General features: G+C 44.2%; 2 protein-coding genes across 2 annotated transcripts; one reads left to right on the plus strand and one right to left on the minus strand.

Moving 5' to 3' along the window:
- The first annotated feature begins 26158 nt into the window (after window positions 1-26158).
- Window positions 26159-32364, plus strand: LOC146028166 (uncharacterized). Its single transcript, XM_083158298.1, has 3 exons — window positions 26159-26205; window positions 30861-31160; window positions 32239-32364. Exons 1-3 carry the CDS (start codon window positions 26202-26204, stop codon window positions 32346-32348), a joined length of 414 nt encoding a protein of 137 aa, XP_083014424.1. The 5' UTR covers window positions 26159-26201; the 3' UTR covers window positions 32349-32364.
- A 25890-nt stretch (window positions 32365-58254) lies between these two features.
- On the minus strand, window positions 58255-106395 carry USE1 (unconventional SNARE in the ER 1). The gene is made up of 8 exons (XM_083181996.1): window positions 106186-106395; window positions 98940-98989; window positions 93290-93368; window positions 90160-90312; window positions 81883-81901; window positions 67635-67665; window positions 60800-60962; window positions 58255-58881 (listed from the first exon to the last, which is right to left on the minus strand). The coding sequence occupies exons 1-8, from the start codon at window positions 106285-106287 to the stop codon at window positions 58702-58704; spliced, it is 777 nt and encodes a 258-aa protein (XP_083038122.1). The 5' UTR covers window positions 106288-106395; the 3' UTR covers window positions 58255-58701.
- Window positions 106396-144179: the final 37784 nt, after the last annotated feature.

A 144179-nucleotide genomic window follows, 5' to 3' on the forward strand; every position in this document is an offset into this window, starting at 1 on the left:
ATATAGCCGGCGTCTGAGTGAGCCGGCCAGGCAGTTTAAATACCGCGCCAATGCGCTGTCCTGACGCTGCGTGCGGCGTCATGTGCACCCCTTGCTCCCTGCGGCCGCCAGGCGTCCCCCGTCGCCTGGGCAACCGCTGCGGCAGGGGAGGAAGGGGTTGTATCCAGGCTGCCGGGCGCCCGTCACTGTCCGCCGGAAGTATTCGGCTGGTGACGCGACGGCGTCGCGGTAACCTGGCAACCGCCGGGACAACCTCAGTGGAGACTGCCGGGCGAGCGCAGGCGCTGCCCGTGCAGCTCCTAACAGTACCCCCCCCTTGAGGAGGGGTCACCGAACCCTTAGACCCAGGTTTGAACGGGAAGGTTTTAAAAAACTCTGCTTTGAGCCTGGGTGCATGTAAAAATCGCAGGAGTGTACCCACAGGTGATAATCTGGAAGACTTATGTCGAGCACAAACAGGACAAGAAGAGACAAAATGAACAACATCTTGCTTTATGGTGGGCCACCATACCGCTCTGGACAGGTGCTCAAGGGTCTTAGTAATGCCAGGATGTCCCGTGACCCTACTGGAATGAAAGTCCTTGAGGACCAATTCTCTTAGATGTTTGGGGACAAACAGGCGATTATGTGGAGTCCCCTGAGGAGCTGAAGGCTGAGAAGCCAGAACACGAGAGGCCAAATCCTGAGTCAAACCAGCAAAAATGACGGAAGACGGGACAATGGGTGCATCCTCCAGCTCAGCACTCTGACAAGTCTGGAAACTACGAGATAATGCATCAGCTTTGACATTTTTGGGACCAGGTCTGAATGTAATAATAAACTGAAACCTGGTAAAGAACAATGCCCACCGGGCTTGTCGTGGGTTTAGCCGTTTGGCCGACTCAATGTAGGCTAAGTTTTTGTGGTCGGTGATCACGGTAATGACGTGCTTGGCCCCTTCAAGCCAATGACGCCATTCCTCGAAAGCCCACTTAATGGCCAACAATTCACGATTCCCGACATCTTAGTTCTTTTCGGCTGTGGAGAACTTGCGGGAGAAGAAGGCACAAGGATGAATCTTCTGATCATAGACATCCTTCTGGTAAAGGACAGCTCCAGCCCCTACATCCGAGGCGTCAACCTCCACAAGAAAAGGAATCCTGGGGTCCGGGTGATGTAAGATGGGAGCCGAACAGAAGGCTTTTTTTAACTTGTGAAAGGATTTGATGGCCTGTGGGGACCAATCTTCCGGATCGGCTCCTTTGCGAGTCAACTCAATAATGGGGGCGACAATGTCAGAAAAAGAACGGATGAATCTCCGATAATAATTAGAAAATCCTAAAAATCTTTGGATCGCCTTGAGGTTGGTAGGGCGAGCCCAGGACATGATGGCCTGGACCTTGTTTGGGTCCATTGAAAAGCCCTTGGGAGAGATGACATAGCCCAGAAATGAGACTTGAGAAATTTCGAATTCGCACTTTTCGAGTTTGGCATATAGTTGATTCTCACGCAACTTCTGGAGGATCATGCGGACGTGTTGCCGATGTTCAGGAAGTGACTTGGAAAAAATCAAAATGTCGTCTAGGTAAACTACAGCAAATAACCCCAGGTAAGGCCGGAGAACCTCATTGATAAAATCCTGGAAGACTGCAGGAGCTTTGGCCAAACCAAACGGCATTACAAGATACTCGTAGTGGCCCGAGTGAGTATTAAAGGCAGTCTTCCACTCATCTCCTTTCCTAATCCTAATGAGGTTATATGCTCCTCTAAGGTCGATTTTAGAAAAGACTCTCGCCTCCCAGATTTGGTCGAACAAAACAGAGATGAGCGGTAACGGGTAGGAGTTTTTTACGGTAATTTTGTTCAAGGCCTGATAATCTATACAGGGACGTAACGACCCATCTTTTTTTTCTACAAAAAAGAAGCCTGCGCCCACGGGAGATTTAGAAGGACGAATGAATCCTTTTTCAAGACTCTCTCTTATGTATGAATCCATGGCCTGGGACTCAGGTGCTGAGAGGGCATATAGGTGTCCTTTGGGCAGTCTGGCATTGGGGACTAGGTCGATGGCACAATCAAAGGCGCGGTGAGGGGGCAACATATCTGCTTTCTTCTTGGAGAATACATCGGCAAAGTCTCTGTAGGGTAAAGGTAAGAAAGAAAGAACGGGCAGAACGAGACGAAGAGGAAGAGAGAGACAATGGTCAGAACAGGAGGAGCCCCAACGCGTGATTTCTCCTGTGGTCCAATCGATACTGGGATTGTGCTTCCTCAGCCACGGTAACCCCAGGACGAGTGGCGTGAGTGGACAGTGAAACAAAAAGAAGGAAATCTCTTCTGAGTGAAGAGCCCCCACCGAAAGCTGAAGAGAAGGAGTGCATGCGGTAACACTGCCGTTGGAGAGCGACTGACCATCTAGGCCACAGACCGACAAGGAATTGACCAAGGGAATGGACTCGAGCCCCAGCGAACGAACCAAACTCTCGTCAATAAAATTGCCGGCTGCGCCGCAATCAACAAAGGCAGTGGTATCGATGGTGCGGTTTTTACTGGTGACAGAAACCTGAATAAAAATAGAGTCTAGGGAAGAAAAACAGGATAGGCCCAAGTGAGTTTCCCCTAAATCACTTAGGCCCTGTCTTTTCCCGCCTTCAACGGGCAGACAACCACACGGTGACCCTGACCTCCACAATAAAGACACAGACCCTTAAGCCTCCTGCGATTTTTCTCTGAGGCTGACAAACGAGTGGCCCCAATCTGCATGGGCTCGTCACAGGCAACTTCCGAGGTTTCCCCCAGTGGAGACGAGGGAAATATCCCAGACTCCCTCTCCCTCTGGCGTTCCCGAAACCTCTGATCTACCTTGATGGCTAATTCCATAATTTCATCAAGGGAGGTCGGGGTAGGGTAGTGAACCAGGGCATCTTTTAAGGTTTCAGACAGACCAATTCTAAACTGGCTGCGGAGTGCAGGGTCATTCCAACCTGAATCAATGGCCCACCTCCTAAACTGAGTACAATAAGCCTCAGCATTCCCCTGACCTTGCCGTAGTGCCCTCAGGTTGGCTTCGGCCGAGGCAGCACGGTCCAGGTCATCGTACAGCAACCCCATGGCAGTAAAGAAAGCATTTACAGAGGTGAGGGCCTCGGACCCTGCGGGAAGGCCGAAAGCCCAGGTCTGTGGGTCCCCCTGCAGAAGGGAGATAACCATTCCCACTCGCTGGGATTCCAAGCCGGAGGACACCGGGCGGAGCTTGAAGTATAACTTACATGACTCCCTAAAGTAAAAAAACTGGGAACGCTCCCCGGAAAACCGGTCCGGGAGACTCAACTTGGGTTCAGGGTTTCTTGATGAGGATAAGGCCCCCTGTACCCGTTCCTCTTGTGAGTTAACCCGGAGGGTCAATTCCTGGAGCTTTTGTGTCAGGGTATGCATCTGTCCCGCCAAAGCGTGACCAGCAGCTTGCTGGGCCGGATCCATGACAACTGAACTATAGCCAGGGGGGGGGGGGGGGGGGGGGGGAGTGTGAAGTATTGGCCGGCTATAATGTTAGGGACACGGGAGACCTCGCCAACCCTAACTCCGTTGTCACCTAGTGGAGTTGGCGGATGCGTGCAAAGCTAACCTTCACCAATAATAGCCGCGTTCGTGGGAGCCCGTTAGTCAGGCTCCCACCCCGATGCCACCTGGTCTTACTAGTAACAACGCAGCCGCCAAGGCCAGAGGTAGACAAGGGGAAAACTAACTGAACAACAATTGGCGAGAGCTACCCTGCCCTACGAAGGAGGGTGTCAGTGGATAACACCATAGGCAGGAACCCCCCAGGCAAATGCTGTTGCCAGCGGGTGTAACAATACACAATAGCTGACACAATAAATAATCCTGACAGGTGTAACAATACACAATAGCTGACACAATAAATAATACTGACAGGTGTAACAATACACAAGATTGACCCAATAGGAAATGCTGACAGGTGTAACAATACACAGAACGCTGACACAATAATGAAATGCTGACAGGTGTAACAATAAACAAAAGGCTGTCACAATAATGAATAATCAAGGCAAGGAAACAGAGAGTGGGGAACTCCCAACTTATCTGAACAAGAAGGGATCTGCAACAAGGAGATGACAGGGATCCTGGAGGCAGCTAGGACAAGGCCACTGGAGACAGGAGAAAACGCTGTGCAGGAGCCTGGTACCGGGAACACTCAAGACGCTTCAATCAAGAAATATAGCCGGCGTCTGAGTGAGCCGGCCAGGCAGTTTAAATACCGCGCCAATGCGCTGTCCTGACGCTGCGTGCGGCGTCATGTGCACCCCTTGCTCCCTGCGGCCGCCAGGCGTCCCCCGTCGCCTGGGCAACCGCTGCGGCAGGGGAGGAAGGGGTTGTATCCAGGCTGCCGGGCGCCCGTCACTGTCCGCCGGAAGTATTCGGCTGGTGACGCGACGGCGTCGCGGTAACCTGGCAACCGCCGGGACAACCTCAGTGGAGACTGCCGGGCGAGCGCAGGCGCTGCCCGTGCAGCTCCTAACAGTACCCCCCCCTTGAGGAGGGGTCACCGAACCCTTAGACCCAGGTTTGAACGGGAAGGTTTTAAAAAACTCTGCTTTGAGCCTGGGTGCATGTAAAAATCGCAGGAGTGTACCCACAGGTGATAATCTGGAAGACTTATGTCGAGCACAAACAGGACAAGAAGAGACAAAATGAACAACATCTTGCTTTATGGTGGGCCACCATACCGCTCTGGACAGGTGCTCAAGGGTCTTAGTAATGCCAGGATGTCCCGTGACCCTACTGGAATGAAAGTCCTTGAGGACCAATTCTCTTAGATGTTTGGGGACAAACAGGCGATTATGTGGAGTCCCCTGAGGAGCTGAAGGCTGAGAAGCCAGAACACGAGAGGCCAAATCCTGAGTCAAACCAGCAAAAATGACGGAAGACGGGACAATGGGTGCATCCTCCAGCTCAGCACTCTGACAAGTCTGGAAACTACGAGATAATGCATCAGCTTTGACATTTTTGGGACCAGGTCTGAATGTAATAATAAACTGAAACCTGGTAAAGAACAATGCCCACCGGGCTTGTCGTGGGTTTAGCCGTTTGGCCGACTCAATGTAGGCTAAGTTTTTGTGGTCGGTGATCACGGTAATGACGTGCTTGGCCCCTTCAAGCCAATGACGCCATTCCTCGAAAGCCCACTTAATGGCCAACAATTCACGATTCCCGACATCTTAGTTCTTTTCGGCTGTGGAGAACTTGCGGGAGAAGAAGGCACAAGGATGAATCTTCTGATCATAGACATCCTTCTGGTAAAGGACAGCTCCAGCCCCTACATCCAAGGCGTCAACCTCCACAAGAAAAGGAATCCTGGGGTCCGGGTGATGTAAGATGGGAGCCGAACAGAAGGCTTTTTTTAACTTGTGAAAGGATTTGATGGCCTGTGGGGACCAATCTTCCGGATCGGCTCCTTTGCGAGTCAACTCAATAATGGGGGCGACAATGTCAGAAAAAGAACGGATGAATCTCCGATAATAATTAGAAAATCCTAAAAATCTTTGGATCGCCTTGAGGTTGGTAGGGCGAGCCCAGGACATGATGGCCTGGACCTTGTTTGGGTCCATTGAAAAGCCCTTGGGAGAGATGACATAGCCCAGAAATGAGACTTGAGAAATTTCGAATTCGCACTTTTCGAGTTTGGCATATAGTTGATTCTCACGCAACTTCTGGAGGATCATGCGGACGTGTTGCCGATGTTCAGGAAGTGACTTGGAAAAAATCAAAATGTCGTCTAGGTAAACTACAGCAAATAACCCCAGGTAAGGCCGGAGAACCTCATTGATAAAATCCTGGAAGACTGCAGGAGCTTTGGCCAAACCAAACGGCATTACAAGATACTCGTAGTGGCCCGAGTGAGTATTAAAGGCAGTCTTCCACTCATCTCCTTTCCTAATCCTAATGAGGTTATATGCTCCTCTAAGGTCGATTTTAGAAAAGACTCTCGCCTCCCGGATTTGGTCGAACAAAACAGAGATGAGCGGTAACGGGTAGGAGTTTTTTACGGTAATTTTGTTCAAGGCCTGATAATCTATACAGGGACGTAACGACCCATCTTTTTTTTCTACAAAAAAGAAGCCTGCGCCCACGGGAGATTTAGAAGGACGAATGAATCCTTTTTCAAGACTCTCTCTTATGTATGAATCCATGGCCTGGGACTCAGGTGCTGAGAGGGCATATAGGCGTCCTTTGGGCAGTCTGGCATTGGGGACTAGGTCGATGGCACAATCAAAGGCGCGGTGAGGGGGCAACATATCTGCTTTCTTCTTGGAGAATACATCGGAAAAGTCTCCGTAGGGTAAAGGTAAGAAAGAAAGAACGGGCAGAACGAGACGAAGAGGAAGAGAGAGACAATGGTCAGAACAGGAGGAGCCCCAACGCGTGATTTCTCCTGTGGTCCAATCGATACTGGGATTGTGCTTCCTCAGCCACGGTAACCCCAGGACGAGTGGCGTGAGTGGACAGTGAAACAAAAAGAAGGAAATCTCTTCTGAGTGAAGAGCCCCCACCGAAAGCTGAAGAGAAGGAGTGCATGCGGTAACACTGCCGTTGGAGAGCGACTGACCATCTAGGCCACAGACCGACAAGGAATTGACCAAGGGAATGGACTCGAGCCCCAGCGAACGAACCAAACTCTCGTCAATAAAATTGCCGGCTGCGCCGCAATCAACAAAGGCAGTGGTATCGATGGTGCGGTTTTTACTGGTGACAGAAACCTGAATAAAAATAGAGTCTAGGGAAGAAAAACAGGATAGGCCCAAGTGAGTTTCCCCTAAATCACTTAGGCCCTGTCTTTTCCCGCCTTCAACGGGCAGACAACCACACGGTGACCCTGACCTCCACAATAAAGACACAGACCCTTAAGCCTCCTGCGATTTTTCTCTGAGGCTGACAAACGAGTGGCCCCAATCTGCATGGGCTCGTCACAGGCAACTTCCGAGGTTTCCCCCAGTGGAGACGAGGGAAATATCCCAGACTCCCTCTCCCTCTGGCGTTCCCGAAACCTCTGATCTACCTTGATGGCTAATTCCATAATTTCATCAAGGGAGGTCGGGGTAGGGTAGTGAACCAGGGCATCTTTTAAGGTTTCAGACAGACCAATTCTAAACTGGCTGCGGAGTGCAGGGTCATTCCAACCTGAATCAATGGCCCACCTCCTAAACTGAGTACAATAAGCCTCAGCATTCCCCTGACCTTGCCGTAGTGCCCTCAGGTTGGCTTCGGCCGAGGCAGCATGGTCCAGGTCATCGTACAGCAACCCCATGGCAGTAAAGAAAGCATTTACAGAGGTGAGGGCCTCGGACCCTGCGGGAAGGCCGAAAGCCCAGGTCTGTGGGTCCCCCTGCAGAAGGGAGATAACCATTCCCACTCGCTGGGATTCCAAGCCGGAGGACACCGGGCGGAGCTTGAAGTATAACTTACATGACTCCCTAAAGTAAAAAAACTGGGAACGCTCCCCGGAAAACCGGTCCGGGAGACTCAACTTGGGTTCAGGGTTTCTTGATGAGGATAAGGCCCCCTGTACCCGTTCCTCTTGTGAGTTAACCCGGAGGGTCAATTCCTGGAGCTTTTGTGTCAGGGTATGCATCTGTCCCGCCAAAGCGTGACCAGCAGCTTGCTGGGCCGGATCCATGACAACTGAACTATAGCCAGGGGGGGGGGGGGGGGCGGAGTGTGAAGTATTGGCCGGCTATAATGTTAGGGACACGGGAGACCTCGCCAACCCTAACTCCGTTGTCACCTAGTGGAGTTGGCGGATGCGTGCAAAGCTAACCTTCACCAATAATAGCCGCGTTCGTGGGAGCCCGTTAGTCAGGCTCCCACCCCGATGCCACCTGGTCTTACTAGTAACAACGCAGCCGCCAAGGCCAGAGGTAGGCAAGGGGAAAACTAACTGAACAACAATTGGCGAGAGCTACCCTGCCCTACGAAGGAGGGTGTCAGTGGATAACACCATAGGCAGGAACCCCCCAGGCAAATGCTGTTGCCAGCGGGTGTAACAATACACAATAGCTGACACAATAAATAATCCTGACAGGTGTAACAATACACAATAGCTGACACAATAAATAATACTGACAGGTGTAACAATACACAAGATTGACCCAATAGGAAATGCTGACAGGTGTAACAATACACAGAACGCTGACACAATAATGAAATGCTGACAGGTGTAACAATAAACAAAAGGCTGTCACAATAATGAATAATCAAGGCAAGGAAACAGAGAGTGGGGAACTCCCAACTTATCTGAACAAGAAGGGATCTGCAACAAGGAGATGACAGGGATCCTGGAGGCAGCTAGGACAAGGCCACTGGAGACAGGAGAAAACGCTGTGCAGGAGCCTGGTACCGGGAACACTCAAGACGCTTCAATCAAGAAATATAGCCGGCGTCTGAGTGAGCCGGCCAGGCAGTTTAAATACCGCGCCAATGCGCTGTCCTGACGCTGCGTGCGGCGTCATGTGCACCCCTTGCTCCCTGCGGCCGCCAGGCGTCCCCCGTCGCCTGGGCAACCGCTGCGGCAGGGGAGGAAGGGGTTGTATCCAGGCTGCCGGGCGCCCGTCACTGTCCGCCGGAAGTATTCGGCTGGTGACGCGACGGCGTCGCGGTAACCTGGCAACCGCCGGGACAACCTCAGTGGAGACTGCCGGGCGAGCGCAGGCGCTGCCCGTGCAGCTCCTAACAGTACCCCCCCCCTTGAGGAGGGGTCACCGAACCCTTAGACCCAGGTTTGAACGGGAAGGTTTTAAAAAACTCTGCTTTGAGCCTGGGTGCATGTAAAATTCGCTTAGGTACCCAAGACCTCTCCTCCTCTCCGAACCCCTTCCAATGGACCAAAAATTTGAGTTGACCCCGAACGACCTTGGAATCTAATATCTGCTCCACTATGAATTCTTTGTGCCCCTGGACGAGGACCGGTTTACACTTCTGAGCAGGCCCCGATTGAGGAGCCATCGAGACTGGTTTGAGAAGAGAACAGTGGAAGACATTATTAATTTGGAGCGCTCTGGGAAGCTGCAACCTAAATGCCACCGGGTTGATCTGAGCCGTGATCAGAAATGGACCGATGAACCTGGGTCCTAGTTTTGGGCATCTCTGGCGAAGCTTGATGTGGCGAGTTGATAACCACACCTTTTGCCCCACTCGGAATAAACATGGTCTCCTATGTTTGTCAAAAAAAATCTTAGAACGTGCAGAAGACTGTCTCAGAGCTAAATGCACCTTTTGCCATGACCTCCTAAGGAGGGACACCGTGGAAAAGGGTGACCGAGAAGAATCCCTAGGAACAAAAAAGGAGTTGCACTTGGGATGGAACCTGAAATTACACAGAAAAGGCGAACTCTTGGAAGCCACATGATAGGAGTTATTATAAGCAAACTATTTTGTAGCATAATGTGTAGAAGTTGTATATGGTGTTGTACACTACACTCAAGGACATGCCCCCTGTTGAGTGGACACACCCCCTTTTCCAGAGCACGCCTTCGGCGCGCGCACAACTGCATCCTTCACTTTTGTTGCCATGGTGGGCCTATTTTTAATCCCATTGCCACCCTCTCTCTGCCGCTCTCTTAGCATGTACACTGGCACCACTAACACTGGCCCTCCCCCACCTAAACCCTCTTTTATCATGGTGCCCCCCCTGTCATTTTATCCTGGATCCGCCCCTGTATGGAAGCAGGGTGTTTGTGTGAGAGAGGGAACTTACAAGAGGCCTAAACAGAAGGGTTTGACAGATAGGATATATCGTGGTAAGATCAAGGGCCAAAAACATAAGAGGGTTATAGGGCTCTTTAATAAAAAAATCAATAAAGTAATTTTATGTTGAGTTTATTGACTATTAATGCTAAAGGACTTAATACACCCTTAAAACGCAGAAAAGCGCTTAGATATTTCAGTCAACATAAGATTGACATCATAGCAATACAAGAAACGCATTTTTCAAGTGTTAATCCCCCATCACTTCTAGACTCTCAATATACGAAAGGTTACTTCTCAAATGCTCTAAATAAAAAAAAAGGGTGTTGCAATCCTATTCGATAAACGAATAACCTTTGAATTAGAGAAGCAAATTAAGGACAGTCAAGGCAGATTTATTATACTGAGGGGCCTGCTGAACGGAAAGAAAATAACCCTGGCCTCAGTATATGCACCAAATACGGAACAAACTCCCTTTATTAAGGTATTTATTCAGAAATTAGAAAAAATTAGAGAAGGAGCCCTATTAGTGATGGGGGACTTTAACTTACCTATGGATCCTTGTATGGATAAATATGGTTATGACAACTTGAAATCCCCTAAGGAGATTATGAACTCTGCAGCAAAATTTGAAACTATAATACATGAGGCAGAAATGTTGGATACGTGGAGGGTAAAGCATCCCACAACTAGAGATTACACCTTCTCTAATAAACACAAAACATATTCTAGGATAGATTATATCTTTGTGGATAAGATTTCTCTTCAAAAGATCATAAAAATAGAGATCCTTCCTAGAACATGGTCAGATCACTCTCCAGTGCTAGCTAGATGGGATGAGAGGCTAGAGTAAAGACCACATAGAATATGGAGATGCCCAAGCTTCCTTTTGGAAATAGAAGAGATTAAAAATATAATAAAAAAAGAGATAGAGGAATTTTTGCATTTCAATACAATACATCAAACCTCACCAGTGAATCTATGGTGCACCCTAAAAGCTTTTATTAGAGGTAAGCTCATTCAGTTAGCATCGAGAATTAAAAAAAAGAGACACAAGAGAGAATAAAAATGGAGAATAATCTTAAAATTCTGGAACAAAAACATAAAACCGACCCCAAAAATATAATGCTCTTGAAGGAAATGGATAAAACCAGGGAGGATCTGGAAGCTCAGAACCTTATATTAATTCAGAGAGATATGGAAAAACTGAACCAAAGACATTATGCGGAAGGTAATAAGGCCTCTAGATTAATGGCAAGGAAGTTAAAAGGTCAGAGGACAAGGAACTCGGTTAGAGCTCTGTATAATAAAAATGGAGTTAAAATGAGAGACCCAAAGGAAATTTCTAATATATTCGCTGATTATTACAGTAAATTGTATAATCTGAAAGAGGATGTAAATATGCCTAAACCACTCCCAGAAGAGATTGACTTATTTCTATCTAAAATCAACCTCCCTAAGGTAACTAATGACCAACTAATAACATTAAATGCCCCTTGGACACTAAAAGAAATCACGGAAGTAATAAACGGGCTTAGCATTAACAAGGCACCGGGTCCGGACGGATTTATGAATAACTTTTATAAAAATTTTAAAAGGGAACTTGCTCCAATTCTCTTGATGGTTTTTCAGAGTTTAGGATCGGAGGGCGATTTTTTTTTAGAGGAGATGTTGGAGGCCCGTATAGTCTCAATCCATAAAGAAGGTAAGGATCCAACAATCCCTAAAAACTACAGGCCAATAGCCTTACTTAATTCAGATATAAAAATCTTTTCCAAAATGATAGTGAATAGATTGGATGTGGGGATACGGGACTTAATAAATGAAGATCAGACCGGTTTTATACCCAAAAGGAATGGAACTAATAATGTCCGCAGAGCCATAAACATCATGGAATACCATGTCGATAGGGCAGAGGAATTATTGCTCGTTTCCCTAGATGGAGAAAAAGCTTTTGATAGGCTTAATTGGGAATATATGATTAAGACGCTTCAGAAATTTGGAATTCAAGGACACCTGCTTGAGGCTATAGGGGCCTTATACACGTCCCCCCGAGCGCATGTCTTCTGTAATGGGTACCTCTCTGGGAGTTTTAAAGTTACAAATGGGACCAGGCAAGGGTGCCCACTGTCCCCCATAATTTACGCCCTAGCAATAGAATCCTTTGCAGAAACCATGAGACAATCCATATTGGTAGAAGCCCCCTCGATAGCATATAGTCAGCATAAAATACTGCTGTATGCAGATGATGTGCTATTATTTCTAAAAAATCCAGAAAGATCTCTTAATGAAGCAATAAAAATTATAGATAATTTCTCTTTGGTCTCTTAAACTAAACTAAAAGATAAAACTGAAGCATTACCTATAAATTTAGGAATGAATACCCTAAAGCAGCTTAAAGATAAACATAAATTAAAATGGAAAAATCAATCATTGAAATACCTAGGGGTGCACTTAACTCAGACAAAATTATTAGATATCAACTATGGAGAACTCCTCAAAAATTTAGATAAACTGGCAGATGATTGGATGCATCATGATGTCTCCTGGGTGGGCTGAATAGCGATGATTAAAATGTTTTTCCTGCCAAAAATATTATATTTGTTCAGAGCCATCCCTAGGTGGTTACCAAAGTTCTGGATTTATAGATTTGATAGAATCTTCAACAAATATATTTGGAATAATAAAAACCCTAAATTAGCAAGAAAATATCTGAATCTATCCAAAAAACAGGGAGGGCTCGAGGTCCCTGATCTGGAGTTATATCAAAGGGCCTCCTTAATCGAACAAATAAAGGAGTGGTTCCAGGTAGATAGTTTAAACCCAACAGCTAGAATGGAGGAACACCTGGCAGGGGGAGTAAATCTTCGGGATCTGATATGTATACCAGGGAAAATAGGAGCTTGGATACATCAGCCCTGAAAGCCACTAAAGCAACTTTTAAAGCTTGGGATGAGTGGATGGAGGAGAGGGAACCCTTTTGTTTCCCCCTCTAAACACTTTCTTTTTTTTCCCATCAATAGTTTTTATTGAGAGTTTTGTTCCGTTAACCACGGAAGGGGAAGGGTACAGAAAATAAAATTGGAGGGGGTGGGGGGTGGGGGGAGAGTCCAAGCATAGTCAACAACATAATAGTATGTAATTTATACAATTTTGCCAAATATACGTATATGCATCACAAGTGGGTGATCCTGTCGTACAACAATGTTATTTATATCTACGATCCAGAAAGAGAGCTAACTCCCTCTGTCAACAATATTCGACTGTTCTAGAGCATATTGTCAAGGCCTTCGCCAGAGTTTGAGTATTGATGCCAGCTGGTCCATTTAGATGTGGGTGATCTAAGGCTGGTAGGGGGAGGTATACCTACTGCTTCCATCTGGTATGCAAAGTGGACTTTTCGGATGATCTTTGCAATGGGAGGGGGATCTGGGCATTTCCAGTTTTGCGCTATCGCTGCTCTAGTAGCTATTAGTATATGTCCAAGGACATAGTGGGCTGAGGAAGGGATGGCCTCCGGATAGACGTGGAGTAGGGCTAGTGATGGCAGCATTGGAATGGATATCTGTAGGACCTTAGAGGCTAGTGCGAATACGTCGCTCCACAACTGGCGGATTTTGGGGCATGCCCAGAATATATGGAAGCTATCTCCGACTTCTGTACAGTTTCGCCAGCAGTACTTGGAGACTGATGGCCATATCTTATGCAGCTTTGCAGGTGTGAAGTAGAGGCCGTGTATCAATTTGAAATGCATCTCTATATGATTGCTACATTTAGACATATAGTGAGACGCCATATAAATTAGTTCCCACTGATTTTGTGTGAACGACAGGTTCAAGTCGGACTCCCATTTCATTTGTGAAGCTGACTTAGCGACTAGATCATCTCTATTTGTCAGCTGATACCAAAACTTAATAGAGCCCCTAGAGTTGCCAGCCGAGATCTTGGCTATGATCTCAGGGGGAGGGAGAAGCACTGGACCAGATGTTCTGATTGAGCTTTTTAGCCAGTGAATAATGCGGGTATAGGAGAATAATTCTGCATGGGGTAGATTAAACTGCGTTTGCAGTGTAGCAAAAGGGGTAGTTATACTACCGTCTATGAGGTCCGTTATATTGTCTATGCCCCTAGCCACCCATCCGCCAAGTGCTAAATCTGGGATTATAGTAGAGAGGGCCTGAAGCGATAGGGAGCGAGTGGGTAAAGAAATCTTCTTTGAAGCGGCCAGAATCTCATCCCATGCTTTTAGGGAGTGTTTGAGCGTACAAGGGAAGTCGTGTGCTAGAGGTCTCTGTTGTGCCGGGATCCACAGTAAATCAAGTAAGGGGAGTCTGGGGTACATTTGTTTCTCTAAGTCTACCCAGGGTTTTGTATCTGCTGGTAATGACCAGTCACAGATCTGAGCTACTAAGCTTGCCAATTGGTATTTTCTGAGGTCTGGTACTGCCAACCCACCCAACCTTCTCCATCTAGTCAATCGCTGATATGCTATCCTAGGGGGCTTCTTCTTCCAGATGTATTTAAGAATAATTGTATGGATTTGTGAAACAACTTTCTGAGGGATAAGATAGGGAATGGAGCGGAACAAGTACATCAGCTTCGGTAGGATCGACATTTTGAATGCAGCTAGTCTTCCCATCCATGAGACCTCCAGACTCATCCACCTTTTTAATAATAGATCTATTTGTGCTATGAGTGGCTTGTAATTGATATCTACCGTCGAGGAGAGATCACTGGGGATGTGGATGCCGAGGTAAACTATAGAGTCTATCCTCCAGTTGTATCTATACCTCTGTTTAAGCTGGGAGAGTTTACGCGCTTCAATATTGAATGGTAACGCTTCTGTTTTAGTAGTATTAAGTTTATAAAATGATGCTGCACTGTAATCTTCAATAATCTTATGTATAACCGGTAGTGAAGTTGCTGGTTTGGTGACAAACAGTAAAACGTTGTCCGCAAATAGACTCAGTTTATGAGTGGAAGACCCCACTTGTATCCCTGGAAACCCAGGTGATTGGCGAATTGTGGTTGCTAGAGGTTCTATGGCCAGAACATACATTAGGGGGGACAGTGGGCATCCCTGTCTAGTACCGTTTGAGATCCTAAAAGGGGAGGAAGAGAAGCCATTACTAAAGACAGATGCGGTTGGTGTACTGTATAATGCGAGAATAGAGGACAGTATATTCCCTTGCAAGCCAATTTTTAACAGTATTTGCTGTAGGAAGCCCCAATGGAGCCTGTCGAATGCTTTTTCAGCATCGAGGGCGAGGAAGATGACTTCTTCACTATTTTTCGCGGCGCACTCAGCTAGGTCAAAGACTCGTCTAGTATTGTCAGTTGACTGCCTGCCTCGTACGAAGCCTGCTTGGTCTGGGTGAATGATTTGGGGGATTAGGGGGGCTAATCTATTGGCTATTAATTTGGAGTAGATTTTTAGGTCCGTGTTCAGTAAAGCTATTGGTCTGTAATTTGAACATAGGGAAGGATCTTTGCCCTGTTTATGGATTGTGATTATTCGTGCATGTAACATTTCCTCAGGGAGAGTACCGCTTTCAGTTGCATGTTGATACAGTGGAACCAGGAGGGGTAGCAGTTCTGTGGTGAATTTTTTGTAAAAAGAGTTAGTATACCCATCTGGGCCAGGGGCTTTCCCGTGTGGCAGGGATTTGATTACTGATTTTATTTCTTCTTCGGTCCACTTTGAATTAAGGGACTCAATTATCGTTGGGGACAGTCTCGGGAGCTGGAGGTTCTGTAAGAAGGATTGTATTAAAGAGGAAGTGGGTTGTGGTGTATCTGTGTCCGAGTTGAGATTATACAGCTTTTTATAGTAATCTGCAAATGCTTCCGCTATGTCATTTGGGTTGAGAAGTTTTTTACCGTCAGGGGATTGAATGATTTTAATTCTATTTCTAGTGTGACGTAGTCGTAATTTATGCGCCAATAGGGCACTGGACTTGTTTCCAAGGCAGTAGTACTTTTGTTGTAATTTATCATAAGCGTGTTTCATGCGATTTAAGAATAGTGATTGGAGTTGGTTTCGAATTGACACCAATTCCCGTTTCAGTAAGCGGGATGGTTGTGATCTATTTAAAGATTCGACCTGGAGCAAACGGCACTCCAGGTCTTCTTGTTTTTGTAGGTGTTGTTTTTTGAGTCTGGCCCCTGTTTGAATAATTATCCCCCGTAAGACGGCTTTTAGTGCACACCAATGTGTGGGAATGGATGTGTCTGAGGGTGAGTTAGTAGCCAGATAAGATGTCAGGGCCTCTGTGATTTTTGTCAGTGCTTCAGGTGTTTTGAGAATATAATCTGGGAGCCTCCAGGGGTGGGGTGGCATCTTGGATGTATGTAACTTCCAAGACCATGTTACTGCGGAGTGGTCTGACCATACGATCGGGATAATGGATGTCTTGGAGGTATGTTGGAGGGTCCACTTATCAAGTAAGATTAAGTCTATGCGGGAATAGGAGTTATGCACGTGAGAGAAAAATGTGTAGTCTTTAGTTGAGGGAGATCTAATCCGCCATACGTCATAAAGATCGAATTCAGTAAGCAAGCGGTTCAATTGGGATTGGGACCTATGCTGGGGGGGTGACCTAACCAATGGTGTGGTTTTGTCCAGTTTCTCGTCTGGAACCAGGTTAAAATCCCCCATAATAACTACGTGGCCTTTTTTGACCTTTTGGACTGTGTCTAGCAATTTACGTAAAAATGGGATTTGGCCAGAATTGGGGGCGTATAGTGAAACAATTGTAACCAATTTGTCCTCCAGTTTACCTACTAGAATCAAATAGCGGCCGTCCTTGTCTGTCGTTTGGGATATCAAATCGAATTAAATTTTGTTATGGAATAAAATTGCCACTCCTTGTCTCTTATAGGGGCCATTGGAGAAGTACCCTGTGGGATATCGCGAGTTATGGAAAGCCGGTGGGGCTTGTGCTGTAAAATGCGTCTCCTGGAGACCAACTACATCAGCTCTCTCTCTGTGGAACGTCTCTAGTGCTTGACGTCTCTTATTCGGGAAGTTAAGGCCGTGTACATTCAGTGAAAGAAATTTAACCATTTCTAAGTCTCAGGGCATGAGTGAACAGTTCGTGGATGGACTCTACTGTGGGGGGGGAGGGGAAGGGGGGTGCCGCAAGGGCCTGGCGGCACCCGAAACAAAATAGGTAACGGAAAACAAAAATAGGAGGGCATATATGAGGGTGAACTGAAATAGCCCTAAAGCTAGGGCCAGAGTGTTTGTCACCTTTAAAGACTGGTGACAAATCAAAAAACATTGGGGGTGTGGTTTCTGACAGGTCCTGTCCGGATGGCTATACAGCAAAGTATTTTCTTGTGTGGAGCACATTTCGTAGAACATACTAAACTAAAATTTGTTGAGATAATTAGAACTAGAACTATCCACCGAGGGTCTCAGTTACACTATGCGGTATTTGGTCGCATCTGGAACTGAAAGGTGGCGCAGATGAAATTGGATTATTGTCCGAATTCACTATCTATACCATGAGTGGCATCTCCTAGTAACATATTTTAGGCCGACCATGGAAAAACTAACTTCTTAAATAATACATGCATATTAGGATCAAAGAGTTACGAACTTGGTAGTAGAGAAAAACAAAGAACTTCAATATGTAAACAATACTGTGTTGCACTAATGGAAACAGCCTTAGTGCCTACAGCCTCATAGTCAGACCTCGGTGGACCAACTTCTTAAACAATATATATATCTTAAAATTAAAGAGTTGCAAAACTGGTAGAGGGGAAACATAAGGAACATATATATGTATACAATACTGTGTTGTGCCAACGGGAACAGCCTTTGTACCCACAGGGTCAACTGGGAGTTCAGGTACTCGTCACCATCAGTCGTCTGGTAAGCGGGGTTCGGTTGAAGATCTAGGGGTGGTAACTGTGATGTCCCAATCCGCCAGGAGTTTGATTCCAGCCTCCAGTGACGAGATCACATAAGAGGATGATTCGTATCTTACGATGATCTTTACCGGGAATCCCCATCTATATTGAATATCGTTGTCGCGCAGGGCAGACGTGATGGGGTGGAAGGCTCGTCTCTTGGCCAGTGTAGCTTGTGACAGATCGGAGTAGATTTGTAGACCTCCCAGGGTATCAGATCCTTCCGCGAGTCTTGCTGCCTTGAGGATGTCCTCTTTGATATGAAAAAAGTGTATTCTAAGCAGGACATCTCTTGGGTAGTTAGATGCATAGTTGCCTCTGGGTTTGGGCAACCGATGCACTCGGTCCACTATCAGGTCCTGTGGTGTGGCCGTTGGCAGCAGTCTCTGAAATAACTTGGTAACATAATCTCTAAGCTCCGCAGGGGCAACTGAGTCCGGGACTCCTTTAATTTTAAGGTTGTTCCGTCTCGACCTGTCTTCCATGTCAGCGAGTTTATCTCGCATGGAGACGACTTCCTCTTGGAGTTCCGAGTGGGAAGTGAGAAGATCGTTATGAGACGTCATCAGTTCCTGCATCTTTAGCTCTAAATGATCCGTGCGGTTCGTTATGCCTCCCAGGTCTGCTCTAAGCGTCTGGACTGAGGATTCTATGTTGGTGAGAATGTCCGTCTGAAACACTGTGAACAGCCGTAGCATAGATTGAGTTGTAAGTGGAGCCTGCGGATCGAGCTCCGTCTCCAGAACGGTGAAAGGGTTGGAGGCGGGAGACTTGGAGGTGGTATTAGAGGCAGTGGTTGGTGTTGTGGGGGTTGAGGAGTCTTGGTGCCTCTGTGAAGTTGGCTCCATGAACTGTACCGGAGTCGGTTTTTTAGGGGTTTTGCTTCCCCTCTTCGGTGGCATGGTGAACGTGTTGTTAAGTGCCGGTTCACTGGTTAGCGATGGGCTGCGGAGCCAGGGGACCTTGTGGTGGTTATTAGTATGTTATGAAAATTGCATGGATATATAGGATGGGGGTTTAATCCATCCTGTCCGTCAGAGTGTAGTTAAGCTGGAGGACCTATGTACGGGGAACTAGCCATCAACCATCACCAAGGAATAATTGGCATAGCGACGCTCACATCTGGGGTGTAGGGGAGCACTGCTTTGGGTTTCTGAGGATGGGGAATTCCACTCAGCAGGGCTTATGCGGTCAGAGCCCTGTTGTGTTTCATTAATATTGTGGGTGGGGAGGCTTGCAGAGCAGAAGAGTGGCCCCGCTCCCGGTCCAGCCTGAAAGCAGGTGCTCACTCTTACTCAGCAGGGTGTAGTGCAAGGGGAGGGGGGGGGCAACAGCAATCACCCAGCTCAGTTAGGCCCTGGTTGACAGCTAGATGGGGCCAATGGCCTCACTTCTTTACCACCGGCATGGAGGGTGTAGCAGGGAATATTTTGGTAGGGGGCTTCACCTGTGGGTGTTACAGAGGCTACTGAGGCCCTGCAGATGGGTCTCCTCTGTGATGATATATATGTGGCGCTGTCTAGGGTCACACAGGCAGAGAGCTCTAGCTGGAGAGTGGTTATGAGCTCCAGATGGAGAGCTCTCACTGCTTCTGCCCCCTGTAAGATGGCCGCCAGCCCCACAGCTTTTCTGCTGCCCTATTCCCTCTCACCTCCAGGTGCGCTTCCCTCTCGCACTGCAGGCCGTCTGCCGGAGGTCAGAGGGGGTCTCCCCCACCAGGGAGGAAGAATCCTCTTTCCGGGGGTCTCCTGAGTGCCTCCGGGTGCGATCGCGGGTGCCGCGGCTGGTGTGGAGCTCCGTTTCCGGCCCGGCGTCTAAATTTAGCCCCCGGCTTCCGATCAGCGGTAGGCCGCAATCCGCAGGAGCCGTTATAACGGCTCCCCGACTCCGCAGCACTCTCCGCTGTGGTGACGCTAGCCGGAGGAGGGTGATCAGGCTGCTGCTGGACCTCACGCTGGGGCTAGGACCGCTCAAAACCGTTCAGTCTGCGGGAGCTGCAGAGAGAACGTACTGCTCAGGTATCCGGTCAGGCCACGCCCCCCCCTCTAAACACTTTCATTGCAGGCTATATCCAACCTTATCCCGGACTTAAAATTGGAGGGATGGAGACAGAGAGGTATCCTATCTTTAAAAGACCTATTTATAAATGGGAAACTCATGACCTTCGCCCAAATTACAGAAAAGTTTGGGGTAGTGAAACATGACTTTTATAAATATCTCCAAATTCGGCACTGGATGAAGTCCTTTACTGGGGAGGGATCGAGAGTAAGAAGGATACCGGAAAAAATCTTTAACTATTTGAATACTAGAGGTAAAAAAGGAGGTATCTCCCTAATATATAAAGATAATTTAGATTGGAAATGCTCCGAAAAAACTAAATGGCAAAAGGATTGGGAACGGGATCTGGACCTCTCAATCGATGAAGTAGAATGGGTCCAGATGTTTGAATTAACCCATAAGACCATCAGTTCATCTAATTATATAGAGAGATATATTAGAATCTTTCACCATTTATACTGGACCCCGGTTAAGCTGAATAAAGCATGGCCTAACACAACGGATGTCTGCTGGAGATGCGGAGAGGGGGTGGGCGATATGATTCATATATTTTGGGCCTGTAAAAAGCTGTTTCCTTATTGGGCAGAGGTTGAAACTCTGATATATAATATCTGTGGGATTAGAATTAAGGTTACACCCCATCTCCTACTCCTACATCTCCTGCAGATAGATCTGGCATATCCCCAGAAATTTATGGTATTACACATCTTGATGGCGGCCAAAACTTCCCTAGCACAGCTGTGGAAATAGGAACTTATTCCGGGTATAAACATGATAATCCGAAAAATAGAATATTGTTACTCAATGGAAAGGGGAACACCAAGAAAAGGGGTACTTAAAAACTGGTCCCTGTGGTCTCAATTTAGGAATGCATAGAATAGACGATGACGGAATATTGAAATACGAGGCGGCAATATGATCTTACTTCTAGAGGCTAGATATCTGAAAGTGAAATGTCTGCATATCTTAGGCTCTTGTGGGATAGGATCCCCCACGGAATGAATGTGATTGTCTCGTTATTGTCTTCTGTTTGTTTTTCCCTTCCTTTTTTCTTTTCTTCCCTCTTTTCCGATTGGGTATATAAATGAATGTATTTGGATGTAAGGTTTCGGTATCTATCTGTACTAGAGGGGAGGGGATGACTAATCACCCCCCTCGTTGTGTAAATCTGATGTGTTTATATTTAAAAAATAAATAAAGATTAAGATTAAAAAAAAAGAAAACAAATGTCAGCAAGTATGATCCACCTCCCCTCCTTTACAAACACTTCCCTTTCAGAATCTAGTTCATGCTTCTTATACTCACTTACAATGCTTTCACCCACTCCTCTCCAACTTACATCTCAGACCCTATCTGCCTTTACACTCCCACCCGTCTTCTCCACTTTGCTAATTCATGCTCCCTCTCCTGCCAACTGATTACTTTCTCCCACTCCTACCTTCCAGACTTTTAACGTGCTTCTCCCTAGTTCTAGAATATCTCTCTTCCACAGACTCTCCACCTCCCTAAAAACTTTAAACAGGCTTTCAAGACCCACTTCTTCACCAAACGCAGCCAACTATCACCTAACTATCTGTTCCACACTTACGGTCTACCCCATCTGTGTAATCCCTGTTTGTCTACCCCTCCCCTTTAGAATGTAAGCTGTCACGCACGGGGCCCTCTTCCTTAATGTACTTTTCCTTCTCTTACTTAACCATCTTTGATAGCACCAAATCCTGTGGTTTTCTGCCACAATGATACTTGGATCAGTGTCCTCTGCTGATGCAGCTATGGTTATGTATCCTGTACATGTCCTCTATTGTATTCACCTGTAAGTCACTGTTGTGCTTATTCCTTTATGTACTCTCTACTCTTGTGGCACCATATAAATAAAGGACAATAATAAATAAAAATAATACTAACTCTCCACAAAGCTCCCCCAGGCAACTTTTTTTTCCTGCATGAGCGCCTCTGTGGTGAGTGTATTGGTGTGGGTGATGTACTGGTTACTGTAGTATGGAAGTCCACAATTAGAAGACAAGATATATGTTTTTCTACTGTTTGTGGAATTTTATTTCTTATATGTAGCTGAATAAAAACACATAAGCAAAGCTGGGATACTATTTCTGAACTATCAGCCCAATATACATGCAGACAGGGAAATAGCCATCTATGTTCATAGTAAGTAACTGTTGGTATATTTATTGCGAAGATGAGTTCTAGGAACAGAGGCGTTGCCCCATCCTGTGTTCCCTATCTATCAGCTGCAGCATCTTCCAGAGTTTATGATCTCTCCAAAAAGGCAGAAAATTCGTAGAACAGGCGCCCATCATAGGAAGATCAGTCCAAACACTGCCGGGAAATACTACTGAATCTGATGCTACTTACAAGCATGCATATACAGCAGGAATTCGAAGAGTCAGAAAATAATTATGTAAACAGCTGATTGCAATCCAGTTGCAGCAACATAGATAAGTTGGCTTTTTTATTTTTTTTTTAAATATGTTTATTCGAACAAGAAATGAATGTACAGTCAGAATAAAACAGCTGCAACTGAACATTTGCATAGACTCACGATTGTCCCATTACCGGGGGAACCATAACATTTGAAAGGTTAAACACAACTTACAGATATATGTAAGTGTTTATGAACTATAAATTTTTCAGATTTGCAACTGGTAGCAATCTAAGTTGGCTTTCTTAATAATCTGTCTTGCTTTCTGCGGTAAGTAGGCTTGGTGCTGACTTTGATGGATATGCATTAAAATTAATTCTAAAAAATCCCCAACATTTAGCAAACTGCATTTATAAACTCAACTGAATTCAACTCAAAGAGCACCCAGGTTTGCAATAGCAGTAAAAGTGCAAGGTTAATGTCAGGTGCACATCATTTATACTTACACTGAATTTTTAAATTAAGACTGGTCGCACATAAGAATGGACTTATATTGAAGTTTGCCTGAATACAGTGTATTTCTGCCATGCTGACAAATGCCTATTAGTAAGTTTGTATTATTTGTATATACTGTATATATAGCACTGATAATGTTCTGTGACTGCTACACTTGTAAACAATAACATTTTGAATAGTGACCCATTTAGGTACTGTATATGCATTGTGTACTGTCCCTGCATCACATATATACAGGGCTGCCTGGCTCTGCCCTTCCCAACAGACCAGTAAATTGTTGTGGAGAGGTGGGTATTAGATATATCGTGCCTGCTCTCCTACCCGTCTACAAGATGGGTGAGAGATAGAGAGTGTTTATGTACAGTATATATTCACATGTATGTGTATGTAATGTATTATCACATATAATTATATATTTGAGCTAGCATGCACCGCACTGACCAGATGCTCAATTAAGTACATTAATGCCTAAAATATTGCACTGAAAGAGATTCACACTTAAATATAGAAATTTCGGTATGTTGTGCAAGAAAAACTTCAAAATAAAATGATAAAAACTATGAACAATCTGGAGAGTGCATTCTTTCTACTGCAGTCATAGGCGAATCTAGAATTATGGTAATGGGTGGTCCCAGTGCCAGACATAATAGCAGGGGGACCTTTGCGCGGCGTAGCCGTGCGGCAAAAGGGGGTGTGGCCTCATGGGAAGGAGGCGTGGCATCACAAAAAGGGGTGTGGTATTACACTTTAGACCATACACAGTAATGCCCATTACACATTTTAGCAAACGCCGTAATACCCATTACACATAAAGCCACACGCTGTAATGCCAATTACACATAAGGCCACACACCATCATGCCCATTACACATTGTGTCACACATCATGATGCCCATTACATACTATATAACAAACCGTAATGCCCATTACATATTTGCCACATAAGTGCTGCTTACCTACGTGCTCATTGCTAGGGGGTTCTTGCTTAATGGCACCATAGTACCCATTACACATGATGCCGCACACCATAGTACCCATTACACATGATGCCGCACACCATAGTACCCATTACACATGATGCCGTGCACCATAGTACCCATTACACATGATGCCGCGCACCATAGTACCCATTACACATTATGCCGCACACCATAGTACCCATTACACATGATGCTGCACACATAATGCCGCTTACACATAATGTCATTTTAATTTGTTCTGCTTTTCTTGATAAAAGTGCAACACAGCACCGAAACATTGCATAGGATTAAGCATTAGTACGTGTCATTTTTCTTCGTCCGGAGTGGCGCCGTATCTGTATTGTGTATAAATATATATATATATATATATGTGTGTGTGTGTGTGGCAGCGAGCCGGCACTCCAAATGACAAGTCAAGGTCCTGTGTGCCTTTACAACAATTGTACAGGCTGCTGTTCTGGAGACCCGGCACTACAGGCTTTAGTGGAAGCAGTTTTAATGTGCAACATTTTGGGGCCAACCAGACCCAACATTTCGGGGCCAACCAGACCCAGGCTTACAGCATATGGATATCTTACTCCAAAGGGAGTGACATATCACCTTAATATAGTGTGCAAACATCACACACAGTAACCCTAAATATTTATTAGCTGGGAACCCCAGTTGCATAATAATTAAAATATAAAACATCTATATCACTGCAAAAAAATATCCCTGACTGTCTGTGTTTTCTAGAAAACAAAGACTATAGGAAGTCGTTCTATCTGTCTAGATCTCACTGAAAATTGAAGTACCCTCCACAGCCACATACATTGTATCATAATAATTATTACAAAATAAAGTGATAACAAGACTACTTTCATCATAGTTTATTACAAAACAGAGTAACAATAGAAAATAGATACAGTTTAATCAATATTACTGACAGTGAAAGGCCAATCAGGCAAACAGCTACATTTAAATATATGGGGGAAATTTACTAAAGGAAATTTGTAAAAAATAGGTGTATTTGTATCCAGAAATACACTTATTTTTGACATTTAGGGGGAAATTTACTAAAGGAAATTTGTAAAAAAATAGGTGTATTTGTATCCAGAAATACACTTATTTTTGACATTTACTATCCCGAAAATACGGCAATTCATATTTGTATTGATAGCACATCAATACGAATACGAATTGCCGTATATTCGGGATAGTAAATGTCAAAAATAAGTGTATTTCTGGATACAAATACACCTATTTTTTACAAATTTCCTTTAGTAAATTTCCCCCTTACTATCCCGAAAATACGGCAATTCGTATTCGTATTGATGTGCTATCAATACGAATACGAATTGCCGTATTTTCGGGAAAGTAAATGTCAAAAATAAGTGTATTTCTGGATACAAATACACCTATTTTTTACAAATTTCCTTTAGTAAATTTCCCCCTACATCTTCCCGAAGCAACAGTGACAACTAGACACTGAAGAACAAGCCTATTTCTTTTAAAAGTCTATACACACTTTTTTCTTCCTTGATAGGGAATGGGATCATCTTGATAGGTGCAATATATGCACTTCACATATATGTTTGTTAATGTGTGTCTGTTTATTTTAACCTCTGTAATATTTCACTGAAATAAGGAGGCATACTTTCTGTGTACTCATATGCTAAACAGTATAGGTCAGTCCAGTGGTAGTGCTGCATAATTCCAGTCCACTGATACTCCAGAAAAGGGGATTTTTGTAAGAATTTACCGTTCGAATCCCTTTCTCTGAGTCCATCCCGGTGACACAGCTCAACCATGGGATGTAGTGGGTTCCGAAGGAGCCAGGCACCTATGCTACTTCTTTAAGAGGCAGTCTCCTCCCCTGCTGCATTCCAGAAATCCTCAGTACAACTTCAAGAGCCCACTAGGATACATTACTCAGTACAACGCCTGAACATATAAATATGCACAATCATAAACAACCATATAACTTGATAACTTAACATGAAATGGTATCACACTTACTGGAACAGTTGCTGTGTCACCAGGATAGACTCAGAGAAAGAGATTTGAATGGTAAGTTCTTACAAAAATCCCCTTTTCTCTATCATCCATCCTGGTGACACAGCTCAACTTTAGGACGTTCAAGAGCTGGTCCTTTTGGAGGGTACGCTCAGGTACACAGCTCGTAGCACTGCTCACCCAAATTAAGCGTCCTCCAATGTGAACTCATGAAACTGGAAAATTTGGTGAAAGTGTGAAAAGAGGACCAGTTCGCAGCCCTGCATAACTGCTCCGCTGTAGCCCGTGATGCACAGCCCAAGAGGAAGCAACTTACCTAGTGTTATGGGCATTAATCCTAGCCAGAACAGGCCTGCCAACTTTAGTTTAAGCAAAGGCAATAACTGACCTCAGCCACCTAGCAATGGTCTGCTTAGAAGCTGGCCACCCTCTCTTATGTATGTCATACAGTACCAGTAAGGAGTCAGGTTTCCAAAACCCCTTCACTCTGTCCAAATAAACGCGCAGCGCGCGCACCACATCCACTTCTTTACGTTTGTCCCTATTTCTTTCCCCTTCAGGAGGACAAAACACCGGAAGCACAATCTCCTGGTTCAGATGGAAGTTTGACACAACCTTTAATGAGTATGAGACCCAGGCCGAGGCAATAACCAGGCATAGAGCAAACCCTACCCCTTCAAAAGTGGCTTTAAGGCAACCGTCAATCTTTTATAAATGGGGTCTTTGAAAGCAGCACCCCCTTGAACAGGCAACGTTGTGGCTTTGGACATCCTGACCACAGGTGCATCTACTAACAGGACCTTTTCCTACAATTTCACATGCTCCTCCAAATTTGCAAATGGCCTAGACATATTCATCCTTTTATCAGGTGTTTTCCACGCTTCCCCCAAAAGCTCCTTCATGCCCTCATCAGTGGGAAAAGTCACCACATCTCTTCGTTGCTTCTTAAAAACACCTTCTTGCTGCACTCTATCCACATCAGCAAGACTCAATGCTTGTTTCACAGCCAATATCAAATCCTGTACCCCAGGGGTAGAGGTCTCAAAGTCCTCTTTCTGTCCCCAAAACATGTCCTCGGGACATTCTCCCTCTTCAGAGTCAAGATTAAGTGGAGGCGGGGTAGATAAGGGGTGTCTGGGGGTGGTAACCTCAGGTACCTTAATAAACTACTCCATAAAAGCACTCATTTTGTGCACACCCTGTGCAGTGTGTTGTAAAGCCTGAACTTACAGAGGGCTGTGTGGATTGGAAAAGCCTTGAGGACCTACTGAGATCATCCCTCTGCCTATTAAGAGCTTGCACTAAGGCCCTTATTCTGATCGGTGCGGACTTTTCCGCATTCTTTCGGATGGCGTTTTTTAGCCGTCTGCGCATGCGTGGCGATCACTAGGCGCATGTGCCACGCATGGTCTCCGTACTTGTCCTCACTAATCCCGTACAGAAATGTGCACCGCATACATTCGGGCAATAGGGGTGTGTTATGGGCGTCATGCGGAATGACACAGGGGCGTAGTTTCAAAGTGGGCTAAACTGGGCGGAAACATGGGCGGACACGGGGGGAGTACACATATATTGGTAGGCGTGCATTCGGACAGCACGCCGAATGCACGCGAACAAAAAGGGAAGAAATGTGCGGTGTCCAAAAGGTTACTCTTGCTTTGCGGACACCACTCGGTCATGCGCTAGGCAATCGGAACGCCTAATCAGGACGGACGCACCTCAACCAATGTCACCTGAACCCAATACAATCACATACTTTACCCATTACTTGTTAATTACACGCTTCTCACTGCTACAATTGGAAGCATTGCAGCTTAAAGGGAACATTACATGCTGCACTTGTCACACACTTTTACACTGCAAATAATGCACACAAATTAATAATATTAATACTAATACACATGCCACTTCTGCATGTATAAATTAATACAGACATTTGTGGGGCCAAAATAACATTTATTAAACAAACTTTGGCACAAATTTAAAATACATAACAAAACAAATGGTACCATACCAGGACAAAAATTACATAATAAAGAATAAATAGCCACAGCAGAATCATTGGGAACACATCAGGTGGCTTCACAACAAAAGTACAGCACCAACACTTCAAGTACAGCACACTGAAACAGGGCAACAGAGGAACCAAACATGACATTTGAACCGCGGGCAAAAGTGGTGACCCTGGGCACGGATTTGGACACAGGCTGCTGACACACACAGCTCAATGGAAGATTTGGGAAGACATAACGGTGGAGATTAATGGGGACACAAGTTCATTTGCGAGCACGTTTGGCCCTGGCAGGCTCCTTGCCACGTGCAGCAGCTCTTGTGCCTCGTCCACGGCCAGAGGCTGATGGTGGCTCATGTGGAGCACATGCTGGTGAGGGGGTGGATCTTCTTCCCCCTCTGGCAGCAGGGAGTGATGACGTTGGTAATGCACCCGATGCGGGTGACATTAGGGCCCTATTGCTGGTAACTAGCTCCACCATAAGTTCATTATGGCGGAGGAGGAGGTCGTTTTGCCGCAGGGCTTGATCAGCCAGCACCTGCAGGCTACCAGCAATAGCTTGTTGGCTGGCAGCCATAGCTTGCTGGCTGGCACTCATAGCCTGCAGGCTCTCAGCAATACTCTGCTGGCTGGTGGTCAAACCCTGCAGCACCTCCTCGGCCCTACGCACCCGCTCGAATGCTGTGACTCCCTGCTGCACAATACTATCCAGCACACGGCCCCACATGGACAATTCAGCCGCGGACAATCCCACCGGCTGCTGCTGCACGGGCCTGCTACTGGGGCCAGGTGGCACAGACTCCACAACCTCCTCAAGAGAATCTTGACCAAGCGGTGGCGATGCTGTTGAACAAGAAAATTCCAATTACCACACATTCCATGCAACATTTAAAACATCTACTTATGGCCTGGCAAATAATTACCTTCAAGAGTAGAAGCCATCACTTCCGCTGGGGACTCGCTGTCTATAGTGCTCACCCCCCGGACCTCCTCCACTGCAATACAGCACTGGGCCATCTCTTCCAGGGGGGTGAGCTCCAGCTTGGATGGCATGGGGCCAGCCCCAGAGGTCTGGCTGTGTTGCCACCGGTCGGTCAATTTCTTCTTGAGGTTGCCTTTGAAGTCGTGCCACCTGCAATCAAAGTGTACATATTAATACATGTAACTCCTCATGTTTGCTGTAGCACCCATTGCAATATGATACATAATACAACATGTGCCTACTGACACCAACCTGACATTATATTCATTTTTCATACCAACCCTTAGCAGATACAAAAACATTCACCCTCCAATAACTATCAATTCAATGTCATGGCCAACATGTCTGTGCCTCCAAGCAACGTGAACACCCATTGCCCAACTAGATCTAATATTGAATGTAAACATTACTGGACTTGTACTACTCTAATGTAACACACATGTACTTGCCTCTTCTTAACATGCTCTGCCTGTCGAACTTGTGGAGCCACTGCATTAATCTCCACCGTTATCTCCTCCCAGATCTTCCATCTCCTTGTGTGTGTCAACTTCACCGCTGGACACTCAATTAAATCACGTGCCCGGGTCACCAGGATGTCAAGCTCCCGTGGTTCATATGCCATGTTTCTTGTTGTGGGTTCCCGTGTTGCCCCACTGCGGCCACGGGCACTGGCACGGGCACTGCCACTGCCACGGCCACCGGTTGCTGTACCTGAAGTGCTGGGCTGGCTACTCTGTTGGGAAGCCACCTGCTGTGTTCCCAATGATTCTGCTGAGGATGGCCCAGCTGCTGATTGGCCTGCTGTTGATGGGCCAGCTCGGTCCTCTGGGTTGAGGGGTACATAGGTGGTGTTGGCCTCCATGCGGGACAACAGATTCTGCACCACCTGCTCTTCCTCTGAGTCTGAGCCTGGCATGTTTGCAACAAGTGTTAGCCTTTCTAGGACCACTTTAAATACTATTTACTATTTCTGTAATTGGCGTTAATCAGCTGCAAGCTGCGTTCCGTACGCCAGCGTCAACCGTGCGGCGCATACGGCCCGCCCCTTGGTGTGGAAAAATATTCCCAAAAAACCTGGCAAACTCAGTAAGTCTGATTTATTTGCTAAATGCAGATTCCAACACCAATGACCAAATACAACTGAGGTCAGACATGACATGTATATTTGAATGTACTTCTGTACTGTGCACTTGTTTGCTATGTAGTACAACTGACACTACCCATTCCATATGTCAATCCAGTCCACCACTTAGCCACAAGTAATCAGTGCTAGCATCCAAATCACATGTGAAAGCACTCCACATTCAGGTTAGATGCTAGCTACTTTTCATTCCACCTCTGTAGTATGGCCCAGTAGAAGGTAAGTGTACACATGGCTGCATGGCCTTCATTATACATTAGCTGTTTGGTACCTTGTTGAGTTAGGTGTAAGTGTCTAGAGATGCACACTATTTCACCTGTTGCTTATACCCATGTTTGGTGAATGTTATAGATTAGATATATGTTGCCATCTTATTTTACACTGTTTAGGATGGGTGTGCGATGCAATGGGTTAGCCGTCTGTTCGGGCGCATACACGCTGTTAGTGTAAAAATGAACAATAAAGTTAATACCAAATATCACTCTGATCAACCAATGACAGCACATGATTGTTAAATTTGTGCCACTCCTAAAATGGCGGCTTATGGCAGAGCAGCACCCTTCTCTGCAGCCGAACTGAGGGCACTGGTCTCCGTTATGGAGACCAGGCTGGGCCGTGCTGGCCCGTTTATTACAAATAGGCAGAAACGTTCTGCCTATGCGGTGGCCCGCCGGCGGATATACGCCCGCACCCATGTGCGGCGGACCATCGCACAGCTTGAGCGGCGGTGGTCCGACCTCCGGCGCAGGGAGCCAGAGAGGCTTCAAAGCATAAGGGCCAGCATTGCTAGATGTGAGTATTTCAACAGTATTTGTACATGATTGCTTACCTGACATTATTTCATCCACTAAGGTCAGCAGCCTGATCATGAGTTAAACATGCCATACAATATGAGTGCTACTTCCTGATTGACACCCTGTAATGGTCATAAAATATGTTATTGGGGACGATTAATGCTTGTGATGCTTACAATGGGCCAAATGTCACAGCATACCTGCCATGTTACAGGCTGTGTTTTGTAAAGGCCACTGAGGAGCTGTTTGCATGTACAAGTATCAGTACCTCTAACCTTTGCATTTATAGGTTGATAAGGCTTAATACAAATTACCACTAATTGGCACTTTTTTCGTTTTTCCCAAACACAGCACGTGCACGAGCAAGGCAGGCCCGGGAGGAGGCAGAGGCAGGCCAGGCACAGGAGGAGGCGGAGCCAGCGATGGGCGAGGACGAAGGGGAGGCCCAGGAAAGTGAAGGAGTGGAGGAGGCTGAGTGGCCAGTGGAGGCAGAGGTGGCAGCCGAGGAGGAGGTCGTGGTGGCCGAGGAGGAGGTCGTGGTGGCCGAGGAGGAGGTCCTGGTGGCCGAGGAGGAGGTCGTGGCGGCCGAGGAGGCCCAGGAAGAGGGGGAGGATGAGGAGGCCTGTGTGGTGGAGCAGGCGGCCGAAAGTGGTATGTATACATAAAGATTCGATCTTCCTTTTGTCATCCACTATTTGATATGTAGCACTGTTGATTCAAATGTGTTTGAAAATACTATAAAGGCAAACAACAAATTGGGTAGCAACAGACACACTTTGGGGTTAGATAGGGTGCCCAAACCATACCTTTCATCCTGGACACATATTAATGACACAGGTTGTGCGGATGGCTTTCAGGTCGAATTGAAGTGCCACTGAACCTGTGTAGTTAATCTGTATCCAGGAAGAAAGAGATGAGTTGCTCATGTAAGGGTTACATGTCCCTGCTGGTTGCATACAATGTGTAGGCTCATATAGGTGAGTAGAGTTTACTGGTGAATGATCTTTGTAAACTAGATTCCGTATGGCATAAATGGAGTATGGCCAGGCGTGGCTTAGACTGGAGTAACAAGTGGTGAGTGCCCCTGGGCCCTCCTCTAGCTAACCACCCCCTGCAGTCTGCATGTATGTTTTGCACCATAATTGTGTGTGTATTTGGTGTTAGTAATGCTTTTGAGCATGGGAGTGGGTTAGTGCTGCAGCTTCCCCTAACTGGCATTCTGACAATGATTTCTGGAGCAAAATATCAGCAGCCAAGCCATGCTTGATTGCACAAATGTACTGAGCATTCCTGAGAGTTGTGTCACTCCCCTGCCAGGCTCCATCATATAAGAGACACTGAACTTTGTTAGCCGATTTGTGATTGGGGCTGCGCGTGGCATGCTTCTCAGAGCTTAGTCATGGGTGGGTTGGGATTGAGAAGGAGCAGTATGACTGTGAGGTGTTCTACAGAGTAAAGGGTAGAGGGCCAAAATCAGGCTTTCTATGTAGTATGTATGCATGTATGTATAGGTGTATGTCTCATATATATAGGTAGATATGTGTGTATATATATCTAGTTTTATATATATATATATATATATATATATATATATATATATATATATATATATATATATATATATATATACACACACCGCTCAGAATGCATGTTTCAAATGTAGGTTTGACTATGTTAAATGTATGCATGAATATCATTATTCATTTTTCAATTTGAATTTCCTCCACAGATGAGCCTGCCCAAGCAGAGGAGGGTCGCCGTGGGGCCCTCCTAAGAATTAGAGCCTACATGCGGCAGATTTTGGCCGAAATTGACCGGCTCATAGATGGCCCAAATTAATTATTTTAGAATTTATTTTTGGTGATTTATATTAATAAATAGTTATTTAAAGTTCAAAGTTGTCCGTGTTTTTTTCTAACATGCAAAAGTTTATGTGTAACTTGTTTAAAATCTTTTAAATAAGCTAAATGTAAATAGTGTACATAGATGTATGTTAGGGTCACATGCTGTAAGGGTTAATGTGTGTCATGAATGTAGTAGGAATGTGGGTCAGTATAGATGAGCATTTAATTGATTGAAATTGCTAACAATCCCTTTTTCAGGAGGTTGCCTAATAGCCTAAGTGGGTCATGTGATCGCTGTGTGTACTCAGTACAAAAGTGTAGGATTGTGCGTAAATACTCCGCATCGGGGCGTACGGACAGCTTTCCGTACGTTCTGACGCGGTAAGACCGTGCTTGTGCGGGAAGACCATGCAAGAATCTGTACGTTTCCCCCGCACGCGCACGGTTTGTATGTCGTCCGTACACACGCCCTGTTCTTACAGAGTGACTCCGTCCGAATGCGGAGGACACGTGGGCGTTTCTACGGACGATGGCCGCACGCTGCCGCACAGCGATGCGTGCGGCCCGCACCGAAAGAATTCGGGAATATCCGCACCGATCAGAATAAGGGCCTAAGTCCATTGATCTCCCTATTGCAGCTGCCCATGCAGGTTCAGGCTGCTCAGACCTCTGTATTAGAGCCCCACTGGGAAAAGAGTCAAATGCAGGGCACAAATCCCCCAGGTCCATCTGTTCACAAGTTAATTTGACACAGCAAAACCTGCAGTCTATTAACATGGCACAAGTTCCCTCCTCCACAACAGCAGAATTACACCTTTCTGTCAATTCTTTTAAATCACAGTGCAAATATCAGGCGCTATACAGAATAATGTAACCAGTGTACTTATCAGTCAGCTGCTGTTGTAATAGACACTCAGTGGTCACCAGAGAAGCGCTGTCCAGAAGAAACTTTCACAGTAGCCTGGGTAAGAATTCTCTCTTTGAGCTCCACACAGTGGTGAAAAGGGCGCCAGAGTATAGTGAGGGAGAGACCAAGTCTCTGCTTTAGTGGGCAGGGAAAGCCTTTTGGTGCCCTTCCCCTTCAGTTGGTCCATCTGCTGTTTCTTCTGCCTCCCCGTGTCTCTTCTTAAGAAGGGATCACTTGGAAGTGCGCAGGGCTCCAGTAACAGGCTTCCTCTTCAAAAATGGAGTTTGTCTGCAAGTCCTTTAAAATGGCGGCACCATAGTGGGTGTCCGTCACCCATGATCCCCCTCTAAGCAGGGAGCCAGATCAGGTCTCTCCTCAGGACCCAGGAGACCTCACCCCCAAATTTTGGTGAGGTCAGAGCGCTGTGCTGGGAGAAAGAAGCTCTCTCTCTCCAGCACACAGAAATCTGAACAGGAAACACTTTGGTCAGCTTCTGCTGCCTTTTCACAGAGTAAAGAAGTTTTACACTGTAACCTGCACTAGCTAAGAACATATTAATTAAAAAAAAATCCTAACTTCAGTAACTCTAAAACGGCTGCAGCACGCAGCCCATAGCATATGCACCCACTCCTGTTGGCACCTAAAATGAACTGAGGATTTCTGGGATGCAGCAGGGGAGGGGCATGCCTCTTCAAGAAGTAGCATAGGTGCCTGGGTTCTTCGGACCCCACTACTTCCCAAGGTTTAGCTGTGTCACCAGGATGGATGATAGAGAAAGATAATGGAGAACCAAAACTTGGAGGATAAAATAGGGAAAGAACAAGAACCACTTCCTCCTAGTGCTGAAGCTGCTGCCACTAGTCCTGACATAGAACATGAAATGCCAGCAATGTCATCTGCCAATGCCCAATTTCTTTGTAGAGGGCATGGAAAATCCAAAATGACAAAGTTTGGTAACTTGAAGAAAAAAAAAAATGTAAATCTTTTGTGGAGAAATGTAAGCTTGCCAAAATGCCATTTACGACACGGAGTGGCAAGGAATGGCTAAGGCCCTGGCCAGTGTTCATGACTAGTGGTCCAGCTTCACATGATGATCTAAGCCCTCTCCTTTCCCTGCTAGAAAATTTAAGAGAGTTAAGCTGTAATCAAAAACACAGAAAACAACTTATCTTTTAAAAGACATGGTACCACAAATCCCCAAGGAGAGCCCAAGGATGTTGGTGGTTGCGATGCCTGACCTTCCCATCATTGTACAGGAAGATGTGACTCCTTCTACCATTTGCACGCCCTCTGCATATGCTGGTAGGATCACCCACAGTCCAGTTCCTGATTTTGAGATTGAAGGTGTCAATGCTGTACACCAGGAGGAGGTTATTGATGTATTTGGCGCTGAGAAGGAAGTTGACAAGGAGGATGCTGCTGATGGTGATGTGGTTTGCTTAAATTAGGCACCAGATGAGACAGTTGTTCATGGGATGCGAAAGGCCGTCACCATGCCTGGGCAAAAAATCCACCTCTTTGGTCTGGAATTATTTTTATCCAGATCCGGACAACAATTGGCCACCTAGTGAGATCCTCGCATATGCATCACCTGAAGTTCATTCATAAGTCACTGTTTAGTTCAGAAACTGTGGCTAGGACCATAAGCAGTCCATGGAAACCTAAATCAATTTATCCTGTTGTATCCAAGCGCCTGAAAACCACACCAGCAACTCACTCCTCGTCAATTTCCTCCTCGATCAAGATCGGAGGAAGTCTTGCAGCCATGTCACCGGCATGACTGACTCCTCTTCTATCTGAGATTCCTCCAGAGGATCCTGTAGTGCTATGCTTACTATTGCCGCTGTTGCTGCTGTGAGTCATTCATCCTCCCAGATGGGAAGTCGGAAAACCTCTACATCTTTCACCAAGCAACTGACCGTCCAACAGTCATTTGCGATGAAGACTGAGTACAATAGCAGTCATCCTATGGCAAAACAGATAACTGCAGCCTTATCAGCTATGTTGGTGTTAGACATGCATTCAGTATCCGCCATCAGTGGAATGGGATTTAGACGATTGATGGAGGTATTGTGTCCCCAGTACCAAATCCCATCTAGATTCCACTTCACTAGGCAGGTGATACTCAGATGTACAGAGACCGCCTAGATCACCATGGAGATCCAAGATTGAGTGTTCGGGCCTGCCTAGTCAGCCACAGTGTGGCTATACAGACCTTGGCTAAAGTACACAGATTAATAACATAGAGTTTATCAGGAATAGACAACACCTCATCAATAGCTGCTAGTAAACAAGACACTGGGGGAAAAACATCTCTTTGAACGCCAGTAGTCACCAGGATATCAATAACCCCCATCCAAAACAGCAAAATCGTAGGACAAGACCATACCAAGTGAAGAAAAGAGCCATCTAGGGAGCAACATTTAGGGCAGGATGGGGAAGTAGAGCCGCCTATCTGGCATAATAGTATTGGTGTCATGCACACTCTATGTAAAATAAAATTTGGATCTGACAGCAGTAGTAGAAAGTCTAGGTGCTTCAAGAGCACAGGACCAAATAGCATCAGAGAGGGTTCCCAATTCTGCTGCCCATTTTGTCTTAGAGGGGTTAGAATGGAAGAACTGTTGCATAGTGGAGTATATAATGGAGACTAGGTGACTATTTGGTCTGTCATGCAACATTTTCTTTGATAGACATGGGAGACTATCTCTAAAGTGTGTGTTAAGTGTGTGTCACAATTGGAGACATCTATAAAACTGTGAGATGGGAATCTCAAAATCAACTTAAAGGTCTTTGAAAGACATTAGGGTGTTCTCAGTGTACAAGTCACCTAGCGTTGGAACACCCATCTACCCCAGGTCTTTCGCACCTGTAGCTCATGCGAGCCATAAGGGTTAAATAAAGGGGTATTTGGATCCCAACCTTTGTGCACTATCCTCTACACAGTAATCATCTGCTTTAGTATAGGGAGAGTAGTACTTTGACCATTTCCACAACACAAGATTTTGTAAAGGGGACAAGCCATGGAAAACTTGTTGCAGCAACTGCATATGTAAAGAGGTTTCTTCAAATACATTTAGCCATTCCCAGATATACACTAACTGGCATGCATAATAATAGTGTCTAAAGTCTAGGAGTGCCAGTCCACCAATATACTTAGACCTGGTTAATGTGTGCATATTAATTTGTGGTCGTTTAGAGAGGTTAAAAGGGGATTAACTTGTTTAAAAAAACTTTTGAGGGATGTATACCAGAGACTGCTGAAGAGCGCAAAATAATGTGTTGGAAGACCATTTTGATCCGGTTAATCTTACCAGTAAAGGGCAATTTTCTCCATATTGGAGTTTTGGAATGAAGATATGAAATCTGAGGGAGTACATTCAGAGGTACATACATATCAGAAGCATTAGAAATCCAGACACCAAGATATTTAAAAGTTCCCTTCCAAGGGAGTGGGAATTGTATGGGGGAAGGGTGCAGAATCTCGCCACGAAGTGAAGTAATAGAGGATTTACATCAGTTAATTAGTAAACCTGAAAATTTACCAACAGTATTGATAATATCAAATATTGTGGGGAGGCAGGTAGAAAAGTCATGTACAAAAAGGAGGCGATCATGTCCATCATCTGTCCATCACTCCCTAGTACCCACTGTGAGACCCTTAATCTTATCATCAGACCTAATGAGGCAGGCTGAGGGCTCAACAGCAAATACTTTTGGGGATAAGGGGCAACCTGGACTCATAGCTATTCTACAGGGAGCCAGAACACACAGCTCCACTGTGTGACAACAGCCAGTGGGTTTGTTTCCGACTCATGAAATTCAGCCTTCTGCAAAATCAGCGTTCACTGGCAGATCCCATATAATGGTCCGGAAGCAGTGGCAGCAGCATAGGCTGAGTGGTACCAGATGGGAGTGGTCCTTGCCCCTATTGTACGTATGAGCAGGGCTCCAGGTATAGAGCCAATTAAATCTTCAGCAGTAGCAGGTGCACTGCAGAGCTCTATTTGAAGAGCAGCGGTCACACTTGGATTCCCCTGTGAACAACATAGGTGCTTCATAAGTGCATGGCGCTGGTGGTAGGTGATTACATCACCTCTAGGAGTTACGCCCCAGGCTGGATGTTTTCACAGATCAGCAGCACTGTATGCAGCGGGTGCTATGCAGCACCTGGGAATCCACCTGCTACAAACACTTCTAAGCCCACTTAGACTTAGATGTAAAGCATGTTGATTTATTTGATGCCGTATAGCACCCACTGTATGCAGCGCTGACACACTGAAAGTTGTGTGCCCAATAATTGCTCCGGTATCCGGACTATTTGTCTACAACAAGTAGATAGACAGCCATTAGGTCGACACCATTCGTTCGACAACTCAATAGGTCGACATGCCATAAGGTTGACATACCATTAGGTCGACATGTCCATTAGGTCGATATGCCATTAGAATGGAGGCAAAATATGTACTCAGGTGTTCTTCCATGAGATTATTTAAGTTCTGGATTGCACGATAGTGCATGCCATACATTAACACCATCACAGAGACAACTACATTAAAGGCCCATACACACACTACGATGTCTTCTAAATGATGATGAATGACTTCATTATAAATCACCTATAAACGACTTTGTTCAGGGTCGTTTAGGAGGTGAATCTTTTAACATCATCTAGTGTTTATGCTGTGAATGACAGACGAGGGTCCGTCATTCACAGCCCGCGGGTCGTTAAAGACCATAGGTCAATTTGGCTATAGTCGGTAACATTGTTTTTTCAATAGAAAAAGGTCCTGCATTATTTGAGGTCATTTGTCATCCGTCGTGCACCAGCGATCACCTGTAATGCTAAGGTTGTTAATTTTCACTTCATGGGTGAAAATGAACGATGGTAGTTAACGATGTGAAACATCGTTGTGTGTGTATGGACCTTAAGCCTGGAAATGAAATCACGCAATTGATTCAAAAATAAGACTCTTCATACTATAAAACACTTCACTTAACAGGTCCAGCAGAGATGGAGGGACATTATCAGTCAGAAGACATGTGACATTAGAAAGAGTGGCCAAAAAATAGATAGATACCCATGCCCTATGTTTATTTATTAACTGTGATGATTGCTGATACCTAGTTACTAAATAGTTTTCTCACTAAACACATGTGATTTGTTAAAGTGTAATGCGGCTATGGAATAAAAATTATATTGCAATAAACAGGGCTAATGATTATCATTGTAATATGAGATTAGAGTTGCACATTATTGTGTAATATACTTAGTAGGGTTGTTTTTGTTATATGTTCCAGGTCAGGTAGGTATTATTTATGAAAATATTTAATTGCACAATACACAAACAGAATGCAGTCTATTTACTGGAACCTCTAGGGCCACATAGTGAACTAAGAAAAAACTAAGTACCCAAACAAATTACACAGCTTTTTTTTTTGTACATTTAGAAATTTTTATAAAATACTAATAGTATTCTTACTTACTACTGGGCCGAAAATGTACTGTAGACAATCAGCGCAGAGTGCAAATTTATAAGAAGTTGAGCGATTAATTGTAATGGCGCATATGCAAAAGTTTGGGAAACTCCTATAACACAGGCATTACACAGAGTGTATGCACATACACGCTGTTGTGATAGAGACAGATGGTATCAGACAGGTAGTAGAATCTAATGGTCCTACTAGCCACCTCCCAAGTACAACACACAGAAATGGCCCATTTAGTGGGTATATTATGTGCATGTCATGCAAGCTTTGGAGACCATGGTCAGTTGGAGATACTGCACCGGCCACATAGGGTTGGTGCAATCTCAAATTCATCCCGAAAGTATTCACAGCACTTCACTTTTTCAACATTTTGTCATGTTACAGCCTTATTCCAAAATGGAATAAATTAATGCTTTCCTTAAAATAATTCTACCCACAATACGCCATAATGACAACGTAAAAAAAAGTTTTGGGAGATTTTTGCAAATTTAATAAAAAAATTAAAAAAACAAAGAAATTACATGTACCTAAGTATTAAAAGTCTTAGCTCAGTACTTTATTGATGCACCTTTGGCAACAGTTACAGTTTCAAGTCTCTGAATATGATGCCACAACCTTGGCACACCTATCTTTGGGCAGTTTTGCCAATTCCTTTTTGCAGCACCTCTCAAGCTCCATCAGGCACAGCCATTTTCAGATCTCTCTAGAGATGTTCAATTGGATTCAAGTCTGTGCTCTGGCTGAGCCACGCAAGGACATTCACAGAGTTATCCTAAAGCTGCTCTTAATATCTTGGCTGTGTGCTTAGGGTCGTTGTCTTGCTGAAAGATGAACAGTCGCCTTAGCAGGAGGCCAAAAGCACCCTGGAGCAGGTTTTCATCCAAGAAGTCTCTGTACATTGCTGCATTCATCTTTCCCTCTATCTAGTTCTTGCTGCTGAAAAACATCCCCACAGCATGATGCTGCTTCATTGTAGGGATGGTATTGGCCTGGTGATGAGTGGTGCCTGATTTCCTCCAAATATGATGCCTATCATTCATGCCAAAGAGTTCAATCTTTGTCTCATCAGAACAGAGATGTTTCTCATGTTCTTTAAGTCGTTCGGGTGCATTTTGGAAAACTCCAGGAAGGCTGCCATGTGCTTTTTTACTAAGGAATGGCTTCCGTCTGGCCACTCTACCATAATGGACTGATTGGTTGCTGCAGAGATGGTTGTCTTTCTGGAAGATTTTCTCTCTCCCCAGAGCAATGCTTTAGCTTGGACAGAGTGACCATATGGTTCTTGGTCACCTTCTTGACTAGGACCCTTCTCTCCCAATCATTTAGACGGTCGGCCAGCTCCAAGTAGAGACAAAAAAGGGGTATTTATACAAGTCGCACAGGACAAATATAAAGAATGAGGACCATCAATGTAAGTATAGCTAGGATATAGGACATAGGAAAGTAGATAAACACAAAAAAGGGATTTTTGTAAGAACTTACCGTTCAAATCCCTTTCTCTGATATGGTCCTGGTGACACAGCTCAACATTGGGATGTAGGAGGGTCCGCAGGAGCCAGGCACCTATCCTAAAGCTTTTGGAGGGTAGGCTCCTCCCTTCTGCATCCCAGACTCTTCAGTTCAATCTTTCAAAGCCACTGGAATACATTAACTCAGTACAAACGCCTGCACATATTATATGCACAATTTCAAAATTAACTTCTCAACCATATATAACACAAAACATCATGAACACTGGCATACTTACTGAGCGTAAGGGAAGGATTGCTGTGTCACCAGGACCATATCAGAGAAAGGGATTCGAACGGTAAGTTCTTACAAAAATCCCTTTTTCTCTATTAATGGTCCTGGTGACACAGCTCAACATTGGGACGTTCCAGAGCCAGTCCTTTGGGTGGGTACGCTCAGGTCTGCAGCTCTCATCACTGCTCACCCGAATGATGCGTCCTCCGACGCGAACTCATGGAACCTATAGAATTTGGCAAAAGTATGAACAGATGACCAAGTGGCAGCCCTGCAAACCTGCTCAGCTGTTGCCCCATGTCGACCCGCCCAAGAGGTGGCGACTGACCTGGTGGTATGCGCATTAATCCTGGCCGGCACAGGCCTACCAACTTTAGTATATGCAAAAGCAATTACAGAACGCAACCACCTAGCAATGGTCTGCTTAGAAGCAGGCCAACCAATTTTGTGTACATCATACAAAACTAACAAAGTATCAGTCTTCCTGACACTCTTTACTCTGTCCACATAAATGCGCAAGGCGCGCACAACATCCAAATTCCTCAATTTGTCCCTTTTCCTTGAACCCTCCGGGGGTTGAAACACAGGCAGAACTATCTCCTGATTTAAATGAAAAGCAGAGACTACGTTTGGTAAAAATTGGGGTACTGTCCGAAGGACAGCCCTATCATCATGAATTATAAGGAAGGGAGACTTGCAGGACAATGCTCCCAACTCCGATACTCTTTTTGCTGACGCCACTGCCAACAGAAATACCAGTTTCCATGTAAGGAATTTAAGGTCAGCCGACCTTAACGGCTCAAAAGGCGCCTTTTGAAGGCACTCCAGAACCAGAGATAAATCCCATGGTGCTACTGGTTGCTTGTAGGGAGGTTTCAATCAAGAAACCCCCTGTAGGAAGGTCTGTACTTCCGGTAACAATGCTATCCTTTTTTGGAAATAAATTGACAAGGCCGAGATCTGCACTTTGAGTGACTGAAGGCTTAACCCAGAGGAAAAGCCATCCTGCAAAAACTCCAACTCCAAATTTAGCCAATCTAAATCGCGATGTGTGTGATTTCTGCCTCTCACACCATCGAATATAGGTCTTCCAGACCCTATAATAATTTGCAGAAGACACTGACTTTCTAGCTTTAATCATAGTGTTAACCACAGCCTCTGAGAACCCTTTGCTCTTCAAGATGGCGGTTTCAACAGCCACGCCGTCAAATTTAACCGAGCTAAATCCAGATGGTTGAACGGTCCTTGGTTTAGAAGGTCTGACCTCCGAGGTAGACGCCACGAGTCCACAGACAATCTCTGAAGCCTCGAGTACCAGGACCTCTTTGGCCAATCTGGGGCCACTAAAATCACCGGGATTGCTTGGGCCTGTATCTTTTTCAAAACTCTTGCCAGCATTGGAACTGGCGGAAAAACATACAGAAGATTCCCCTCCCATGGTATGGTCATAGCATCCACCGCTTCTGCCAGTGGATCCCTCGTCCTGGCATAGAACCTGGGTACCTGATGGTTGAACCTGGATGCCATCAGGTCCACCTCCGGAGTTCCCCATTTCAGTGTAATCTGATAAAATACTTGTGGGTTCAGGCTCCATTCTCCTTCCATCGGCTCCTCCCTGCTCAGGAAGTCGGCCTCTATATTCTCCACTCACGGTATGAATATCGCTGATAACGCTGGAACATTCTGTTCCGCCCAGCCGAAGATCCGGGACACCTCCCACATAGCAAGTTTGCTGCGTGTGCCTCCCTGGTGATTCAGATATGCCACAGCTGTGGCGTTGTCGGTCTGAATCCTTAAAGGGAGCCCTTGCAATCTTTCTCCCGCCAGAGAAATCACCTTCCACACAGCTCTCAGTTCCAAGATGTTGATCGGTAAGGCAGACTCCTTCGAAGTCCACAAGCCCTGCAGACGCAGATCCAAGACTACTGCCCCCCAGCCTTTGAGGCTGGCATCGGTAGTGACTACCAGCCAGCTCCAGGACTGCAGGGACCGGCCCCACTGAAGGGAATCCACCTCCGTCCACCATTTCAGGGAGGATCGAGTTTCTGGAGACAACACTATTTGTTCTGACTTCATGGTCTGAGTATTTCCTGACCAGGCTGTCAGAATGTTCCACTGGAACACTCGAGAGTGGAACCTGGCCAACTGTAACGTCTCGAAAGACGCCACCATCTTCCCCAGCAGTTTGAGGCACCTCCATACTGATGTGCTCCGAGACCCGAGGATCTCCTGTACCAAGGCAGCCAGATCCCTGGCCTTTGCCTCTGGTAGAAATACCCGATGTAGGTGGGTATCCAGCACAACTCCCAAGAATTGGAGTCTCTGTGACGGCACCAACTGAGACTTTTGTAAATTTAAAAGCCAGCTGTGAGCCTGCAAAAACCCGATCGCTTCTGCCAAGTGACTCTTCAACTTTTCTGCTGACTCTGCTTTGAACAGCAGGTCGTCCAAATATGGAATCACCATGATTCCCCTCAGTCGAAGCGCTGCCGCCATTACTGACATTAGTTTGGTGAATACCCTTGGCGCTGTAGCCAGACCGAAGGGCAACGCCTGGAATTGCAAATGCAGGTCTCCTATCGCAAACCTCAACAGAGCCTGATGTTCTGGGTGGATGGGAACATGAAGGTATGCGTCCTGGACATCCATGGATGCCAAAAATTCTCCCTGGTCCAGGCTTAGCAGCACCGACCGTAGAGACTCCATTTTGAAATGGTCTACCCACAAATGGATATTCAATGACTTTAAGTTTAGGATCGGCCTGAAAGACCCGTCTGGTTTGGGCACCAAAAACCAAAAAAAGCCTTTTTTTCCACTCCGCTCTGGGGACCGGGACTACCACGCCCTTCTCTAAGAGAGAGTGAGCCACTCCCAAGAGAGCCGTACGGAGCCGAGCCTCCTTTGGTAGTGGTGTGGGAATGAATCTTCTCGGCGGAAGACCCTTGAAGGGAATTCTGTAACCCTGGGATACAATTTCTAACACCCAAGGATCCCGGTCTAACAATGCCCATGCGTCTCTGTCAGACGTCCCCCCACCTTGACCACCGCCGGGCAAAACCCTTGGCAGTCATGCGGAGGGTTTGTCCTCTCCTTTTGTGTTTGGTTTCTTATGAAAGGAACCAAATTTAGACTTTGGGGCCTTGCCCCTGGAGGACTGAAACTTTCCCCTAAAAGACTGCCCTCGAAAGGACGCACCTCCTCTAGGGGAGGGCCGAAAGGATGGCCTGAAAGCAGAAAACCTTGATGTCTGCTTGGCTGCAGGAGCTGGCAGAAAAGTACTTTTGCCACCTGTGGCCTGCTTAATAATCTCTTCCAGTTCAGAACAAAATAACAGCTTTCCTTTAAAAGCTAATGCCTCTAAGGCCTTCTTCGACTCATTATCTGCCTTCCAAGCCTTAAGCCAGTGCACTCTCCTGGCATTTACAGACACTGTGGAAACTCTGGCAGTCATTTTGAAAGCTTCCTCCTCAGCCTCCAGTACATACTCTGCAGCTGCTTTAAGCTTCTCCGCAAGCAATAACACACAAGGGTCAGCGTGTAAAATAGTGCACAAATCACTTGCCCACACAATCATGGCCTTAGAGACCCAGACTGAAGCAATCAGAGGGCGTAGGGTGTATACCACCCCTTCAAATATTGCCTTGAGGTTACCCTCCAGCTTTTTGTCTACAGGGTCCTTAAAAGCTGCTCCCCCTTGCACTTGTAGCACAGTGGCTTTTGACAAACGTGCCACAGAAGCATCTACCTCTGGAACTTTCTCCCAGAGATCTGTATGAGCCTCAGGCATGGGGTATAAACTGAGAAATCTCTTTGGCATTTGCAGCCTTTTATCGGGCGTTTTCCACGCCCCTTCCAATAAATCCTGTAAACCTTCATCTGCAGGGAAGGTAACAGCTTCCTTACGCTGCCGTTTAAACACACCTTTTGTGGGAGTTTTATCTTCCACAGACAAATTCAAAGCCTGTTTTACAGCAGTGATCAAATCCTCCACCCCTGCGGCTGAGGAATCCTCAGAATCATCACCCTGCTCCCAGGGGATGTCTGCATATGCTCCATCCTCTTCAGCAACCATTAAAGGCACTGAATAAGACCTTTTAGGGGTCTCCACAGCATCAACATCAATCTTGTCTAGCAATTCACTAAACCTGTTAATCCCCTTAGCAGTATCCTGCATGACCTGTAAGAAGCTAGGATCTGCCTGGGTCAGAGGCAAGGAGCCAGAGGACTGCTGAGATGATGACATAGGTCTCTGAGAATCTACCAAAACATCACTCTGTCTGTCCAGCAATTGCACTAAAGCATTCACAGACCTGCCCAGGGCACTGGCCCACGCAGGTTCCAATTGCTCTACCCTCTGGGGTTCACTCCCCATGGGTTTCACAGCAGCGCAAGAATTACACAAGCCCCCCTTGGCCATCTGCTCAGGGACAAATTTCAGTGTACAAACACTGCAAGCGCTCAATGTATCTGGGCCTCCCTCCCCCAAAACCACAGACTGATGCAAAGACATGATGTTCACAAATAACACAGTCACAGCGCAAAATGTACAGGCGTTTACACAGAGCCAATGTACTCAGTCACTTAGCTGTCTGTAGTCTTCAGAATGGGGAAAACGATGCCCAGGAAATCCAATCACTCTGTCAGGATCTGTCAGCCAGCTCAGCTCCGCTGCAAGCGTTCCGAATGGCGCCAAAACAGAGTGAGGGAAGAGACCAAGTCCCTGCTGCTGCGGGGTCCGTGACTTTTGGCGCCAACCACCCCCAGACAGCTCCCATTGCAGGATCTCCTAGTTCCAGTATCTCCCCCTCAGCTGGGGACCACTTGGAACATGCCTGTAACACACTGCTGTCCTCTCATATAGGAGCTCAGTGTGTAAGCTCCGCAGAAAATGGAGCGCCTGTCCCCCATGATCCCCACCTAGCATGAAGCCGGTTTCAGAGCGCTCCGGAGCCCAGGCAGCTTCTTAAAAGAAGCTGTAAGCGCTGCACAGGGAGGCCAGACAGCGTCTCCCCGGTGCACAGAGAGCTGACAGGAAGCGCTTCTGTCAGCTCCTGCTGCGCTAGCAGTGTGAGGATTAACTAATGAGAATCCTCACACTGTGCCTACCTAGCTAGTGTAAAAGTTAATAAAATAATAAAAAACCCTAACTAACTCTAATCCTTCGGCTGCTCCAGCAGCCCTTTAGAATAGCACCCACTCCAGTGGGCACCTAACACGAACTGGAGAGTCTGGGATGCAGAAGGGAGGAGCCTACCCTCCAAAAGCTTTAGGATAGGTGCCTGGCTCCTGCGGACCCTCCTACATCCCAATGTTGAGCTGTGTCACCAGGACCATTGAAAGAGAAAACAATTGAAAGAGAAAAAGAGAGAACACAAACAACATGTAGTGATATTTAGACAAAACAGAGACAATGACAGTGTTTAATAGGATGAGGTGGCGGGCAGCTGGCACACTCTAATTACACTTTATTCATATATTGATCAATGTGACTCTTGGACCAATTATCTTGATAAGTTGTCAAGTGTTGATGTTTTCAGTACTTTAATGTATTCTGGGTACTTGTGTAATAGCTCGGCGCCCGTTACATAGTTAGCGTAGCATCCCTGTCAGAATCAGCGTAGTGTTCGCGCGGCCAGCGTAGTCAGTCAGAAGTAGCGTAGTATTTCCGCAGCCAAGTAGTCAGCGTCCCTGTCAGATTCAGCATAGTGTTCCCGCGGCCAGCGTAGTCAGTCAGCTTTACACAGTTACCCTAGTCAGTCAGAGGTGAAGTGACTGCATTATTTCTGGCGCTGTTAATTATTGTACTTTAAGTTGCAATCTTCTTCTTCTTATTATTATTATTAACTAAAATCCAGTTAACACATGTCGTCATTACTGTCTCAGTCTGTATGATATGGCAGGTGTGAATGTGTTCCTGAAACACCCTCACTATCCACACCAGCCCGAAGCGTGGCGAGCACAACGAGGGGTCGCTCCATCTTACATACTGGCAAATGCCTCCATTTGAAACCTACACTATCCACGCCAGCCCGAAGCATGGCGAGCAGACGTGTTACACGTCCTCCCGACCTTTTCATACCCCTACTATCATGTCGGCGTGGAGTTGATTTTATAAAGTGTGGCGAGCACAGCGAGCCACCAAGCCTGAAGCGTGGCAAGCGCAGTGAGCCCTGCGAGGGGACGCGGATTACTTCACATGTCCGCTCGCCAATAAATGCCTCCTTTATTGTGCATCAGATGCACTTGTGTCGCATAACCCCCTTTGTGCAGGAGACGCACGTGCTACCGAACCCCCTAACCCCGTCTCCCTGAAGCAGATACGGGCAGGGTTGCCGTACCCTGACGCAAAATTACTCTCCGCCGGCGCCCGCATGGGATCTGGCGGTTACTGGCACTGTGTGAGAGGCGCTCACTAGGCTTGCCATGGACGCCGGGGACAGAGCCGGGCTGCCGTGGAGTCACTACGCTAAGTACGCTAACTACGCTAGGCAGCCGTTAGGGTACGCTGAAATCGTAGTGTAGCCGGGCATCGTGCTATTACACAAGTACCGTATTCTGTCCCACAATATTAGCTTAATAGCATAGGGTTAATTTGAAGTACTGAATGTCACTTGCAATTCTAGAAAAAGATCAAAACAATTTAGCTACAAGTTAGAGGCTGATTGACAGCCAAAGTATTTTGTCTGCATTAACAATGAATGGTTACAATAAGCAGGGCCGCGTGGGGGGATGAGTGATGCGCACGGGGGGTTTAGAGAATTCACCACCTTACCTGGATCCAAGGGAGCGGGTCCAGAATGCTGCCCTCCAGTGGCAATAAGTAACAGTGTGCTGCTCTCTTCTGTGCACTGTCCTATATTACATATAGAGATTAGTAGAGATGTCAGTTCTCAAAGTGTCATGTGTCTCCACTTATGTAAGTATAATTAGGAGCGATATAGAGAAATGTGACATAATTTAGTTACCCACACAGTTAGGGCATAGGGTGCCGATGAAGCTCATTTGAATATATGTAATTTGCCCATATATTGCTAATACATTTAGCGTGTGGTATTATCAAAAATATTCAGCAATCCAAACACTACAATGTGCGTGTGGTATGGAGAATGCCAATAGCGTGTCAGCTTCCTCCACTTTGTTATACGTGGTTTGAACCGCACGTTAAATTGGACAGTGTGTGTGACTGCTATAAGATATGACATGGGAGTCTTTTTCAAAGGCCAGAAAAAGCTATCCTGGGAAGCGTACCCCGGCTAGCAATGCGCTGGCAGTGTGGCACATTTACACTACAGTGAATTAGATATTATGGGTGACATTTAATAGAGGTCGATGTTGGGTTTTTGGCGATTTTTATCGCAAAAACAGCAGTTTTCGCACTTTTTCCCGAATTCGCATAATTAATGAGATGCGAAAATTGGCAAAAAATGCGGGATTTGCTGCAAAATCGCACTTTCTGAAAGTGCGATTTTTTTTAACTTCGGAATTCGCATCCAGATGTTTTCCCCATTGAAAAATATACAATTCGCATATTTAATGAGATGCAAATTTGGAAATCGCCCAAAAAAATGGTCTAAACAGCAAAAAAAAAATAGACCTGATCCTGACTGGTAATTTTGTCGGAAACATGGCGATTTTGTCAGAACCATGCACAGATCATTGTGATCTGTGTATGGTTCTTTGGTAAAATATGTGTAAAAGTAAAAAAAAAAAAAAAAAACGGCGTGGGGTCCCCCCTCCTGTACATAACCAGCCCCGGGCTCATTGAGCCGGACCTGGTTCCAAAAATACGAGGGACAAAAAGCGTAGGGGTCTCCCGTATTTCTGAAACCAGCCCCGGACTCATGGACCGGTCCTGGTTCCAAAAATACGGGGGATAAAAAATCTGGGGGTCCCCCGTATTTTGAAACTAGCACCGGGCTCTAACAGCCCGCAGTGTCATGCCACAGCCGGGGGACACTTTTTACATTAGGTCCCCTGGCCGTACCATGAGCACCGTGGCTGGTCAGCCTTGGACGGGGTACCTGGAGGAGTGGGGACCCCCCCCAATAAAGGGGTCCCCCCCCAGGCTTCACCCATCCAGGGCTGAAGCCCGGGGCTGTCACCAGCATCCCTGGCCATTGGACGCCGGCCTGATAGGGTTAAATTCACATTCCTAACATTGCTTAATACAGGAGAACTACAAGTGCCAGCAGACCTCCCCCGCATGCTGGGACTGATCCAGCTCAAGGCTGGTTGTGTACAGGAGGGGGGACCTCACGCCAATTTATTATTTATTTTTTTAATGACAAAATCGCACATTACACCAAAATCGCACCTTTTCATGACTAAAAATCACACTTTTTCATTCCGAAAATCGCCCTATATCGCACTCTCGCACTTTTCATGCCGGAATACACACCTCATTAAATATGCGAATTCGCAGCAAAAATGCGATTGTAAAAAACGGCGATATAGTGCGATTTGAGAAAAAAATCACATTTTCTCAAAAACGGTCAAACCACTAAATCTCGCCCTATATGTGATAAATTGTAGACATAATATTTTATAATTTAATGTGATTCTATAGCCTCTATCAGGGCAGAGGAAGCGAGAGCGATACCTATGGCACACACAGCGTGCAGCTTGCTCTGTGTTCTTTAGCACTTTCCAGGGCAGAGAAAGCCGGCGCGATATACCTCTAGCGCCGCACACATAGCATACACCCTTTTCTGTATTCCTATCAGAGTTTTATATAGATGTCAGACTCCCATGTCATATCTTATTGCAGTCACACACACTGTCCAATTTAACGTGCGGTTCAAACCACGTATAACAAAGTGGAGGAAGCTGACACGCTATTGGCATTCTCCATACCACACGCACATTGTAGTGTTTGGATTGCTGTATATTTTGAATGTGCTAATAATACTACACATTAAATGTTGTATTAATCGCAACATAGGAACTAAGACCAAGTTAAAATGGAGTGGGGACAGGGGGCAGCGTTGTCTTGTCCCACAAGACATTTCTATTTGTTTGCTTTTGTGTCCATTTATCAAAAGAGTTGTTAATGGTTTGGTATAGTAGAGATTTACTAATTTTTTTTAAATCCCTGCCGATTCCCCTTCTTATTAAAATCTTCTTCATATATTCCCAAGAGACCGTATCAAATGCTTTTTGTGCATCGAGACTTAAGAGTACATTTGATTTGATTTCTTCCTGTTGGGTAGACGCAGTTATTGCTGTTATGGCGGTTCTTATCCCTCTTACTGCGTGTCTGCCACTTATAAATCATAATTGATGGTCTGCCACCAGAAGAGCTATAATTTTGGCCATTATTTTAAAATCTATGTTTAAAAGGGTGATTGGGCGGTAAGATGAGGGCTCTGTTGGGTCCTTTCCCTCTTTGGGTATCAAAATAGTATGTGCTGTGTTGAATGAGGGGTATGTGAAATGTTCTCTATGAATTAGTTAGTAAAGTTTTAGTAGTATCGGGGCCATCTCGTTTTTTAAAATTTTATAATATTCTTTAGTTAGCCCGTCGGGGTCTATCGCTTTTCCTGGTGGCATATTATTTATTATTGTGATATATCTGCTTCTATTATTTCCCTCTGGCTTTGCGTCAGTTTAGGAAGTTCAGCCTCATTTAATATTTCTTCTACTATTTTAGGGTCTGCTCTATTGGCTTTATAAGTATCTTCGGTACTTGTGTACTAGCACGGCGCCCCGATAATGAGTCGCCCGATTTCTTAATCGCATTGCATGCCATACACCCGATGGCATGCGATGCGATTTTAACGATATTAAATTGTATAAGCACCCTAATGGGTGCTTACAATGCTTAAATGCACCCCCACCCCACCCCCCAAGAATAAACGTGTACCCGAAGCGTGGCAAGCGCAGCGAGGCCGCGAGGGGCGGCGGTACGTGTCCTATGACCTTTTCATACCCCCACTATCTACGTCGGCGTGGAGTTGATTCGATAAAGTGTGGCGAGCGCAGCGAGCCACCGAGCCCGAAGCGTATTGTATTGTATGCCATTGTACAACATCGGCCGATATCACGTCGCATCGCATGCGATATGGTCTGCGATGCGATGGGCGCCGTGATAGTACACAAGTACCGTATCTTCAAAATAATCCTCAAATTTTGTAATATTTTCCGAAGGTTTTGTAAGTATTTGTCCCAGTTCTTCTCCCTTTACAGCTGTAATATAGTTTTTTCGGTACTTGTGTATTATCATGGCGCCCACTAAGCAAATAGCTTAGTGGGCTATTAGAAAATATTACAGTTGATCTGATATAGTGTGGCGAGCGCAGCGAGCCACCGAGGCCGAAGTGTGGCGAGCGCAGCGAGCCCCACGAGGGGACACGGATTACTTAACATGTAATCCGCGTCCGCTCCCCACGCTTCGGGCACGGTGGCTCTCTGCGCTCGCCACACTATATAAAATCAACTCTGCGCCGACGTGGATAGTGGGGGTATGAAATGGTCAGAGGACGCGTTCCGCCACCGATTGCCACGCTTCGGGATCTCGTGGATAGTGGTGCTGTTTTTGAGACACATTCAAACCTTCAATATCATTCATCTGACACAGTAACGACAACGCGTTTTAACAATTAACTGGTAAAATTTTGTGATTAAAAAATTAAGAATGAGCATAATGATTACAAATTAATCAAGAAGCACAATAATAATTATGGACTTGTAATAAGAAGAAATGTCTGAGAAATAAACCAGTAAAACTGCTAATTAAAGCAGTGTCAGTGCATGAAGTATGCGTTCGAATGGCTTCTCTCCTGCCAAACACTTCCTCCACAGAAATTCCTCCAAGTAGGACTGCAAATGGTGCTATGCAGTCCCCCGTTGGCGCTTTTTCCCCTATTTGCAGGCACCCCAAAGCCGTTCGATTGTCTGTGTGTGGCAACATGTATCAGGGTCTATGAAGTTGTGTTGATGATTTACGCGGGCGTGCGTATACCCTGCCTGCTCCAATTGTACAGAACTGTATCCTCGCCAACAGTCCGAGAATATTGTGCCTGGCTCTATAATGTCTCTAATGACAGACATCAGCATTGTGGTATCCTGGGTTGGTACTTGCACAAGGAAACAGAGGCCAGTTTCTCTACAGATCCCTCCAAAACCCATTGTTGGGGCAATACACGGCCAACATTATATTTTCTTTTGACATAAAGGGTCTCATTGACGTTGATGATTTGTCCAGGCCCACCAATGCGTCGCTAAGGCTCGGCCATCAGGTCTGCGGTACAGGCCTCCCGCATCCATCCGTTGTACTGCACAACTGTCTTATTTGACATGTGCAGCTCACGCTCACAAGAAATAATAGATGTGTGCTCTTGTGCCCAAATAGATAAATCTCACTAAAGTGAGAAATGGGAGACGGCAGCCCGAAAAAAAGGTCCCCTCTCTTAGGCTCATCTTATTTCTACAGGCTGTAATATGGCACTGCCACATCGACTCTTTCAGTGCCAAACGCATGGCGTGCCCGTTTTTACAATTCCGCTCCTGTGGCAGAAGACGATGCTCCTGAAGGAACAGGACAGCCTCCTCCTCAGTGATAGGGAGGCTGAACATATTAGGCACCGATGATTCAGCCATCATTTAACAGTTATCTCCTGGAGCTCTTAGTGATGCTGCTATCCTCTCACAGATTCACCTCAGAGTGATTCTGACAGGGAGCAGGAGCGGAAAAACTGACTAGGCAAATAACGTATCTCTGACTACGTCAATTCTGAAACCAGAGTTACACATAAAACACTACAAATACATAGGGGTATTCAATGCTGTGGACGAGTGGTGACAGCGAGCAGAGGTTCCTGCTCACTGTCACCACTCACCCCGTCAGTATTCAACGCAGCCCCCTCATACGCCAATTCCCCCTCGCTCCATTTTTTGAGCGAGGGGGAATTGGCGTATGCGGCTCCTGAACAGTTTCCTGCATTAGCCGCGGGTCTCGCTGTTTTGGGGAATTCTCGCCGTCCTGTGAGGGCGAGGATTTCCCCAGAACACTGAATAGAGCGAGCGGCCGGCGCTGGGGTTAAACAGCGAGGATCGCTGGTTTTCTGCAATCCTCGCTGTTTAACCCCCTCGCTGGCCGCTCGCGGCGGCATTGAATACACCCCACAGTATTAAGTACTGAAATCACATCGCATCGCACGCCTTTATTGGTGAACATGCGATGCGATTTCACTACGGTGCCGTACGTATGTTAATTGGGTACTCGTGATAATACACAAGTACCGTTTTTCTTCTTGCTGGTTTGGACAGATTTGCCAAAGTGATCCTGTTTTATTACCCCACCTGTAAAAATGATTTTTAGTATAATCCATATTTAATTTTGCCTGTGCCAGTATGTAACTTTCCAACAATTGTCTTTCTTGTTGGTATTCTATCAATGTCTGTTCATTTGTGTCCGTAATGTACTTTTGGTGGGCCCTAGATACTGAACTTTTTAGTAAATTAATTTTTTCTTGTGTCATTTTCCTGTTTTGCCGTATAAGCAATAATTTCACGTTTTATGACTACTTTTGAGGCCTCCCATATTAATATCGGATTGTCCATATGTTCACCATTATTTTCCATATAGTCCTTCCATTGTCCCTTAGGTATTGTTGAAATTGTTCTGATTTATACAAGTGACCTGGGAATCTCTAGATTCTTGCCTTTTCCATAATTTGTGGCAAGTACAATACAAATGAGACTATGGCATGATCCGATATTAATATGCTATCAATTTTATTATCCCCAATTTTAGGGATTAAGTGATTTGCCACCAAGAAAAAATCTATTCGTAACCAAGTATGATGCACCCCTGACAAGAATGTATATGCTCTCTCTGCCCTATGGGTTATTCTCCATGGGTCGTTTGTCTCAGGGCTTCCATTAGTTGTTGAATTGGGTTATGCTGATATTTGTTTATTTTGTTTACAGCTGACCTGTCCATGTGAGGGTCTATTACCCCATTAACATCCCCCCTATGATTACATTTGTTTACCTATTAATAATTGGGTGATTTGTGAATAAAAAATCATTTGTGAATCATTTGGTGCTTAAATGTTAACTAATGTGTATTTTGTATCAGATTCTTATATCCATTATTATATACCTCCCTTGTGAATCTATTAACGTGTCCTCAATTGTGTAATTTAAGTTCTTAGATATGATTATCGCTAGCCCTCGTGTTTTTGTCTGGTGGGATGCTACTGCACAACCACACGCTAAATAGATTAGCAATATATGGACAAATTACATATATTCAAATGAGCCTGATCGGCGCCCTATGCCCTGACTGTGTGGGTAATTAAATTATGTCACATTTCTCTATATCATGCCTAATTATACTTATATAAGTGGAGACGCATGTCACTTTGAGAAAGGACATCTCTACTCGTCTCTATATGTAATATAGGAATGTGCCTCCTTTCACAGAAGAGAGCAGCACACAGGGGCAGATTTATTAAGCTCGGTGAAGTGATAAACGGTCTGGTTTTTATCACCGGGCCAATCAACTGCTAACTGTGAAGTTACAGGCTTGGTTTGAACAATGACAGTTAGGAGCTGATTGGCCGGTGATAAAAACCAGACACTTTATCACTTCACCAAGCTTAAAAAATCTACCCCACTGTTACTTATTCTAACCATTCATTGTTAACAAACGGGGCAGACAAAATAATTTGGCTGTCAGTCAGTATTGTAGCAAAATAGTTTTGATCTTTCTCTAGAATTGCAAGTGACATTCAGTACTTCAAATTAACCCTATGCTATTAAGCTAATACTGTGGGACAGAATACCTTAAAGTACTGAAACATCAACACTTGAAAACTTATCAAGATAATTGGTCCAAGAGTCACATATATGCGAGATCAATATATGAATAAAGTGTAATTAGAGTGTGCCACCTCATCCTTTTAAAACTGTCATTGCCCCTGTTTTGTCTAAATATCACTACGTTGGGTGCTTATATGTTAGTTGGGCGCACACTAAGCTATTTGCTTAGTTTTACACGTCCGCCCGCGGGGCTCGTTACGCTTCGGGCTCGGTGGCTCGCCACACTATATAACATGAACTCCATGCCGACATGGATAGTGGGGGTATGAGCATACTAACTATAGTGGGTGCCCAACTAACATATAAGTACCCTACGTTGATCTTTGTAGGTATATTTTGCAGCCTTTTAATGGTAATTGAATAAAAGTTAAATTTTAAGATATCAGGTGCACTACATTAAGGACAAATTATTTTCCCTTTGTGTAGCTCTAGGAAGAGTCCTGGTGGTTCCGAACTTTTTCCATTTATGGATGATGGAGGGATCTGTGCTCATTGGGACCTTCAAGGCCGCAGAAATTGTTCTGTATCCTCCCCCAGATTTGTGCCTCAAGACAATCCTGTCGGAGGTCTACAGACAATTCCTTTGACTTCATGCTTGGTTTGTGCTCTGACATGCACTGTCAAGTGTTCGACCTTAATAGACAGGTGTGTGCCTTTCCAAATCATGTCCAGTCAACTGAATTTACCACAAATGGACTCCGATTCAGTTGTAGGAACATCTCAAGGGTGATTAGTGGAAACAGGAAGCACCTCAGCTCAATTTTGAGATTCATGACAGTTAGTTTTTTTATTTTTAATAACTTTGGAAAAATAAATTCACACTGTCATTATGGGGTATTGTGTGTACAATTTTGATGGAAAAAATTGAATTTTTCCATTTTGGAATAAGGTTGTAACATTTAAAAATGTGGAAAAAGTGAAGCTCTGTGAATACTTTCTGGATGCACTGTAAATTTACACCAAAGAAATCTGCAAACAAAATGATTGTATGTATATTTATGCAAACAATTCCTGAATCAATTGAAATTGATGCTATGTATAGGAATAATATGCAATCTGTGATGTTAAATAAGAGGAACTCTTTTTTGGAACAAGATGGGGGGGTGATCTGGACATTGAACCCCACCCCCTCACCTGTGGAAAAACAAATCTGATGTTCCAGATTTTTCAAATGCCATACAGTGGTGTACCCAATACAGCGTGCCGCATTTTAGCGATCCAAGCAACTGTGCCCCAATTAACAAACTTGCACACACACCCTTGCAGCACTCATTAACCCACACATACTCTTACATTGCCAGCACCCATTAAACCTCCACACACTGACTCTGTCAGCACTCCCTAACACACAAATGCACAAGCATCCAATCCCTATCCATACAATCACCCATAAATCCATTAACTTACCAAACAGACATAACAAAAATACTTACTTCCAGGTTCCATTCAGCAGCTCCTCGTGCTGTCTGGGATGAAGTTGCAGAGCTTTTTATATGACTGACAGGCTGGCACCCGCAGGTAAGGAGAAGACAGAAGGGGCATCCATCACTGCTGCTGGCTTTATAGCATGTGATCGCATGACTGGTGGAGATGAGTGTGTGGCATCAGGGGGAGTTTCATAGGCTGATCACCTAGATAGTGTGGCAGGGACAGCATTATTCCACAGGAAGGTAATGTGGCAGATCCAGTCCAGATTATAGTGGAGCTACAGCAGGAAAATTGATGTGGTCAGGGTTGGGCTGACTGGCAGCACCTGTCCTCTCCTGATAGAAGAAGGTCATTGTTCCTGACGTGGAATAGCTGCCCAGGTGATAGGCTGGGGGTGTGGGCTATGGTAGAGATCACTGGAACATACTGAGGAGTTTCTACAATGTTGTGATATCTTTATACTGATTACCTGGTATGCTCACCTGCTGCAAAATAAAAGACCACAGGCCAGATGCACTAAGCTTCAAAAGTGATAAAATGGAGAGTGATAAACAGCCAGCCAATCAGCTCCTACCTGTCACGTCACAGACAAAAATGTCAGGTAGGAGCTGATTAGCTCGCTGTTTATCACTCCATAGTTGATTACTTTTAAAGCTTAGTGCATTTGGTCCCAATACTTCATCTTATCCAGTGTATGCAAATTCCTTGTCACATAAGCTTCTACCCTGGGTAGTAGTAGTAGCCAACACCACCCCCCCCCCCTCGCCCCCACACACACACCCCAAACCTTCTCGGCACCTAACTTGTGTCCCTTATGTAAACCCCCCCTCCCCCATAGACGATCCTGAGTATTAATGCTTCTAAGTCCACTGCAACTTGTATAAAAGTGTAAAAACATTTACGTTTGCTACATACTTGGTGGCAAGATTTTGGTCTCTACTTTCAGACTTTTTACAAATCAACATATTACAAAGAGCTTAACAATAAGAGTGTGATTGCAGTTCCTTTCAATAGTATTACTGACAGAAAGTCTACTGTTTATTCAGAAACATGATAATTATTTCAAATATGTTCCCTTCTGATAAGCTCATTAAACTTTCACATACTGTGTATGTAAAATCCCTTTGCTGACTGGTAACATTTGTAAACGCTTCTTAGAAGCATAGACACTCAATGGGCCGTATTCAATGTGGCTAGTTTGTGGGTTAAACGGTGGGATTGACGAAAACAAGCGACCCTCACCATTTAACCCCCGCGCCGGCTGCTCACCCTATTCTATGTTCTGGGAGAATCCTCACTGTCAGAGGATGGCGAGGATTCCCCCAAACAGCAAGGCTCTCAGCGAATGCATGCCTTGCTGTTTTAGCGGCCGTACACTCACTTTCACCGTCGCTACAAAAACCTAACGATGTGGAAACGGCATGTGTGGGAGGAGTCAGTTGAATACTGACCTGCGACCGTGAGCAGTCAGCACTACTTGCTGCCGCAGCTCGCAAACATCATTGAATACACCCGTTTATCCTCAATCACTCTGGAACAGCAAGGTGGAGTGGTTGGTTATACTCACACAGGTAATAGAATTGGTTTATAAGGACAGCAGATTGGTGGATCTTTGTAATTATATTTATAGCACCACCAATATAGGTAGCACCGTACAGAGAATATAGATCATTCAGTTCGGTCCCTTCTCCATTGGAACTTAGTCTAAAATCCTAGTGCATACAAGCATTAGTGTTAATTCTGTCAGAACCCAAATATATCTACCAGTATTTATGTTGGAGGTCACAAAGTGATGTCCCACTGTGCAGGGGGCTTACTAGCATCTAGAACTTATTGCTTTAAGTCTGCCCTCTAGACCCCAGTTATTGCCGTGTCCTTGTGGCCCCAACATGGGTTGAGGTGTGGTCTGAAAGGGCCACCTCGGGTCGAGCAACATGGGAGTTCAACCCTGGTAATGACCAGGGTTGAACACGGCTCTGATCCATGTCAAGTGCAGTGTGAACGGGTGCCTGGGTCGAGCCCTGTGTGACATCACCGTCATGGCAATAAGCAGAGCTTTCAGACCGCAAATGCCGTGTCGCTCCGGGGATAGGTCCCCATGTCCTAATCCCGGGTGTGACCCGGCATTTGCGGTCTGAAAGCGGTAATATACAGCTGAGCACAAATACCAATGGAAATGTACAATGAAGCTGTGGTACTGTTTTTTTAGTGAATGTGTATAAAAAGATACTAAATAATTTGGTAAAGACAAATTTATGATAACAAATATTGATTTCACTAACTTGCACTTACCAAGAGCTAGTCTTCTTAAGGAGAGCAGAAGAAAGACTACTACACTACCAGCTGCAGAAGAAAGTCAGGAGAATAGTGAACTGTGCACGGTATAAAGCTTCTTTTCATTTCTGATGTTCTCTGAATACAGAACCCCAAAAAATCAAGTTATAACTATATACAGACATACACATAAATGTACTTTAAAACCTTCAAATCAAGAAAGCATTGTAAAGATTACAAGATGTTCTTTATTTACAATATCACTGGACATAATGCTACATTTAAAGGTTTCGTTTCTTGGGACGTTCCGAATAATGTCTTCTTCCACATATGAAATGCAAAAGTGACCTACAGAAAGGGTGAATTATTTTTGGTATTCGGTTGAGTCAGTGTGAAATTGGTTACTATGAATTCTCTGTCTTTAATATTCATATCTGAATACAATTTATGGGAAATGATTAAAACATCCCCCTAAAAAAGTAAAACCAATCACAATAAAATAAATGCTCTCTCTCCCTCCCGGACCATGAAGAGGCAGCAGTCTGTGGAACTGGAGCTCATTAAGTGCTGACACCGCCAAACCACTCAACCCCAAAGTGTAAGGAAGTGTCCCTCAGATAAACATCTTCGAGACCATATGAAAAAAAAACCGGTGAGCGCCAGATAGGGATTTTTGCCATCACAGACGAGGAAATAATCTGATGAAAAGAATCATGCTGATAAAGGTGAAGCAGACAAAGATAAGAATCATCCATAAGAGCCAGTTGACAGACTTCTTGGCATGTTGTTCCAGACGGTCCGATTCAGTTTTTAGCTTCTCAGAGTTCTGGTCTGCTAGCCTCAGAGACTGGGAAAGAGTCTGGATGGAGGAAAGCAGTAGGTAAGATTCTGAGCAGTGAGATCAAAGTATCTCAACACTGGTCCTGGATTTCCCTACAGTACCACACCTTGGAAGCATTGAGGACCAGAGTTGAGATGCCACAAATGGCTTGTCATATGTAAATGGAAAGGATGACATTTAGCTGGGAGACACAGAGTATGCACCAGCACATAGAATAAGATGAATGTATATTGTACTACAATGTGCATGATAAAATAAGCATAGCTACCACAGATTCTCCTTTTATTCCTGAACATGAAGACATATCTATTTCAGGTTCAAGCAAAATGCACATAACCAATTAATTACAAATATTCCAGCAGCCACAATTCAGGGTTAATGATAAAATAGGTTAGGCTTTGACAATAATGCCTAAGCTACACTAATGTTACTGCCTTTTGTGAGTGATCTTTAATGTGATTTGACACTAAATGATTGCACTTCAAAAGATAGAAATTGTTTTCTGCTAGAGAACGTTCTTTTAGGGCATCACAATGAATTACATTGTAATTAAAGGCTTCCATTTTATTACACAATTTATCCAGCGTGACAAGGAGATTGCTTTTCCCATAGAAAACTATGTTACACAATGCCAGCCTCTGCCAGCTGTATGCCCATGGCTGGTAACTGAATGGATGGATGCATTCCTAATTAATGCATCCACTAAGACTCTGAAGAAATGGGAAATCTATTTACAGGGTATGCTGTCCAATGTTTACATGGGAAACAGTATTTCTGAATTCTGTGTAAAATAATTAATCATAGAGAAATGCTGGTCAAAGTAATTCATAAAATAAATACATATATACACACACACACACACACACACACACACACACACACGGTTTTTGGTCCCCACACCGCACAAGGTCCCCACAACGTGACTGTGCAAACAGATTCCGGTTCACTCTGACAAAATCCTTCTTAGATGGACAAAACCATGTGCACTGCAGGGGGGCAGATGTAAAATGTGCAGAGAGAATTAGATTTGGGTGAATTATTTTGTTTCTGTGCAGGGTAAATACTGTCTGCTTTATTTTTTCACTGCAATATAGATCTCACTTTGAAGTAAAACCCCACCCAAATCTAATACTCTCTGCACAAGTTACATCTGCCCCACCTGCAGTGCACATAGTTTTGTCCATATAAGAAGGATTTTGTCAGAAAGAGTGAACTAGAATAAGGCCCTTAGTATAGCCATAGCACAGTCTACGGACAAAAGTGGCTCCCACCAAGCTCCTGATGTATAAAAAGTGCTTTAATCTTATGTTACCGGGTTGTAACCCTGTCATCAGGGACAGCATTTTAAGTGCTAGACAAACAAAACACACACATATATACCCCTCCAAAGTACATCAATAGACAAGTACAATTTTATCCCCTGTGCGGGGTCGGGTGGAGACAGCTGGGAGCCGCTCGCCAGGAACGTATAGAAATGCAATCAATAAAGGCGGGCCACCTTTTTAACAATATATGCATATAGTTTACATAACAGGGTGCATAAACCATGAGTGAAGAACGTTCACTAAACAAAGGATTGACGACCTGAAGGATTGATTAATCGAGCAGCTTTCCAACCGATATAAAATCCAATGGGGCTGCTGCTGCTTTTAGAAATGGAGGGATCCCAACAGATATGAAAATATGCTGCGTTCCCTCCTTTATACATTTGGGAGTTACAGGGATTTTCCAGCAATATGCCTGCAAATACTAAATGATAAATAGGACCCTAGAAATGAATTAAAGCAAGCAGATCATCATTCTACCTTTCCACACTCTGCTTATGACCTAAACACAGATACAAATATAGCCTTACATTCGCAAGTGCTAAAGACCACAGAGAAAGCAACAACTAGTCTTTGCGAGACCCCATCCCATGCAGCGGTCTGAGCAGTACCTGGTTGTCCTGTTTGATGACGTTTTGTGCTGCTAGTGTGTTATTTTTAAGGTTCTGTGTCAGGCGCAGCATCTCCTCAGCTAACTTCTCTTGCATGTTGTGGTGATTCTTTAACACTGCGTCCAGCTCTGCCGCGGACTGCTTGTCTTCGGACAAAGAACCCCTGCACGGTGCACATAAAGGGAACACAATACAAATTACATAGGATATTAGGTTAACTGAAATGGATACGAAGATCAATATCTGGTTATCGCCTGTAGTGGAACTTCCTAATGGGGCTATTTCAGGGCATTTTCTAAGTGATCTGTCTAGGTCGCTTAGAAAATACCCCTACCATGCTCCGTGAGTAGGGGCCATAGCTCAGATGATTAATATCCTGCATGCCGGATAAATCTAGTGAGACTGCCGCTCAGGGCCAGTATTCTCACCGGAGAACACTGGCCCTGACCGATCGCTCAGCACACACATCGCTGTGTGCGGAGCGATCCTGCTGAGTGATCCACATTCCTCATATCGCTCAGCAGTGTTGCCCCGTGTGTAGGCCCCTTAAGAAAGATTTAGTTGGCTCTGTTTGTTGCTAGGTAAATATAGGTCAGGTCTGGCATTTTGAACATGTGTCCACCCGGCTGCGACCTGGGTAATACCCCTTTCATTTTGCACCTTGACCTAAAATAAGTTTTATATTAATATAAAGCTCTAAATATGGCATTAGATCCATCTAAAGGACTTTCTATGTAATATTGCTAGATCTAGAGGCTCAAGATACACTGTATATGTAATATGAAGCAATGGTTGTTATGGTAAACTTGAAAAGAGGCTAGGAACGCTAGACCAAGAAGGAGGAAGTGCTGAGCCCATTGGGATATCTATTGGGACCCTCAGGCTGCACGCTCTTTGGCACTCCCCTACTGTCTGTCATCATCTACAACCATGTGACCGGTGCTCTGGTCACGTGACTCAAGCCGACCAATAATGGGAGTAAACGGAGGAGAGGCGTGAGATGCGGAAGTGCCGCATTCACACCCGCAAAGCGGAAATTACCTGGCCTATTTAAGGCAAACTTACATGGCACCCATTCTGACATTCTCTGAGGAAGCCGCCAAGAGTTAAGAGGTGGAGAAACGAGCCCAACATTGCAGGCGGTGGGCCGGGGCACTCGCCCAGCGATTCATGGGCGTTCCCATGGTAATTGCCGGGTGACGTGGGTGCCGGGGGTGGGCAGCTGACATCACTGGATGCCAGCTGCCCACTCATTTCAGTCCGAAAGTGCACGTGTATATATAAGTGACCTGAGAGTCACTTTATATATGCGTGCACGCACCACATCTCTCGATGGCCGCATGGGTGCAAATGGATGTTTATCTTTATCATCCATTCACAGCCAGTGCGTGTGAACAAACGTTGTGAATGGGTGGCAGCCAGGCCACCATTCAGAAAGCGGGGTTTGGTGGACTAGCAAGCCTTGCGAATCAACCAGAATAACCCCCTATATATACTAATCTTCAATTCACTGCTAAAGAGCTGCATTGACTTTCTACTATCCACTAACAACCAACCAACTAATAAGCTATGCTATTTGAATGGGACCTGCTACATGCACCAACTAATCCATTAAGCAAACCATTATAAGGACTCTCATTCTACCTGGCATGAAATGCTCTAGATTGGATTATTAACAAAACTAAAATGTTTATAATGTATGCTGATGAATAAGATGTTTTTATTGTTATGTTTTACTTTGCATTTATATTTATTTATGAGGTTTTTTTTTAATTTAAAATTTAAATTATTTTCTATTTTAGCACAGTGTCTGTTAATTCTTTCTGAAAACAGTACGGTCACACATAGGCGGTTATTCTATATTAGAGACTGCGCATAAGCATATATGCGCATGTGCAGCCTCTTTGTGCAAGCTGGAACGGCCCCTCACCAGCAGTGCGGGTGGGGGGCGTGGGGTGGAGGACCGTGATTATGCCCATGGGAACGCCCAGCGTTTCATGTGCACATGAACTGTGTTTCGACTTAATAATTTACAGAAGACTGGAATGCCACTGCTGTGACTATTGTGTTAGAAGGTCAGTCGTCAGTCTGAAGCTTCTTCAGGAGGCACCCGGCAAGTAACCAGTGCATCCCAGTGAGTGCTGACACACGGAGACATATATATTTGTTCATATACAGTAGGTTATGCAAACAATAGAATACACAGGTTTCATAGATATCTAATACTGGTACACTACATTAACAAACAATATAACATGGACTATTTGAATATGTAGGAATACACCTATAGAAGGCAATTTACTTGATATATAGGTTCTCTTCTAGTTCTGTTAGTATTTCTGTAGGAGAACATCTTTTAGTGCTATGCTTTTTTTTGCCTTTTGGTGTTGATTGTGTGACAAATTGTAAGTTATCACGGGCAGTTTTCCTTCAGGTGCAGGTGTTCTCCAATCAACGCATTTCACCCCTGGCATAATGGCTTCTGGATTTGTTTGTCTCTAACCTCTGGAAGCCTTTTTACCTGCCTGCTGTGATTAATTTCCATTTTTTTGTATGTGGTTAGCAGCACTGTACTTCTGGCTTTGCGCCTTGTTGATGGTCCACACACTTCCAGTGGGAGTCCCTCCTACTTCTGTATTTTGTATTTTCCCTGCCCTTTTAGCGTATGTTCTTTGTCTTTGTTTCCTGGCTTAGCGTCCGATGCGTTGATGTATTTCTGCTTCTAGTTGGCTGGGCACGGCTTTCGTTTCCCGTGTCTGGTTGGTGTTAATATATTGATATTTATGTGGGTTTGCTGAAAGTTCATCCCGTGCCATTATCCCATGGCCGGAGACCTATATATGCGCATTGGAATCTTTTACAAATGAGGAGGTCTCAGAGCTCCCTAGTGTTCAGAGTTCAACTGCACTGTCAGATAGAGAAGAGGAGTCACACATGGAGACTGCATATGGGTCCCCTCCTCTCTGAAGACACCCCTGTTAGGATGATTGTTTATTTATATCTGACAGGCGTTTCTTAGGTATGGTGGAAAAAATTAGACCAAAACTTATTGGGGGACATGTACTAAGCCTTGGAGAATGATAAAGTGAAGACACATTAGGCACGATTCAGACCCGTTTGCTGGGCTGCAAGTGTTCACATGGGGAAAATCATTCACCATCAAATGATGCAGGACTCACTCAGAGCTGCAAAGGCCATGAGGAGAAGGAGACCAAATGCCTGCTGCTTTCGGGATGGCGGCTGCATTGCATACTGTGCACATGCATGGTTGTTTGATAATCGCTCAGTCTGCAAATTCGCAGTCTGACGAGCAGGTCTGAATAAGCCCCATAGTACCAGCAAATCATCTCTCTGCCATGTTACAGGCTGTGTTTGAAAAATGACAGTTAAAAGCTGAATGGTTGGTATTTTCTCTCACTCTACTTTATTATTTTCCAAGGCTTAGTACATTTGCCCCAATGTGTTTTCCTGTTAGAGTCCTAGAGACAGAGTAAATAACATGAGGATATCCACTAACTGCATGTCTTCATTTTGACCTGATTAAAATAACTCTTCCTTTTCCTAATGTTATTATTTTTACAATTCTTAATTTAGAGTGCAGATAAAATCAAACAGGAACAGGTACATATCCTTTTCCTTTTTAAATGCACAAGGGTAGGTTTGATTGCGTCATTCTCTGTTCCATGTTAAACTGAATCACCTTCCCAATTCACTATTTAAAAAAAGATATTTTCAGTATAAAATAAAATTTCCTCTTACAGACAAAATTAAAAGAAGAGACTAAAGATATTTTATTTCTTCCGACTATACACTAGACCAGTGGTCACCAACCTGTTACTCACAAGTTACTGGTAGCTCGCGGTAACGAGCTGGGTGGCTCAACCACTGCAGCCGCCCATCTGTCCTTCCCTCCATTGCTCGCCGCTAGTTCTGAGGGGAGGAGAGCGCATTGTGCGTGTCTACTTCCCCTCAGTGTGTATCCCTGTGACTAGGCCGTCAGCCAATCAGGAGCTGGCCCGCGACCTTTGATTTGCTGACTGCTTTGATTTGCTGTGCTGCTCTCTCCTGTCCTCAGAAGGGAAGCAGCGGCAGCAGAGGAGGAGACCGAGCACATGGAGCAGACAACCAGGCAAGCCAGCCAGCAGGGGGACACCGGGATTCTCCTACCCCCGGCACGAGCAACAACAGTGATGTCCCTTCTCCTCTGCATCCAGTATTGGGAGGTAAATATGTGGCATATTGGACATTGCAGTATGGGGCATATTGTGTCTGGGGCATTGCGGTATGTGGTATAAAGTGTCAGGTGCGTTATAGTGTGTGGCATAATGTGTAAAGGGCATTTTTCGATTGATATGTAGATTTCTCTATTTAAAAATTGTTTTGTAGCTTTTCAGGCGGTTTATTTTGTCTAGAGTAGCTCACGCCCCCAAAAAGGTTGGGGACCAGTGCACTAGACCAACTTTTATCCAACTAGATTTAATAAAATCTGGTACTGGATTGGGAGAAAATGTAATTTCTAATTCAGTAATTTGCTCCCAAAAACGGACACTCAAACAAGGTACTGTAGTTGAATCTATTTGATTCTAGTTTGAATCTTTTTTAACTAATTGGATGGTTGCAAAAAAATTGGTCTAGTGCAGTGGTTGCCAACAGTTCACATTTTCCTGACAATCTAGCTGCTGCAAAGGTGCACTCATTACTCACTAACACTTTTTAAAAGATCCACAGGTGGAGCTAATTACTTCACTTGTGATTCTGTGAGAAGACATGGAAAACATTATCTGTTGGTAGCTCTCGAGGACTGGATTTGGCTACCCTAGGTCTAGTGTATGGCCAACAAAAACACAACCCCACACACCTAACCAACCTTTTCATCAGTCCAGCCAACCCGACGGCTTTTCCATTAGACCAGCCAACCCGACGGCTTTTTCATCAGACCAGCCAACCCAACGGCTTTTTCATCAGACCAGCCAACCCGACGGCTTTTTCACCAGGCCAGCCAACCCGACGGCTTTTTCACCAGGCCAGCCAACCCGACGGCTTTTTCACCAGGCCAGCCAACCCGACGGCTTTTTCACCAGGCCAGCCAACCCGACGGCTTTTTCACCAGGCCAGCCAACCCGACGGCTTTTTCACCAGGCCAGCCAACCCGACGGCTTTTTCACCAGGCCAGCCAACCCGACGGCTTTTTCACCAGGCCAGCCAACCCGACGGCTTTTTCACCAGGCCAGCCAACCCGACGGCTTTTTCACCAGGCCAGCCAACCCGACGGCTTTTTCACCAGGCCAGCCAACCCGACGGCTTTTTCACAAAGCCAGGCAACCCGACGGCTTTTTCACAAAGCCAGCCAACCCGACAGCTTTTTCACCAGGCCAAACAACTTCTCTCCAACTTGTGAAGAAGGTGGACAGTGCATGCCCACTTCTGCATGTTTTATATAATATGATTTTCTGCCAGTTCCTGGTAACTAATACTGGAGGCTGTGGAAACTATACAGGGGAAGAATGCAGGGACTGCATAGGTGAAAGGTTACTCCAATTGCTAAGAGATCATTGCATGTGCAGGACCTTTACTGTAAATGCTCTGGTCTCCTTCTGCAAGATTACCCACAGCCCAACGTAGCCACAGCATGATTGGCATACAGCAGTGTCCGGAGGGGAGGGGGGGGGGCATTCTATGGGCACAATAGGGGAAGTTGGAAAGGCATACACTTGTACTTTTTGTTGTAAACCAGGACATACACAAAGTATCCAGACAGCACATGGTGGCAAGAGAAACTTCACCCAAATGCTTCCGGGCTTGTGATGGCATGTAGGTAGACATGAAGTCCATGTGAACCCCCGCCCCAGTGATTGTAAACTGGAAAGTAACATGAGTGAACATAAAGTGTCTGTATGGACACCGGACTCAGCAGTGAAGTCAGAACTTTAACTGATTTGTTGAACATTTTGATATGTGATGGCATATAAGGTGGTGTATGGAGGTCTGTCAGGCCCCTTCACATCATTTTCTTGCTGCCTATAATTTCACTGCGCTATGACCAAGTCTGGTCTCTTAGCAGTCATGTCATGAACAGTAAAAACATTTCTTCATACATAACTGCCCTCCTATAACTGGTATAAAATTGCCCTCCTTTTTGAGTTAGGTTACTGTTCGTATCACCTTTTTTTTAATAACTCTGGTTTCTTCCCTTTGCTTTTTACATAACTATAATTTTCAATGTTATTATGACTAGATGTATATGTGGGTTTTATTCTGTAAAACCATAGTGTGCAATCCCCTCTTTGTATTTTAGTCGATGTTAAGTTATAAGGTGCACCTTATGTACATACATTTCTTGTACTTCACCTCTTTAATTCCTGTCTTTACAATTTTGTTTTAATTTCCACATATGTGACTGTTGAAATACTGTACCTTACTTGAATTGCATGTAATTTATACTTTTGGTTTTTAAATAGATTATTATAAACAAAATAGAAAAATTTCTTCACTAAAGTTTGCTATGAAACTGTATATTAACATCCACCCTCACAAGATTCCTCACCTATTCTACCCTAATAATATTCTATTTACTTTTGCTGTTGATCTCCTGTTTTTATCCCAGTACAAATTAGTAACACTGCAAAATACACTGGAATGGCCTCATTCAGAACACCAGCTTCCAAACCTTCTTTGTCATGATCATTCTTCATGTTTGTAATTTCTTAGATTTAAGGGATTCCTTCGGTGCAAGGATCTCAATAAGTAGCCTAATAATTTGTAAGTCAGGTTTCTATCATTACCACAGCACAGCACTGCTAAAAAAAATAATAATTCTAATAACATTACTACTCACTTCCTTTTTCTTGGATAGAGATGGTCTATATCTGAAAAAGATACAGAAAATGTTAAATGCTCATTATCTCATATCAAAATCTCCAGATATAAGATTATATTTCCTTTTGTGGTTTATAATGAACTGTATTTTCCAGAGAATGAAGAGAATTTTAGAACCATCCTACTTTCGGAGCCACTGACAGCTAGAGAACTTACGGGGCCTACACACGTAGAGATTTTGCTGAGTGATCCGAGCGATGCTAGATCGCTCAGCACACAGCGGATGTGCGCGGTCTCTTTTGAGAACCCTGGCCCTAACCGGCGATCTAACTACATTTATCCAGCATGCTGTATCCTAAACACCGGGTGATAGCGGCATGCGGGGCCGCGCATCAATATCACTCTGGCCCCTACACATGGAGCGATTTAGGGGCATTTTCTAAGTGATCTAGACAAATTAATTCAGAGAAATTACAAAATGCCCTGAAATCGCATAGTGTGTAGACAAGGGCGTAACTACCATAATTGCCAGGGGTGCAGCTGCTAAGGGGCCCAGAGCTGAAGGGGGCCCATCTTTACTGTGTAACTAATATGATTTACATACATTTATCACCATCAGTTGCTAAATAGGGGGCACTTACAAACTTTTGCTATGGGGTCTTTCGAACATCTAGTTACATGTATATAAGAAAGGGAAGGGGGGAATAGGATAAAGACCGCACCAGTTTTATTGAGCACTATGTTATGATAATTGATTTAATAATGGTCTAATCTATGTATTTTGGGACTACTGACTATATGAGTATCAACTCATAATCAGTCACCACACCCTTGGACAAATTGTTGGGTTTGAGTGTGACAGCCAGTGGTGCACCCCGAGTTTTGAAAATAGGTCAAATGTGACTATTAGTTCAAGGAAGAACAAAAAGAAAAAAGAAAACTCTATTTGGGGGCACCCTTATGTCCCAAAATATTGTGTGTACTATGACTAATCTTTAATATTTAACTTTTATTTCATTCATTAAAATGATAGACCACCTCTCATATGTTATCACACACCGCGAAAATTATGATTATTTTACACTATCCATGTTTTTATTTGTAGCAAACTGCGGATCAGTACATTTGCCAGCATGAGAAATTAGAAAAATCTCAAGAAAAAATGTAAAAATTGTGTAAAAAAATGACCATCATATATCCAGCCACTTCTTACCCATTAGCTCGGGTTGGTAGTGTGGTTAAATCATTGGTCATTATTCTCATACCATCTCATTACGCAAGAACCCTGTTCCACTGCGTGATATTTTCTCAGGATCTATGACACATATGAGAAACAATAGATAGTCTGCCCTCTCAGACTTGTATCACTTCTGCTGTTCACCCTTTATGCCACAGGCGGCAGAGGAAAGGGAATGAGAGAGTTTATTGTCCCGGGGTTTAAGACCGAAATAGATAAGATAGCCAAACCGTTATACCGATATGGTTACCCCTGGCAACCCTGTTGCCATGTAGGCCTTGCAAGGTACTTCCAGTAGTCACCAATTGGTTTTTTGGTACGCTATGAAAAAAAGGAGGTGGAGTATTTTACTCTATAGATAATAGCGGTCACCCCTGCCAGCGAGACTCCACCTCTGCTTTTCTCCCTCTTGTATCCCACAGAGGAGGGAAAATGAGAGAGTGGGGTCCACCCGGGTTTTGACCTAAATAGCCAGATGACCAATTACAGTGCAGTTTCTAGGGTAGGAAATTAATCAATCCATGTGAGAAGCTAATGAAGATTGTATCCTCAGGATACTGAATTAATGGTGCTAATTGCCCATCTAGGGATTAATTGAGGCTTTCTGGTACCAAACAGATATTGAAAATAATTCTGTAATTAGAAATTAATTGATACTATCTATAAATAAACACTACTGGTTACGGTCCTTATTTGAGACTGTTATATGACTATTATGTGGCGGTACATATTTTAAGTATTGACAAAAGTAACGCATAACCTGTTTAATTCCACTTTCCACTTTTATCCATAATAGGATTTAGACACTAATTGGTGATTAAGAGAATATCAAGTGACATAACTAGATTGAATATGCCAAAGGGAATATTATGTAAAAAAGGCAGTAAGTAGATGAGATAAACAATTTTGTATGCTCAAAAATTGTACTGTACCTTTTCCTTGTTTCATGACCAATATGAGAGCCGACCTCCAGCAAGAATAGCATTCTGCAATGCTTATATAGTATCAGGAGCATCTTGCAGGATTTGCCAGCACTGTAATTGGTCATCTGGCTATTTAGGTCAAAACCCGGGTGGACCCCACTCTCTCATTTTCCCTCCTCTGTGGGATACAAGAGGGAGAAAAGCAGAGGTGGAGTCTCGCTGGCAGGGGTGACCGCTATTATCTATAGAGTAAAATACTCCACCTCCTTTTTTTCATAGCGTACCAAAAAACCGATTGGTGACTACTGGAAGTACCTTGCAAGGCCTACATGGCAACAGGGTTGCCAGGGGTAACCATATCGGTATAACGGTTTGGCTATCTTATCTATTTCGGTCTTAAACCCCGGGACAATAAACTCTCTCATTCCCTTTCCTCTGCCGCCTGTGGCATGAAGGGTGAACAGCAGAAGTGATACAAGTCTGAGAGGGCAGACTATCTATTGTTTCTCCTATGTGTCATAGATCCTGAGAAAATATCACGCAGTGGAACAGGGTTCTTGCGTAATGAGATGGTATGAGAATAATGACCAATGATTTAACCACACTACCAACCCGAGCTAATGGGTAAGAAGTGGCTGGATATATGATGGTCATTTTTTTACACATTTTTTTACACAATTTTTACATTTTTTCTTGAGATTTTTCTAATTTCTCATGCTGGCAAATGTACTGATCCGCAGTTTGCTACAAATAAAAACATGGATAGTGTAAAATAATCATAATTTTCGCGGTGTGTGATAACATATGAGAGGTGGTCTATCATTTTAATGAATGAAATAAAAGTTAAATATTAAAGATTAGTCATAGTACACACAATATTTTGGGACATAAGGGTGCCCCCAAATAGAGTTTTCTTTTTTCTTTTTGTTCTTCCTTGAACTAATAGTCACATTTGAACATCTAGTTACGCCACTGTGTGTAGGCCCCATTTAGAAGATGACTTCATCACTTCCTATCTATACTGTACATGTGGCATAGCTGGAACAATGACTTCTTGCAGGGTAAGCTCGGCAATTTGATTGTATGGCTGCACCAGTTAGAGACTACCTGTAGCTACGCAAGAGTCACTGAAAATGTCAGATGTAAAACATAATATACAATGTAAATAGCTTTGTCTAATGTGCTTGCTTTTAATGAAATGTTCTAGAAACCAAACACAAGATGTGACTTTATTCTCAGGTCTGCATACGAGTATAACGAGGCCTTGCGCTCACATTGCTCAAACCTGCCTTATCCATAAATAGAGGATAGACTCCCACCTCTGTTGACAGATTTAGTGGGGCAGTTCAGATGCAGCATTTGATGTGGCTCTCTTTACTTATAAGAGATCCATATAATAAAAGCAAGGCATCCTGCAGTGATGCGGTTGGACAATGTGTCTACTGAACAAATGGAAGGAGAGAAAGAAAAAAACTGGTTATATTTGCAGAGAAAGATACACGGCTTCTCCTACGCAAAATATATATTCACACATTTCCGTCCTTGGAACAAAGTAGGTTAGGTCATTTTACATTTTCATGACTGGAATACCAAATGTTCGCAGTATGCAGGTGTTGTCAATGTGTGAAAAGACTGCAAAAACCACAATTATACCATGAAATCTAGATCAAGATGTTTAGATGTTAAAACATAAAACAAATAATTTTTATATCAATTCGGCAAGAAAAAGAAAACGTTCTGAAGCAAAACACCTGCTGTTAGCCCAGGCCATATCGCCACAGCTGGTAATGTATGCATGCATTGTTTAAAGCTATTTCTCTATGACAGATTAACCATAGGTGTATTTAAGGGATTTAAAAAAGATTAAATTTGTTACATACAAAGTCTCAGAAGCAGCTGCTGACAGATATATTTTATTTTTATTTGATTTTAAAAATGTATTTAAAAATAAATGAAAACAACACCCCTGTGAGATGCCATCACCGTGCATGAAAATCTGCGACTCCTGATAAGTAACTCTATATGCTACCAACCTCAGTTAAGCTAGGTACACACTATATGATATATTGTCCAATGCTGCGATTAAATCCACCCAATACATTGTTTACAAAGTGAGTGGTCGCATCATCCCATTGGATGTTCTGCACATCTAATGGGACCCTTCCACATGGATGTGGTGTTGTTACATGAAAAATGCATACCTATACTCGCAACGCTCCCGAGAGGCCGCGCCTCCATTTTTGCCACTGTGGGGGCATGCCCTGCTCCTCTGGCTGCAGGAATAGACACAGCGTCTATTCGTGGTGTGCATGTGCACAGCATCTATTCGTGGTGACAGGGGGGACTCTGAACTCCTCCCCCCGAAGTGGGACACTTGCGACCTCAGGTGGGGGGGGGGGGGGGGGTGCAAACCCAAAAACCCGGGACAATCCCACGAAAAAAGTGGGGCAGTTGGGAGGTATGAAAATGTAACACTGGGGAAAATGTAATAAGCCTGGTGAAGAAATAGATTGGAAGGTGACAATGCAGCAGGCAATCAGCTCCTGTCATTTTCAAACCAGCCCGTCTGTAACTTGGCAGTTAGGAGCAGATTGGCTGCTGTGTTATCACAGACACTTTATTACTTCAAGAGGCTTAATATATCTGCCCCAGAGTATGGTGGATTGTGCAATGTGTACAGCAATGGGATATACCATTACATCCCATCGCCACGTAGCAAAGCTGGCCATATATTAGGATGACCAGTATCAGATCTGATTCCCCCGGCAGTTCTTGTGTGTAATTTCTCATAAGATCTCCCAGCATACTGGTTGTTAGCAGCACCTTCAGATATTATGTGCAGCACATAAGATCTGAGGATCCACCGCAAACCCGTGGGCCAGCTTAGCTCTCTCATCATAAGACTTTGCTAAATAAAATGTAAATTAAAGTCTGATTCAACTGCATAGACAGAAGCATTTACAAAAAAGGATGACCATAGGCGCTGTATCCCCACTTTAAATCTCTTGGAGTATAATCTTTCTTCAATATTATGAATCTTCCATCTAGACGTCCCCTCTAGGACACTGCTAACTGACCTTTGGCAAGTGCCCTATGTGCACGTAGCGGTTTTTTAAAATCTTCAACATACACTTCAAAATAGATAGCTTCCATGGTCCAACACTGGGTAGCTTTTGGGTTTACACTCACCAGAAATCTGGGCCCTATGTGCCTTGAAAGGTATCTTTCTCCTGGTTACACCGCAGCCTCTGATTCAGGAAGCAGTTGACTCCAAGGTTCCAAAAAGATTTTTAATTTCCAACGGAACACAGTCCAAGTACATACAAAGCAAGATAAACTTTAAAACACGCAGACACCAAGGTTCTTGCGGATACCCCTTTCTGGGGATACCTTCCTTTTCGGATAGGGAAGAGTACCCCAATCGTTGCAGATGTTTAAGCAGCAAGAAATGGATTCCACAAGTCCAAGGTGTAGCCTCCTTTCACCAACGCGTTTCGGGCTATACCAAGCCCTTTTTCAAGGTGTAAGGACTAGACACAGGTATCCGGTATTTCTACCAGCTGCCTGTATGTAGGTGTATGGGCTCTCCCCAAAACATGGAAAAAATTCCTTCTCTCTAATGTCAGTGAAATTGTATACATTTCATATAGTTGTACACACACAATTCATATACATTTAAAAAACATTAAAAACAATTTAACAGCATATATATACACATTTTAAAACATATTAGCAGCAAATTACATATAATACATTGCCGTCCACCTTCCGGGTGTTCTAGATCACACGGGGATAACAGGTGTGGGTAATGAGATGCCGGCTCTTGTGGTTTGTAAGGAGATGTTCCCACCTCCTTCCGGCCTTTGGTACGCACGCTTCAGTCCAATGTGACATACTTGCGTTACCGGATACACGTCGGGCAACTTCCGGTGTTTGAAACGCGGAAGTAAAGCTTTTGAGCCGCATACATCACCCTACAAACACCCGAAGTTGCCCGACGTGTATCCGGTAACGCAAGTACGTCACATGTATATCAATTGTGTGTGTACAACTATATGAAATGTATACAATTTCACTGACATTGGAGAGAAGGAATTTTTTCCATGTTTTGGGGAGAGCCCATACAGGCAGCTGGTATAAATACCGGATACCTGTGTCTAGTCCTTACACCTTGAAAAGGGGCTTGGTATAGCCCGAAACGCGCTGGTGAAAGGAGGCTACACCTTGGACTTGTGGAATCCATTTCTTGCTGCTTAAACATCTGCAACGATTGGGGTACTCTTCCCTATCCGAATAGGAAGGTATCCCCAGAAAGGGGTATCCGCAAGAACCTTGGTGTCTGCGTGTTTTAAAGTTTTATCTTGCTTTGTATATACTTGGACTGTGTTCCGTTGGAAATGATGGGGGAAATTTACCAATATGAAAAACCTAGTTTTTCGTATTGGTTTTTTCCCTACGGTTGCATACGACTGTTTAAGTCGTATGCAAACTCGTGTTCCGGAGGGTCAGTTACAAAGCAGTCAGATACGACTGCTTTGTAACCCTCCGATGGTGTAGCCATCCGTATTAGCGGCCGTATATACGGCTGCTAATACGAATTATTTCTAGCAGTCTGCACGGATCAGTCAGATCGGTGCAGGCTGCAGTGTGTAAAAAAAAATAGACAAATAAATAAATGAAAAAAAAAAACGGCGTGGGGTCCCCCCCACAGCCGAAACCAGCACCAGGCTGAAGGAGCCGGGGCCGGTAATTAAAAATCAGGGAACCCGACATATAGGGGCTCCCCGATTTTTAACAACCAGCCCCAGGCTCCAGGTCCGGGGCTGGTTCCCAAAATACGGGGGACAAAATGACTAGGGGTCCCCCGTATTTTAAGAACCAGCCCCAGGCAAAACCAGCCAGCAGGGTAATGCCACAGCCGGGGGGAGACTTTTTATGCAAGTCCCCCCGGCCAAAGCATTAACCCTACCGACCAGTCAGCCTGGCCAGGGGCCCTGGGGGAGTGGGGACCCCCCCCAATAAACGGGTCCCCCCACTCCAGGACTTACCTGACCAGGCTGAAGCCTGGTGCTGTCCTCGATGCCCCTGGGCGGTGGGCATCGAGCTGATAGCGGTGTAAAAAATAGAAAAAACTATTGTTTTTTACTGTGGCACTACAAGTGCCAGCAAGCCTCCCCAGCAAGCTGGGACTTGGATAACCACAAGTCCCAGCCTGCTGGGCATTAAAGGGCCCGCTGGGTCTTGTAGTGCCACAGTAAAAAAAATAGTTAAATAAAACACACTGACACCCATTTTAAATAAAAGTTTAATACACACATTACATACATACTGATACTTACCTTTCTTGATCCCGTAGGTAGCCCTGGTCCTGATGTCCTGTGTCGTCCTCCAGGTCCATGTCGGCTGTCTGCGTCGTCCTCCAGGTCCATGTCGACGGTCCGTGTCGTCCTCCAGGTCCATGGCGGTGTCCGGGTCCGAAGAAATCCATGTTGGAGCTGTGGAAGGAAATCCTACTCACCTGGTCCTGCGCTGAAGAAGTCTTCTCTTGATCCGACGTAATCCAGGTAATCTTCACAGCTGTCGGCGCTCCCCGCTGTCTCCGCTGTCTCTGCATCGCGCTGAGGAGAGATGCTGAGATGTTTCATATTCGGCGCCTCTCCTCAGACTGAATTCTATTGGCTGCCTAGCAGGCCAATCAGGAGCCGACTTTCTCGGCTCCTGATTGGCCTGCTAGGCGGCCAATAGAATTCAGTCTGAGGAGAGGTGCCGAATATGAAACTTCTCAGCATCTCTCCTCAGCGCGATGCAGAGACAGCGGGGACCGGCGACAGCTGTGAAGATAACCTGGATTACGTCGGATCAAGAGAAGACTTCTTCAGCGCAGGACCAGGTGAGTAGGATTTCCTTCCACAGCTCCAACATGGATTTCTTCGGACCCGGACACCGCCATGGACCTGGAGGACGACACGGACCGTCGACATGGACCTGGAGGACGACGCAGACAGCCGACATGGACCTGGAGGACGACACAGGACATCAGGACCAGGGCTACCTACGGGATCAAGAAAGGTAAGTATCAGTATGTATGTAATGTGTGTATTAAACTTTTATTTAAAATGGGTGTCAGTGTGTTTTGTTTAACTATTTTTTTTACTGTGGCACTACAAGACCCAGCGGGCCCTTTAATGCCCAGCAGGCTGGGACTTGTGGTTATCCAAGTCCCAGCTTGCTGGCACTTGTAGTGCCACAGTAAAAAACAATAGTTTTTTCTATTTTTTACACCGCTATCAGCTCGATGCCCACCGCCCAGGGGCATCGAGGACAGCACCAGGCTTCAGCCTGGTCAGGTAAGTCCTGGAGGGGGGGGACCCCTTTATTGGGGGGGTCCACACTCCCCCAGGGCCCCTGGCCAGGCTGACTGGTCGGTAGGGTTAATGCTTTGGCCGGGGGGACTTGCATAAAAAGTCTCCCCCCGGCTGTGGCATTACCCTGCTGGCTGGTTTTGCCTGGGGCTGGTTCTTAAAATACGGGGGACCCCTAGTCATTTTGTCCCCCGTATTTTGGGAACCAGCCCCGGACCTGGAGCCTGGGGCTGGTTGTTAAAAATCGGGGAGCCCCTAGTTGTCGGGTTCCCTGATTTTTAATTACCGGCTCCAGGCTCTGTCAGCCTGGTGCTGGTTACGGCTGTGGGGGGGACCCCACGCCGGTTTTTTATTTATTTATTTAATTTTTCTATTTTTTTTACACTGAAGCCTGCACGGATCTGACTGATCCGTGCAGGCTAAAACGCAAATAGAACAGGAAAATGGTGTTCTATTTTCCTGTCGTATTTGCGTGGGTGTTTTACACCACTAAGCAGCCGTATTATCAGTACGGCTGCTTAGTAAATCAGAAACCACCATTCTTTTGAATGGTGATTTCTGTCGTATCCTATCGATGGTGTAGGGCATTCGTATTTGTAACTACAAATACGAATGTTCCATCTTTAGGACTACGAATTGTTGTATTTTTGGGATTGTAAATCCCGAAAATACAAATTCGTAAAAAAAGGTGTATTTCTCCCTACGAATACACCTTTTTTCTACGAATCCATTTTGGTAAATGTCCCCCTAAAAATCTTTTTGGAACCTTGGAGTCAACTGCTTCCTGAATCAGAGGCTGCGGTGTAACCAGGAGAAAGATACCTTTCAAGGCACATAGGGCCCAGATTTCTGGTGAGTGTAAACCCAAAAGCTACCCAGTGTTGGACCTTGGAAGCTATCTATTTTGAAGTGTATGTTGAAGATTTAAAGAAACCGCTACGTGCACATAGGGCACTTGCCAAAGGTCAGTTAGCAGTGTCCTAGAGGGGACGTCTAGATGGAAGATTCATAATATTGGAGAAAGATTATACTCCAAGAGATTTAAAGTGGGGATACAGCGCCTATGGTCATCCTTTTTTGTAAATGCTATTGGTATAAGATTGAGGAGTCTTGTGGTTGACCAAGGGCTGCAGTATCCAGGGCGCAGTCACTATTCATATAATTTGTTGTTTTTAGCATAGACAGAAGGACTACTTTTAGCTGACTGTAGAAAAAAAGCTTTCTTCACCTACTACACATAAATCTGGTCAGTATACAGTATATTCTTTAATGAATGTTACATGAATTCAACAAAATTGCTTAATCTTGGCCATGAGCCAAAATCTTATTTAAACCAGTGACTCCCATGTATTTCAGTATCAAAACACCATTTCACACACTCCTAGGCCAAAAGTTTCTTATTGAGAAATTTAGAAAAAAAGAAAACAAAACACTATATATATATATATATATATATATATATATATATATATATATATATATATATATATATATATATATATATATATATATATATATATATATATATATATATACATACATACATACATATACAGACGGGTGCTCACAGGGGAGCGATGGCCGGCACTCACGGAGTCTCTTCAAGAAATACAGCAGTCAACACAGCAGTGTTAAGTCAACGTTTCTGAGGTTTTTAATGTACCTCTTTCGTCGGACAACCTGACGAAAGAGGTACATTAAAAACCTCAGAAACGTTGACTTAACACTGCTGTGTTGACTGCTGTATTTCTTGAAGAGACTCCGTGAGTGCCGGCCATCGCTCCCCTGTAAGCACCCGTCTATATATTATCTGCGGCAGGGTCACCTGGAGCAATTGTCTTTGTATGTACTGAGTGCCGGATCATACCCCTCCTCGATTATATATATATATATATATATATATATATATATATATATATATTTATTTATATTTTAATATGTGATCATTAGGTTCAATTATGTGATGAGGGACAAGATTTGCTTCCATTTGTCAAATATTTTATGATTGACAGCTGCCCCAATATTGGTGATGCAGCTGATAATAAACCTCCCCAGCTCTCCCACAGCGATTCGGGGATATTTAGGGGGCTGGGCTTAATGTCGGGAAGTGCCTACCCCCATCCATAGTCCTCTGGAGCTGCTGGAGTCAAGTAGTACTCATCCCCAGGCACTTAGAGGAGGAGTCCAGAGGCATCGTCTTCTAAGGTGGAGAGAATCTGGAGAAGGGTGAGAAGTGCTCTTCTTTCTTTTTCAGGAAACTCCACTCTGGCCACATGCCCCTGACCGAGCTGCGTGATGAGAATTTCATCCCCAGACAGGGGAAGAAGGGCGTGATGAAGGTCATTCGGCATTCACGACTACTACAGAGACCTCTATTCCCCTAAGACTACAGACACCGATGAGGCGGATACGTTCCTGTCAGGTTTCATTAACACTATTGATCCTGCAGGTAAATCAGCCATGGACGCTCCCTTGGCATTGGAGGAGGTGCTCTCTGCCAGTTAATCCTTTTAGGCAAGGCAGTGATGGTTTCCCAGCAGAGCTTTATGTTGCACTGTGGGACCTCACTGGCCTGGACCTGCTCGAGCTGTACGACGAGATGTGGTGGAGGGCAAAATGCCTCCTTCGCTGAGGGAAATAATGATTATGATCTTGTATAAGCATAAGGGGGAGAGGTGTGACCTGAAAAATTGGTGTCCCATCTTTCTCCTGAACGTGGACTACAAGATTCTGGCCAACTGGCTGAAGGCTGTCATTGGGCAGATCATTCATCCAAACCTAACTTGTGGCATACCAGGCCAAGAAAATCGCATGTTAGCCTTGCCCTCCTTAGAGACATGGTCCATTATGTGAAAGATCGCAATGTGCGCATGGACCTGATCAGTCGTGATCAGGAAAAGGCCATTGACTGTGTCTTCCATGAGCTAATGGGCAAGGTACTGCTTAAATTTGGTTTTGGTGGGCTATTCTGTTCATATGTTAACCTGATGTACCTTGACATTTACAGCTCAGTGTTGGTGAACAGTTGGAAGACTGACCCCTTCTCAGATCTGTCTGGGGTCAGACAAGGGTGCCCTCTTTCACCTCTTATTTGTGTTTGTTATAGAGCTCTTCGCTGTATACATCAGGCAAAATAAAGAGAACAGAGGGATCACCGCACCGGGTCCAGACCACCCAGAGGCCAAGTGTTCGTTGTACATGGACGACGTCATGGTCTTCTGTGCAGAGCAGAGATCGGTGATCGCCCTCATCTAGACTTGTGAAGACTTCAGCCGTGCTTCAGGAGCAAAGGTCAACCTTGGGAAGTCAGAGGCTATGTTTTTCGGAAAGTGGCACCTGTCGTCCTTCGCTCCATTCCCATTCACCGTCAAGCCAGACCTCATCAAAATCCTGGGGTCTGGCTCGGGGGAGATGGAGCGGCCCTGAAGTGCTGGGATGAAAGACTTGCAATGATGAGACAAAAACTTGGATTGTGGAGTCTCAGAGACCTTACCATCAAAGGGAAAACACTTGTGCTGTGGAATGAGACTCTTTCCGTTCTCCAGTACACAGCCCAGGCCTGGCCACGATCTGCAAGGCCATCACACGGGCCATTTTCCACTTCATCTGGGGCTCCAAAATGAAAAGAGTGAAGCGGACTGTTATGTACAAAGATCCCCTCAAAGGCGGCAAAGGCATTCCAAACATTCCAACTATGCCGAGAGCCTTCTTTGCATGTAACTGTATCCGAAGAACTTTAATAGACAATTGGGCCAGCTCTGCGGCACCATTCCCACTTCTTCCTCCTACCACTGTGGAGGAATCTTAAATGGGACAAGTGGGACAGCTCCATCCCTTACAACTGGACTACTCCATGGTTCTACCTGGACGTGTTCAAGTTTGTGAGGGAAAACCAACTAGAGGGATTGAAACACGGACTTGTGGAAGCCAAAAACTATCCACAAGCTCATCAGAGCCAAAGTCATCATGGAACCAATTTCAGGGCTCGCTTCAGCAACTGTCAAGTTTGTCTGGGAGTATGTGGCCTCCAAAAGGCTTACAAATAGACACAAGGACATGTCATGGATTGTCATTCAGGGGGGCTTGCCTCACCAGTCATTCATGCACTCCCAAAACTTGTGTAGTCAGAGGCTATGCTTCTGGCAAGGCATTGTCCCTGGTGCCTTGTTCACAAGGAAACATCTATGCACCTCTACTGGGAGTGCGCCTACACACAGTTGTTGTTGGATGACTGAATTTAAAGACTCCGTGCCCAGGAAAGGTTTTTGTACTATTTGGTACTGTGTGGACTATTCCCAGGCACCCACACGTATGGGGCGACACAGGAAGCCTGGCGCCTTATAAACTGTGTTAAGGACACTTTGTGGTTTGACAGAAATCGTCTCATACTGCGGAGGGAGAGAATGTCCGTTCAGGACTGCCGCAGGCTGGTTCACAGCCTGCTCAGAGACTATTTGATAGCCCTGAGGAAGCAGAGGACTAAACCCCCTTCTTCTGGTTCTTTCCCCTTGTGTGAACTGTTAGACTTTGGGACCGTGGCCCCTTCCCCCTCACTTCACAATGTCTGTTGTTTTGTTGATGTCTTTCTATTTATTGCCCTCCCCCTATATGTGTCTGTCTAGTCAATAAAGCTTCAGGCTTGCGATTCCCCCTCCCTCACCCCCCTACCCTCCTCACCCAGTCTTGTATACGGTTTGGTAATGTTACTGTTAGAACGCATAGTGCATAGTATAGCCTATAGTGTAATTTGATGCTGTATGTTGTAATATGTACTATACTGTCTGCATGTGTGCTGTGTTTTAACTGTGCTGCAACACAGTATATATGTTTCAATGTTATCGTCTGTTTTTTGCTTTCTTTATGTAGAATGAAGATTTTCTTTTTCAATCAAAAAAGTACTCATCCCCTTCTATCCCTCTCCTTATCTCTCTATGGGCCTTATTTTGGTTCATTCTTTCTGACAAAATCCTTCTTAGATGGGCAAAACCATGTGCACTGCGGGTGGGGCAGATGTAACTTGTGCAGAGAGAATTAGATTTGGGTGGGGTTTTTCTTCAAAGTGAGATCTATATTGCAGTGTAAAAATAAAGCAGTCAGTATTTTCCCTGCACAGAAACAAAATTACTCACCCAAATCTAATTCTCTCTGCACATGTTACATCTGCCCCCCCTGCAGTGCACATGGTTTTGTCCATCTAAGAAGGATTTTGACAGAAAGAATGAACCAAAATAAGGCCCTCCTTTTTCTTGCTTTCTTTCTTTCTCTCCTTCTCTACCTGCAGTGGATAGGGTGTGTAAAGGAGTCTGGCATAACATGTGTACAAGTGGCACGTGTGTGGTGTAATAACTGAGACTACTGTGTGGTGTAATGTGAAATGGTATTATTATGTGGCCACATCCCTTCCACAGGAAAACACACCCCTAATATTTTTTGCATGCTCCCTTTTTTGACGCAGGGTACCAAAATGTCTAGATATGGCATTGGTCCTGGGCCATCAATCTAAGTCCCCTTTCTAAGTATGGACATGGTTTGGGAACCACTGATTTAAACTATTAATTATTGCAGTCAGGAGCTCAAGAAAAAGGGATCATACAAGTAATCTATAGTTGGCTGTAGTCTACAAGCTCTGGCTTGCCACAGGCAGTATTGTATTTATGGTCCTTTTCTTTTTTTCTTTTATTTAAATCTGCTAAAAATTGTATTTAAAAAAAATATATGTCTTAAATTGCAAAGAAAAATGCTTACCATTAGGAGATGATGTAGCCTAGACAAAGAAAAAAAAAAAGGTTAGTTGGTCTTCACAGCGTATAGGAAAACATACGGTAATATATTGCTAAAAAGACTACAGTGTTGGCACTGTATGAGTGCAATTGTGAATATGAACAACACACGGACAAAACTAGTCAAAATAAAACCTATGTCTGTAAACTCAAAAAATTTAATTAGGAACTCTTTGTTTAACCGTTTGAGTGCCACCATTGCGGTGAGAGATCCTCAAAATATCTGCTAAAAATGCCAGCATTGCTCACAACGACTGTTCTTTTTGTATAATTAAATCCAAATAGTCAAGTTAATTAATTGAAGTTTAGTTTAATATTGCACCCAAAAAAAAGAAGCTGTGCTGTCATTTTTAGTGGATATTTTGAGGATCTCTTACTGAGATGTTGGCACGCAAAGAGTTAATGACTAATTACATTGCGATTTCAAGTATATCTACTAAACTTGCTAAAATATTGTCTTATATGGCCAGATTTATGCTGTATATTTAAAAAAAATGTATATTCTAACATATAATGATGTATGGGGTGATGTATCAAGCAGTGAAAAGATCCAAGTGTACACATTTGTCCATAGCAATCAATGAACTTCTACCTATCACTTTAACAAACATACTAGATAAATGCTACTTTGAAGCTGATTGGTTGCTATGGGCAACTTCTTCATTGGTCCATTTCTCCACTCTATACACTGCTGTATGTTTCACCCCAAACTGTCAAATGCACTAAGTCTGGCAAAAGTTCAAATTTTCTGTGACATATGTATTAAGCTTTGGCAGGAGATAATGTAGATGTAGCAGCCAATCAGATCCCAACTGTCAAGTTACCGGCTGTGTTGGAAAAATGACAGGAGCTGGTTGGCTGGTGCTTTATCTCTCAAGGTGGGTACACACAGGGCGATATATCACCCGGTGATATATTGCCGGGCGATATATATCAGCGAGCGATATATTGCTCCACGCCCCCTTTTCATCGGCAACCAGAGATGGTTGCTGATGAAAAGAAACCTCTGCCGGCGGTGCCGCAGAGGTAATCAGCTGGTCGCAGGAGCAAGCTCGATTAGACCAGCGATTAGAACGGGGCTGAAAACGGGAGCGCGCACCCTGCGATTTATCACCGGGGCACACTCCCATCACTGGCAATATGGTCGCCAGCGACCATATTCCCAGCGGTATCAGCCCCTATCGCAGCCTTGTGTACACGGCTTCAGGCTTAGTACATAGACCCCTTTGCCTCAAGATTTAAAGATCCAATCTTTTTTAAAGGCAAAACCAACCTTTGCCAAATCAGGATCTCTTCCATTTTGCCCCAAGTCTACTTTCTATGACATTACCAGCCTGTTGTAGGTTTGCAGGAGTGAAAATTTAAATAGTAACATACTATTAATCAAATAAGTGATAGGACCAATGTGTTTCATAGAAATATTTGTCTTATAAATGTACTCTTTATTTCTAACTAAATAAATGACCATACAGATGGATAGAGCAACAATATATCCTAGGAAAAGGAACACTTAGGAATCCTAGGAATAACACTTGGAGCAATCATATGGAACAAATGAACTCCATTACGTGCTAGGTAAAAGAGAGAACATAAGAGGGGACAGAGGAGAAGGGGAGGGCAGAACTCTCAAGGCAAATATTTTTTGCCAGAACTCAGACATTCTTTATATCTTCGTCTTGAATCATCTTCAAGGCAAATACAAGACCTTGCCTATTCTCCAAGGCTGTCTTGTACAGCGTTAAGGAACTTATGAACCTTGTTTAGTCATGTGAATAAACAGGAATTTCCATGAATTTCTCAGCTTTAACCTTGATGATATAAGGTGCCCCGGTGATTAATGGCTCTTGTCGTCATGTTGCACATTGTTTCAACAGAACAAAACACCAATATATATATATATATTTATTTATATATTACAGTGCAGGTCCAAGGCAGCAAATCACACTGAAAATACCATGAATTCTTTCAATGAAACCACTGTAGAAAATGCGATCAATCATAAATCTTAAATAATGTGGCTTTTCCATACAGATATTAAGTGTGAATATCCAGATACTGTACCACATTTACCATTTCACTGCTGTGTATAACAAAGCTTGAGGATTTTGTTTTGCACTTTACTTAGCTTATTAACATTGTCCCTGTTTTTTCAAACAAATCTATAAACTCTCAGGGGTAAATTTAGTAAAGGTTCTAAAAATGAAAAAGGTATCAGATTCAGTCTATTATTGAGAAACAACTGAGATATGTACACGTGTCTTCATAACTATTGCTGCAGACGCACCAAACATCGTTTCATGGTGCAACAGGTCCAGTGAGACTTGGCTTGCGCCAAACATCTCTTTTGCTTGAATGTACTTCTGATGGTGTGTACACACGGGTACAATCTACATGAGATTTTGAGTATATAGTTAAAATCTCATCGGGATAGCATGTGTTTTTTACTTTTGTGGTCAAGTATCGCAAGCAGAAAGTCTTGACTGCCTTGACTTTATAGTGCAGATCTGCGCTATATAGTGAAAGGGGATAAGGTCATTAGGTCTACAACAACTAGGTCGACATGCAGCAAGGTCGACATGGGTCAAGGTCGACATGGATCTAGGTCGAGACATGGATCTGTTTTTTTGAGCCAAAATGTGCCGACAGGCGGTATTTCATGCCCTACCATCCACTAGGGCGTGGTGGGAGAATAAAATAGTGTGCCGAGCATAGCAAGCAATGTGATGCTACGCACTTCAAATTGTGTCCATGTCGACATTCGGGTCAAAATAAGTGTGAAAAACCCCATGTCGACCGTTTGACTGTCGACCTAGTTGTTGCAGACCCAACAATCGCAACCCAGTGAAAGTTGTATGCAGATCTCATGCATGCAGTGGGATGCGATCAGATCCCATCGGGATTGCATTGCACGGTACTAGCACCGTGTGTACACAGCATTATTCCCAATGTGATACAACAAAACTGCTTTATAACACTGCACAATTTAATATATGACACTTGTTCAAATGTGTTTGACTGAGTCTGAATCCATAAACAAAGTTCTGTGATGCAGTGGACATGGCTTATTTTCCATCATGTTCTATTGCTTCATATACAGACTCAGTTGCAGACAAATATACACATATCAAATGAATCAGTGCAGCCTCCTGGTGCATCCTAGTTGCATCACACTAAGGGCAGTATTCAATGAGACTGATTCGCCATGTGCTATTTTCGTGCTCTAAGGTGAATCTTTTTACTGAAAAACTGATTTGCCCTATTCATCATATACTATTTGCCGACGGCGAACAGTGACTGACGGACAATTCACTGTCTGATAGTGGCCGTAATTCGCTGTGGTTTTTCAATGTGATTCGCCGTGAGTGTATTCAATGATCAGATGGCGAATTGCTTTCTAAGTGATTTTCTTATGCCTGTCTGAACTGTTTTTTGCTTAACAGTTCTGTTCCATCTGGTAATTACCTCTTCTAGAGCCTATGCAGGCAGTCACTTTTATTTGTATGCCTATCGATATATGTGTGGAAAGTTTTAAATTGTACTACTTTTATGAGATTATTTGAAATTAAAAACAGTTTTATGCGATGATATTCCATGTTCATATCTTTACATGTACTATTCCTCTGGCACTGTGACATGGATTTGTTCCTGTGAGGATACAAGAAAGTAGGTGCATGAGGAAATCCTGAGAAGGAAAGTAATTTGTGCACTTGGGAAGCTTCCATCTCCCTGCCTGCCGCCGTCCCCCGGCTCCCTGCGGCGGTTAAAATTTGCAGTCATGGGCAGCGAGCCCCTGCGGCATTGAATACAGTGACATGGAGGGCTGGCAGCGAATGCTCCAGCCCTCCGGAACACGGCGACTGTGCAGCGAATCCTAAACAGGATTCGCTGCACATCATCATTATTCACATTGAATACTGCACTAAGACTAAGATACATTTTAGGTGAAAAAAATGCCTGGAGCTGGCAAAGTTGTATGGGAGGCTCTTTGTGCTCTTGTACCATATGGAGTGTTGATGCAATGGGGGTAAATATACTAAGTTCTCTTTCAAATAGGAACCAATCAGAATAGACTTCCTTTTTATTTAGCACCTTCTAGAAAATAATGGATAGATCCCGATTGGCTGCCTAAAGCAACATCCCATCTGAGTACACATCTGCACACTGCCTTCAAAATCTACAAACCTGATAATTTATGAACGTTGCATTACTTCTGATGACTTCACCAAATATACTTTGATATATACCACTCCTACTGAAATGCCCTGAACACCAATAATTATATGTCCAATCTCTGTTCTACAATCAAGGCTTCTACATTCCTCTTTAATTCATTTACATTTCTACGCAACCCTCAAATACCAATATTTTACCATCATCGTTGCCCAATCCCTCCCTCCAGAAATTAAACACCACATTTGTAGTGTCGCAACCAGAGAATTGTTTCTTCTACATAACAGATGCTTCCATTATAGAAAGCATGTTATATAAAGCCACTATACAAGTTGTACCGTCTCTTTCTGTGCCAATGTCTCTAGTCTATTAGAATTAAAAGGTTTTATTTTTTTTATAGAAATATATTGTTTATACCAATTTCAACCTGGATTTTTGTTCCCAATGCTCCACAAAGACCTCCCTGATTATGGTGGTCAATGAACCACTGCTAGACTTAAAGGCCACTAATCACCTTCATATTTCATTGACTCTGTGCTGCATTTGAAAATACTAACCACTCACTTCTTATAAACCAGTCTTTGTGCCCTAAGTTTCTGCTTATGGTAAAAGTTTATGCAATTCTCAAAAGTTTTGTAAAGTGAAAATGTTTTTCATTTAATGTAACCCTTATAGGCCTTTAACTCCTTCCGTGGTATGCCCGAAAATTTCTCGGGCTGAGCTGCGCTGCAGGAGAGGGCTCTCCAGAGAAATTTCCGTGAATTCCACTATAAAGAAAGGGTGCGCCAATGGTGCCTCCAGCGGTTAACCACTAGCGCACCACCATTCCCCCTGCCGCTGATCCTCCCCCATCCCGACCCTTCCCTTCGCCGCTCGGGGAGGATTGGGGCCACTTGGGGAGGTTCGGCATTACGTGTGTTCGGGCATCCACACAGGAATGCCTGAACAGACGAAAGGCTGAGCACCCAAACATTCAAGCGCTTTAGAGCCCCCCAAGTTCCCGCAAACAGCTGAAGCTGGCAGAAGCAGCCCCAGTGGAGCAGGGGCTGCTGCAGAAGGCAGTGGCTGCCCTTTCTGTGGTGAGTATTTATGTGGCAGGACAAACCACTCAAGGGGTTAATTGTCCACTTAAGGGATTCTGTTTATTGTGTAGTATTCAGTGCCGATGAGAGGGGGAGCGGGTACTTTATACATGGGCCCAGTCCTGTGCCCCCTACCCCCGATGCAGAGACCGAGCAGTGGGAGTAGAGAGCAGAGGCTGGTGCCTCAGCCCAGCCTCTCTCCCCCACTCAGCAAACACTCAGTGCTGTGTGCTGAGCGGGGCAAAAAGCCTGTACCCCCTGCAAATGTCTGTTTTAACAGGGACATGGCCACATCCCTCTCCATTGGCCATGCCCTCCTGTCAACCATGCCCCAGCAGCACTTTCAGAGGCTCTGGTTGTATTCAGAAAATCATAAGCTTGCCAAGGACATATCACAATGCATGAAAACAACAGAAATAACATGGACCTTTATGACAGCACCCTTAAGGGGTCATCCGAATAAACCCATATTCGAACTTAGATTGTCCCTTAAGATGATAAAGATAGAGTGTGCAAAGAGACGATTAGTTAAAGTGGCCGAGAGTTATCGTGGAAAATCCACACACAAACATCATTCAATTATACTCACCATGAACTCCCTAGGTCAGTGGTTCCCAAACTGTGTGTCGTGGCTACCAGGGGTGCCATAGAGCACTTGAATGGGTGACCTGGGTTGGTGGTCAATGACCAATTCAATTTATTTATGGTCAATGTAATAGGCAAAAACCATTGTGTGTGGCTTTCAATCAGAAACTATGTGGACAAACAGAAGTGAATCCTGTCTCAATATAATTAGCCCTTAAGGATGACCTAAAAACACAATTTACAATAAGAAACTTTTGGCCTAGGGGCACCATGGAAAAAAATACTTCTTTATATTCTTCTTATAGGGCGCTGTGATTCAAAAAAAGTTTGGGAATCCCTGCCCTATGTAATCTAGCCATTGTCTTATACTTTGAAGAAAATCAAATAAACAAAACAGTGAGGTTGATCTGGAAGCTACAGAGGGGGCTATTTGGCAGGAAAACCTTAAATTTTGTTCAGACCCCATAGAGATGCAAGCAAAAATACCATAGTATCCAGTTTTATAAGCAGCTGCAAACCTAGAGTTTTATTGATTTGAATCCTCCCCTAGTTCTCTTTATCCCTATTATCATTTCTTCAGTGAACAGATGATACCCACAGCCCTTCAAACTGTCTGCATAACTGAATGTCTTTCTTCTATTTCATGCTGAATATCCTCTAGCCCCAGAGCCAGCAGTCTGAGATTTTTATTTCAACTGCCTCAGCGGGTCGAAAAAATAACCATAATAACTTGGTGGTAATGGGTGCCTTGACGGTGTTAACAAGAATCCGTGAACTTCTCAACACATTTTTTAACACACTAAGTTATTTGGCATTGACTAGGCTATTGGGAGAAGAAGGGAGCCCAGCTGAAAGGTAAAGCCCAAGACCACCTCCTGTTTTTACCATCTTCGGCCTTTCAGAACTGAGCTTTAACTCTTTACATCAGTCGGAATCCAAGACCATTAATATGTACAACTTACATTTATTCTCTTTCTGTACTTAAACAATGTATTGACCCCTCAAAATTGCGGTTTGATTAAATGTTTTCGCATTGTAATTTGGCATGGCTAATCCAATATTTAACAACTTAAAATTCTAACATTAACATTGTGTACCATAACAACTGCCCAGAGACTGCAGTGCACTGAGAGGAGACAAACCAAGGTACAAGCAACATTAAAACAAACACTCATTTGACTTGATAAGTGTGGTACATTTCTATAAGATGGTGCCACAAACCTTTTGATGATGTTACATCTGGAAAGTTCCACTTTTTCCCCCCATCTACCCTATTTTCCAGATTCATTACCCCCATCAGTATTTGGCTTTGAGAAACCCTACTTTTCTAATGGAATTAAAAAAATTGTAAACTCTCTAAACGGTGTATCGCCCTTGAGGGAGACTGTGTTGAGAAATAAGATGTTTTTTTCCCCCCCAAAAAATGTGATTTAACACACTTCTCAAACGACTCCTGTGTGCATGTCCCTCCGTGCGTGTGTATATACTGTATATATTACCAGAATTAACTAAAGATATTGCACTTCCCTTAAAATGAGTTTGGGCTACATGTGGGGTGCCTACCTCCATCACAGTGATTACAATGCAGGATGCAAGACTGACACTGGGCACACTAACAACTTTGGGTGCCGCTGCACAGCTTGAGAACACCCACAGTCTGGAGCTGCCTAGTAATAAAGGCTGAAGAACAATGCTGCCCTGCCCCCTGCACCAAGATGCGTTCCTGTCATGCCACATCCTTATTAGTGTTCATTCTAGCACCCGCCATCTTTGAAAACCCATGCAGTTCCTCTTCCCTGTCTGGAGTGTCCTGTCTGCTGTAATGCTTCTAGCACAGTGTGGTCTGTATATCAGCATTGATATGAAAACCAGACCTGTGCTAGAAACACCACAGTAGACAGCGACAGCCCAGGCAGGGAACAGGAACTAGAGTGCTAGAATGAACACTACTTATCATTCACTGACTGTCTCGACAGCTCTGCTTGTTTAGAACATAAGCGAGAGAATGCTCAGTGTACACTGTCATACTGATGTAAACATTAATTAACATACACAATGCAACGTTCTCAATGTGCCCACTGCCATACTGATTGGCCACACTAGCCTAGGTTTATGAAGGCTATGCGAGATCACATTAGATGATTAGGAAAAACATTTCTTATTCTCCCCATCCTCTTGGTCTGAACTCTGGAGAAGACTATAGGAAATTATGCTGTTTTAATGTGTGTTTGTTTTTACGTTGATAGTGAAGACTTTATCCAAATAAATCTAGATTGTTCACTTGGATGGTTCAGCACACACAGGTAATTATATGTGCGGAGACCTAAATATCATAAATTGCTGTTGCGTGTTCACGAGATTCTTCCAGTGATCAGGACCCGCCATTAGCCTCCTCACACACTTACCTTTTCCAGCAGCTCATTCCTCATTTCCCCTGTGTAGCGTGCTTGTGTTTGGAGATGGACAGTCTTGGTCACTGGTGTCCGTTCCTTGCTGATTGTGGGTGTGCGCCCAGGAGCAAGAAACTGATTAGCCAAGGCTTTCTCAGTAGGCGAAGACTGCAGCAAAATAACAGACACTTGTTACGGAGGGAGGGCTACATCTAATATCTTGTCACATAATGCGTACATCGCTAATCATACTAGGAGTATTCTGAAATGCAATTGGAAGATATACTCGTGCAAGAGATCTACTAAGAAAGCTTTATTTGTGCAAACATCGATAATTTCCAAGGTCTTGTATACAGGGGCATTACAATAAAACTAAACGTGTACGGTAAACCTCAACAGAGCAATGAAACTCTGCTTTGCAGCATGGTATGATGCATTGACTAGTAGTATTATAAATGTATGTATTTTATTACAAATATTACAAAAAAAAAAAGCACACAAAATGCAACTAGCCAAAAGCAAATACTAATATTTCATCATTTGTTCCGTATAACAGCATAATGAACAAATCATAATGTAGAAAATAAAAGTATTGAAAAACATTTTGTGCATTTACCGTATATACTCGAGTAAAGTCGATCCGAATATAAGCCGAGGCACCTAATTTTACAACAACAAACTGGGAAAACATATTGACTCAAGTGGGACCCTCACTCGAGTATAAGCCAAGGGGGGCTTTTTCAGCATAATTTTTTTTCTGAAAAAGTAGGCTTATACTCGAGTATATATGGTACTTTCCTTTGCAGGTGCACAAGTATGACAGAACATGTATTATAGGTCATGTAACACATGAGTAGCAAGTAAGATAAAGCATTACATTACAGCAATAAACATCACATGCACAGATCTAATATTGAAGATTGATTTGGTCTTTGATTACCTACTGTACTATTACACATCAGTAACTATCTAGATCTTAAAATAGACATCTTCTGGCAATAGTCCACAGTCACTCACATAACCTCCATGAGCCATTCTACTCATCCTCTCTATGACCTACACATAGGTTTACATATGCTTTCTATACTCACGCATCCCACTGACCCCAGGCAAACACTGCTGTGTGACTGGATCATACAGCCCAACCAGTTCTAACGAGGGCAAGCACAATTTTCTGATTTCAATCATTTTTGGTGAGAGTCTTAGGAGGGTATTCAACTAAGTGATTTTTTTTTTTTAACTAGTCCAGCGTTTCCCAACCTTTAATCTCTCCCGTACCCCGTGATTAGGCTTATCATTAATCATTACCCCTCCTCTCAATTTGAAATACCCACAGTACTTACACGGGAGTGCAAGTGGCGGATGCGTAGTGTGTGGTCAGGAATCTGTTCCCTCTGTGGCTGGCTTCTGGCTGTGTACTATCTATGGGGTTCTCATTAAAGCCTGTAGGATTAATGCCGCTGCTTCCTCCACCCTTGTCAGTGCGGAGCAGATAATCGCTGATGTCTGAAGGGAACATGGGTAACTCCCAGTGGATTGCTGATCGGGTAAAAGAATGAGGAGACACTGACGACTCTGCAGACAGAACCAAAAGTGACATAACATGGTTTGTCTCCATGGCAATAGGAGACTTCTTCCGCCATTACCAATTGTATTTTTGAAGTACTTCCAACTGGTCTGCAGCGTACCCCAAGGGGTTCGAGTACACCAGGTTTGGAACTGCTGAACTAGTCAAAAACACAGCACTTTTCATCATTTTTAGGTTGAATTTAGATTCGACTTATCTAATCAAAGTGACCATTTTTGGCTAGCTGAAAAAACGTCATGGTCGCAAAAAAAAGTAGATCGGCAATTTAGTTACCGATTTCTTGCAAAATTGTGGGCATTTTCAGACTAATTGAAGACATTTTTCATTGATACCAATTAAATATAAATAAGATTTGTCAGCAAAAAAAAAATAAGGCTAAAAACATCTGCAATTGAATATTAAAGTTGTATTGAAAGTTGTGTGAAGTCGTCTGCTTACAGCAGTCTAGATGACATTTTTCCTGATTTGCGGAGTGGTTGGGTGGTATTTTATGTTGCAATCAGAAAAGGAATGTGCCACCACTGTGCGTAGCAATTGAATGGTGGTTTTCTAGCTCCAGAGGGTGAGGCCATGCCCACTATGACATAGCCAAGTTTCTGATACAACATGGCTATGCCATTCATGACAGAGCATTTTTTTTTACCCTTTGCTCACCACTGTACACCACTGTAATCTTGTAATTCATAAAAATCAACCTGCTGGTGTTCTGTCTATAAAGCCAGAGAGGCCTGGGGTGTTAAAAGGCTTATCATTTACATAGTGGGTCCATTATGGTAAATAAATGATTTGCAAATGAGATGGCTATACAGTAGGTTATATTTTTAAGGAAAGGTTACAAACATTCACCAATTTTGACATTCTATTCTTTTACATTTTTTATATTTCTTTTAACAAACAAATTCAAAATGTTGAAATAATCTGCCGCCACCAGTGATGCATGTTATTTCTCCATGGTAATACAGGTTAATGATTGATGATGTTAACGAAGTATTTCTTTAAACTTTTACATGTGCTTCTTCTAGACATACCTCATACATGACTGATTACATCTTGAACTTGAAATGTCTGTCATGTGATCTGATTTGTGACCTTATTTTTCATAATAAAAGTAATTCTGAGACTTATCAAGAAAGTCATTCTGAGATTCATTAACAGTTTTTTCAAAGTGGCCTACTCTGAGCTTACTGGATTATATTGATTTATTGGGGTACTGCATCTCGGACCTACAGTAGATATAGCAATAGGGACCCCCCAATACTCCTTGACACATGACTTGGGGGCTTACCCATGTATTTGCAAATAGATGTAACCAAGATCTCTGAATTTACTACCATGTGGGTTTTTAAATCTGTTTTCTAATTATTCAGTGTGCTGGGGGGAAACCAATATGTTTTTTTCTTATTGTATTCTTTTGTCTAGAACATTAGACAGGACAGAACAACACATCTTGTCAAACGTAACTTTTAGTGCCCCCAAGAAAAGTCTTCTTTCCTTTTTGAGTATTTTTATTTTGCGCAAACTATATTTAAGCATACATTCAATCACAGCACATCTTACCAATTTTTCAGCTTCTAACAGTCCCTTTAGAAAATCCACTTTTCTGGAATACTCAATCACTAGTTCTGGAGCAGGCTTCCTGTTGAGAAAAGACAGCTTATTGACACATATTATACCACAATGGATTACTGCTTTTGTGCTACGGATCTGCACTATTTGAAATAACATGTTCTACCTGATTTTAGCAAACAAAACCTGCTTTTCATGGTTCCAAACTGAGCTTTCTTTGTTATTGTTTTTTTACTTAGCTGCAGACGGCAATCTAGTAACCATGACACATTTGTATCATGAGAATAACCAGACAAAAGGGAAATCCTGTTCTGAGACAATTTGTTAGGACGGAAAAAAAAAAATCATAACACCATTTCGGAAATGATGTCTGTAGTAAAATTAAATAGAACTAGTTTGATATAATATTCTATATCCTGTTTCCCTACCCGTAATAACCTTTTAGCCACTATTTTCAAGGGGGGCTATTTGTGTTTTTTTCTTTTGATTTTGCGAGCTTTCTTAACACTTCCAGTTTTGTCAGATTTTAGGATATATCCATCAAGTAACAATAACACTGAGGGCAGATACTATCAATCCAATATCAACATTTCAAACACAATTCTATTTATCTACTAGAGAAAATCATGTTTACTCCACCCTCACAATTAAATTAAAAAGTAGGAAGCAGAAACTGTTCCTTAAAGTATTTAAATACGTCAATATGAAAGCTGTATATTTCCCTCCTGTTGCTCCGGAAACCCTTTATTGTGCTATTTTTACCAGTGTTCCTGTAATCCATACAATAGCCAGGGTTCTGGTTCTTGGAAACATTTATTAGGACACCAAAAACAAGCATATATTATTTTTTTTTTACTACATATAAATAATACAAATTACAGGCACTGTTTGTAGGAAGGATTTCCAGTAATATTCATGGACACATCCAAACAATGACAACTGTTTTCATAAAATCAACAGAATTTGTACTTTTCCCCCAACATAAATATAACATACAAAATGTGTAATGATTCATAGCTGCAAAACATGTAACACAGACAAGTAGATTGCTAGCTTTCTGTAGGATTCATGAGAGGTACTTATGCTAAAGCGTTAAACATGGATTCAGTATTTCATAGTCTTTTGGTAGGTGTTTAGTCATGGTTAACCTTAAGGGTAACCATGACAAAAAAAGACAACACAATATAGATCATTAATCCCTATGAGTATGCGATGGAGCATTCACAGAGAAAAATTCAGCATATGTTTTTATCTTCAGGACTTTGTGATTAAAATCAGTGAGAGACGTAAAGTTGAAATATGCAGTTCTATCACACGATGCAATACACTTGTGGGAAAATGTTCCGCGTACTTTTACTGCACAAAGAACTTTCCTATTAACCTCATAAATTGATCTATTAAAATATTTGTGGTGTCAATAGTAATAAAGCAGATGAACTTGCATGACTGATGGGACCGCAACATTAAATGGGAGAAGATCTTTGTGCGTACCTTGATCAATAGATTGCCTGTATTAAATGCTTGACTGGGTCTCTATGAATCACAATTGGATAAAAAGGACTTTATTTTAGTAACATGTTTCCATGTAAGTTTAGGCCTATACTAAAGAACAATTTGGCATACAATGTGGGCATTCCCGATCGATCGGAATGACCACTGGTTCCATGGGTATGAATGATATTGATGTCGCCGCTACTTAAGAGAGGTCTATGATCTTTAATGCATGCAGAAAGATCATAGCCAGTCTTTTGCAACGTGTTCAAATCGTTTCATGTGCGTGCGCATGATGAACGATTTGGAAAAAGCTAATTGACTGACTCCCACTCCTCTCCACCATCATTAAAGAGTGATTGTACAATTGTTCGCTATTTGACACCAAATCATTTGTCCTGAGTTCTGAGGAAATTGTTAACGAGATCGGATTGTTTGCTAACTCGTTCCATGTGTATGCACCTTAAGTATAACCTCACAGTGCCTTTTATTCTCCGGATAACAATTGCCATAAAGTTATAAATCTTGCTGCAGGAATTGGCACAAACATACGCCAAACAGCCTTCTCACTACATATAGCTGCCTCCAATCAATGTCCATTTTAATTGGTACCTTCGTCCCCTCAAACAAAGCACTCAACACATAAGAAAGCGCTGACTGAAATATATTGAAGTGTTAATCAACCAATATCTGGAAATAAAAAGGTATGTTTGTACACATCTGGCATTTGGCTTGGCTGGCCAGTCGAAGGGTGTGAGAAGGGGTTCAATGATCAAGGAACACACTTTTTCAGCAACATCTCCTAACGAACATGTGACTATGGCCTTTATTCAGATCTGATTACAGTACAAATTAGTTAGGAAAATGGGCAAAACCATGTGCACTGCAGGTGGGGCAGATGTAACATGTGCAGAGAGTTAGATTTGTGTGAGTTATTTTGTTTCTGTGCAGGGTAAAAACTGGCTGCATTATTTTTACACTGCAATTTAGATTTCAGTTTCAACACACCCCACCCAAATGAAACTCTCTCTGCACATGTTACATCTGCCCCACCTGCAGTGCACATGTGGCTTTATTCTTGTTCACTCTTAGAAGCAAATCCCTTCTCAAATGGCCAAACCATGTGAACTGCAGGTGGGGCAGATATAACATGTGCAGATAGAATTAGATTTGGGTGGGGTTTATATTGCAGTGTAGAAATAAAGCAGCCAGTATTTAACCTGCACAAAAAACAAAATAACTCACCCAAATCTAATTCTCTCTGCACATGGTATATCTGACACCCCCCCCCCCCCCCCCGCAGTACACATGGTTTTGTCCATCGGAGTCCATCAAGAGTGAGCCAAAATAAGGCCCATGGTTTTGTCCATTTTCCAAACAAATTTGCCTGTTTCGGACATGGTTTACGTACATGTCCGAAAACAATGATGGAACAGTGGTGCATCCACGGGAACTGTCCTATGTAGTCGCACGCATTGCTCCAAACCCGCAACCTGACTGATGTGCTTCCAGTGTTTGGGGGTGGGCTGAGCTGACCAGTATTCCCTAAAACTGGGACTTGTTTTCTGATTGTTAGGATGCTAAGATCTGTGCCTTCTGGAATCTGCAGCATGAACAGCCCAGGAACCCTGCAAAACCTGAGGTTACTCAGATGGCCAATATTCATGTGAGTGAAATGATGGTGCGTCTTTGGACACAGCAGTGGATCACACAAACATTCAGAAGACTATTTACTTACGTCTATTTACGCAAGACGCCTCCTGCTGCTGTTGCATATTTTCCTACAGCAGCTGCATCCAAAGATGTAGCTGATATAAGAACTGCATCCATCAAGCACTAGACACAACACATTTACACATTTGCTTGTTATGCATACCAACAGCATTCGGTTTGTTCAGGTTATAATCTGGAAAATATGGGCCTGTTTCTGAGTTGAGAATAAAGTAAAAAAAAAAACAGCAAAAAAAACAAAAAGTTAATGTGCTCCTTGACAAACCATGCTGCAACAGAAGGTAAACAAATATATCTATGTTTTGCATGCAGGGTAAATACAGGCTGGTTTTGCATGTAGCCATCAAGTACTGGACTTTATTTTTACACTGCACTTTAGCTTACAGTAAGAACACGACCCTTCCACATCTATTGTAACTATTTCTGCACATGTTGTGTCTGTTCCACCTGCAGTGCAGCATGGTTGTGCCCAGGTAAGCAGATTTCTAACTTTATTCCTAAAAAGGCTGTGTTTTTGCAACTTTACCTGTTACTGTGCTTAAAATACTTTTTTTTATAGGTTATTGAAATCACCTAGCATGAATAAAAGCCATAAAGGTGGCATTTGTAAATGTCCTCCAACAAATCCTAGATGCAAGTTTAATCCTGTATAATCTGACTGCATGTGTTCCAGTGTGCAAGTGAGCATGTAACGAGCATATTCTTAAGGCCCATACACACTGGGCGACTTTGAGCTGAAAGTCGCTCAAAACAGCATGTTTGAGCGGCTTTAAGCCCAAAGCCGCCCAGTGGGTATGCCCCAGCGGTGAACGCTGCTGCGCGCTCCCGCATCATTGCCAGGAAAGCCACTCATCTGCTGGTAATACCAGCAGATAAGCGGCTTTGAGTACGGCTTTGCATAGCTCTGCGCTATACAAAGCCGTCTGCCCCCCGCTGTCGGCGCCGGGTAGGGGGAAAAGTGGCTCAGTGTCTATGCACACACACCAAAGGTATAAATCTGCTGAAGATATATCATTGTTTATATATCTAATATACAAAAGCAAACATTTGTCCTTCCGTCTTTCTACACAAATTCATAGTTTACAAGCAAAGACCGTGAAATTTTACAGACAAGTGTATTAAAAAAACAGCCGAGGCAACTAAAACAATTTGAAATCAAAATGGATTACTATTAAAAACCAAATTTTAGCTGTACGCTCATTGTGGGGCCTCACACAGGACTGGCACCACCACTAGGCAGCTTAAGGCATTTGCCTATGGGCGCTGGCTACTGGATGGTGGCACGGAGCAGCAGGAAAGAAGCCACCTGCTGCGAGGAGCAGGAAAGCAGCCACCCGCACATTAATCATCCCAGCCGGCCCGGGGCACTATCTTCAGTGAAAAGTAAGCTCACCCCCCACCTTGGAGCTGGTCAGCAGTTGCAGGTAACACACCCCCCCCTTGCCGCAAGTAGCGGACCCCCCCCCCAGCGGATAGCGGGCTACATGAAATGAGGGAGATTGTTAGACTATTCAGGGAGAGTCTCCTGCAGAATGCAGGAGGGTAGGCAACTATGGTTTAATGTTTAAATAGATTTTTGTAAACAAACATTCATAAAATCATCGGGTACTCCAGCTAGTTTAGAAATAAAGTTTTAAAATGATTTATATGTAATTTGCACATATTAAGATAATGATTAAAGCACAAAAAGGAGATATGAAAACACAACAAAAACCTGCCACTGCCAATTATGGTAACAAAGATCATAAATGTAATTAGGATCCCTTTACTTCCAGCATATAAGTTGGTGGCTTCTTAGTAAACCACAGTTTACTAGTACTAGTTTTCAGCAGCAACCTGGGGGTCAAATGTAAAGTCAGCTGACTGTTACTGGTACCATTCATGCTCAATATCCCAAAACACAATAGACTACTGGAAACTAGTCATGCTACAAAATGTGGCTTCCTTCAGACCACAGTTTGCATATATCCTAACCTCAACTGAATCATTCAACTTTAACCTTCCACCTATTTGACTTCCATTAACATATCGCTAAAGCTTCAAACCATTTGAAGTTGTATTGTACTGTTCTCTCCTCATAGGCAAAACCCTCCCTGGTGATCCATGTTCCCTAATGCAGTGAGCCAGGTCTCTAGTATTTTCTCTCTGCACAAGCTGCCATAGTGCTCTACAGCTGTCGATATTTGGCCAATAGGTGGCTACTCAGGGAGGGATTTGTCATACAAGGAGTAGGTTAATTAGGAACGGATCCATAGTATGTCACTAGAGCTGGACCAGAGCCAATATTAAATGATGGGAATTCTGTATATAAGCAACCCACACAGTATACATAAAACAATAGAAATACTTCCAAATTATGTCCACCTTTTCTGTCACACCATGCAACCATCTTCATTCTTTGTGGAAGGCCATAACTTACCTGGTATCTTTTTTAATTGAGCCAAGCATATCTTCCAAAGCTCCAACAAACTGCAAGAGTGTAAAAAGTGAAATCAGCAACTGTTTATCTTGTGTGACTATAGGGATTTTAGTACACCATGCATAGGTGATAAATAAAAGATCTTTCATAATGGATCTCTTCATAGTCTTTTATTGTGCTCCACATTGCCAGTGACTAAAAGCTGTTTAAACTAAAACCCTAGGAGTCAATGTAATGATTGCTGCATTTCCGTCAATAAAAAGCAACAAGTAAACTGTAAAAAAAATGCATACAAAATGTCCCTTCAAGATATTTGATGTCTGCCCCTTTTGGCACGACCAAGCAATTCATTAGATTAGTGTTTCTCAAACTCGGTCCACACACTACATGTTTTCCAGGTCACCCAGCAGGTGCACAGGTGCATTCATTACTAACACATTTTAAAAGACCCACAGGTTGAGCTAATTATTCCACTTGCTTCTGTGAGGAAACCTGCAAAACATGCACTGTGTGGGGTACTACACTACTGCTGTAACAGGGCGGGGGGGGGGGGGGGAGAGACCCAAAGGGAGGAAGCAGACACTGGGGGGGGGGGGTGTCACCTCCCTGTACTCACCTCGCCCCCTGCTAATCAGAGGCAGCCGCACAGCCAGGTAAGCGGTGCTGCAGCTTCCGGGTTGTGACAGGTAGGGGGGGGGGGGGGAGCAGCAACAGAAGGGAATCCTGCCGCTGATCTCCGCCGGGGGATGGGTGCCTGTCCGGCGCTGATCTCCTGCTCGGCGATCACTAGGGAGTAGACACGGGAGCGTGCAGCTGGCGATTTATCTCCAGCAGCACTCCAAATTACTGGCAATATGGTCGCTCAGCGACCATATTGCAAGCGATTTCTGCCAATATCGCCCCCGTGTTATGCACCTTGGATTGCTAAATTTCTAGAAGGCAGAGCTTGAAACAGTTTATTTTCTGTTTAGCCAAGCAAATTTTCAGCAAGTAATCCTACAAAATGACGAATGGCAATCATGACAACTGGGAATTCCGTTATGGCCTTGAAGTTCATGGCAAATTTGCAGAAAGATGTGCGGTTCTTCCACCAATTGAACGGTTTGAAAATGAGTTTTATAGAATTTTATTTGCTCTCACTTTTAGATATTTTCATGACCATGGTGTGAAAGAGCTAATAATCTATTCCAAAATTACATTTATCACTTTCACATTTATGAACACATTCTATTCAGTTAAATAAGTTTGAAGCAACAAACTCTGAAATGGATTTACTGCCACCAAGTGGCTGGAAAACATTACACAGCATAAAAAATAATGCATAAGTGGTCATACTAAATTTACCACAATTTTAAACAAGTAATCCAGTACAATATGGAGTCCCCCCTTCCCCCCGGATAAATAGTTTTCATTAAAGAAATTTGTAAAGCTACACAGAGGGAAGGGATACTGAAAATAAAGCTGGGTATGCACTGATAAATACATTGTAACGTGCGAGACATCAGTGTGTGTGTATACCAGATGTGTCTGAATGATGTTGTTCACAGACATATTGGGTTGGCCCTGCAGCACAGCCAATGCCATGCCTGGCTGTGTGTACAGGTGATATGAATGAAAGCAAGGATGTCCCAGCTGTGGAGGCAAGTTCAAATGCTCGCCCAGTTGTGACATTGGCACAGAAACATTGACTGGACGATTAGTGTGTATGCTTACCAAATCGGCCACTATGTCAGCATATTGTGTATACAGCCTAAAGGGGTCTACACACAGGGAGATATGCAGAGCATTCTGAGCAATACTAGATCACTCAGAAAGCTCAACACATAGCGTTTAATCAGTACTAGTCTTTTTCGGCAACAAAACTGTCCCTGCCCGGCGATATTACTACCTGGGGAAGCACATCACTATGGCCCTTACACAAGGAGCGATGTAGGGGTATTTTGTAAGCTATCTAGTTAGATTCGCCTTGAAAATGCCCTGAAATCTCCCCGTGTGTACGTCCCATAAAGGTGTGTACACATGGAGCAATATGATTACTGGCAATATATTGCTCAGTGTCTCCTGTTCATCAGCGATCAGAGATGAAAAGGAGACACTGCTGGGAGAAGCCGAAGGGGGACATAGCCAGGGTCAGTGCGCGTGCCGCAAACCTGCTCCGGGGGAGGGGGGGGGGATAAGAATAAATACAAAGGCTAGAAGTAAAACAAGACCTTTATTGATCAGATACATTATAACAAAGGTCAATTCAGGGGGCACACACTTTTTGTTTTTTTTTAGATTACTAAAGTTTCTCCAAAATCTTTTCATGCATTTTATTTCACAGAACATTAGCCATTGTGTTGCTCAATGATACATTTCATAGAAATAACAGGTTTTAAAATAACAAATATACAGTACATTTTAGCATACCATGCAGTCAATCTCACAGCACTTACATTACGGTTATGTTGTGCTGTCATTTTAAAGGGCTAGGAACTAGTCACAAATGTACTGCAAACATTTCTTTCTTTTGCTTTGGATCAGTTGCTAGATACCAAATTCATATGGTTACTTCATAATTATGCTCCACTATATAGAGACCTATTTATATTAATATATGACCACACTTACCTGTATACCCCTTTCACACTGCAGCTGTAACATGGTATATTGCCATTTTTTAAGCATTTCAAACCCAGTATTTGAAAAGGGGTTTAAAAAAAAAAAAAAAGGATCCTACAGAGTTCTAAGCAGTTTCAGGTGGGCGATAGCTGCAACACGCAGCGAGAGAGAGACTGTACTTCAAATGATGTGAATGTGAGTGATGGAACCTGTGTATGTGAAGGATTGGGATAGTAATATTCCAACCTCAACTCCTTTACTGTTACCTGGAGCTGTGTGTGAAGTGGAGACCACCGTGTGACAGGGCTACAGGGGAGTCTGTGGCCAGTATTCAATGCTCCCGATTCACCGTTTTTTCGGCGAATCGGGCTGTTTTCACTCCACGGTGAATTTTTTTCTCTGAAAATATGATTTACCCTATTCAATGTTCACTGTTCGCCGAAAGCGAATGCCGGCCAGTTCTCCGTTTCATGCTCGCTGCAATTCACTGGTGTATTTCAATTGGGTTTTCACTGGGATTTGCCGAGAGTGTATTCAATGCTCAAATGGAGAACTGCTTTCTCCATTGATTTTTGCCATGATTCTCCATTTTACATTCGTCATCTTTTTTAGGTGAACTGGAATGTGATCCTTTAAAAGAAAGCGAGTTTTGTGTCAGATTTTTTTTTCTGTGAAGGGGCATGCTATTATTATTCATGTGCTTGCAGCACATGAATATATTTTTAATTATTATTTTATTTTTTTAAACACACTGGTTCCAATCATTACATATGCACGATCCTAGCGGCTCCCTAGCACAGCCCCCTGCCAGCTCTGGGGGGCTCTCCCTGAGTCCCCGACAGACCTCCTTCCCCCACAGTGTCCGGCGCAGGCAGGGAGGCTTCCATCTCCCTGCCTGCAGCCGTCCCCCAGCTCCCCGGCGGCATTTGCCCGGGGGCTTAAAATTCGCCGCATAGGGCAGAGAGCCCCTGACGTGTTGAATAGGGCCGACGGGCAGCTGCCCGGCGAATCGCTCTACAGGGAGAATTGGGGCGAAAGTGCAGCAAATCCTACACAGGATTCGCTGCCGCTCCCGATTCCAACCATTGAATACCTGCCTGTGTATAATTGTTTGAGCCATGTTTCTGTAATAACCAGCAGGTTGAAGTTGTTTGAAATGAAGAGTTCATGGATGGATGTTAATTTGTTGCCAACAGAGCGTGCATTCCATAACGCACATTTTAGTGATTTGGAGGAGTAAAGGAAGACATTCGATGTTTATAATGTTAGCTGGATTACTAATTTTCTGAGTGTTAGGTGCCTGCAAGCGGGGCAAGCAGCTGCGGCCTGTTTTCAGTGAAATGTCACCAGCTAATAGAAGCTGTAGCTGCAGGTGGTTTGTGAATGTTGTTTATGGCGACAACTTGTGGATGTTATTGTCAATGTAGAGATATAAGTAAAAATGTCATGCTTGTTAATAAGAGGGGCGTGGATAATTGAGGCAGTGGTCATTTCTAAACACTACATTTAGGAGACTCAGAGCCGGGCACAGGCATACTAGGAAATTGCCTAGGGCAGGGGTTACCAAACTTTTGGGAATTACGGCACCCTGGAGTATCATACATTTTTTCGTAGCACCCCATGGACAAAAGTTTCTTATTGAGTACTTTAAATATATATATATTAAATTGTGTTTATATGTGATCCTTAGGTCCAATTATGTTGTGAGAGACAGTATTTACTTCGGTTTGTTCACATATTGTATGATTGGAAGACACAAGCACTGATTTTCCCTATTACATTGACCGTAAATAAACTTAATTGATCCTGGACCACCATCCCAGGGTACCCCTGCAAGTGCTCTGAGGCACCCCAGGGTGCTGCGGCACAGTTTTGGAACCACTGGTCTAGAAGGTAGTAAAATGGAAACCTTCGTATCAACTGTAACAAAGAAGGAATACATAGAGCTGGAGCTGCTGTTGTTCAGCAGGGGACTGGCAGTCAGATCACCAACCGCCAGAAGGGGAAGTGCACACGTCTCCTTCTGATGGAGCTCCCAGTCAGTCCCTGTTGGTCCCTGCCGCCTTCCCGCACCCCCCCCCCCCCCTGCCGGTCTCCCTGAAACGGAGAATGGTCCGTCCGTCCCGTCTCCCCCCCCCCCCCCCCGCTGCCCGAAAACTGGGACGCGCGTCCCAGACAGGTGGAGCGCCTCTCCGCCGGCGCTCGACAGTGGGGGGCACCATCTGTATTGTATGATTGGAAACTACAAGCACTGATTATGTCTATTACATTGACCATAAATAAAATGAATTGGTCCTGGACCACCATCCCTCTGAGGCACCCCAGGATGCCGCCGCACACAGTATGGGAACCACTGGCCAAGGGCAACAACCTATGCCTAGGGGCAGCAGCTTTACCGGCATCCAGACTCCGATTTCCCCAGCACTTACCCTGGGACACTGGCAGGCACTGCAGCTGCGGCTTTAACTTCCGCCTGGCAGCCGCAGTGCCAGCCTATAATAGCGCACCAGCACCCCCATGTGACATGACATGCGATGACACTGTTCCTACTCCTCCGCCAGCCACCGCTGCGCACACAGGGAGAAGGAGGAGGTACAGCACTGCAGTGTGTCATGTTCCGTTCCCGGCCCCTCCAGCAGCATCACCTTGTGTGAACAAAAGCCTCAACAGGACCGGTGGCACACTTTCTTTCACTGCACTGCAATCTGCAGCAGCCAGTGAAAAACGGACAGTGACACTGACAGGACAGGCCCCAGAGGGCTAGCCAGCCCAGGCCATCATCACCTCGCCTGACCCTCGTCGCCCGCAGAATCGCTGAGGAGCCCGGCCCCTACACAGAGTGGAGCAAGAGGCACATTTCATCTATTTTAACTACACTGCTTTTAATATATATTTCACCCACATTGGCTAGTATTCAATGCCCTGGCGCGTGGCCGATGAGGGGGGTTTGGAAGGTGAGGATGGCTTTTTTTTAGCAAGGAAAAGCCATCTTCGCAGTCCTGCACGCTCACCGGCTGCTCCCCCTATTCTACATTCCGGGGGAATCCTCGCCGTCAGAGGTGCGGCGAGGATTCCCCAGAACGTCGAGGCTCACCGAAAATGATAGGGGGCGCCAACAAAAAACTTGCCAAGGACGTCTAATGTGACTGCACACTGAGCAGCACAGATGACCATAGAAAGCATACACTCAATATGCTGTTGCACTCAATATGCTGTTGGAAAAGCATACATGCGCAACAGGGCAACCCTGTTTATTTCACCTCGCACTCTCATGGGGGTGCACAGTAAAACGAGCGATGAGGCTCTACTGTATTTGAGTGCTTGGAAACAAATCAGCCCATTAGGCATAATTTCAGAGACGAAGCATACAACTTTGGGTACTTATATGTTAGTTGGGCGCCCACTAAGCCATTTGCTTAGTTTTCCGCGTCCGCTCGCCACGCTTCGGGCTCGGTGGCTCGCTGCACTATATAAAATCAACTCCATGCCGACATGGATAGTGGGGGTATGAGCTTACTAACTATAGTGGACGCCCAACTAACATAGAGGTACCCAACTTTGTGTCATGGGAAGACCAGTATCCGGTCGATGGATCTACAATGTCTAGATCGAACACGCTTAGCCGAACCATCTAGTTATAGCCTAAAGATAGCTTGACAGTAACGGCAGTTAGACAACAGCGTTAGAGCGACAGGAGTGTGGTCGGCAGTCACATGATCCATGTGAGTTTTTTAACACTTTTTTAGTAACGAATGTTACAGGTCGACTTGGTTCATACTTTGCTATCCAAGCGGACATAGAGCAAGACTATAATAGTGTGACAAGCATAGCGAGGCTCCGTGTACAAAGCATGGCGAGCGCAGCGAGCTATGTGTGGGGACACTGTGCACACATAGAGTGTCCATGGAGACCACTGTGACATTCCGCACCAAAAAAAAAAAGAAAAACTCATGCCGACCACGCTCCCATCGCTCTAACACTGGTGTCTAACTTCCATTACTGTCGATATAGACCTGGTTGACTATCTTTTGACATCTAACTAGACGGGTTTCACTAGCATGATCGCTCTAGTCTACTCTAGACAGTGTCCACCTGCTATACTATAACCGGAGGACCACCTAGACTCATTGCTTTTGGGTGAAGCAGAGTATCCAGCTGGTTTTATCTGGTGCCTGATGCACAGGTAAGCTTGCCTAAAATGATTTGTCTACACCACAAAAAAATAAAGAAAGAGTAACTTGATTCTACTAAACTAAATTAAAACATGGGATGTTGGCAGTACCGCCACTAAACCTTATGCAGGAAACTGCAGTGGGCAGTGACTAAGCCTTTGACTAAAGTATGAACTGGGGTCACAGGCATCCCCCCCGGACAAAACACACCGCGTTCCGGGGTCTTGTCCGGGTCTGGTGTTTAGTTAGTCCCTATGAAATGTGCCTTGTACAGTAGCTATAAAAACAATTGTTTATTGTGTTAAATAGACAGGCAGCAAGACAGGATCTAAAAGTCTGAACAAGGCTTCTATTCAAATTAGGTGGCAATTGAAATGTACGATGCACTGACTGGATGAGTGCAGGGGAAGGTGCAGGAGGAAAGGGACGAGAACCCTGCTGAGAATATCATATTCATTCCTAGGACCCCTCACCTTCTCCAGCCTCCACTCCCCGTCCTCTCTCCGCTCGGAGGCCATGGCCTCGCACCGAGACAGTAATCGCACAAAATTCAGCTCCAAACGAGACTTCGCCATGTGTACAATAACAGGGTACCAGCTGTCCTTGTACCCGGGTGTAAACACTCACTCAGACAGCGCCACCTCACGTCCTATTCTCGCCGCCATCTTGGGTGAGGCGGAAATAACACGTAGACGTAGGATTATTTCGATTACAAAATAACAGTATTGTGTGGAATTTATCATTTTTCTTTACAAAGACGATGATTTTATGACTATAGAATACGAGTAATATATAATTTACCAACATGGTTCTGTCTGGTAGGGGCTTCTGAATACAAGGCAGTATATTTTGCTAGCTCACAGAAGCTGTCTGCCACCAAAAGTACGACATGCACTAGGTCGACATGGCAATGGTTGACACATGAAAAGGTGTGCATGAGTTGTTGTTTTTTTTGGATGGGGGGGGGGGGACGACTTTATTACACCTCCAAACTTTTATTATTGTTAAATTGTGTGGAGGGGACAGAGCTACCTAGCAAGCCGGTGTGGCATCAGGTAGATGGGGCTTGGTCTAGAGACACAACCCCCTTTTTCCACATTTTTAGGGCCGTGCCCAGTGCTCCCCTAGCAGCTGTGCAGCCCTCAGCTCTCTCTTAGGAATGGCTGTAACCATCGATGATTCAAATTCATCGACGGTTTATGGCCAACAATATCAAATACTTTTGCCATTGTTTGGAGAGAATCAGATAGTTTCTCTCCATCGATGGCTCAACAAAACCAATGGTTTACATTTAGGTTTTTTTTCAAAGTGCCGGGACACTGAGGGCGGGATGTATTAATATACATCGCCGCCCTTCGCATGGCAGCCGCCGCGATGCTGCCGCATATGTACTAACATATACCCCCGCGATACCTGTGATGTGGTCTACGGGGGTCTCCGTCACCTCCCGGCGGCTGCCAGCGTCCCCCTGTGTCTCCTCCTCCCCCCTGAAGCCGGATGTCCTCCCAGCTGTGACACCAGGGGGAGGAGGAGATCAAAGGAGGGGGGGGCGCGCGGATGGCGGGCGGTGAAAGAAGCCCATAGGCTTCTATAGGGTATCGCCACCCAGGGAGTGGCAATACCCTGCCTAGCAAAAACGGCGCGGACGGGTATTGATACATAGGAAAATGTGGTAAAACGGGTGTTTTACTGCATTTTCCCTTTAGTACATCCCGCCCTGAGCCCTGCCCCCACATTATGTTTGGCCCACAGGCCAGTCAGTCAAAGAAAATGGATGAACATTGATAGGTAAAATTATCGATAGTCATCCATCACACAGTTTATTACTATCAATGGTTGGTTGCAGTATCACTATCTATGACAACGATTGATGGTGACTGCATCGATGGCCATTCCTGCTCCCTCCCTGCACTGAAGAGATGCTGTGTGCATGGCATCTCTTTTCAATAGCTGCTCTGAAGTGATCCCCATGCCCGTGGGACATTGCCACCTGCGGGAGGGACAGCAGGACGGTCTCCAAATAGCGGGACTGTCCCACTGTGATCGGGACAGTTGGGATGTATGACTTTATCAAGATTTACCATCCACATGGACTGGGAATGTTAAAGTGGCCCAAAAAATGGCATGCGAAGCTTATTGTTTTGCATAAGTTTTGGTTAAATAAAGATCATGCACTCTCCTCCTATCCCTAATCCTATCCACTAAACCACCATGCATGTAGTATGTAGTTCTATGCAGAAACAAACAGGGACTAACTGAAGGTAGGTTGCAGCAGAAGGCAGGTTATAAGTGCATTTGAGTGGGTTCACCACTGAGGCTGATTTACAAAAGTGGGAGTGAAATGGGAACAACTTTAAATGAGATGGGAATTGAAGATTTGAGGTAAGATTTTCAATGAGGGACCAGCGGCATTATTCTTATTTGGTGGTGGTGCGGGGAGATATTGTTAGAGGGGTGTTCAGATTTATCCATGACATTCAAAGAGAGGAGGGTTGCAGAATTGGGGTATGATTTCTAGTGAGGGACGGGGGTTGTCATATTTGGGCTATGATATGAGAAACAGGTCAGATCTGAGGTCTGATTTAAACAACTTATCTGTAGTGCATGGTATACCAGAAGATATCTGAGGGAGAGCTGACCAGCATAGTTGATTAATGGTTCATTCTACTTAATGGTTATAACCCGAATTATACTTCCAGGCTTGGGGCAGTACAGTAGTGTACATCAAAGTGCCGTTTCTTCTGCAGTGACAGGAGCCGGGTCCCGCAGCACTCACCTCCTGTTACATATGAAGAGCTGGCACTACAGAAACCCTCATCTCCAGGGGTAGCCATCTCTTCGGGGATACTGGCCATGCCCCCAGAGTGACAAAACAAGATCCTCACAATACCATGCCCCCTCTAAATGAAGCCCTGCCCTTTCTGGATGACCATGCTTCCAGCCATGGAGATGGTGTGGCAGGGTGGTAAAGCAGAGTGCACACATTGGTCCCACCACAGCCGGTGACTCCTCTTTGTCCAAACTAACTTCAACGAAAAGAAGACGTTAGAATTCAAATTAAAAATGTAATTTGTGACTACTATATACAGTAATAAAAATTATACCTGATAATGCTATTAGTATATTAATTTCCAAACATAAATAAGTGTGGAAAGGAGTGACTATACAGTACAGGAATCTACTATATAAAAGCGAAAATTTGTCCTTCTGTCTGTTTGTCTTTCTATGCAAATCCATAGTTTACAAACCAAGATCGTGATATTTTACATACAAGTGTATCAATACAAGGCTGAGGAAACTAATTTTTTTTTTAAATTAATTAAAAAACCACAATTTTACACTCATTCATATTACGAAGATCACTGGTCACACCCACTGATACAAGCTCATCACAACATATGATCAGTGTGACTCACACCGATGTACTGGATTGACGATAATTTCTGAATTGAGCAAAATTCAGGGTCCCCCAGCAGCACAGAGTATATTAGGAGATGCATAATGTGCTGTGCTTTAATGTAATTTAATGAAACAACTAATGTTATTTATACTGTGTTTAATATTTAAATTGATTTTTGTAAACAAACATTCTTAAAATCCCGGGCAACGGGTACTTCAGCTGGTATTTTCATAAATAGCAGTATGATTCAGATTGCCACTAAATTTCCTTACAATGCTATAAACATTAATACAAATTTAATTAAAAGGAAATTAATAAAGAACTGTAAAGAACACATATTTTATATAAAAATGAAATGTGTGAACTAATAAAGGGACATATAGTAAGGTTTGCCTGGCAAAAACCTCATACAATGGTAAATAGTTTCTACAAACCTAATGAGCTTAATAAATGTTCTCAAAGAGCTGTTTGTTGGGAGAAGAATTTATCTGAAATGCGTTTTTCCAGAAAAAGATTTATTTTTAGAAGGCCATTTAGGAGGGAGCAGGAAACACGTCTTGATGGATAAGAAAATTAAGTATTAAAATATCAAATTAATTACTGTGTTACAAACATGCTGTCAGGTCGTTTTCAGTAAATATACTTAGGAGGATATAGGAGAGAAATTTAATAAGATAGGAGTTGCTATAGGCAACCAATCAGATACTATCTATTATCTTCTAAAAGGTGCTAAATAAATAAATAAATAAGTCGATTCTGATCCATCTGATTTTCAGGGCGCCCCCCGGGTGTTTTGGGAGAGTAGCAAGTATGGATTAGCATCACACTGGGAGTGATTCTGATTTGGATGCAAGTGTCCAATGTTTGCCCTCTATACATGCATCTGCGACACACTGCCCATGCCTCCTGATGATTACCGCTGGTGGACGCACATCCAAACTGCATAGAGATCCATTGAATTTTGATGGGCATATCTAGTAAGTAACTGGGGGGGTGGCTAACAGATGGGGGTGTCAGCAACTGAGTCTGAAGGTGCCCACACACTAGAAGGTTTTTTTTTTTTTTTTGCTGATTGGCGACCGCAAATTGGTCGATATTGATCTGATGCGCTCACGCGGATGTTTTGCTAAATCTTCTGATCTTTCATGCCGCATGAAAGATCAGAAGATTTAGCAAAAGATCCATAGGAACGCATATGGGATCTTAAGAGAAAAGATTTCAAGGCTATTTATGCGCACATCTTAAGATCGTAGATCTTGCAATTCCATGACACTTTGTTCAGCTGATGGGGAGATGATGCCGCATTTTTGGGGTGGTGACAGTGTTGTGGTGGTACGGTCTGACGGCACAAGTGTGTCAAGTGTGTGCAAGGCAAGCCGTGGTAGCTGCAGTCACACGCAGCCACTGCAACCCTAAACATGGGGCCTGCTGACTTGGTTGCATGTGAGCGCTATGCTATATAGCGAAGCGTTCACATGACAGTGATGCATTTGCAAAACTTTGCAATCAAATCTGGCATGTGGGGCAGCCTTGTTCTCTGCTGCATGGCATTGCAGTTTTGTGATTATTCTAAAACGCAACCTGAATTGGGCCCTACCCAGCTATGCAGCCTACCCGGTTCCAACCCAGTTGTACTGGCTCCAGCTTGGTGCAGCCTTCTAGATTCCAGCATGGTCCTATCAGTTCCACCCAGGTGCAGCATACCCAGTTCCAGCCTGGTCCTGTGGGTTCATACCCGGCACAACTTACCTGGCTCCAGCTCAGCAGAGGATGATCTTTTCCAGCTGATATAATCATCAGTACTTCCCAACAGCAATGTCAACAGTATAAACCATTCCTTTGGCTCTAGTCCAATTGTCACAATTATTCTCAACTCAATGGATTAAGCAAAGACCACTGCCAGATTAGACTCCGCGCCTCTACCTTAGGTGTGCACCAATTCCCTCAAACTCATCAGTGAACTCCATAATATCTCCCACATGTCTCTTGAAGACCTCACTTGCACCTGTCCATGTGAAAGCATTAGCCCAGACCTCCTCAATTCCATTACTCTGTTTCTACCGTTGGCCTACTATGGTGACAACCAGGAACAGAAAAATCCACACACCAGTTGTCCACTGATAGTGCTTCTTTTTCACAATTTGGCAGGTTCATACCAGCGCCAGTAGGTGCCTCAGTAAAATGCCCTTTGGCCATTCACATAAAGATGCAATTTATTAAGGCTGTATTAAAGTTGCAGCCACAAACACAACCCCGTCCACCTCCAATCCAACTGTTGCTAAATACAGAGAATAAAGCAAAGGCGTATTAACACACACCACTATCTCATGTCAGTGGTACTATTTTCTAGTGATAATTATGGGAGAATGTATGTACAGAAAATTACTACATAATTGTGTTCAAATCCATATTCCCAGGAGTTTCTTTAGTCTCTGGTTTGTTTTTGGTGCTGGTAGTTGTGAAATCTATTTAGAAGCTCTGCTGTGCCTTAATAAAGATAATGGTTGTTGTTACTATCTAATTAAAAGATAATAACAACTTTACCATGATCCTGTAATTAGTGTAGTTTAGTGATGTATAGTAAATAAGATTGAAGTTTGAAAAAATTAGTTACACATTTTACAAAGCTCTTAGAGCTTTCATGTAATTGGACATTTAATTGCCATAACCATCCACTTCTATTTAAGTGCTAAACTATGTGTAAATCCAATGTGTAGGTTTAAATACTTATTTTCTTGTCAAATTGTTTCTGCAGATTCTTGAAATTGAGCTGTTTAAAAGAAGCATTGTTTAATCCTGGAAACAGGTAACCTTAGTGCCATAAATGTGTCCCAGTTGCCTGGAGGCAAGATAAATATTGGTGAACCCTTGGATTTAATAATTGGTTGACCCTCCTTTGGCAGCAATAACCTAAACCAAACATTTCCTATAGTTGCATATTAGACCTGCACAACAGTCAGGAGGAATTTTGGACCATTCCCCTTTACTGTTTCAGTTCAGCAATATTCTTGGGATGTCTGGTGTGAATTGCTCTCTTGAGGTCATGCCACATCATCTCAATCGGGTTGAGGTCAGGCCACTCCAGACGGCGTATTTTCTTCTGTTGAAGCCATTCTGTTGTTGTTCTACTGCTGTGCTTTGGGTAGTTGTCCTGTGGCATCACCCATCCTCTGTTGAGCTATAATTGCTGGACAGATGGCCTTAAGTTCTCCTGCAAAATGTCTTGATAAACTTAGGAATTCATTTTTATGTCGATGACAGCAATCTGTCCAGGCCCTGAGGCAGCAAAGCAGCCCTAAACCATGATGCCCCCTTCACCATACTTCACATTGAAAGCATCTATGATTATACTCCTCACAACTAATGGTATTTAATGTGTTTAATGGAATTGGACTGTTAAAAACAAGGAGTATATGCTATCAATTTAGCTTGATCTGATATTGGATAACACATACTAATAATTTTCGCCCAAAGCAGTGTTTAATCAATTATTTTATTTAAAAAAACTCCATATCCCGTGCATGTGGTCTCAGCAATCTACAAGATTATCTTGCAGGGCCACTTTACTGACCTCCCCTCCTTCTGCAAGGCATGGGACCTAGATCTCGCCTCTCGGGGAATAAAAATAAACTGGGAGAAACACTGTGAAAACATGGCCCAGTGCTCCACGAGTCTAGAGGTTGTGGAAACGCAATACAAACTGCTAACCAGGTGGTACAGATGCCCCCCCCTGATACATAAATTCTTCCCTTCGGTGTCCCCCCTTTGCTGGCGCTGTGGCCAGCAGAGGGGGACTCTGATGCATATATGGTGGGAGTGTCCCAGGATCACGACCTTTTGGAAAACGGTTATCCAATTCTCCTCGGAAATCCTGGGTTTCCAAGTACCCGAGGGGCCTGATTTCTGGTTGCTCTCCCACACCACTATGCCTCCGGCAAAATACAAGCGCTCATTATTAAAACACCTTAACAATGCGGCGCGGGCGGTGATACCAGTCCATTGGAGGTCCACAGACCCACCTACTCCATGGGAATGGTTTCAAAGATTAGATTTCTATAGTGCCATGGAAGACATATATTATTCGGCTTTAGACAAACAATCGGCCTACACGGCTACGTGGTTACCTTGGCTTGAATTTAAATCGTCCTCAACATACAAAAACCAAGTACCGGCTGATATGCTCCGACTGTGACCTGTATTCAAATACACCCCTTCATATAGAGACTGAGACACAATAGAACCAATAGCCTCAATTCGCTCGAACTAAATAGCACCACTCTCATGCAACCCTCCCTTCCCCCCCCCCCCCATCCTAATTCTTTCCCACTTCTCTTGACCCCCTGTTTTGCCCACTTACGGATACCTCCTATTTGTCTTTGTGGCAAAGTTTGTTAGTAGAAATTAAAGAATAGATTGGACTAAATGGCGATACAAAACCGATTATCTTCCTCGCATTTTTTTTCCCTTCCTTGTTACTGAAGCGGAATCGCTATTGCCAAGATTTGCTGAATTGTAATTGTACATTCCTGTCACATTGCAACATTTAACCTGTCTAATCTGTTGTATCCACAACTGTTTGTACTGTTTTCTTTTATCCACATATGTCTGTACTGTTTTCTTTTGTCAACATTTAAAATCAAAATAAAGAATATATAAAAAAAAAAAAAACAATAGATGAAAAGCTCAAAAAAAAAAAAAAAAAAAAAAAAACTCCATGATTACTAATATGTTGTTATGTTAGGTTATATGTATCACTCTTCCTCAAAGAAGTGACGTCTTTTAAATGATGTAATAAAAGTTAAGTTTTTGAATTAACACAATTTTCATTCTTTCGCTTACTACTTTAAAGCCTGCCCCAAAAACCCTTTTTGTTCCTCTTTTGTCTAATTTAGACATCACTCTTTAAGTTTCTTATAGAGCCCAGCATATTCTGTTGCGCTTTACAATTGTGGGTTATGTTTATTGTTTGATGTATGATGCAATATTGGGGAGAGACTTTGCCCACTTTTGGTAGTTGTGGGAAAACCAATTTGTTACAGAAGTAAATAACCCAGACCCATTTGAGAATGTTACTGATACAGTCGTAGGGGGAATTTATCCCCCACTACTGCCAAGCCCATGTACGAACCGGATTAGCCATAATTCAGCTGAAAATACAAACTAATGGTGCATGCACACGGGGGTGATTATAGTTAATATCGCTGGATAAATTGCTGAGTGCGCGCTTCCGTTTTCAGCCCCTGAATGGTCGCTGGCCGGAGGAGCATGCTCCTCCAACACTTCTACTGCCTCTTCTCCCAGCAGTGTGACATTTTCATCTGCGACCATCTCTGGTCGCATATGAAAACAGGACACTGAGCAATATGATTGCTGAGCAATATATTGCTAGCAATATATTGGCAGCGATCATATTGCCCCGTGTGTACGCACCTTAAGAATACTGCTAATTTACTAAAGGGGAATTCACAGAATTCATATTTTCCAATGATGAATTGATTCATATTTGGCTGCCGAGTTTCCCCGGTAGCCAAATAAGGATGAGCATGAAGCTTGCATGGATCAGTGAGATCCATGCAGGCTTCCCGGAGAAAGAAAAGTAGAGTTTGAATATAGGCATCTATGGTGGGAACCCCGGCCATAGACGCATATGTTAATCCCCATGCTCATCAATGAAGCCACTCCCAGTCAAATCAGGTGCGGAGCTCCCCCGGAGACCATTCCTGATATGTAGAAAGACAAGATATAAGCGATAATTCGCATATATCTAGAGAGCGCCACAGTTGGATGAATTCAATACAAATTTATTAATATAAAATAACACACAATAAAATTGTACAGACAATATAAGCTCATAAAAATACAAAAAAGTAAAAAGAATCGATATATTCGCACACACTCCTATTGACGATTTCAAGGGCTGTAATAGACAGCTGATTGTCCTTTAAATTGATCCCTAAATGGATTTGGGGAATTATAAATGTCAGTGGCTTACTCAGAGTTTTTATCAATGATTAACCGACCTCAGATCCTTCGAAATTTGAACAGCCGAGAGAAATATTCAGTTGTGCTGTGTATATTCAACAGACAGCTCCAGCACCCCTGTCAGCGGTCGCCGCCTGTTGACAACCCGCTGATGAGATGTTTCACAGGGGGCGAGCCGTCCGTCTCCGGCAAACAGCGCGGATGGAAGTTTGCTGTACTGCCGGGAATCACAGAAGTCAGGACACAGTGCAAACACTCACCCAGGTTGCGGTGGCTTGAATTACCGGTCAGACGCCGGCTGCTTGTTGAAGATAGCAACACACTGGGGAGGTCACTCTGGAACGGCTTGGAAATTTTTAAGGCAGGTTGAGGTAGATTGTTAAGCGGTTGCTCTGAGTCGGCTACACGGAGTGCCAGCTGGTAAAAATCCCTTGACGCGTTTCTCCGCTATGTGGGTAAGCAGCGGTTTCCTCAGAAGGTATAAGACAAGGTTTGTGAGCCATGCTATTTAAAAGACTGACATCCAATCATCGTTATGCACTAATTAGTGCTTCTAGCAAATGTCCTGATGCAGGTTGTGAGTTAACCCTTGGTGGGTTGGGTTTAGAAAGAAGCACTTTTTGCTTAGTCATGTGTAATTTCCCAGAACATTCGAATAAACTTATAAAACATTAATCCTAATGCTCCTGTATAACATATCATCCATACAAATTATAAACATTACATATACAAGTATATAAACCAATATATATTATCAAAAAACGAAATAAATAAATAGAAATTAAAAAAAATAATAAGAGAGGGTTACGTATTTTTAAAACCTGTTCCTTTCAAGAAGATCCCGATTTAACTACAAAATGGAATGAGGTTCTTGATAACTGTTCATTTGCTTTGATTAAACTCTTGATTTCTTATAGGGATACCAAAGTCACTGAGACGAATGCAGAGATAGTTAAAGTACAAAATTTATTGAAAATTCATAAAACATGCCCAGAATTTGCAGATTATGATTTAGAACTAAACCACAAAATTGTTGAGTACGAACAGTTCTTAATTAAATCGAAGAACAATAAACTTTCACGTGACATCTCTGATTATAAAAATAATCAGGTGAGGTCCTATAATAGAAAATTCAGAGAAACCAATTATAGAGAACCCGTCTATGGGAACTCACACCCCCAGATACGACAAAGTAGAAGGAGATTCTCTAGTAGAGATACAAATGACCACTCCCACAATATTAGAGATACCAGTAAGAACCGTTCCTATAGGGGGAGGAAGAACACTAACACCATGGGAGGTAATAATAATGTCCCAAATTGGGTTATTGAACCATTGAGAGATTCCCAATTATCTGGGAAAAGAACCGAGTATGAAAACAAGGGGGCGATACCCAAAAAACAATCCTACACTAGACATAGAGATTCCTCTCCCCAGGTCTCTTTTTTAGAGAAAAATATGTACCCGTTGTGGCAAACCCAGAACAGATACAGCACTCTCAGCACAGAGTCTCCAAAAAGAAAAAGCACAGATTTCGGGGAAGGCGAGGAGGATATAAGAAATCAATCCAAAGCTTTAAGAAAAGAGTAAGGAACAAGAGTCTTTTTAACCTATCCTCCAAAGTCTTAACAGAGAGTGAGAAAGCTGTGATATCAAAGGGTTTAAAATTTGCACCTGCTAAACCACCCAAATTATTTGACCTCTATGTAGAACTCAATCGTTACACTAGGGACTTATGTAGGCAGAGAAACTTTGTCGCCAAAAAACTTAGAGAACAGAGTATTGAGGGCATACCTATCACTTTAGATGAAAATGACCAACATTTTGTTCATATTTTGGAGGATTTACAGGGCGAAAGTGTGACTAGTCCCATTCATCCTGTCCCCATTTTTGACACCACTTCAAAAAACTTGAATAGACTCAGGAAACGGTCAGAGTTCTATCCAATACAACAAAAAGAGGGCTGCATTGAGGCCTTCTACTCTCTGACTCTACAGGATTTTAAACTTCTTTGCGATACAGCTAATGACAAGAAAACGATCCCGAAAAAGGATAATCTTCATCCAAATGAAAGAGTTGCTCTCAGAGCTCTGATGAAAGACGACTCTATTATTATTAAAACAGCAGATAAGGGGGGGGGGACTGTTATTCAGGATAAAATTGACTATGTCAAGGAGGCTTATCGCCAATTGAATAACAGAAATATCTATGAAATTTTGAAACAGGATCCCACCCCCCCTTATTCGAAAAAACTCAAAAGACTGCTGGACTTGGCTCTGGCCGAGGGAGCGATATCTAGAAAAGAACATAATTTTCTGCACAATCCCTTTCCTGTCACCCCCACATATTATCATTTACCCAAAATACACAAATCGGTCACTGCACCACCGGGGCGTCCTATTATTTAAGGTGTAGGGTCCCTCACATCCAATTTATCGGCTTTTGTTGATGCACACCTCCAAGAAAGGGTGGTGTCACTGAGGTCCTACATCAGAGATACCACACAATTTCTTAATAACATCAGAACTGTCAAATGGGATTCCAACTTTTTGTTCCTAACTTGTGATGTAGAATCTCTTTATAGTAACATTCCTCATCAAGGAGGTATTGAGGCTTTAAAATACTATCTGGATCTAGATGAGGACCTCAGTGACACCAGACATGATTTTTTGTTAAATGCAGTTCAATTCATTCTTTCACATAATTATTTCACGTTCAATGGGTCTTTTTATTTACAGGTTCTTGGTACCGCCATGGGCACCAAATTCGCCCCCAGCTTTGCCAACTTATACATGGGCCGCCTCGAGGAAGAACTTATTTGGGGCGGCCCCTTTGGGGCGAATTTGGTGTTCTATGGGCGGTACATAGACGATTTATTTTTTGTTTGGAATGGGGATATCACTTCTGTGCACGATTTCGTTACATTCCTTAACTCCAACACTTTTGGTTTGAAATTCACGAGCACTTCTCACCCCTCCGAAATCACTTTTCTTGATGTCGCTCTCTCGGCCAGAGAGGGTACTATACATACCTCAACGTATCGCAAAGAGGTAGACTGCCATAATTATTTGAATTATAGAAGCTGCCACAACCGGCCTTGGGTGGACAATATACCCAAGAGCCAATACCTGAGAATCCGACGTAATTGTTCAAATGGATTCATTTTTGAAAGACAAATAGATGAACTTACGATGGCTTTCAGAGAGGCAGGCTACCCGGAAGATCTGCTAATTAGAGCTAGAAATGAAACACTAAAAGTTGATTGCGATTCTTTATTAATTCAGAATTCTAAACATAAGACTAACGAGGTGTTGTTGGAGAATTCCACACCTGTTTTTGTGTCCAAGTTCAACACACACTCCAAACAACTGAAAAATATTGTTAGTAAGAACTTTAGAATCCTCAAAAGCGATAAAACCTTGTCAGAGTCTTTGGAAGATTGCCCAAGAATAGTCTTCAAAAGAAACAACACCCTTAAGAACTCATTAGCACCAAGCCATTTTTTATCAAACCCCATGGGAACTAAGGCACAACTTAGTAGACGTAAGGGATGCTTTAAATGTCTAAGACATAAATGCATTACATGTAAATTTATAAAGGATAGCACATATTTTTCCTCATCTTCTATTTTAGTCAGACACCCTATTGAAAAGTACATTAACTGTACTACTACTTTTGTGGTCTATCTCATCTCTTGTGTATGTGGTGCCTAATATGTGGGCCGTACAACTCGTTCACTTAACGTTAGATTTTTGGAACACAGAAGAAATATACTTAAAGGTAACCCTACTCATAGCTATCGCGACATATTAAGTATAAACATAGAGGTAACATCGATGGCCTAACTATTCAGGGCATTGAGACCATCGATGCTACCTCTAGGGGTGGTGACAGGTTTAACCAACTTTGCCGCAAGGAAGCTTACTGGATTTTTGCTCTTAATAGCTTGCATCCAGCGGGCTTAAATAAATGCATAGAGCTCAATAATATCTGATCAGCCTAAGTCTTGTAGCTTTATTATTGAGCTTTATTATTGAGTTTTCTAATATAATGTGAAGCTGCATATATAACCACCCAAACCACTTATCTAATATGTTCATAAGTTGAAGAAACCATTACTGTCATTGTCTCTGTCTTAAATGTCTACTCACTCTGGTTTTCCACACCATCAATGTGGTTTTGTCTGTATTTAATTTTTGGATAATCATATGTTTCTATCTGGATAATACCCCATATTATAACAAAAGTATAAGGTATGGAGATAAAAAGGAAAAAGGTTATTAATAATATAGTAATAAAGAAAAAGAAAAATTAAAAAATATATAATAATAAAAATAAAAATAAACTTTGCCGAACTCTGCTGACCAGGGGTTTTGAACTTGTGGATAGCACAGCTAGTGATTCTATTACTAATCGGGAGCACTACTGAGTGAGCCATTCAGCTCTATATTAACATTGTAGCAAATTTACCCCTATTAGTCTTCCTTAGAGTTGAATATATACAAAGCAATAACTTCTTTTGCACGCTCTTCCTTCCTTTTTATCTCCACAATATATTCGGATGCCATTCCCCTTTCTATTTTCTAAGTATTGTTTATATTATATTATGTTTATGCGTTTATTTTTTTTATTTTTTTATTTATTTTTTTGTTTTTTATTTTCTATTTATTTATTTCGTTTTTTGATAATATATATTGGTTTATATACTTGTATATGTAATGTTTATAATTTGTATGGATGATATGTTATACAGGAGCATTAGGATTAATGTTTTATAAGTTTATTCGAATGTTCTGGGAAATTACACATGACTAAGCAAAAAGTGCTTCTTTCTAAACCCAACCCACCAAGGGTTAACTCACAACCTGCATCAGGACATTTGCTAGAAGCACTAATTAGTGCATAACGATGATTGGATGTCAGTCTTTTAAATAGCATGGCTCACAAACCTTGTCTTATACCTTCTGAGGAAACCGCTGCTTACCCACATAGCGGAGAAACGCGTCAAGGGATTTTTACCAGCTGGCACTCCGTGTAGCCGACTCAGAGCAACCGCTTAACAATCTACCTCAACCTGCCTTAAAAATTTCCAAGCCGTTCCAGAGTGACCTCCCCAGTGTGTTGCTATCTTCAACAAGCAGCCGGCGTCTGACCGGTAATTCAAGCCACCGCAACCTGGGTGAGTGTTTGCACTGTGTCCTGACTTCTGTGATTCCCGGCAGTACAGCAAACTTCCATCCGCGCTGTTTGCCGGAGACGGACGGCTCGCCCCCTGTGAAACATCTCATCAGCGGGTTGTCAACAGGCGGCGACCGCTGACAGGGGTGCTGGAGCTGTCTGTTGAATATACACAGCACAACTGAATATTTCTCTCGGCTGTTCAAATTTCAAAGGATCTGCGGTTGGTTAATCATTGATAAATACTCTGAGTAAGCCACTGACATTTATAATTCCCCAAATCCATTTAGGGATCAATTTAAAGGACAATCAGCTGTCTATTACAGCCCTTGAAATCGTCAATAGGAGTGTGTGCGAATATATCGATTCTTTTTACTTTTTTGTATTTTTATGAGCTTATATTGTCTGTACAATTTTATTGTGTGTTATTTTATATTAATAAATTTGTATTGAATTCATCCAACTGTGGCGCTCTCTAGATATATGCGAATTATCGCTTATATCTTGTCTTTCTACATATTGTCCTCTTACAAATATACCTATTTGTACTTGGGAGCAGCCAACCATATTTACATCCATATTTACCTAATTGATTCAATAATCTTTGTGTAATTTTTCAGTTTTTTATTATTTTCTATTTTTTCCCCAAAAGGGGGTGTGGTCACTGATTGCACCCGATTGGTTTGTTCTTTCTGAACCAGAGCTGTTACCATTCCTGATAGGCTGAGGGAATTCCACTGACTGACTTCACTCATTTTCGGGGAGAGGGCGTAAGTGTCAACAGACTTGTGGCTCCGTTTGGTATCGTTTTTTATTTTTTTAACCCCTGGATGCCCACTATGGACCAAAGAGGACCGATCCATGCCGGAGGGATGATAAGTATAACACAGGTACCCACTTGGATTTTCTACTGAAATACAGGACCGAAGCTATGGGATCAAAATTGGTAAGTATGAATGGAGTGTGTAATAAAGATGTACTTTATTTTGTGTGTAGGTCACTTCTTTCGCCATTGGTCCTGTAGTGGGACTACAAGTCCCAGTGGGCCCATTAATGCCCCACATGCTGGGAATTTTGGTTCTCCAAATTTCCCCCACTGTGATTTACAGACTGTTACTACTGAGTAAATGCCTATGTTTGTAGTAGGGGCATTAGGTCGTACCATTTTTTGACAAAGGGCATCAGTTTGTTTAGTTAAAGCTTAGACAGATTAGTCATTTATTTTTAATTTTACTGCACAAAAAAATAGCTTTGGCTCCACAACCACCACCATACCTTTGTAAAAGTCTGGTTGCTCCTAACCCAGTTTTAAGCCACCTACATAGCTGTTTCGGCCTGGGAGCCGGAGATAACCGTTGATGGCCTGGGAGCCGGAGATAACTGATGACGGCCTGGGAGCCAGTAGGAGGTGTTGATGACCTGGGAGCCGGAGATAACTGATGACGGCCTGGGAGCCAGTAGGAGGTGTTGATGACCTGGGAGCCGGAGATAACTGTTGACGGCCTTGGAGCCGGTAGGAGTTGTTGACGGCCTGGGAGCTAGAGACAACTGTTGACGGCCTGGGAGCCGGAGACAACTGTTGACATACTTTGGGCCGGTATTAGTGTTGACAGGCTGTAGATGTCGACAGCCAGGACAGGGATGGTAACAGTCTCTTGTGAAGTACAGCAGCTGGTGGTCGACTTAGGATGTCGGCAGTCAGAACAATGGTGGTAATGGTCTCTGGAGAAGTACAGCAGCTGGTGGTCGACCCGGGGTGTCGACAGTCAGAACACTGGTGGTAATAGTCCTCTGGAGCAACACGACAGCTGATGATTGACATGGGGTGTCGACAGTCAGAACTCTGACACAATAACAAGTGATTGACCTAAGTGTCAATGTAGAATGGAATACACAGGAGTGACTGGCGGGTGGAGGGATAGCCAGATAGCAGCAGCAGCAGGACACTGGAGATGGTAACACTGGGTAGCAAGGAGCCTTGGAACTCTCTGACTTAGAAGCAGGACCCCAAGGGACAGACTGAACAATTGTTCAAGGCAAGGAGGCTGGGCCAGAACCCTAACTTATATCCCCCTTGCCTGTCTCTGGTTGGCTGCAAGAAGCAGGAAGTGTCTGGAATTACCTTGGTTCTGACACAGGTATCCAGGTCAGAGTTCAGACCAGCAGGCAGCACGATTGGCCCATACTGTCAGCTGATCTCAGGTGTCATGGCAGCGCCCATGCAGCATGGGCCCAGCATGCTACCAGCAAGGGACTCGCAAAGACCAAAGGGAGCACAAGGAAAATGTCCCTCACAAAATGGCCGCCTGCTTTAAGGGGGCAGCCAATTTGTAAGAGATATTTTTTCATAAGTAGCCAGCCAGGAGGAGAGCCAGACCAGCACTGGACTTCGCTACTAAATCTGCAGGTCCACTCCTGGTGCAGCAGATGCGATGACAGGCGGCAGCATAGCAATAGCTCCCGCAGACCCCCGCCACCGGGCGCCCACACTTGGCCAGCGCCTCCCCGCCGCCACGGGGTCTGCGGCGCCATTGTTACGCCACTGCTTGTGAGTCCCATATCTCCAGGAGCTTCTAATTACTTTTGGCTTGTTGGGGTGGCCTTGACTATACAGAGACAGAAAAGAGGTGATGGTGGTGTTTGTGGTGGTGTTGTGGGGGGGGGGGTAAGCTAATTACTATGCTCCTTCTAACTCAGCCTAACTTGCTGGAGAGGCCCTGGCTTATCCGGGTCTGCCTTACCCACCACCTCTTACCTGTTAGCGACATTACCATCCCTCCCCAGCAAAGCATGCTATGCAAAGTACTGGTCTGCAGTGGAACCAGTGCCATTGAGCAGCAGCAGTATTCTCCAGCTGCGTGAAGTGAGGAAGTGATCACGCCTACCGCCCCTCCTTCCCTGGATTTGTAGCTAGCTGAGCAATGCAAGGTGGCCCCATGTACAGTGCTGCATATCTTCAAGGGCACCCAGGTACTTCCTTTGACAGGGAAGCACCCCTTTCATGTCTAACATTGGTGCCCACAAAGGATGCCCCCCCACCCCCTTCTCCGTCTACACCAACAACTGCAACTCGGCTGAGCTAACAGTAAAAATCATAAAATTTGCAGACGACACCTGCATAATCAAGGATAAAGACGAGTCTGCATACAGACGCAAAGTGCACCGGCTAACACAGTGGTGCGGCAAAAACAATCTTGACCCCATCAAAACGGTCAAGAAGGAGGTGGTGGGCTTCAGAAAGAAACCAAATGCCATGCACCCACTAGTAATAATAAACAGAGTGGTGTCGTGAGTCGACATCTTCAAATTCCTAGGTACAGTAATTTCCCATGACCTCAAATGGGGGCACAACATAATCACTACTGTCAGAAAGGCTCAGCAGCCGTTGTTCTTCCTGAGGCAACTCAAAAAAATTCAACATCCTGCAGGAGCTGCTGCGCATCTTTTAAACAGTCTGTCCTATGCTCCTCAATCACAATATGGTATGGAGGGGCAAAGGAGACTGACAGACGAAGACTGCAAAGGGTGGTGAGGCGAAAAGATCATTGGTGCTGACCTCCCCCCTGTTCAGGAACTATACTTGTCCAGGGTCAAAATAACATGCAGGGAAGATCGAGGCACACAGCTGCACCCTTGCCAAAACCTGTTCGACAAGCTCCCATCATGCAGACGCTTCAGGTCCATCCCTGCTAAATTGGCCAGAACCACAAAACGCTTCTTTCCAATAGCTGTCCACTAATCAAACAATGCATAACATGCCTAATCCTATCATGCAAATTGTCTATTATATGTGAAATGTATGTCATGTCTCTCCCCTTGTGCCCCTGCTTGATGCTTCACTGCTGCCGCAAAAAAATCCTTGTATACGAGTATTCATGGCCAATAAAGCTGATTCTGATTCTGTTACTATGGTAGATATCTTTATGAATATTCCAGCTTACTTCTGATGATCAAACAAATACAGCAGCTCATATTTGTATATAACTTCAAACAGTGGCGTAACTATAAAGGTAAAAAAAAAACAGTGCTGTATTAGCCGCGGTTGCACCGCCGTCCTGTGACCCCCTTCAACGGCGCTGGTGGCACAGAGACTCCCACACAGGGAGTGATGTTTGGCACCTGCGCATGAGCAGACACTGTGTGCGAGCAGGCGTGGGAAACTGCTTGTTCACTCTCCCATTCGCACCTCGCACGCCACCCCATTCGTGCCGTCCCATTCGCACCTTCGCCCCTGGCAAATGCAAAACAGCCATTTGCATACCTGCAGGGAAATGCAGCGTGCGAGAGGGTGGGCGGCCATGCGACGTTTGGTGGACTCTCAAAACTGCGAAATTCAACAAGAAAAAAGTCCTAAGTACATTGGGGCAGATTAATTATAGTGGCGCTTAGCACGCCCCTATAATACTTCCTGCTTCACCTCATTAACGAGGTGAAGCAGGAGGGGAGACCATCAAGATGTATTAACATCTTGTCTGTCGAAGCGAGGGATCGCTAACTCCCCCCCTCCGGTGATGTCTCCTCCTGGAGATAGCGCATCAGTTTACACTAAAGCGCCGTCTCCTTCCCCCCGGCTGGCTGGACTGGGCATGCGTGGGATCTTGCTACCCACGCGAGATCCCCAGCGCAGCCCAGAGCCAACAGCAGGGACAGCGCTGTCCCTGCTGTTGAGATAGGGCTTCGCCAGTCTGCTGCTGGAGAAGCCAAAACGAGCAGCGGTTTGAACGGTCAGCGATGCTGACGTTCATACATTCGGCCTGCTATAATTTACTGCACGTTGGCTCCTTCATACATGGGGGAGAAGCGGTATAGTGCACATAACGTGCGCTGATACCCTTTCTCCCCCATAACAAACTTTCATACATCTGCCCCATTCTACTAAACTCATACATTCTACTGAGATATAATAATAATGCAATGCATTTCAGATCATTAAGACCATAAAACCCTCTAGCAATGTTTGGTCATGAGATAAGGCATCAAGTATTTCTATACAATGACATCTTTGTTCTTAATTGATTTTATTTAATGACTTCTCTCATTCATCGTGTCACACAAATCAGAAACACTACATTACAGCAGTATGGTATGAACCTATAATATTTCTATAATACTTTTATATAATTATACTTTACGTAATTAATTAATGATGTAATTACATTGTATTGAGCAACAGGGTCCATTACCAATTATCGGCTCTCTACTAGTTCCTGTGTTGATTTTTAGGGTCAGTTGAAAACTTCCCATACAATGGGCCAGATTTAGACCTGCTCACTAGGCTGCAAGTTTTCGCTGCCAAGCAGGTTATCACCACCTTGATGAACGCACCCCCCCCCCCCCTGCTGACTGAGGAGTAGCGAGGGCGGCGCCGGTGGAGCACAAGCTTTCGGGCGTGTGAAGCTATCATGGCGCCGGAGCCATGCCGGCACCGCCAGCTCCCATCTCCCCGCTGTGTCCGGGCCACGTGGTGACGTGGTGCTATTTAAAATTCACATCTCCAGTGGGAGATGTGAATTTTAAACAGCAGCACTGTGCACGTCTCCCAGACACAGCGGGTAGGGGGTGCGCCGATAGAGGCTGCCGCTGCAGCGGATCGATTGCCATTCCGACCCCAATGTGCTGCAGGAGGGGGCGGCGGCAGCGACAGCTACAGGATCTGTATCGCCTCCGGCCTCCCCTTCTGAGCTTACGCCCCTGACTCCCACCCTCCCTCCCTGTTCCACACTACTCCCTCCCATCCTCACTCCACACTACTACTCCCACCCTCCCTCCCTGCTCTGCACTATCACTCCCACCCTCCCTCCCTGCTCTGCACTATCACTCCCACCCTCCCTCCTTGCTCTGCACTATCACTCCCACCCTCCCTCCCTGCTCTGCACTATCACTCCCACCCTCCCTCCCTGCTCTGCACTATCACTCCCACCCGCCCTCCCTGCTCTGCACTATCACTCCCAGCCGCCCTCCCTGCTCTGCACTATCACGCCCACCCTCAGTCCCCCTTGGCAACGAGCAATTTCAGTCCCTCTTGGTATCGAGCATGAAGCCCCTGGCATCGAGCATGTAGGTAAGTGGCACTTATGTGTTAAATGTGTAATGGGCATTACGGTTTGTTAAATAGTATGTGATGGGCATTACAGTGTTTTATATAGTATGCAATGGGCATTACAGTGTTTTATATAGTATGCAATGGGCATTGCGGTGCATTATATAGTATGCAATGGGCATCATGTGTGGCCTTATATGTAATTGGCATTATGGCATGTGGCTTTATGTGTAATTGGTATTACAAAGTTTGCTAAAATGTGCAATGGGCATTACGTGTGTGGTATAATGTTGGGCTGTGCCCACTTTTCACTGCGCAGGAGCCTCACCTACTACAAATGGGGGGGGGGGCGGAAAACATGCCCTTGCTCGGGGCGCCGTGGCACCTAGCTACACCACTGCCTGCCGAAGGCATCCCTGTTCAGGGGTGCAAACGGAAGGGCAGCTGTGAGGAATTCCGGGCCCCGGTAAAATTGTCGGGGCGTGGCCTAAGTGTGGGAGGTGTGGGCACCTCCCTCACTTAGGCCACGCCCCCCCAAATGTTTAGAGGAGGGTAAAAGAAAATTTTAAAAACTGTAATCTCAGCAGCACACACCTTCAGCATATGCTGTGCTGACAGCAGGCTCAGCATGATCTCTCACGCTGTCAGTGAGACACTCACGCTGTCAGTGAGACACTGTCAGCACAGCACATGCTGTAGAAGTGTGTGCTGCTATTGCTACCCTGGAGGGACGGAGGGTGAAGGGAGGGTTCGGACCAGGGCCCCTGCGGGGCCCCTCCAGCAAGCCTGGGCCCGGGTAATTAGTACCCGCTACCCCCCCTCTCGGCTGCCCTGTGTCCACATCAATTTGTATGTGAACGCACAAAGGGGAAATCATTTGATGGTTACTTACCATAGAAGGATTTCTACTGCTTGCCTGGCACTCACAGCCGCCACAAGAACCAAGAGTCACTCGCTACCTGCTTGTATCAATGCAAATTCATCGTCATGCACCCGCCCCAAACAGTCTGGGGTACGCCTGCGTTCACTGGGGCCTGCCCAGTGTTTCTATGCACCATTTTTGTGGGCATGCCCATTAAACACTGGGGGTCCACTACAAAATACCCACTGCCTGTCAGTCACCTGGTGTATGGCCAGCAAAAGCTACCATTCGCACAGTTCATATACAAAGGGACCACGCGCACAGTATTCCGTGCGAATGTGCGGTCTATCAATGTTCGGATGGGCTGCATATTCGCAGTCCTCTAAATGGGTCTGAATCATGCCCAAATATTCTGTGAAGGGACAGTCTTCCATCTCCTCCTGTATGTTGGATTGCCAGGTTCACTTGCTTCCTCTTGCATACCTCCCGACTGTCCCGCTTATCGCGGGAATGTCCCGGAATTTTGGGACATTCCCGCGTCCCTCCCGCCGCCGGTAGTGTCCTGCGGCAGGGGGGGGGGGCAGTTGTGAGTCCCCCCTGTCGTCCGTGAATAGACGTTGTGCACATGCGCACAGCGTCTATTCTTGCAGGCAGAGGGGCTGGGGGCTGGCAAGCAGCTCATAGAGCTGCTGGGCATGCCACCACAGCGGCAGAAAACGGGGGTGTGGCCTCGCGGCAGCGCCACGATTATAGGCCACGCCCCTTTACGATAGGCCGCAACCCCGAAAAAATCACTGCGCACCTCCGCCGCGCACCCTGTCCCTCCCTGGCATCTGCAAAAGGTGGGAGTTATGCTCTTGCCAACTCTGAGCCCTGTGCAATTTCTGCTCGGTAAAGAGAATTGCATTTCATAGCCATAGGACAATGTGGATGGATTGCATTCTGGAGCATCAAGGGCATTGTGGTGTATGATACCTACAGTACACAATGTTTCTATTTTTTTTTTTTTCAAAAATATTTTTATTAAGGCACTGTGCAATTGAATACAATTTTTTGACACGCAGGTCATATTTCAATATTCCTCTCAGTCAAACAAAATTAATGTTATTATACAGTTGTAAACATGGTCTGATGCTTTACCATATTGTAACAGAATATTTTTCAGAGTTTTACAATAACAGGTCAGGTGATCAGCATGACAGTATTAAATATATGTAACAATTGAGATAGGCTATATCACTTTGTATCAACCACCTGTGTCTATAATACACATATATTAAGCTTGTACTTAGTATGACATAGTTCCAAAAATAGGAACAGTTTTGTAGGAATGAACTGAAATTAATGTATTACTCTCTCCCCTCTCCCCCCAAATCCCCTCCCCAGGCCCCAACCCCTGAACGACAATAGGTCACATCCCTTCAATTACAATGGGAGGGTCATTAGCTGCTAGGCGTAATAAGTACCAGGATGTGTTTTGTAAACTTTGGTGTATTTGTTGTCTCATATTTGCTGATAGTGTGGTGATGTAACTTTCCCACGCCGCAAAGAATGCGTTAATTTTGTGTTCCTTGTCCAGGCTGACTTCTATCCAATCCATCCTGAACAGATGAAACAATTTGCATTTAAATAAAGAGAACGTTGGAGGTGCTTGAGAGATCCATTCATGGAGAATGGTTTTCCGGGCAGCTGCGCTAATTGCTAGTAGTAGGCGTTTACCTCCTCTCGAGGTCCTCAGAGAGGGCGGGACAATGCCAAGAATTGCCCAGTCTGGTGTGAATGGGATGTAGTTGACTAGTGATGTTTCCGCGTACTGCTTAATCTGTAGCCAGAATGTTCGGACTACTGCACATGACCAAAAACTATGATATAGATCAGCGTATGGTTCCCCGCACCTGTAGCACGTATGGGATGTGGTACGACCCATCAAGAAGCTTCTATGTGGGGATAAATATGCACCATGGAAGATGTTTAAAAACATTTCCGTGTAAGTGGTAGAGGATAAAGTTTTGCAGGATTTTACAAGTGCTTTAAGTAGATCTTCAATTTCATAGTCCGGGAATTTGGACAACCACTTCGACATTCCGCTATTTAATTTTGTGTAGTCTAAGTCTGTTCTAAAATATCTGTAATAGAGGGATATGGCTTTTTGTAAAATGGGGGGTTTATTTAATAGTGCGTCTATTGGGTTTATCCAGTCTTTGTTAGAGAAGGATCTGATTACCGAGGATATGTAGTGCTGCGCCTGCAGAAAGGCCAGGGGATACGCCTCTAGGGTGCCAAATTTCTCAACTGCGGATGTAAAGGTTAAAGCCTGCTGTGAGTCCTTGTCAACCAAGCAGCCCAGATTAGCTATTCCTCCCACTCTCCATATCGTGAAGGGGTATGAGGCTAGCCCATTTTGGAATTCAGGGTTGTCAATAAAGGGAAGCAGGAGGGATTTGTGCGAATTCAGGCCTGCTTTATGTCTAACCCAGTGCCAGGTTCTCTTAACATTCCATAGTAAAGGGTTGTTTTGTAAATGTGTTGGGACTTCTTGGTCATGGAGATGTAAAAAAGATACCAGACTGCCGCCCTCTAGGAATTCCTTTTCTAATGTGGTGTTTGCGTAATTGTTTTGTCCAGAAACCCAATCTGCAAGGTAACGGAACATTGCTGCATTGTTGTAAAGCTGGATATTTGGGAAACCTACCCCTCCATTCTCCTTCGTCTGCTGTAGCTTTACCAGACTAATTTTTTGTCGCTTACCGTGCCAAATGAATTGTCTAAAAAGTTTGTATATGTATTGTAAGTCTTTTGTGGTTATATGTAGGGGAAGGGCCTGAATGAGATACATCAGTCTCGGGAAAGAGATCATCTTTATTAGGTTTATACGGCCTAGGAATGATATCGGCAGATTTTTCCAGCTTTCTAATTCGTCTGATATTTGTTTAATTAGGGGTGTGTAGTTGAGCATATATAATTTTGCGATTTGGCTGGGGATTTTCACTCCTAAGTATGTAAAGTTGTTTTTTGTCCATTGCATCGATATGTTGGTCATAAATTGACTCATTCTAGTTACGTTACCCAGAAGTAAGGCTGTGGATTTGTTTAGGTTAATTGCAAATCCTGAGATTTCTTCAAAATTCTTTAAAATTTTTAAAATATGAGGCAGTGAGGCAGTAGGGTTAGATATATAAAGTAGTATGTCGTCTGCGAATGCTGTCAGCTTAACTTCTTTAGAGCCTATGAATATGCCCTTAAATACAATATCTGATGACAATGCCCGAATCAGGGGGTCTATAGCTATATTAAACAGCAACGGCGACAGGGGGCATCCTTGTCGAGTGCCTCGTTGTAGTTCTATTGGGTTGCTGCTTACGCCATTTACTATTATGTTTGTCTTGGGGGATGAGTATAGATATTTTATGATATTTATAAAAAAGGGACCGAAACCTCGCTCATGTAATATTGTGAATAAATGGGGCCATAGAACAGTGTCAAAGGCTTTGACAGTATCTAGGCTTAGCAACACATTGCTGTGCTGCCTTGCCATTGATGAAGCTGTTACTGCTGCTATAGCAGTTCTGATTCCCAGGACAGAGTGGCGTCCTCTCACAAATCCCAATTGGTGGTGAGTAATTAAATCTGGCATAATTTTTTGCAGTCTATCTGCCATTATTTTGGCTAAGAGTTTTACGTCTGTGTTGAGCAGACTTATTGGTCTGTAGGATTCGAGTAGAGTCTGGTCTCTGTTGGGTTTGGGGAGTAATATGGTAGCTGTATCTGTGAAATATGGGAAGGGAGTATGATTGGTTACTAGATCATTAAACAGGTCGACTAGGGCCGGGGCTATTTGTTGTTGTAATAATTTATAGTATTCGTTTGAAAGCCCATCTGGACCCGGAGATTTGCCTAGGTGTAACTGAGAGATCGTACCGAGTATCTCAGTTAGGTTGATGGGTGCATTGAGTTGTTCTAGTTGGTCCGAGGATAGTGTGGGCAATGTTATATTCTGTACAAATTGTGCGTGTTTCTGCGGATCAAACGGTTGGTCCCTGTATAGATTGGTGTAATATTCTTGAAATAAATGGACTATTTCTGTGGTGGATTCTGGTTAGTTGGGTGTTTGATTGCCGTGATGTACGGCCTTTTATGTTTGGGTCTGGATAGGGAGGCTAGAAGTTTTCCAGATTTATTTCCCCATCTATAAAATTTATGCTTGGTATATAGTACGTCTTTTTTTGCTTGTGTTGATAGATGAGTGTCCAGAAGTTGTCTAGCTTGAGTGTATGCGTTCTGAGTGGAGGGATTGGGATTTGTTGTGTATTCCTGAAGGGCTTTTGTTAGGGCGAGAGATAGGTTTCTATATATCTCTGACATTTTTTTGCGTTGTCTGGAAACGTAGTCGATGATTTGTCCCCTTAATACTGTTTTTGATGTACCCCAAAATATAGTGGGATTATCCCAGGCCTCTATATTATCGTCTTGGAAGTTCATCCATTGAGTTATGAGAAATTGTTTGAAGTTGTCAGATTTGTACAGATATGCTGGGAATCGCCACATTCCCGGGCCTTTGGTTTTGTTGGGGAGTGTAAGTGTTAGTGTTATAGGCGCGTGGTCCGAGATTATAATTGAGTGAATGTCTGCGTTGTGTACTTGGGGTATTAGCTGGTTTCCTACAAAAAAAGCATCTATGCGCGACCATGAGTGATGTACAGCTGAGTAAAAGGTAAAAGTTTTGTCCGTGGCATTTAAGAGTCGCCAGATGTCTACCACCTGAAGGGTGGACTTAAAATTTTGGAATTGTCGCCATATCGCAGAGGAAAAGGAGGGGGGAGTTGGCTGTCTGTCTAGTGATGGAGTTTCTACTGCGTTAAAGTCACCCGTTATTATTAGGGGGAAATTTGTTCGTTGCGCCAGTGACCCTATTAATTGACCTAAAAATTCTTGGGGCAAGTTGTTTGGAGCATATACGTTTACAAGTGTATATTTTGTTCCCCAGATTTCTATGTCTATAATCAGGTATCGCCCATTTGGGTCGGCTGTTGTTTGTAATATAGTATAATTTAGGTTTTTATTAAAAAGAATGGCTACCCCCCTGACCTTTCTGCAGTAATTGGCAGCCACACATTCACCTAGCCATGGCGCTCTGAGCACAGCACTGGAATCATTTGCCCAATGCGTCTCCTGGAGAAATATAATGTCTGGGCGGAAACGTTTAAGGTGGGTAACTACTCTTTTTCTTTTAACAGGGGAGTTCAGCCCTCCAACGTTCCATGATATGAGTTTTAGTTTGTTGTTCAGAGTGGTGTCAGGATTAGTGTTGTTTGATGTCGACATACCTATCCAATTCCTGCTTTGTTGGCGGGTTTGATCGTAGCTGAATGAAAGTAGAGCATGCTAGACCCCGTCCCAGCTAGCAGGGTGCATGCATTCAGATCTTGTTGGGTTCTCCCGCAGCCAGGGGAGAAGGGGAGAGAGAGAGAGAGAGCAAAAATACAAAGTACTTGGTAAATTACACAGTACCTTAACCACCTTTTTCTAAATTTTCCTCCTAACGAAAGTCCTGAGACAGGTATCGCAAGAGTATTGCGACACGTGTCTGGGATAGTGAACAACACAGTCATACATAAATACCAACAAAAAAACATTGTTTTTAACAAATGAACCTTTGTGAGAGGAGCGCTACTCCTAAAACAAGTATGAGCTTTCTATAATGTGAGCATCTTTCCAAGCTACACTATCTATTGGGAGATCTGTCTCGGTTGTTATCAATACCAAAATGGGTTTTTGCTGCTTTAGGGTCCGTGAAGTACAAAGTGTTACCATTGTCTTCAGCTCTAAGTTTTGCTGGGTACAGCAAGGCAAATTTTACATTATGGTCATGGAGCCATTTACAGATTTCCGAAAAATCCCTTCTTTTCTGGGAGACTGCGGCCGAAAAGTCCTGGAATATCAAGACCCTATAACCATCTATCTCCAATGAGGGTGATTTCCTAAATGCCAATAGGACCTTTTCCTTCATACGGAAGTCTAGGTATTTTGCAATCACCGGCCTAGATCTGGCGTTTGCGATTGCTCTATCTGGACCTATCCTGTGCACTCTCTCTATGTGTGGTAGCACAGTATCAGTTTGGATGTTGAGTGCTCTAGGGATAGTATGTGTGATAAGGTCATTTAGAGATTGACCGGATATCTGCTCTGGGATTCCTATAAATCTGAGATTACATCTTCTGGTACGATTTTCCAAATCGTCTATTTTTGCCAACAGGGCTTGAGTAGTGTCAGTGTGTGCTCTTACACTCTGTTGTATGCCTTGAAATTGATCCTCTACATCGCTGACTCGTTGCTCAACATTGGTTATTCTTGTTGAGTTAGAGTCTATTTTGGCAAGTGCTGCATCAAAGGACGACTGAAGAGAATCTAACTTCCTATCTAGCTGAGGCATTATTATTTTTGAGATTTCCTGTGCCATTTCTGAAATGGCCGTGGGACCAGGCAGAGTGTATTCTGGGTGAGAAGGGCCTTCAGAGCTGGATTGCATTGTGTCCGCAGGTGGGGGAGAGGGAGGAGATGGCCTCCCCTGAGTGGGTTTGTTTTTCCCCATGTTTGCGGGTTTGGGATTGGGCGTTGATTTAACTGGGGTAGAACTGCGGAGAAATTTGTCCATACCCAGGTGTGAGTACACTTGGTTGTGTGTTTCAGACAGAATATTTGTGGTATAGTGTCACAGCCTTCATCAAACAGAAAAAATCAACAATAAAATGAAATGATCTATATGTATCAAAGAGGATGCTCAAATAGTTGTGAGATGGCGTTCCAGGAGCGGCGCTCTCAGGTAGACCGAAACCTTACATTTGTGATATCAAATTTCTAAGTCAAAGGGTAGGAAGAAATATACAGATTACCTCTCAATAATATGTTTGTTTTTTTTTTTTGTTTTTTTATATTATATTGTTTTTGGGATTTTTTTTTTTTTTTTTTTTTAATGTTTTTTGGGATTTTTTTTTTTTTTTTTTAATATATATATATTTCCTTTCCCCTTAGAGGTATAGTGTTATTCTATGTGGAATGGCTAGTACAGTATTAAATCTGAATATGTATCAACTAAGGATTATAGAAAAGATAGATCAAGCACTTGTGTGATATGAGTTTGGCCACCAGATGGCAGCAGCGTGCAAGTTAACAACAGCCAGCATGTAATTTACAGTGTACTTACATTGCCATTTGGTAAAGCAGATACACGTTAGAATAATCAAGATAGTTGCAATTATAAATGTTCTGATTGTAGAAGTCCAATCTGAGGTAAGTTCGTTTTTGTTGGCTGTATGTGGAGGCAGATCAGTAAAGCTGTGTTTGATATGTGAAAAGGGAACACAGATAGTGGGATGGTATAAGTAGGAAGGTATTGTTTGGGGGGGAGAGGGGAACACACTAGGAGGGTAGGGAAGAAGCTGGGGGGAAAAGGTATGTGGAGGGTAGGAAGGTATTAGTATAGGGGGACAACGTCACAGACAAGTTTAGTACCAGGTGTTGGATTTGGAAGCAGCAGTGCCAGGTTTTCTTGTCCTTTCAGCTGTTTCTGGAGGACGGGTTGCAGTGTGTGGAAGCTTGACAGGTCAGAGCTGCAATGTTGTGTTTTCTTTCTCACCAGTCGAGGGTTCAGGATCCAAAACTTTGTGTGATGGCAGGACCACGGGCTTTGTATAGCAGTCCCCCTGAAGATTGTAGATCCTCAGCTGGGTTCCGTCTGGGCACCCTATTAAGCTTGCAGTAGGGTCTAGTGATGTTAGGATGTTGTTGTCCCTTTTCCTAAGTTGAGACAGCGGGATGAAGAGGAGCAGGGCAGTGGCAGGCTTCACACAGGTGCCGTGGGGCACCGCTGACTCACCCCAGGAGGGACCCGTGTGGCAGGTGAATGGCTGGGCAGGTTATTTGTCGGTGTCGCTGGTAGTTTTGCGGGTCTCCCTCAGCGTTCAGCGCTCCAGACTGGTCGATGCTGCCCTGTGATCCGGCAGATAGCTTGCGCCCGTCAGGAGTCCCCTCCGATTACCAGGCGGTCGGAGCAGCGGGCGGGAGGAAGGAGAGTCTATCCGGCAGCCAGGCAAAGCCTCTACCCCTGGCCTCCGCGCCGTCGTCTCCCCGCCGGCGAGCAGGGGATGGCGTCAGCAGGTATTTAGGGCTTATTTGCGGGGGTCGTAGCAGGGATTGCAGCGGGGGTCGGGCGAGAAGCCCGTGTTTATTTGGTGTGTAGCGGGCAGGGGGGGGGTCCAGTAGGGCGAGTCTCTCACCTTCGGTCACGGCCGCCGCTCCCGTCGCCGCTCACTCTCTGTCTATCCGGCAGCCAGGCAAAGCCTCCACCCCGGTCTCCGCACCGCTGTCTCCCCGCCAGCGAGCAGGGGACGGCGTCAGCAGGTATTCAGGGCTTGTTTGCGGGGATTGCAGCGGAGGTTGGGCGAAAAGCCTGCGCCTACTTGGTGTGTAGCGGGCAGGGGGGGTCCAGTAGGGCGAGTCTCTCGCCTTCGGTCACGGCTGCCGCTCCCACCGCCGCTCACTCTCTGTCCGCGGGAGGAAGGTATCGGGTGTAGGGACGTCTGTGGCAGGTATGTGGGGTGCCAAGCGGTAGATTTGTCACTCCGTCGCCGACTTTGATGTTCAGTTGTTGGCAGATGAGGCGCCACGCCAGTTTTCGCGCCAATAGCGTGGCCCGCCAGCCAGTATCCACTGATTGTGGGCAGACTCCGGTGAAAACTTGGTCCCCAGGCTCGAGAATGGTATCCACAGAGACCTTGATGTTAGGGCTATCAGATGTGGTAGATGGATCTCCAAAGATTTAATAATCTCTGTGGATGTTGGTGGATTCTTTAGATCTCTACCTGGAGAGCTGGTAAAAAGCGGCCATTCCAGATGCTCCGCCCACCGGAAGTCACAATGTTTCTATTTAAATCTATTGAACTGATTTTTGAAAACATGCTTGCAGCATGTCTGGCCTGTGGTGTCGACAGAGAGGTAAATGTTGTGAATGGGTGCACGGTCTGCTGTGCTGGCCGCACACCCTGCACCCATTGTAGATACACATTTGGGGCATTATATATAGAAAAGAGGTGCTGTTAACTTGTACTAACATACAAGACTACACCCCCAAATCTAACACATGTTTACTGCAGATACCTCATAGGGTTAGTTTCAGGAATGTTTGGCCAGGACATGATTATGCAGCATATCAGACACAAGTCGCTTTTGGTAGCAAATAAACAAATAACTATGTTTATTACTGGAAATGCACATCAAAAGAATAATCAATATAATCAATAACACAGAATAGGTAGATGCATTTCTAAAAGAGATATAAGGCCTGATTCTGGTTGACATGTAAATTTGTAGCTGTGCATGTCATTTATGTGCCACCTGCTGCCCGAATGAACCCCCTCCCCCCACATGCTGAATTCACAACAGTGTGTGATAACCAGGATGATCTCCTTAGACCCTACCCTTGCAATATCCATTAAGTCATTCTACAATATATTATACTATGCATTGTAATATTTTATGTTACATACAAGGCATTATATTATGTATAAAGCATTGTAATATATATGAGATTTTAGAAAAATTATATATAAAATTATAGCTCTGTTAAACTTCAGGAGTGCCCAAAGGGGCGCGACCAATTCCTTAAGGGTCCAGCAGGTCCAAATAAACATACTTCATAGGACCTATATAACCCCCGTGAAGTTGAGTAGATTTGATGGAAATAAAGGGGATAGCTGTCCAAAGTGTGGGGAATTGGGGTGCTCGTTCTTTCACTTGATTTGGCAGTGTAAAAAGGTGCAAACTCTCTGGGAAAAGGTTAGGGATATATTGGTTGATCTGGGAATCCCATATCAATGTGTGAAGCCAAGTAGCTGTAACATGGGTATTTGGCCCCGTGAGGACACTACATCAGAAATAAGACAAACTGCTTTAAACATATGTGCAATAGCGAAGGTCAGTATAGCCAGATCCTGGATGGCCAAAGAAGGCCCAGATATTAGGAAATGGGTGGAATTAGTAAATAGCACAATAGAGCACGAAAAATATATACACATGTCAAGGAAGACAGTAACAAAATTCTATAGGATATGGGAGGGGTGGTATAATAAGGGATATATATAGGGGGCGGGAAAATGTATAATGGGGTATAGAGAACTGAAGCTATGTATATTCTGTGTCCTTATTTTTTAAATTATTATTATTATTTTTTTTCCAGTTCTTCTTCCCCTCTTCTTATGGGTATATTAGTATTTTTTTTTTGTATTTTCTTTAGGATGTTATATATGATAGATGTGCTACATGTTGTTGTATCTTGTAAGGCCTTAGTAAGGCTATATTGATGGGAAAAGCACGAATAGAAATGATTGAAAGAAAGAGCACGAAAGATTGAACACATTTCGGGAGTTAAAATAAGTGCAGTTGTTGCACTATATCATTTGAGAAGGAAGTGGTAAATGAAGACCGAAAAGAGTAGAAAGAACAGTAACATCAGGATCTAGGGCATAATATGAGATGGATCTAAGTAAAGTAGCTGTCTAAGTATAGGATGGTAACTAAATAGTAGAAGATAGTAAAAATAACGTGAGGATTAAAAATAAAAATTGAAGCTGGGTGAAACCATGTCGTAAGAAATATGTATCAATATGATATTTTGTATTGGATGCAAGAAGTGTAATGTTTGTTATGTTAGTGGACGGTAATGTTTATTCATTGTGGATGTTAAATGTATATGTCTTGTTTATATTTTAAAAAAGCTCAAATAAAAAATATATCTGATAAAAAAAACTTCAGGAGTGCCCTAGAGCTGGTGGGGGGAGCCGGGGCAACAGCACGAAGAAGATGCTGTAAATGTGTGCCCTGAGCAGCCCTCTCATTCCCCCCTCCCCCGCCAAGACGCCAGAAATGTGCACCCTGTGCGCTGCCCTCTCCCCCCCAGATGCCGGAATTGTGCGCCCTGCGCTGCTCCCCCCACCCCTTCCCCCCAGACGCCGGGGAGTTGTTCCCCCAAGATGTCAGAAATGCGGGGGAATGTCTGGGCACGGGGCTGCCGTAGACGGTGATCCCGGGAGCAGCTGCAGCAGCAGCAGGACCAGGTGAGCGGCAGACACCGCACAGCACACATACACTTCACCGCGCTGGGACACCATCGCTGCCTGACACTGACTGACAGGTGCGAGATGTGGGTCACCAAAATACTTTGGCTGGGGGAGCAACATTTATAGTTACGCCACTGGGAGTGCCTGAAGGTTTCCCTATTTGATGGGCTTCTATGCTTAATAACAGCATACCTCCCAACTGTCCCGCTTTTTGCGGGACTGTCCTTGTTTTCTGGGACATTCCCACATCCTGCCCGGGGCCGGCAGTGTCCCTTGGCAGGGGGGAAGCAGTTGGGAGTACCCCCCCTGTCACTCGTGAATAGACATTCACATGCACACATCGTCTATCCCTGCAACCTGAGGGTCTGGGGCATGGTCAGCAGCTCACAGATCCGCTAGCCATGCCCTCCACAGCGATTAAAACGGGGGCGTGGCCTTGCGGAAGGATCACAATTATAGGCCACGCAATATGGGATTTGTGCAGTGTGACTACAACAGCAGTTGCTACCTTCCCAATGTTATCTATATTTTTAAATATTACTGGGGATCTACTGCTGATAAGCCAGCTATTCTTCCAGGGAGACATGCATATACTGCAGACCATCCTCTGGAGCTGCCACTGCCAGGGAATGTCAGAAAGACAAGTTCTGCAGGCTGTTAGGAATTGTAGTTTAAAATGGAAGCCTGTTTCATACTATTTACAGAGCGCCAATCATAGAACTTGACTACACCTCCCAGCAGCTCCCACATTATTCCCACTGTACTTTGACTTTTTTAAAAATAATTTCACTGTAGATCCGTTCCTACAATGAGATTGAAAGCATCCTTACAGAAAGAAAAAGGGCAGCATCCCCGGTCTTCTATGGCACACTAGGTAGCACCCCTAGACTGCTATGGGACACTGGGCAACACCTCAGGAATTATACTGCACACATGACCGCACTCCTGAAATTATACAGCACACATGGCAGCACCCATGGAATTATACAGCACACATGACAGCACCCCTGCAATTATACAGTACACATGGCAGCACCTCTAGAATTATACGGCATACATGGCGGCACCCCTGGAATTATATGGCACACATGGCTGCACCCCTGGAATTATACAGCACCCCTGGACTGATATGGAACATTTAGCAGCACCCCTGTAATTATTTGGCACACTTGGCAGCACCCCCGCAGTAAAAATTTTGCCGCTTCTCCCTCTGCCCCCCAACGGTGTCGTGGCCTCCTAGGACTGCCTTCTCCACATGTCCACTGCTTCCCTTCCGTTCAGTTGACGTGTTGGACCAATGGCATACAGTCTCCAATCCTCCAGCTGCTGCTGTCCAATCCCAGGAGACAGAGAGGTATAAAGGTGATCCAGCTGCAGCATTCAGGTGCCTGAGCAACTCACTAGCTACTGTGACTACTAGCTTCCCTGCTTTTTCTCCAGTGAGCATTATTTTGGTTCCAGGCTCCGTCGGTAAAGTCTGACAACCTCCAGTTGACCACTGGTGCAGTCCGGCATCTCCACTGAGTCCATCGGTGAAGTTCGACATCCTCCAGTCATCTGCCGGTGTAGTCCAGCATCCCCACTGAGTCTGTTGGTGAAGTCCGACGCCTTCCAGCATCTGCCGGTGCAGATCGGTAATTCTACAGTATCCGTTGGTGAGGTCCCATGTACCCCAGCATCTGCCAGGGGCAATTACAGCATCATCCAGACGTCCATCGGTGCAGTCCGGTAATACTCCAGCATCGGCCGACACAGCCCAGTGTCTACCCAGGATCCTCTGGTACAAACCACGTCATACCGGCTACAAATTCCGTTCCAGTTCCGGTTCTTCCAGACCTAATCATCCAGTTCCGTTCCAGCTCCGGCCATCCATTTCCATAACCCACGGTAGTTTTCACTTCCACTATTTATTCATGAGAAGAACAATGACTGCCATAGGAAAGGAGTGAATTAAACATCCAAGGCTGTGTGTACATAATAGAGCATGTGACTAGGTGCCAATAAGGAAGCAGGGGAGGGCAGAGTTAGCTGGGATAATAGGAACAGGGAAGGAGGAGTCTTCCTCTTTTCCCTGTGGAAAGAACAGGTGAGCCTGAGTCACAAGTTGTGACAGTTTGCTCAGGCCGTAAGATGGATACCGATCAGGATCAATCTGTGTCTCGACTAGAGATGCAAGAGAGTGCCCATGGGCAGGTCATACAATACCTACAAGAACTTTCTGTGCGTTTGGATCGCATTCTGGCCGTGCTCCCAGCTTCTGCTGCCTCTGCTGGAGTTGTGACAGCCCCTTCTGCCCCTACGTCTTCTTATGCACCTGTAGTGAAGTCTCTTCTGCAATTACCAACTCCTAATCGATTCGATGGAAACCTGAAGCTGTGTCGGGGCTTTCTAAACCAATGCGAAGTGCAATTTGAACTTTTACTGCAGAATTTTCCTACGGCAAGATCCAAAGTGGCCTACATAATTTCCTTGTTAACTGGCTCCACTCTGAACTGGGTCTCTCCACTTTGGGAACATTCTGATGCCCTAGTGTCCAATTACCCAGAGTTCATCCTGGCCTTCAAGAAAATCTTTGACAAACCGGGTAGACCGGTGGCTTCTTCTTCGGATCTACTGCGCATCAAACAAGGCTCTCACTCTGTGGCTCAGTACGTTATCCAATTTCAGACTCTGGCATCTGAAGTACAGTGGAATGATGATGCCTTGAAAGCAGCTTTTCTTAACGGTCTATCTGAAAGACTTAAGGATGGACTGGCTACCAGGGATCTCCCCTCTACCTTAAATGAGGTCATCTCCTTATGCAATAAGATAGACGCGTCTCTGTGAACGGGGCATCGAGAGAGGCAAGAATGAATATCCTAGGCCCAGAGTGGCTCCCTTATCACGTCCTAGTTCTCCGAATACAGAGGAACCTATGCAAACAGGTCGTACCTGACTTACAGACGAAGAACGTCTTCATCGCTGCAAAGAGAAGCTTTGCCTGTATTGTGCATCCCCGGATCATTTTCTCAATTCCTGTAAAGTCCGTCCCGGAAACAACCGCTCCTAACTTGTTCTGGAGGAGTCAGGTTGGGAGTTACAGTGAAATCTCCTCCTCAATCTGATTGTGTCCTTAACGTAATTTTAGAGACTCAGTTTAAGACTTTCTCGTGTTCTGCCTTAATCGATTCCAGTGCCGCTGGGAATTTTATGTCAGCTACCACAGCACAAAAGCTAAAACTACTTCTAAAACCATTACCTCATCCTATTACCTTGACCATGGTTAATGGGACTCGGATTAGGGAGGGGACTGTTTCCCATGTCACAGAACTTGTCACTTTAAAAATTGGAACTCAACATCAAGAACGGCTCAAATTCTTTCTGCTACCTTCCATCACACAACATCTTGTCCTGGTTCTTCCTTTTCTGAAATCCCATAACCCACACATTGATTGGCCGTCTTCTCAAATCATTTCCTGGGGGGACAAATGTTCTGGAACCTGCCTTACACATGTACTGCCTCTTCGCAACTCAGCTAAAGACTCCTGTTTCTTCCCAGACTGTTCTTCCTGAATTATATAAAGACTTTTTGGATGTTTTTTCTGAACAAGCCGTTGATCAGTTACCTCCACATCGTCCTTGGGACTGCCCCATAGATTTAATTCCAGGCAAAATTCCACCCAGGGGACGGATCTACCCGCTCTCGGTATCAGAGACCCAAGCAATGTCCGATTATATTCAGGAGAACCTCAAGAAAGGTTTCATACGTCCATGTTCATCTCCTGCTGGGGCCGGCTTCTTTTTTGTCAAGAAGAAGTCTTCGGCCTTGTATTGACTTTCGAGCCCTTAATGAAATCACTCTCAAGAACAGGTATCCGTTGCCCTTAGTTACAGAGCTCTTTAATCGGGTCCGAGGAGCCACCATCTTCACCAAGCTAGACCTCAGGGGAGCTTATAACCTAATATGAATCAAGGAGGAAGATGAGTGGAAGACCGTGTTCAATACTCGGGATGGCCATTACGAGTATTTGGTCATGCCATTTGGCCTTTGTAATGCTCCAGCGGTCTTCCAGCATTTTGATAATGAACTTTTTTGTGACATGTTATACAAATTGGTAGTGGTATACTTAGATGACATCCTTATCTACTCACAAGATCTCACCACCCATCGTTCCCACGTTAAAGAGGTATTACTGCATCTTCGAGCCAATCATCTCTATGAGAAGTTATCCAAGTGCATTTTCGAGGTTCCCATTGTCACTTTCCTTGGTTACATAATTTCTGGCACCAAAATCGAGATAGAACCTGAGAAGGTAGCAGCAATCTGAGAGTGGGAGCTTCCGACTTCCCTAAAGGCCACCCAGAGATTTCTGGGGTTTGCGAACTACTATCGTAAAATCATAAAAAATTTCTCTGCCATCGTTTCGCTCATCACAGCTTTGACAAAAAAGGGTCTTTATCCAGCCGTCTGGTCACCAGCTGCTGTTTCTTCTTTCCAACTTCTCAAAATTGCTTTCACCACCGCCCCTGTACTTCGGCAACATGAAGTTTTGGATGTGGGAGCAGTTCTCACAATACGCATCAGACAAAAAACTTCATCCGTACGGGTTCTTCTCACGGAAGTTCTCACCTGCTGAGAAGAATGACACCATAGCAGAACAAGAACTTTTAGCTATTAAAATGGCGCTTGAAGAATGGCAATATCTGCTTGAAGGTGCTAAGCAGCCTATCCCCATTTTCTCTGACCATAAGAATCTGCTCTACCTTAATTCGGCGCAATGTCTGATCTCCTGTCCTACTTGTTTTTCTCCAGATTTGACTTTAAAATAAAATACCGTCCTGGGTCACAGAACTCAAAGGCTGACATCCTATCCAGATCAATGTCCACAGGTGATGAAGATTCTTCAACTCATCCTATCATGTCTCCTCAATTCTTTGCTGCTACTCATTTGTCTCGAGCTCCACCTCCTGGGAGATCTGAAGCTCCAAGCCATCTTCGTGGCAAATTATTTGCCATTTGCCGGTCATACTGGAGAATACAAGACTTTTAGGTTTCTACAAAGGAACTATTGGAGGTCATCTAAATCTTGTCCCATTTCTGCTCAACACAAGTCCTCTCGGAATCCTCCGCCGGTCTCCTTCGACCGCTGCCCATTCCTACATGTCCATGGTCTCATTTAGCAATGGACTTTATCACGGAGCTTCCCTCTTCTAACGGCCACACTACTATTCTCGTCATTGTTGACCGTTTTACTAAGATGGCACACTTCATCCCCTTAACTGGGTTACCTACTGCAGCCAAATTATCTTAAATCTTCTTTCGGGAGAAAGCCGGAACCGCCATCTCTGACCGCGGTTCACAGTTCATCGCAAAATTCTGGAGGGCTTTATGTTCTTTACTGAAGGTTAAACTCAACTATTCTTCCGCATACCATCCGCAAACTAATAGCCATGCCGAAAGGGTGAACCAAGAACTAGAGACTTTCCTCTGCCTGTACATTTCCTCAATCAGCTACCTGTCAGAGGTACCTGCTGCTTCCACCCTATCTCAATGTCTGGCTAAGACATGGAGATTCAAACATCTTTGGAAAAAACCTCCAAACGTTATAAAAGATTTGCGGACAGGAGACGCCAAGCTATGCCCAAATTTAACCCAGGGGATCGTGTCTGGCTCTCTACACGAAACTTGAGATTAAAGGTCCCGACCATGAAATTCACTCCATGGTTATTGGCCCATTCCCAATTGAGAGGGTCACCAATCCAGTTGCCTACAAACTAAAGTTACCAAGGCATTTTTGAATCCTGAATTTTTTTCACATTTCACTTCTCCACCCGTTAATCCTCCATCGCTTTCAGACTTCTGGTCCTAAAACTCCTCAAGTACAGATCAGTCGGGGAGTTGAATTTGAGGTTGC

Source organism: Crinia signifera, chromosome 1 (genome assembly GCF_055691185.1).
Source record: "Crinia signifera chromosome 1, ASM5569118v1, whole genome shotgun sequence".
NCBI classification, from domain to species: Eukaryota; Metazoa; Chordata; class Amphibia; order Anura; family Myobatrachidae; genus Crinia; species Crinia signifera.

Coding starts and splice junctions, on each gene's coding strand:
- LOC146028166 (XM_083158298.1), top strand. Junction 31,161..32,238: donor GGAGCAGGCGGCCGAAAGTG/GTATGTATACAT, acceptor TTTCCTCCACAG/ATGAGCCTGCCCAAGCAGAG.
- USE1 (XM_083181996.1), bottom strand. CDS start 106,287: ATGGCGAAGTCTCGTTTGGAGCTGAATTTTGTGCGATTACTGTCTCGG. Junction 93,369..98,939: donor TCAATTAAAAAAGATACCAG/GTAAGTTATGGC, acceptor TTTTCTCAACAG/GAAGCCTGCTCCAGAACTAG. Junction 60,963..67,634: donor CTCTATCCAAGAAAAAGGAA/GTGAGTAGTAAT, acceptor TGCACCGTGCAG/GGGTTCTTTGTCCGAAGACA.